Source organism: Tachypleus tridentatus, chromosome 12 (assembly GCF_004210375.1).
Source record: "Tachypleus tridentatus isolate NWPU-2018 chromosome 12, ASM421037v1, whole genome shotgun sequence".
Classification (NCBI taxonomy): Eukaryota; Metazoa; Arthropoda; class Merostomata; order Xiphosura; family Limulidae; genus Tachypleus; species Tachypleus tridentatus.
In genome coordinates this window covers 63,156,859-63,301,037 of record NC_134836.1, presented here as the reverse complement: position 1 = coordinate 63,301,037, position 144,179 = coordinate 63,156,859, and the positions used below count along the sequence as shown (strand labels likewise).

The 144,179-nt window shown below is 33.1% G+C and overlaps 1 protein-coding gene and 1 long non-coding RNA gene across 3 annotated transcripts; both read right to left on the bottom strand.

The window, feature by feature from the left end:
* Positions 1–29,832: 29,832 nt before the first annotated feature.
* LOC143235172 (uncharacterized) lies at positions 29,833–44,083 on the bottom strand. Its single transcript, XR_013018956.1, has 5 exons — positions 44,060–44,083; positions 36,558–36,643; positions 34,164–34,300; positions 33,028–33,204; positions 29,833–31,442 (listed from the first exon to the last, which is right to left on the bottom strand). It is a non-coding gene; the product is annotated as an uncharacterized LOC143235172 (long non-coding RNA).
* Positions 44,084–45,116: 1,033 nt separating this feature from the next.
* LOC143235171 (lachesin-like) lies at positions 45,117–129,965 on the bottom strand. 2 transcript variants are annotated; one of them, XM_076473064.1, is made up of 7 exons: positions 129,732–129,965; positions 81,544–81,876; positions 58,427–58,537; positions 56,316–56,519; positions 53,102–53,398; positions 51,688–51,977; positions 50,088–50,224 (listed from the first exon to the last, which is right to left on the bottom strand). In XM_076473064.1, exons 1-6 carry the CDS (start codon positions 129,778–129,780, stop codon positions 51,811–51,813), a joined length of 1,161 nt encoding a protein of 386 aa, XP_076329179.1. In that variant the 5' UTR covers positions 129,781–129,965; the 3' UTR covers positions 50,088–50,224; positions 51,688–51,810. The 2 variants fall into 2 exon arrangements, with proteins under 2 accessions (XP_076329180.1, XP_076329179.1); XM_076473065.1 differs by lacking the exons at positions 56,316–56,519; positions 58,427–58,537; positions 81,544–81,876; positions 129,732–129,965 and adding exons at positions 45,117–45,433; positions 46,843–47,148 and having other exon boundaries at positions 49,937–50,224; positions 53,102–53,240.
* Positions 129,966–144,179: the final 14,214 nt, after the last annotated feature.

Sequence of the window (144,179 nt, the reverse complement as noted above, 5' to 3'; positions counted from 1 at the left end):
TCATCACATGACGATGTCTTCACACTCTTCACCTGATTCATCACATGATGACGTCTTCACACTCTTCACCTGATTCATCACATGATGATGACTTCACACTTTTCTACAGATTCATCACATGATAATGTCTTCACACTCTTTCTACAGATTCATCACATGACGATGTCTTCACACTCTTCACCTGATTCATCACATGATGATGTCTTAACACTCTTAATCCGATTCATCACATGATGATGTCTTCAAACTTTTCGCCTGATTCATCACATGTCTTCACACTTTTCGCCTGATTCTATCATGTGTCTTCACACTTTCGCCTGATCTATCACATTTCTTCACACTCTTAACCTGATTCATCACACGCCATCACACTTTTCACCTGATTCATCACATGATGATGTCTTCACACTCTTTACCTGATTCATCACATGATGATGTCTTCACACTTTTAAACTGATTCATCACACGCTATCTTCACACTCTTCACCTGATTCATCACATGATGATGTCTTCACACTCTTTCACCTGATTCATCACATGATTATGTCTTCACACTCTTCACCTGATTCATCACATGATGACGTCTTCACACTCTTTTCACCTGATTCATCACATGTTGCGTCTTCACACTCTTTTCACCTGATTCATCACATGCCATCACACTCTTTTCACCTGATTCATCACATGTGGCGTCTTCACACTCTTCACCCGATTCATCACATGATGATTCTTCACACTCTTTACCTGATTCATCACATGATGATGTCTTCACACTCTTCACCTGATTCATCACATGATGATGTCTTTATACTCTTTACCCGATTCATCACATGATGTCTTCACACTCTTCACCTGATTCATCACATGATGATGTCTTCACACTCTTCACCCTATTCATCACATGTCTTCACACTCTTCACCCTATTCATCACATGATGATGTCTTCACACTCTTCGACAGATTCATCACATGACGATGTCTTCACACTCTCCTACAGATTCATAACATGACGATGTCTTCACAATCTTCACCCGATTCATCACATGATGATGTCTTCACACTTTTCACCTGATTCATCACATGTCTTCACACTCTTAACCCGATTCATCACACGCTATCACACTTCTTCACCTGATTCATCACATGATGATGTCTTCAGACTCTTCACCCGATTCATCTCTTGTCTTCAGACTTTTCACCCGATTCATCACATGATGATGTCTTCACACTCTTCACCCGTTTCATCACATAATGATGTCTTCACACTCTTCACCCGATTCATCACATGATGATGTCTTCACACTTTTCGCCTGATTCATCACATGATGATGTCTTCACACTTTTCGCCTGATTCATCACATTTCTTCTCACACTCTTAACCCGATTCATCACACGCCATCACACTCTTCACCTGATTCATCACCTGATGATGTCTTCACACTCTTTACCCGATTCATCACATGATGATGTCTTCACACTTTTCACCTGATTCATCACATGATGATGTCTTCACATTCTTCACCCGATTTATCACATGATGATGTCTTTATACTCTTTACCCGATTTATCACATGACGATGTCTTCACACTCTTCACCCGATTCATCACATGATGACGTCTTCACACTCTTCACCCGATTCATCACATGATGATGACTTCACACTCTTCTACAGATTCATCACATGATAATGTCTTCACACTCTTCTACAGATTCATCACATGACGATGTCTTCACACTCTTCACCCGATTCCTCACATGACGATGTCTTAACACTCTTAATCCGATTTATCACATGATGATGTCTTCAAACTTTTCGCCCGATTCATCACATGTCTTCACACTTTTCGCCCGATTTATCACATGTCTTCACACTCTTCGCCCGATTCATCACATTTCTTCACACTCTTAACCCGATTCATCACACGCCATCACACTTTTCACCTGATTCATCACCTGATGATGTCTTCACACTCTTTACCTGATTCATCACATGATGATGTCTTCACACTCTTAAACCGATTCATCACACGCCATCACACTCTTTCACCTGATTCATCACATGTTGCGTCTTCACACTCTTCACCCGATTCATCACATGATGATGTCTTCACACTCTTCACCCGATTCATCACATGATGATGTCTTCACACTCTTCACCTGATTCATTACATGATGATGTCTTCACATTCTTCACCCGATTTATCACATGATGATGTCTTTATACTCTTTACCCGATTTATCACATGACGATGTCTTCACACTCTTCACCCGATTCATCACATGATGACGTCTTCACACTTTTCACCCGATTCATCACATGATGATGACTTCACACTCTTCTACAGATTCATCACATGATAATGTCTTCACACTCTTCTACAGATTCATCACATGACGATGTCTTCACACTCTTCACCCGATTCCTCACATGACGATGTCTTAACACTCTTATCCGATTCATCACATGATGATGTCTTCAAACTTTTCGCCCGATTCATCACATGTCTTCACACTTTTCGCCCGATTCATCACATGTCTTCACACTCTTCGCCCGATTCATCACATTTCTTCACACTCTTAACCCGATTCATCACACGCCATCACACTCTTCACCCGATTCATCACTTGATGATGTCTTCACACTCTTCACCCGATTCATCACATGATGAATTCTTCACACTCTTTACCCGATTCATCACATGATGATGTCTTCACACTCTTCACCCGATTTATCACATGATGATGTCTTTATACTCTTTACCCGATTTATCACATGATGATGTCTTTATACTCTTTACCCGATTCATCACATGATGTCTTCACACTCTTCACCCTATTCATCACATGATGATGTCTTCACACTCTTCACCCGATTCATGACATGATGATGTCTTCACACTCTTCTACAGATTCATCACATGACGATGTCTTCACACTCTTCTACAGATTCATCACATGATGATGTCTTCACACTCTTCTACAGATTCATCACATGATGATGTCTTCACACTTTTCTACAGATTCATCACATGATGATGTCTTCACACTCTTCTACAGATTCATCACATGACGATGTCTTCACACTCTTCACCCGATTCCTCACATGACGATGTCTTAACACTCTTAATCCGATTCATCACATGATGATGTCTTCACACTTTTCGCCCGATTCATCACATGATGATGTCTTCACACTTTTCGCCCGATTCATCACATTTCTTCACACTCTTAACCCGATTCATCACACGCCATCACACTCTTCACCCGATTCATCACCTGATGATGTCTTCACACTCTTTACCCGATTCATCACATGATGATGTCTTCACACTCTTCACCTGATTCATTACATGATGATGTCTTCACATTCTTCACCCGATTTATCACATGATGATGTCTTTATACTCTTTACCCGATTTATCACATGACGATGTCTTCACACTCTTCACCCGATTCATCACATGATGACGTCTTCACACTCTTCACCCGATTCATCACATGATGATGTCTTCACACTCTTCTACAGATTCATCACATGATAATGTCTTCACACTCTTCTACAGATTCATCACATGACGATGTCTTCACACTCTTCACCCGATTCCTCACATGACGATGTCTTAACACTCTTAATCCGATTCATCACATGATGATGTCTTCACACTTTTCGCCCGATTCATCACATGTCTTCACACTTTTCGCCCGATTCATCACATGTCTTCACACTCTTCGCCCGATTCATCACATTTCTTCACACTCTTAACCCGATTCATCACACGCCATCACACTCTTCACCCGATTCATCACCTGATGATGTCTTCACACTCTTTACCCGATTCATCACATGATGATGTCTTCACACTCTTAAACCGATTCATCACACGCCATCACACTCTTCACCCGATTCATCACATGATGATGTCTTCACACTCTTCACCCGATTCATCACATGATGATGTCTTCACACTCTTCACCCGATTCATCACATGATGATGTCTTCACACTCTTCACCTGATTCATTACATGATGATGTCTTCACATTCTTCACCCGATTTATCACATGATGATGTCTTTATACTCTTTACCCGATTTATCACATGACGATGTCTTCACACTCTTCACCCGATTCATCACATGATGACGTCTTCACACTCTTCACCCGATTCATCACATGATTACGTCTTCACACTCTTCACCCGATTCATCACATGATGACGTCTTCACACTCTTCACCCGATTCATCACATGTTGCGTCTTTACACTCTTCACCCGATTCATCACATGTGGCGTCTTCACACTCTTCACCCGATTCATCGCATGATGATGTCTTCACACTCTTCACCCGATTCATCACATGTTGCGTCTTTACACTCTTCACCCGATTCATCACATGTTGCGTCTTCACACTCTTCACCCGATTCATCACACGCCATCACACTCTTCACCCGATTCATCACATGTGGCGTCTTCACACTCTTCACCCGATTCATCACATGATGAATTCTTCACACTCTTTACCCGATTCATCACATGATGATGTCTTCACACTCTTCACCCGATTTATCACATGATGATGTCTTTATACTCTTTACCCGATTTATCACATGATGATGTCTTTATACTCTTTACCCGATTCATCACATGATGTCTTCACACTCTTCACCCGATTCATTACATGATGATGTCTTCACACTCTTCACCCTATTCATCACATGTCTTCACACTCTTCACCCTATTCATCACATGATGATGTCTTCACACTCTTCGACAGATTCATCACATGACGATGTCTTCACACTCTCCTACAGATTCATAACATGACGATGTCTTCACACTCTTCACCCGATTCATCACATGATGATGTCTTCACACTTTTCACCCGATTCATCACATGTCTTCACACTCTTAACCCGATTCATCACACGCCATCACACTCTTCACCCGATTCATCACATGATGATGTCTTCAGACTCTTCACCCGATTCATCTCTTGTCTTCAGACTTTTCACCCGATTCATCACATGATGATGTCTTCACACTCTTCACCCGTTTCATCACATAATGATGTCTTCACACTCTTCACCCGATTCATCACATGATGATATCTTCACACTCTTCACCCGATTCATCACATGATGATGTCTTCACACTTTTCGCCCGATTCATCACATGATGATGTCTTCACACTTTTCGCCCGATTCATCACATTTCTTCACACTCTTAACCTGATTCATCACACGCTATCACACTCTTCACCCGATTCATCACCTGATGATGTCTTCACACTCTTACCTGATTCATCACATGATGATGTCTTCACACTCTTAAACCGATTCATCACACGCCATCACACTCTTCACCCGATTCATCACATGTTGCGTCTTCACACTCTTCACCCGATTCATCACATGATGATGTCTTCACACTCTTCACCCGATTCATCACATGATGATGTCTTCACACTCTTCACCTGATTCATTACATGATGATGTCTTCACATTCTTCACCTGATTTATCACATGATGATGTCTTTATACTCTTTACCTGATTTATCACATGATGATGTCTTCACACTCTTCACCCGATTCATCACATGATGACGTCTTCACACTCTTCACCCGATTCATCACATGATGATGACTTCACACTCTTCTACAGATTCATCACATGATAATGTCTTCACACTCTTCTACAGATTCATCACATGACGATGTCTTCACACTCTTCACCCGATTCATCACATGATGATGTCTTAACACTCTTAATCCGATTCATCACATGATGATGTCTTCAAACTTTTCGCCCGATTCATCACATGTCTTCACACTCTTTCGCCTGATTCATCACATTTCTTTCTTCACACTTTAACCTGATTCATCACACGCCATCACACTCTTCACCCGATTCATCACATGATGATGTCTTCACACTCTTCACCCGATTCATCACATGATGATGTCTTCTTTAAACTGATTCATCACACGCCATCACACCACCTGATTCATCACATGATGATGTCTTCACACTCTTCACCTGATTCATCACATGATGATGTCTTCACACTCTTCACCTGATTCATCACATGATGATGTCTTCACATTCTTCACCCGATTCATCACATGATGATGTCTTTATACTCTTTTTACCTGATTCATCACATGATGATGTCTTCACACTCTTCACCCGATTCATCACATGATGACGTCTTCACACTCTTCACCCGATTCATCACATGATGATGTCTTCACACTCTTCACCCGATTCATCACATGATGATGTCTTCACACTCTTCACCCGATTCATCACATGATGATGTCTTCACACTCTTCACCCGATTCATCACATGATCTTCACACTCTTCACCCGATTCATCACATGTGATGTCTTCACACTCTTCACCTGATTCATCACATGATGAATTCTTCACACTCTTTACCTGATTCATCACATGATGATGTCTTCACACTCTTCACCCGATTCATCACATGATGATGTCTTTATACTCTTTACCCGATTTATCACATGATGATGTCTTCATACTCTTTACCCGATTCATCACATGATGTCTTCACACTCTTCACCTGATTCATTACATGATGATGTCTTCACACTCTTCACCCTATTCATCACATGTCTTCACACTCTTCACCCTATTCATCACATGATGATGTCTTCACACTCTTCGACAGATTCATCACATGACGATGTCTTCACACTCTCTTACAGATTCATAACATGACGATGTCTTCACACTCTTCACCCGATTCATCACATGATGATGTCTTCACACTCTTCACCTGATTCATCACATGTCTTCACACTCTTAACCCGATTCATCACATGCTATCACACTCTTCACCCGATTCATCACATGATGATGTCTTCACACTCTTCACCCGATTCATCACATGTCTTCACACTTTTCACCCGATTCATCACATGATGATGTCTTCACACTTTCACCCGATTCATCACATAATGATGTCTTCATCACACTCTTCACCCGATTCATCACATGATGATGTCTTCACACTTTCACCCGATTCATCACATGATGATGTCTTCACACTTTTCGCCGATTCATCACATTTCTTCACACTCTTAACCTGATTCATCACACGCTATCACACTCTTCACCCGATTCATCACCTGATGATGTCTTCACACTCTTCACCCGATTCATCACATGATGATGTCTTCACACTCTTCACCTGATTCATTACATGATGATGTCTTCACATTCTTCACCCGATTTATCACATGATGATGTCTTTATACTCTTTACCCGATTTATCACATGACGATGTCTTCACACTCTTCACCCGATTCATCACATGATGATGTCTTCACACTCTTTCACCTGATTCATCACATGATGATGACTTCACACTCTTCTACAGATTCATCACATGATAATGTCTTCACACTCTTCTACAGATTCATCACATGACGATGTCTTCACACTCTTCACCTGATTCATCACATGACGATGTCTTAACACTCTTAATCCGATTCATCACATGATGATGTCTTCAAACTTTTCGCCCGATTCATCACATGTCTTCACACTTTTCGCCCGATTCATCACATGTCTTCACACTCTTCGCCCGATTCATCACATTTCTTCACACTCTTAACCCGATTCATCACACGCCATCACACTCTTCACCCGATTCATCACCTGATGATGTCTTCACACTCTTTACCCGATTCATCACATGATGATGTCTTCACACTCTTAAACCGATTCATCACACGCCATCACACTCTTCACCCGATTCATCACATGATGATGTCTTCACACTCTTCACCCGATTCATCACATGATGATGTCTTCACACTCTTCACCCGATTCATCACATGATGATGTCTTCACACTCTTCACCTGATTCATTACATGATGATGTCTTCACATTCTTCACCCGATTTATCACATGATGATGTCTTTATACTCTTTACCCGATTTATCACATGACGATGTCTTCACACTCTTCACCCGATTCATCACATGATGACGTCTTCACACTCTTCACCCGATTCATCACATGATGATGTCTTCACACTCTTCTACAGATTCATCACATGATGATGTCTTCACACTCTTCACCCGATTCATCACATGATGATGTCTTTACACTCTTCACCCGATTCATCACATGATGATGTCTTCACACTTTTCACCCGATTCATCACATGATGATGTCTTCACACTTTTCACCCGATTCATCACATGTCTTCACACTCTTCACCCGATTCATCACATGTTGCGTCTTCACACTCTTCACCCGATTCATCACACGCTATCACACTCTTCACCCGATTCATCACTTGATGATGTCTTCACACTCTTCACCCGATTCATCACATGATGAATTCTTCACACTCTTTACCCGATTCATCACATGATGATGTCTTCACACTCTTCACCCGATTTATCACATGATGATGTCTTTATACTCTTTACCCGATTTATCACATGATGATGTCTTTATACTCTTTACCCGATTCATCACATGATGTCTTCACACTCTTCACCCGATTCATCACATGATGATGTCTTCACACTCTTCACCTGATTCATCACATGATGATGTCTTCACACTCTTCTACAGATTCATCACATGATGATGTCTTCACACTCTTCTACAGATTCATCACATGATGATGTCTTCACACTCTTCTACAGATTCATCACATGATGATGTCTTCACACTTTTCACCCGATTCATCACATGATGATGTCTTCACACTCTTCACCCGATTCATCACATGACGATGTCTTCACACTCTTCACCCGATTCATCACATGACGATGTCTTAACACTCTTCACCCGATTCATCACATGATGATGTCTTCACACTCTTCGCCCGATTCATCACATGATGATGTCTTCACACTTTTCACCCGATTCATCACATTTCTTCACACTCTTAACCTGATTCATCACACGCCATCACACTCTTCACCCTGATTCATCACATGATGATGTCTTCACACTCTTCACCCGATTCATCACATGATGATGTCTTCACACTCTTCACCCGATTCATCACATGATGATGTCTTCACACTCTTCACCCGATTCATCACATGATGATGTCTTTATACTCTTTACCCGATTTATCACATGATGATGTCTTCACACTCTTCACCCGATTCATCACATGATGATGTCTTCACACTCTTCACCCGATTCATCACATGATGATGTCTTCACACTCTTCACCAGATTCATCACATGATGATGTCTTCTCACACTCTTCTACAGATTCATCACATGATGATGTCTTCACACTCTTCACCCGATTCATCACATGATGATGTCTTAACACTCTTCAATCCGATTCATCACATGATGATGTCTTCACACTTTTCGCCTGATTCATCACATGATGATGTCTTTACACTTTTCGCCTGATTCATCACATGATGATGTCTTCACACTTTCACCTGATTCATCACATTTCTTCACACTCTTCACCTGATTCATCACATGCCATCACACTCTTCACCTGATTCATCACATGATGATGTCTTCACACTTTTACCTGATTCATCACATGATGATGTCTTCACACTCTTAACCCGATTCATCACATGATGATGCTATCACACTCTTCACCCGATTCATCACATGTTGCGTCTTCACACTCTTCACCCGATTCATCACATGATGATGTCTTCACACTCTTCACCCGATTCATCACATGATGATGTCTTCACACTCTTCACCTGATTCATCACATGATGATGTCTTCACATTCTTCACCCGATTTATCACATGATGATGTCTTTATACTCTTTACCTGATTTATCACATGATGATGTCTTCACACTCTTCACCCGATTCATCACATGATGATGTCTTCACACTCTTCACCCGATTCATCACATGATGATGTCTTCACACTCTTCACCTGATTCATCACATGATGATGTCTTCACACTCTTCACCCGATTCATCACATGATGCGTCTTTACACTCTTCACCCGATTCATCACATGTGATGTCTTCACACTCTTCACCCGATTCATCACATGATGATGTCTTCACACTCTTCACCCGATTCATCACATGTTGCGTCTTTACACTCTTCACCCGATTCATCACATGTTGCGTCTTCACACTCTTCACCCGATTCATCACATGCTGATCACACACTCTTCACCCGATTCATCACATGTGATGTCTTCACACTCTTCACCCGATTCATCACATGATGATTCTTCACACTCTTCACCCGATTCATCACATGATGATGTCTTCACACTCTTCACCCGATTCATCACATGATGATGTCTTCACACTCTTTTCACCCGATTTATCACATGATGATGTCTTTATACTCTTTACCCGATTCATCACATGATGTCTTCACACTCTTCACCCGATTCATCACATGATGATGTCTTCACACTCTTCACCCGATTCATCACATGATGATGTCTTCACACTCTTCACCCGATTCATCACATGATGATGTCTTCACACTCTTCGACAGATTCATCACATGACGATGTCTTCACACTCTCCTACAGATTCATCACATGACGATGTCTTCACACTCTTCACCCGATTCATCACATGATGATGTCTTCACACTTTTCACCCGATTCATCACATGTCTTCACACTTCTTAACCTGATTCATCACATGCTTCACACTCTTCACCTGATTCATCACATGATGATGTCTTCACACTCTTCACCTGATTCATCACTTGTCTTCACACTCTTCACCCGATTCATCACATGATGATGTCTTCACACTCTTCACCCGATTCATCACATGATGATGTCTTCACACTCTTTCACCCGATTCATCACATGATGATATCTTCACACTCTTCACCCGATTCATCACATGTTGCGTCTTCACACTCTTCACCCGATTCATCACATGATGATGTCTTCACACTCTTCACCCGATTCATCACATGATGATGTCTTCACACTCTTCACCTGATTCATTACATGATGATGTCTTCACATTCTTCACCTGATTTATCACATGATGATGTCTTTATACTCTTTACCCGATTTATCACATGATGATGTCTTCACACTCTTCACCCGATTCATCACATGATGATGTCTTCACACTCTTCACCCGATTCATCACATGATGATGTCTTCACACTCTTCTACAGATTCATCACATGATGATGTCTTCACACTCTTCTACAGATTCATCACATGATGATGTCTTCACACTCTTCACCCGATTCATCACATGATGATGTCTTCACACTCTTAATCCGATTCATCACATGATGATGTCTTCAAACTTTTCGCCCGATTCATCACATGTGTCTTCACACTTTTCGCCCGATTCATCACATGTCTTCACACTCTTCGCCCGATTCATCACACATTTCTTCACACTCTTAACCTGATTCATCACATGCCATCACACTCTTCACCTGATTCATCACTTGATGATGTCTTCACACTCTTTACCCGATTCATCACATGATGATGTCTTCACACTCTTAAACCGATTCATCACACGCCATCACACTTCACCCGATTCATCACATGATGATGTCTTCACACTCTTCACCCGATTCATCACATGATGATGTCTTCATACTCTTCACCCGATTCATCACATGATGATGTCTTCACACTCTTCACCCGATTCATCACATGATGATGTCTTCACACTCTTCACCCGATTCATCACATGATTCACACTCTTCACACTTCTTCACCCGATTCATCACATGATGATGTCTTTACACTCTTCACCCGATTCATCACATGATGATGTCTTCACACTCTTCACCCGATTCATCACATGATGATGTCTTCACACTCTTCACCCGATTCATCACATGATGATGTCTTCACACTCTTCACCCGATTCATCACATGTTGTCTTCACACTCTTCACCCGATTCATCACATGATGCGTCTTCACACTCTTCACCCGATTCATCACACGCCATCACACTCTTCACCCGATTCATCACATGTGGCGTCTTCACACTCTTCACCCGATTCATCACATGATGATTCTTCACACTCTTTACCCGATTCATCACATGATGATGTCTTCACACTCTTCACCTGATTTATCACATGATGATGTCTTTATACTCTTTACCCGATTTATCACATGATGATGTCTTTATACTCTTTACCCGATTCATCACATGATGTCTTCACACTCTTCACCCGATTCATTACATGATGATGTCTTCACACTCTTCACCCTATTCATCACATGTCTTCACACTCTTCACCCTATTCATCACATGATGATGTCTTCACACTCTTCGACAGATTCATCACATGACGATGTCTTCACACTCTCCTACAGATTCATAACATGACGATGTCTTCACACTCTTCACCCGATTCATCACATGATGATGTCTTCACACTTTTCACCCGATTCATCACATGTCTTCACACTCTTAACCCGATTCATCACACGCCATCACACTCTTCACCCGATTCATCACATGATGATGTCTTCAGACTCTTCACCCGATTCATCACTTGTGTCTTCACACTTTTCACCCGATTCATCACATGATGATGTCTTCACACTCTTCACCCGATTCATCACATGATGATGTCTTCACACTTTTCACCCGATTCATCACATGATGATGTCTTCACACTCTTCACCCGATTCATCACATGATGATGTCTTCACACTTTTCACCCGATTCATCACATGATGATGTCTTCACACTCTTCACCCGATTCATCACATGATGATGTCTTCACACTCTTCACCCGATTCATCACATGATGATGTCTTCACACTCTTAACCCGATTCATCACATGCCATCACACTCTTCACCCGATTCATCACATGATGATGTCTTCACACTCTTCACCCGATTCATCACATGATGATGTCTTCACACTCTTCACCCGATTCATCACATGATGATGTCTTTACACTCTTCACCCGATTCATCACATGATGATGTCTTTATACTCTTCACCCGATTCATCACATGATGATGTCTTCACACTCTTCACCTGATTCATCACATGATGATGTCTTCACACTCTTCACCCGATTCATCACATGATGATGTCTTCACACTCTTCACCCGATTCATCACATGATGATGTCTTCACACTCTTCACCCGATTCATCACATGATGATGTCTTCACACTCTTCACCCGATTCATCACATGATGATGTCTTCACACTCTTCACCCGATTCATCACATGATGATGTCTTCACACTCTTCACCCGATTCATCACATGATGATGTCTTCACACTCTTCACCCGATTCATCACATGCCATCACACACTCTTTCACCCGATTCATCACACGCCATCACACTTCTTCACCCGATTCATCACATGATGATGTCTTCACACTCTTCACCCGATTCATCACATGATGATTCTTCACACTCTTCACCCGATTCATCACATGATGATGTCTTCACACTCTTCACCCGATTCATCACATGATGATGTCTTTACACTCTTCACCCGATTCATCACATGATGATGTCTTCACACTCTTTACCCGATTCATCACATGATGATCTTCACACTCTTCACAGATTCATCACATGATGATGTCTTCACACTCTTCACCTGATTCATCACATGATGATGTCTTCACACTCTTCACCCGATTCATCACATGATGATGTCTTCACACTCTTAACCCGATTCATCACATGCTGATCACACTCTTCACCCGATTCATCACATGATGATGTCTTCACACTCTTCACCCGATTCATCACATCTTGTCTTCACACTCTTCACCCGATTCATCACATGATGATGTCTTCACACTCTTCACCCGATTCATCACATGATGATGTCTTCACACTCTTCACCCGATTCATCACATGATGATGTCTTCACACTCTTCACCCGATTCATCACATGATGATGTCTTCACACTTTTCGCCCGATTCATCACATGATGATGTCTTCACACTTTTCGCCCGATTCATCACATTTCTTCACACTCTTAACCCGATTCATCACACGCCATCACACTCTTCACCCGATTCATCACCTGATGATGTCTTCACACTCTTTACCCGATTCATCACATGATGATGTCTTCACACTCTTAAACCGATTCATCACACGCCATCACACTCTTCACCCGATTCATCACATGTTGCGTCTTCACACTCTTCACCCGATTCATCACATGATGATGTCTTCACACTCTTCACCCGATTCATCACATGATGATGTCTTCACACTCTTCACCTGATTCATTACATGATGATGTCTTCACATTCTTCACCCGATTTATCACATGATGATGTCTTTATACTCTTTACCCGATTTATCACATGACGATGTCTTCACACTCTTCACCCGATTCATCACATGATGACGTCTTCACACTCTTCACCCGATTCATCACATGATGATGACTTCACACTCTTCTACAGATTCATCACATGATAATGTCTTCACACTCTTCTACAGATTCATCACATGACGATGTCTTCACACTCTTCACCCGATTCCTCACATGACGATGTCTTAACACTCTTAATCCGATTCATCACATGATGATGTCTTCAAACTTTTCGCCCGATTCATCACATGTCTTCACACTTTTCGCCCGATTCATCACATGTCTTCACACTCTTCGCCCGATTCATCACATTTCTTCACACTCTTAACCCGATTCATCACACGCCATCACACTCTTCACCCGATTCATCACTTGATGATGTCTTCACACTCTTTACCCGATTCATCACATGATGATGTCTTCACACTCTTAAACCGATTCATCACACGCCATCACACTCTTCACCCGATTCATCACATGATGATGTCTTCACACTCTTCACCCGATTCATCACATGATGATGTCTTCACACTCTTTACCCGATTCATCACATGATGATGTCTTCACACTCTTCACCCGATTCATCACATGATGATGTCTTCACACTCTTCACCCGATTCATCACATGATGATGTCTTCACACTTTTCACCTGATTCATCACATGATGATGTCTTCACACTCTTCACCCGATTCATCACATGTTGCGTCTTCACACTCTTCACCCGATTCATCACATGATGATGTCTTCACACTCTTCACCCGATTCATCACATGATGATGTCTTCACACTCTTCACCCGATTCATCACATGTTGCGTCTTCACACTCTTCACCCGATTCATCACATGTTGCGTCTTCACACTCTTCACCCGATTCATCACACGCCATCACACTCTTCACCCGATTCATCACATGTGGCGTCTTCACACTCTTCACCCGATTCATCACATGATGAATTCTTCACACTCTTTACCCGATTCATCACATGATGATGTCTTCACACTCTTCACCCGATTTATCACATGATGATGTCTTTATACTCTTTACCCGATTTATCACATGATGATGTCTTTATACTCTTTACCCGATTCATCACATGATGTCTTCACACTCTTCACCCGATTCATTACATGATGATGTCTTCACACTCTTCACCCTATTCATCACATGTCTTCACACTCTTCACCCTATTCATCACATGATGATGTCTTCACACTCTTCGACAGATTCATCACATGACGATGTCTTCACACTCTCCTACAGATTCATAACATGACGATGTCTTCACACTCTTCACCCGATTCATCACATGATGATGTCTTCACACTTTTCACCCGATTCATCACATGTCTTCACACTCTTAACTTCACACTCTTCACCCGATTCATCACATGCCTTCACACTCTTCACCCGATTCATCACATGATGATGTCTTCACACTCTTCACCCGATTCATCACATGTCTTCACACTCTTCACCCGATTCATCACATGATGATGTCTTCACACTCTTCACCCGATTCATCACATGATGATGTCTTCACACTCTTCACCCGATTCATCACATGATGATGTCTTCACACTCTTCACCCGATTCATCACATGATGATGTCTTCACACTTTTCACCCGATTCATCACATGATGATGTCTTCACTCTTTACTTATCACATGATGATGTCTTCACACTCACCCGATTCATCACATCTTCACACTCTTCACCCGATTCATCACATGATGACACTGATCTCACATGATTCACACTCTTCACCCGATTTATCACATGATGATGTCTTCACACTCTTCACCCGATTCATCACATGATGATGTCTTTATACTCTTCCGCCGATTCATCACATGATGATGTCTTTATACTCTTCACCCGATTCATCACATGATGATGTCTTCACACTCTTCACCCGATTCATCACATGATGATGTCTTCACACTCTTCACCCGATTCATCACATGATGATGTCTTCACACTCTTCACCCGATTCATCACATGATGATGTCTTCACACTCTTCACCCGATTCATCACATGATGATGTCTTCACACTCTTCACCCGATTCATCACATGATGATGTCTTCACACTCTTCACCCGATTCATCACATGATGATGTCTTCACACTCTTCACCCGATTCATCACATGATGATGTCTTCACACTCTTAACCCGATTCATCATACGCCATCACACTCTTCACCCGATTCATCACATGTGGCGTCTTCACACTCTTCACCCGATTCATCACATGATGATGTCTTCACACTCTTCACCCGATTCATCACATGATGTCTTCACACTCTTCACCCGATTCATCACATGATGATGTCTTCACACTCTTCACCCGATTCATCACATGATGTCTTCACACTCTTCACCCGATTCATCACATGATGATGTCTTCACACTCTTCACCCGATTCATCACATGATGATGTCTTCACACTCTTCACCCGATTCATCACATGATGATGTCTTCACACTCTTCACCCGATTCATCACATGATGATGTCTTCACACTCTTCACCCGATTCATCACATGATGATGTCTTCACACTCTTCACCCGATTCATCACATGATGATGTCTTTACACTCTTTACCCGATTCATCACATGATGTCTTCACACTCTTCACCCGATTCATCACATGATGATGTCTTCACACTCTTCACCCGATTCATCACATGATGATGTCTTCACACTCTTCACCCGATTCATCACATGATGATGTCTTCACACTCTTCACCCGATTCATCACATGATGATGTCTTCACACTCTTCACCCGATTCATCACATGATGATGTCTTCACACTCTTCACCCGATTCATCACATGATGATGTCTTCACACTTTTCACCCGATTCATCACATGATGATGTCTTCACACTCTTCACCCGATTCATCACATGATGATGTCTTCACACTCTTCACCCGATTCATCACATGATGATGTCTTCACACTCTTCACCCGATTCATCACATGATGATGTCTTCACACTCTTCACCCGATTCATCACATGATGATGTCTTCACACTCTTCACCCGATTCATCACATGATGATGTCTTCACACTCTTCACCCGATTCATCACATGATGACGTCTTCACACTCTTCACCCGATTCATCACATGATGATGTCTTCACACTCTTCACCCGATTTATCACATGATGATGTCTTCACACTCTTCACCCGATTCATCACATGATGATGTCTTTACACTCTTTTACCCGATTCATCACATGATGTCTTCACACTCTTCACCCGATTCATCACATGATGATGTCTTCACACTCTTCACCCGATTCATCACATGTTGCTTCACACTCTTCACCCGATTCATCACATGATGATGTCTTCACACTCTTCGACCCGATTCATCACATGACGATGTCTTCACACTCTTCACCCGATTCATCACATGTGGATGTCTTCACACTCTTCACCCGATTCATCACATGATGATGTCTTCACACTCTTCGCCCGATTCATCACATGATGATGTCTTCACACTCTTCACCCGATTCATCACATGATGATGTCTTCACACTCTTTACCCGATTCATCACATGATGATGTCTTTATACACTTTTCACCCGATTCATCACATGATGTCTTCACACTCTTCACCCGATTCATCACATGATGATGTCTTCACACTCTTCACCCGATTCATCACATGATGTCTTCACACTCTTCACCCGATTCATCACATGATGATGTCTTCACACTCTTCACCCAGATTCATCACATGATGATGTCTTCACACTCTTTACCCGATTCATCACATGATGATGTCTTCACACTCTTCACCCGATTCATCACATGATGATGTCTTCACACTCTTCACCCGATTCATCACATGATGATGTCTTCACATTCTTCACCCGATTCATCACATGATGATGTCACACTCTTTACCCGATTCATCACATGATGATGTCTTCATACTCTTCACCCGATTCATCTCTTGTCTTCAGACTTTTCACCCGATTCATCACATGATGATGTCTTCACACTCTTCACCCGTTTCATCACATAATGATGTCTTCACACTCTTCACCCGATTCATCACATGATGATGTCTTCACACTCTTCACCCGATTCATCACATGATGATGTCTTCACACTCTTCACCCGATTCATCACATGATGATGTCTTCACACTCTTTAACCGATTCATCACATGATGATGTCTTCACACTCTTCACCCGATTCATCACATAATGATGTCTTCACACTCTTAACCCGATTCATCACACGCCATCACACTCTTCACCCGATTCATCACATGTTTCGTCTTTACACTCTTCACCCGATTGAGCACATGATGATGTCTTCACACTCTTCACCCGATTCATCACATTATGATGTCTTTATACTCTTCCGCCGATTCATTACATGATGATGTCTTTATACTCTTCACCCGATTCATTACATGATGATGTCTTCACACACTTCACCCGATTCATTCATGATGATGTCTTCACACTCTTCACCCGATTCATCACATGATGATGTCTTCACACTTTTCACCCGATTCATCACATGATGATGTCTTCACACTCTTCACCCGATTCATCACATGTTGCGTCTTTACACTCTTCACCCGATTCATCACATGATGATGTCTTCACACTCTTAACCCGATTCATCACACGCCATCACACTCTTCACCCGATTCACCACATGTGGCGTCTTTATACTCTTTACCCGATTTATCACATGATGATGTCTTTATACTCTTTACCCGATTCATCACATGATGTCTTCACACTTTTCACCCGATTCATTACATGATGATGTCTTCACACTCTTCACCCTATTCATCACATGTCTTCACACTCTTCGACAGATTCATCACATGACGATGTCTTCACACTCTTCTACAGATTCATCACATGACGATGTCTTCACACTCTTCTACAGATTCATCACATGACGATGTCTTCACACTTTTCTACAGATTCATAACATGACGATGTCTTCACACTCTTCACCCGATTCATCACATGATGATGTCTTCACACTCTTCGCCCGATTCATCACATGTCTTCACACTCTTCACCCGATTCATCACATGTCTTCACACTCTTAACCCCATTCATCACACGCCATCACACTCTTCACCCGATTCATCACATTGTCTTCACACTCTTCACCCGATTCATCACTTGTCTTCATCACCCATTCATCACATGATGATGTCTTCACACTCTTTACCCGATTCATCACATGATGATGTCTTCACACTCTTAACCCGATTCATCACACGCCATCACACTCTTCACCCGATTCATCACATGATGATGTCTTCACATTCTTCACCCGATTTATCACATGATGATGTCTTTATACTCTTTACCCGATTTATCACATGATGATGTCTTTACACTCTTTACCCGATTCATCACATGATGATCTTCACACTCTTCACCCGATTCATCACATGATGATGTCTTCACACTCTTCACCCGATTCATCACATGATGATGTCTTCACACTCTTCACCCGATTCATCACATGATGATGTCTTCACACTCTTCACCCGATTCATTACATGATGATGTCTTCACACTTTTCACCCGATTCATCACATGATGATGTCTTCACACTCTTCACCCGATTCATCACATGATGATGTCTTCACACTCTTAACCCGATTCATCACACGCCATCACTCTCTTCACCCGATTCATCACATGTTTCTTCACACTGTCTTTACACTCTTCACCCGATTCATCACATGATGATGTCTTCACACTCTTCACCCGATTCATCACATGATGATGTCTTCACACTCTTCCGCCGATTCATCACATGATGATGTCTTCACACTCTTCACCCGATTCATCACATGATGATGTCTTCACACTCACACGCCATCACCTGATTCATCACATGATGATGTCTTCTCGATTCACACTCTTCACCCTCTTCATTCATCACATGATGATGTCTTCACACTCTTCACCCGATTCATCACATGATGATGTCTTCACACTCTTCACCCGATTCATCACATGTCTTCACACTCTTCACCCGATTCATCACATGATGATGTCTTCACACTCTTCACCCGATTCATCACATGATGATGTCTTCACACTCTTCACCCGATTCATCACATGATGATGTCTTTACACTCTTAACCCGATTCATCACACTGATGATGATGTTCTTCACACTTTTCACCCGATTCATCACATGATGATGTCTTTATACTCTTTACCCGATTTATCACATGATGATGTTTTTATACTCTTTACCCGATTTATCACATGATGATGTCTTCACACTCTTCACCCGATTCATCACATGATGATGTCTTCACACTCTTCACCCGATTCATCACATGTGATGTCTTCACACTCTTCCCAGATTCATCACATGATGATGTCTTCACACTCTTCTACAGATTCATCACATGATGATGTCTTCACACTCTTCACCCGATTCATCACATGATGATGTCTTCACACTCTTCTACCCGATTCATCACATGATGATGTCTTCACACTCTTCACCCGATTCATCACATGATGATGTCTTCACACTCTTCACCCGATTCATCACATGTGATTCTTTACACTCTTCACCTCTTTACCCGATTCATCACATGATGTCTTCACACTCTTAACCCGATTCATCACATGATGATGTCTTCACACTCTTCACCCGATTCATCACATGATGATGTCTTCACACTCTTAACCCGATTTATCACATGATGATGTTTTTATACTCTTTACCCGATTTATCACATGATGATGTCTTTACACTCTTCACCCGATTCATCACATGATGATGTCTTCACACTCTTTACCCGATTCATCACATGGTGATGTCTTCACACTCTTCACCCGATTCATCACATGATGATGTCTTCACACTCTTCACCCGATTTATCACATGATGATGTCTTTATACTCTTTACCCGATTCATCACATGATGATGTCTTCACACTCTTCACCCGTTTCATCACATGATGATGTCTTCACACTCTTCACCCGATTCATCACATGATGATGTCTTCACACATCTTCACCTTCACATTCATCACATGATGATGTCTTCACACTCTTCACCCGATTCATCACATGATGATGTCTTCACACTTTTCACCCGATTCATCACATGATGATGTCTTCACACTCTTCACCCGATTCATCACATGATGATGTCTTCACACTCTTCACCCGATTCATCACACGCCATCACTCTCTTCACCCGATTCATCACATGTTGCGTCTTCACACTCTTCACCCGATTCATCACATGATGATGTTTTCACACTCTTCTCCTTATTCATCACATGATGATGTCTTTACACTCTTCTCCTTATTCATCACATGATGATGTCTTCACTTTCGTGAGAAGAAACTTTTTTTCACAAATATCGTTTTTTTTTTTTTCTGTAGCGCAGCTAAATATCAGTAAGAATAAGTAAGTAAGTTTTGTAATAAAAGCACATTAAATAAAAATTGGCAGAATTATTCTGATCATCTGTAAAAAACCAATGTGATCAAATAAAGTCACAAAAGAAATGTCTATTGCAAAGAATGCTCTTCAAATGTTTTAAAAATATTTATGTTATATAATGACGAAAGTTGAACTGTGTGTTTAATAAATGTTTTCCAAATGAGAGTTCTGTTATTTACATTTAAAATGAGATATATTTTAATAAAAGTGTTACGGAGGTATTCCTTGGTTTTATAGTAATATTCCACAAACTATAATAAAAGTGTTATTCCTTTGTTTTATAGTAATATTCGGATAGTAATATTCCAAAAACTATAATAAAAGGTTATGGATTCCTTGGTTTTATAGTAATATTCCAAAACTATAATAAAAGTACGGATATTCCATAGTAATATTCAAACTATAATAAAAGTGTTACGGAGGTATTCCTTGGTTTTCTAGTAATATTCCAAAAACTATAATAATAGTGTTACGGATGTATTCCTTTGTTTTATAGTAATATTCCAAAAACTATAATAAAAGTGTTATGGAGGTATTCCTTGGTTTTATAGTAATATTCCAAAAACTATAATAAAAGTGTTATGGAGGTATTCCTTGGTTTTATAGTAATATTCCAAAAACTATAATAATAGTGTTACGGATGTATTCCTTTGTTTTATAGTAATATTTCAAAAACTATAATAAAAGTGTTACGGAGGTATTCCTTGGTTTTATAGTAATATTCCAAAAACTATAATAAAAGTGTTATGGAGGTATTCCTTGGTTTTATAGTAATATTCCAAAAACTATAATAAAAGTGTTACGGAGGTATTCCTTGGTTTTATAGTAATATTCCAAAAACTATAATAAAAGTGTTACGGATATATTCCCTTGTTTTATAGTAATATTCAAAAAACTATAATAAAAGTGTTATGGTGGTATTCCTTGGTTTTATAGTAATATTCCAAAAACTATAATAAAAGTGTTGCTGATGTATTCCCTTGTTTTATAGTAATATTCCAAAAACTATAATCAAAGTGTTACGGATGTATTCCTTGGTTTTATAGTAACATCCCAGAAACTTCAATAAAAGTGTTACGGAGGTATTTCCTGGTTTTATAGTAACATCCCAGAAACTTCAATAAAAGTGTTACGGAGGTATTTCCTGGTTTTATAATGATATCCTGGAAACTGTAATAGAAGCTTCACTGGTGTGTGCTCTGGTTTTACAGCGATATCTCACGAATTTTTAAAAAAATTGTTAGATGTGTATCATGGGTTTTATAGCGTCTGAGAAACTTTGGATCACAAAGAGACAACGTTAACCAGTTAACCATTTCAAATAAAACCTTATTAATAATTGTATATGTTTTTGTAAATAATTAATTCTCTATTACCCTGTAATAGTGTAAAACATCTTTAAGAAGACATTCGGTGTATATGAATTTAATATAAAAAAAGCAACTCTTGCTTTGAGTTTACTGAAAACTCAAGTTAGTTTAGACGCTTGCTTCACCCTTTAGTCTTGATGGTTCAGTTAAACCAGTGTACGAAATTAAGAGCCTTATAAAAAGTGTGATTATATTTTAAAATGTTCAGGAGATCAGTTGATGTATAATCATTATTCGTATTAAACAGGTTTCTTTGTAGGTTACCCTTGGCATTAATAGCGTTAATCATGGTGTATTGATTCATTATCATAAGAAAATCTGAAATCTTCAAATACAGCGATTTGATAAATGTGCGAAGAAAAAGTCTCTGAAACAGCTGCGTCTTTTTCTCGAACCTACTTTAAACTTTAGAATCATCTTCAAAAAGAATGTTTGTATGTTAGCATTAAACCTGTGTTTTTAGTATGAACTATGTGAGAAAAAAATACGTGTTATGAATACCTTTGTTTTATATAGAACACTCTGAATTCATACATATATATATATACATGTCCTTGTAACGTTTCGACTTTTTAATAAGGTCATCCTCTGACATAAAAAAATAAAAATAATTAAACACAAAAAGTATAAAAACAAAACAATGTTCTAATCACGAGAAACAAGAAGAACAATTAATAATACTTGAGGTACTTCCGCATACCCCCCCAAAGTAAAATCAAAATGAAAAGTTAGAATTTTTTTAATTTCTTGTTTCTCATGTTCGTATATCATGTTGTAATCTACAGAATGCATAAATCTTCTCGTGATTCATAGCATGCGCACTTTTTCTGACGTCATGACAATACAAATTGCAAAGTTAAACTTCACTTACGTAACATCATTTTCGTGTCTACTGACTGACTGACAGAAAACACATTACTGCTCAGTGATGCGAGTTCTTAAAACAAATGACCCCGAACTTAATTCAATTCAACTCTACTTAAGAGCAGTTAGTTTCAAATTAGCTTTTCTGATTATTTTTATTTTGTTTCTGTGTTTTTATTTGGACTGTTTTCATTCTCCAAATTCTCTAATATTGTCTAATTAGATTTTTCTTCCAGTTTTTTTGTTGCTGTTTTCCAAACTTACTTCATTTCAACTTTTTCGATTCTCGTATTTTTATTTTTATTCTCATGGTTGTGAGAGTATTTGGTGTGAACCGTCTGGTAAGTGAGTTTAGAAGAAATGTAATGCTTTTCTCTCGATCTTCAGCAAGAGAATTACGTGGCCTTAAGAGCTGTAAGTAAAAAAAATTGCTAAATATTTCTTTGAGTCAAACGTAAAAAATAATATCTTACCACATACCCTTAATAAACTTGTAAAGTTTCAGGTCTCTAAAAATATAGTGGTGCTTTTCAGACAAGCTCTTTTGTTATAATAAATAGAATTCACTTCATTTGGTTTGTTATACGAATATAAAATAACCATATTTAAAACTCATTAAAAACTTACTCCATCTTCCATTTTCAACATTACAAGTTGAAAATGTGTTGCTTTGAGTTACTTTATTGACCTCTTGAATTATAGCTTACTACGCAGGTATATGACGGTACAACTCTCTTCCTACAGTACGATACAACTCTCTTACTACAGTACGGTATAACACTCTTTCTACAGTGTGGTATAACTCTCTTACTAAAGTACAGTATAACTCTCTTCCTACAGTACGGTATAACACTCTTTCTACAGTACGATACAATATCTTCTTACATTAAGATATAACTCTCTTACTGCAGTACGGTATAACACTCTTTCTAAAGTATGGTATATCTCTCTTTCTACAAAACAGTATAACTCTCTTTCTACAGTACGGTATAACACTCTTTCTGCAGTACGGTATACAATTCTTTTTACACTACAGTATAACTCTTTTTCTACAGTATGATATAACTCTCTTTGTACAGTACGGTATAACACTCTTTCTACAGTACGGTATAACACTCTTTTTACAGTATGGGATAGCTATTTTTTACAGGACAATATAACTCTCTTCCTACAGTACTGTACAACTCTCTTTCTACAGTACGGTATAATATTCTTTCTACAGTACGGTATAACACTCTTTCTACAGTACGGTATAACACTCTTTTTACAGTATGGGATAGCTATTTTTTACAGGACAATATAACTCTCTTCCTACAGTACTGTACAACTCTCTTTCTACAGTACGGTATAATATTCTTTCTACAGTACGATATAACACTCTTTCTATAGTATGGTATAACATTATTTTTTACAATAGGATATAACTCTCTTCCTACAGTACGGTATAACACTCTTTCTACTGTACAATACCACACACTTTCTTCAGTACAGTATAACACTCTTTTTACAAAACGGTATAACAATATTTGTACAGTATGGTATATCTATCTTCCTACAGTACGGTATAACTCTCTTTCTACAGAATGATATTGCTTTCTTAGAGTACAATATAACTCTCTTTCTACAGTAAGGTATAACTCTCTTTCTGCAGTAAGGTGTCACTCTTTTCGTACAGTAGGGTATAGCACTCTTTCTACAGCAAGGTGTCACTCTTTTCGTACAGTAAGGTATAACTCTCTTTCTATAGTACGACATAATTGTCTTTCTAGATTACTGTCTCTCTATAGCAAAGTATTACTCTCTCTCTACAGTGCGCTATAACACTGTTTTTATAGTGTGGCATAACTGTCTTCCTACAGTACGATATAACTCTCTTTCTAGGGTATGGTATAACATTCTTTTTACAGTACGGTATAACACTCTCGATGCTGTAAGGTATAACAATGTTTCTACAGTACGGTATAACTCTCTTTCTAGAGTACGGTATAACATTATTTTTACAGTACGGTATAACTCTCTTTCTAGGGTACGGTATAACATTATTTTTACAGTACGGTATAACTCTCATTCTAGGGTACGGTATAACATTCTTTTTACGGTACGGTATAACTCTCTTTCTAGGGTACGGTATAACATTCTTTTTACAGTACGGTATAACACTCTCGATGCTGTACGGTATAACAATATTTCTACAGTACAACATAACGCTCTTTCTACAATACGGTATAACACTCTTGATGCTGTACGGTATAATTATCTCTCTGCAGTACGGTATAATTATTTCTCTGCAGTACGGTATAATTATCTCTCTGCAGTATGGTATAATTATCTCTCTGCAGTATGGTATAATTATCTCTCTGCAGTATGGTATAATTATCTTTCTGCAGTACGGTATAATTATCTCTCTGCAGTAGGGTATAATTATCTCTCTGCAGTACGGTATAATTATCTCTCTGCAGTACGGTATAACTCTTTTCCTGCAGTACGATACAGCTCGCTCCTACATAGCTTTATTCGTTACGTTCGTAAACTTCTTACCAACCCAGAGCACTGGGTTATACAGTTTCATGAAGCAACACGCTGTACTATATATTTTTAAGCCTAGCGCTTTTAAATGGATTACATTAAATTATATAATTATTCTTCTTCGTGGCTGGGAGGAAAATATTTCCAGAAATTTTGTTATTTTGGCAACGAATTATATCCCAGAAAATATTTTAATTAGATATAATATAAACTGGAGAATTGTTCCGCTGGTGTTGGCATTTCTTCAGTGTTTATTTAAACACACACACCAGAATGTTTCTCTTTGTGTTATCAGAGTGGACATGTTTAGATAACAAACACTGTAAACAAATTCGCAGGTTTAAATATGTGGATATCATCGATTTGTTTTCATAGAAATACAGCAGCAGAATGTGTAATTTTAAAGTTTTCTATCGTTTGGAATATTGACTTACTGTGACGTCACTTTGGGCTTTAGTTATTTGAGGCTTTTGAATTTGGACTTTATCCCCTCCTTGTTAATTGGTTGTCGTTAATCGAAATAAGGTTCGTAAAATATTCCGGATAAAAAGTTAATTGGTTGTTTTACTGAAAAAAACGATCAAACAACAACTATTCACAGTAAGATAATTTTCTACCATAAATGGATCACACTTGGACATATTTTAGTGTCATCTCACGACCACGATCGGCAAGTCATTAGCACGTTACACTCGTTTACAAGGACGAATTGTGCAAAATCACTTATGAAATCTACCAATATTTGATGATAGTTACAAGAAACGAGGCTTGTTTCTTTTAAAACGTGCGCTATCTATCGATTATGAAACCAAAAAAAACGATTTTCAATTGGCAATCTAATCCGTATTTCTTTATTGTCCAAATAATGTTCTTAATATGGCGTATTTGTATCCACTGTATGTCAGGCTGGAACAGTTTTCACTTGGGAATAGAGCTTTTATAATCCGTATGTAATTAATCTCTGGAAATAAATGGAAAGGCCTAGCAATTAATTAAGCATTACTTTCCTCACGCTTGAATAGGGTAATCATCATTAGATCAGGATTAGGGAACATCTTATTTTATGTAAGACCGTAGGTGAAATGGGAATAAGGAATATTAGTCTATCTTGAAGAAGATTTAATACTGAGAGTATTTGTTTTTGTATACAGAAGTTGTGTATCCGATATCATAAACGATTTTCAAACCTCACCACGTCGTTATAGCACGAGTCACTACGACCAGTCACTGTTGTATCTGATTATTGTACATCTTGAATATAGCTCTGTAGCAAAGTATGTATTGCAGATAACTCTGTCAAAAGACGTTCATGCTCAAAGTACACCAATTCTCCCTACCGGACCCCATAAGTTACCTAGTATACGAAGATGATGCTTCCTTTATGTAGTAAACAGAGAACTACACAAGGTGCTAAATATGGTGTGCTCACTGCGAGCTTCAAAACCCGATTTTTATTGTTATAAGCCCTTAAACTTATTGCTAAGCCACCTGGGGAAAGTATTATAAATCGTTTGATTGCACTTGTTGAGCTCCATGTTTTAGTTTTGAATGTTCACAAGCGTATTTTTTGCCTATCAAGGGGACAAGGTGATGGTTTCCAGCTTATTCAAGTAGTCCGAGTGTACAGAAATCCATAAGCACTGAGTTTGGCGACTTGACCTGCACGCATTCGTATAGAGTAGCACGAATAACCATTTCATTATACAACAAACTGAGTTACGTTCATGTGAGTAAATTGCATACACGTGCCAGGTCTCTTTAAAGATAGTCCTAGAATCCCCCGGCTGATACATAGTCCTTTATTTTCCAGTGCCAGTAAGTAGAAGAGATTTCGTCTTGAAAGTTCTAAAACCTCGATACGAATACATTTTTATGATATAAGTGTATGAAAATTTTACATCGGAAAAGATTATTGCAAAAACAATCAATTATGGATGGCACTCATACCTCCTACGAAACGGCAAAAAACAAATCTTAAAATATAGTCATGCACATTCTGTCCAATGTTGATTTAATATAAATCCTGTTTGTCAATAGACTTGACTTAAATATTGAAAACAGCTTTAATTCATTGTACTCATCCATTTGTTTGGACGTGTAATGTGTTTCCATGTGATGTACTATTTCAGCTATAAAACACATATTTGGTTTAAAATTATTACATATATTTCAATATAGTATATATAGATGAAAACGTAATACACATTGTAGGCTATGTTCACATTGAAGTTAACTCTCTTCTGAAATAGTTAAAAATAAAATATTCAATGAAATACTGAAAAAAATATACAAATAAAAAACAGTATTCGTAATGAACATATATATAATGTATGGTTGATAGTGAGGCGTAGTGTGTGTCTCGTGCGCCAGACATCCAAATCGGATGTTGTAATGTTCTTAAAATCAAATGACGTTTCTTTTACCATCTTTTTTTAATACTATTTCTTTCTGATTAAATTGAATCTTGTAATTCGGCGGTCATCATTTCACGGATTGCTGAATATTGGAGATCACTTGATTTTTTCTTAAATTCGTGTCTGACCTTTTCAACTTCTGAAATGAAATGAAGTAGATAACACGGTCTGCTAGACAAGCCTAGTGTGAATGTGTAGAATTCATGTGGTATTTATAATAAACGTCAGAAGTTTCAAGGACGGAAATGTGCACACCTAACGGAAGGTAAAGCAATTAGAAAATGTTTTATACTTTTACGTAATACGTCAATGTTTTATCCTATAGTATAATACAATAATGTGTTATGGTTTAATTTGTTGTTTTCGAAAATAAAAAAACATAACTATTAGAGATTAGTCAACATTGTGTATTGATTAATTATTAATGACTAGTCAACACTGCGTATTGATTAATTATTAATGATTAGTCAACACTGTGTATTGATTAATTATTAATGATTAATCAACACTGTATTGATTAATTATTTATGATTAGTCAACATTGTGTATTGATTAATTATTAATGATTAATCAACACTGTGTATTGATTAATTATTAATGATTAGTTAACACTGTGTATTGATTAATTATTAATGATTATTCAACACTGTGTATTGATTAATTACTAATAATAGTCAACACTGTATATTGATAAATTATTGATGATTAGTCAACACTGTGTATTGATTAATTATTAATGATTAGTCAACACTGTGTATTGATAAATTATTAATGACTAGTCAACACTGTGTATTGATTAATTATTAATGATTAGTTGATATTTATGGTATTTCATTGTTCATTTTCTCCTCTCTAATATTTAATTTGTTGATAATTTCCCAATAAACGTTTGAGCAACGTGAATACAAAGCCGTGTTCCACCAGATTTATCAGAATGACTTACAACTTTCACGTGCTAAGTAAGAACGTGTAACATATCAATGGCTTAGTTTGAGTTTGTTGTAAAATACGAGATTTACCTTTATGATTTTTTCATTTGTGATTTAACTTTTTAATGTTTTTTTTCTTATTTCACGGAAACCACGTACTGTAATATTTGTTCCAATCACCGAAGGTTCATGTTTATTAGATGTAAAATGTAATGAAATTGAGATTACTCCATATTCTTGAATTGTAAAACAGTGTGTGCCACTACGACAGATTGCTGTCCGTAAAGTAAAATAAGAAACTATTTTGTTGAATTACAAAATTCAACTTCGATTACGTTTTTTTCTGTATCTGTGCAGAGCGCGTGAAGGAAGATTCTAATCTCTGATCCACCCAAATTCATTCCATTACCACGACGACGACATTTGTGGAACGAAATTGTTTTTCAAGAAAACGTTAAAATATAACTACAAAGTCGACTGCCTTCAGTATTGTCAAGAGAGCTTAATAATTGCACATTGGAGTGTTTGTAGAACAAAGAAAGTGTTAGAAAATCTACTGCTAATTCCAATTTGGAACAACAATCTCACGTAAGAATTGAAGGTGATTACTCAGAGAGCTGGCGATGAAACTGAGTGTCTGAAGCAAACATTGACAGCTTCCCAGATTCACCTTGAATCCAGTGACTAGTTTCACGGGGCTCAATCACATGTGGCCACGTGCCTGTAAAGCGTCCCAGTAAAATTTTAATGGACTGTTTATTTGTTTGGTTGAATGTGGTCTTGGAAGTGACGTCCAGATGTGTGTTGTAAGAAAGTCCAGGAGATATTTTTTTTTCCTTCTTCACGAACCTTTGTGGCAACTGTACCGTCAGACAGTAATACATAATCTTTGTTATTGGAATAAACACGCTCATGTGTGCACGTTTCAAAGTTGGTTTGAAACAATGTGTTTAGAACGTATGACTACAGTAAACAACATTAAATAAATCCATGGAAAGTATAAGGCTTTTTTAAAAAATTCAAAACCAGGTAACACTCATAAATAGACATATTAAATAAATTTCTACACGTTCCAAGGTAACCTTAGTTGTAAACTTTTGTTTCAGTTGAATAAAGTTACCTGTAGTTTATAACATTAATGACCATCCAAATGTATGTATGTATGGAGGTATAATATGTTGATGAAAATATAATAGATATTATTTATCTTAGACATTTACAATAATTACGTGAACATTTTTTCTTATCTCTTACAACCAAAACTTTGAAACTAAAAAACACCCTTAAATCCAAGATATATTACAGGACCACAGTGAACCGTACTCTAGGACTGAACACGTAACGTAACATACTACTTATAAGAATCATTTCTTTTTCTGCTTCAGCAGAAAGCAGTTTCAAGGCACTGAATTGTTTTCGACACACAGCTCACACGCAAGAGAAGGCTTGTCTCGAAGACAGAACTCAACGTTGTGTTTTGATCACACTGCAGTAGAGAGAATATAACGTTGCGCTCTATCCTTTGTCGGCTTCTGAATAAAAACAGAAAAAAAAACGTGTGAGCGCGTTTCAAATACTACACTAAACTTATTTTTGAATCTTTCTAATTTGTAAAGAAAATGAGAATAGATTTAGTTCACTTGACAATCACCTGTTAGTACGTCATAATAATACGTTGTCTTTAATTAGTACATTATAATAATACCTTGTTTTTAATTAGTACATCATAATAATACGTTGTCTTCAATTAGTACGTCAGAGTAATACGTTGTCTTCAAGTACAACAATTTAACAGTAGAATGGTTTGGGATTGTAACATAAAAATATCTGAATCACGTAGATCCACAAATAAAGTTATAATATATACAACAAAATTGACAACAAGTACACATATATCAAATTATATAAGAGAGTGTTTGTTAAACATGAAACTTGTTTAAATGATACTTGAATACCAAAATGATATATATGTATTCGTAATCCACACCAGATGGATTCGTACAGTCTTACTTATGGATAACCACAGACAGCAGGGTTCGATCCGTTTATCAAGACGTCAGAGATAAGATTTCCTAAGCCAATTCAAGGGTTTATGTAACAGTAACAATTTATTGTACTACGTGACAGAAAATAATACTAAAACCAAGAAAGGTGATTAGTGGCTGTACTGGTTAGAAACATTTTTACTTAAGCAAACCAGTCGGTTCTGAAGTAACATCATGTTGTACTGGATAACAAGTCGTATCATGTCGTACTGGATAACATAAGTCGTATCATGTTGTACTGGATAACAAGTCGTATCATGTCGTACTGGATAACATAAGTCGTATCATGTTGTACTGGATAACAAGTCGTATCATGTCGTACTGGATAACATAAGTCGTATCATATCGTACTGGATAACAAGTCGTATCATGTTGTACTGGATAACATAAGTCGTATCATGTCGTACTGGATAACATAAGTCGTATCATGTCGTACTGGATAACAAGTCGTATCATGTCGTACTGGATAACATAAGTCGTATCATGTCGTACTGGATAACAAGTCGTATGATGTCGTACTGGATAACATAAGTCGTATGATGTCGTACTGGATAACAAGTCGTATCATGTTGTACTGGATAACGTAAGTCGTATCATGTCGTACTGGATGACATAAATTATGTCATGTCATACTAGATGACATAAATAATGTCATGTCGTACTATATGACATAAATAATGTCATGTCGTACTGGATGACATAACTACTGTCATGTCGTACTGGATGACGTAAATAATGTCATGTCGTACTGGATGACATAAACCTGGGCTGATATCGAAAAGTAGTTCACTGAAGTGGTTTTCATGAAACAAACACATGTTATAAGTTATTCCAAACTGATATAGAGGAAAGGTACCCTCCCACCAAGCCATATAACTCAAAATCAACCATTCTGAACGTTAAACCCAAGGTTTTACAACTATATTTCATACAAATTCTTGTTTGAAAATCTTCAAACGTTTATGAAAATGAGATTCACCTTAAGGAAAAGCTTAAGATAATTTTTAGCTAAAGAGAAAGTCTATTTCTGTACATACACACACATGTATAAAACATAATCGCTATCACTTACTTCCTTAGTTTTAACTGTAATTTCTTTGTTTTTATCTCCAACGCTTCGTAGCTGCGTCGTTTCGACTGGCTCCACTGTTTTCTTTTCTCTTTCACTGATGGTTTTAACAGCAAGAAACGTTGATGAAACACCTTCATGCGCCATCCCTTCTCTTACCCCACTGTCACCCTCCTGCCACTGAAATAAATACATAGTCATAGAGAGTATCTATGAAATTTTGGGGTAGTGTTGTAATCAGTTATTTAACACAGAACATAAAAGACGTTAAACTAATAAAACAGATGAAACATTAGCTTTGAATATTACTTCTTACTAAACAATATCACACATAATTAAACAAAGTGATTTATATTATTATTTATATAATTATTTATATAATTATTTATATAGCTATTTATATGACTGTTGATATAATTATTCATTATATCTGTTTATATAATTATTCATATAGCTATTTATATGACTGTTTATATAATTATTCATATAGTATATATGACTATTATTTATTCATACAACTATTTATGACTATTTATATAATTATTTATATAGCTATTTATATGACTGTTGATATAATTATTCATATAGCTATTTATATGACTGTTTATATAATTATTCATATAGCTATTTATATGACTGTTTATATAATTATTCATATAGCTATTTATATGACTATTTGTATAATTATTCATACAACTATTTATGACTATTTATATAATTATTTATATAGCTATTTATATGACTGTTGATATAATTATTCATATAGCTATTTATATGACTGTTCATGTAATTATTCATACAACTATTTATATGACTCTTTATATAATTATTTATATGACTGTTTATATAATTATTTATATGACTATTTATATAATTATTCATATAACTATTTATATGACTGTTTATATAATTATTCATATATCTATTTCTGTTAAATTAAATCAATTTCTTTGAAACGCCACGTTTTCGTAGCCTCAATAATAAAACTACATCAAAAAATGGAAGAAGTTTGGTCATTGTGTTCATCATATTTCTATACAACAACTGATTGTTTGATGTATCATTAAAAAAGACGATTCTTTTCATTACAGTATTGAAGTTCAAAGATGTTACAACTGTTCTATGAACTGTTGTCGTACTCGAACAATTTCTGATGAAGCGAATAGTGGTCGTCTATTCATCGTTAAAATAACTTCCTCTGGAGTCTTCCTAGGGTGGAATTCTACTGCCAAAGTACGAGTCCATTTTGCACTTACGTGTGTGACGTCAGGAGGTCCTAACAAAATAGAAAGCTGGTAAACTGATCTCCCATAACAATGTAACATTAATAATATAAAATGCTTTACTATTTGTTCCTCAGGACGTTTTGTAATGTACGTCTCTCAATCTTATTTTTACGTAGAAAGACAAACAAGGCACTAGTATAGGGTGTATCACAAAGTTCAGTGAACATCTAAAAACAACACAAAACAATATTTTCCATATACGTTTGATCGTGATAATCGACAAACCGAACTTGTAAGTTTGGCTTATAAATATATCTTAATTTGCTAACCCTTATATAAATATATCTTAATATACTAACCCTAATATAAATATATCTTAATTTACTAACCCTTATATAAATATATCTTAATATACTAACCCTAATATAAATATATCTTAATTTACTAACCCTCATATATATATCTTAATTTACTAACCCTTATATAAATATATCATAATTTACTAACCCTTATATAAATATATCTTAATTTACTAACCCTTATATAAATATATCTTAATTTACTAACCCTTATATAAATATATCTTAATTTATAACTTAATATATATATCTTAATTTACTAACCCTTATATAAATATATCTTAATTTACTAACCCTTATATAAATATATCTTAATTTACTAATCATTATATAAATATATCATAATTTACTAATCCTTATATAAATATATCTTAATATACTATCCCTTATATAAATATATCTTAATTTACTAACCCTTATATAAATATATCTTAATTTACTAACCCCTATATAAATATATCTTAATTTACTAACCCTTATATAAATATATCATAATTTACTAACCCTTATATAAATACATCTTAATTTACTAACCTTTATATAAATATATCTTAATTTACTAACCCTTACATAAATATATCTTAATTTACTAACCCTTATATAAATATATCTTCATTTACTAACCCTTATATAAATATATCTTAATAAATTATCTAACCCCCTATATAAATATATCTTGATTTACTAACCCTTATATAAATATATCTTAATTTACTAACCCTTATATAAATATATCATAATTTACTAACCCCTATATAAATATATCTTAATTTACCAACCCTTATATAAATATATCATAATTTACTAACCCTTATATAAATATATCTTAATTTACTAACCCTTATATATATATATCTTAATTTACTAACCCTTATATAAATATATCTTAATATACTAACCCTAATATAAATATATCTTAATTTACTAACCCTTATATAAATATATCATAATTTACTAACCCTTATATAAATATATCTTGATTTTACTAACCCTATATAAATATATCTTGATTTAATAACCCTTATATAAATATATCTTAATTTACTAACCCTTATATAAATATATCTTAATTTACTAACCCTTATATAAATATATCTTAATTTACTAACCCTATATAAATATATCTTAATTTACCAACCCTTATATAAATATATCATAATTTACTAACCCTTATATAAATATATCTTAATTTACTAACCCTTATATATATATATCTTAATTTACTAACCCTTATATAAATATATCTTAATTTACTAACCCTTATATATATATATCTTAATTTACTAACCCTTATATAAATATATCTTAATGTACTAACCCTAATATAAATATATCTTAATTTACTAACCCTAATATAAATATATCTTAATTTACTAACCCTTATATAAATATATCTTAATATACTAACCCTAATATAAATATATCTTAATTTACTAACCCTTATATAAATATATCTTAATTTACTAACCCTTATATAAATATATCTTGATTTACTAACCCTATATAAATATATCTTGATTTACTAACCCTATATATATATATCTTAATTTACTAACCCTTATATAAATATATCTTGATTTACTAACCCTATATAAATATATCTTGAATTTACTAACCTGCCTATATAAATATATCTTGATTTACTAACCCTTATATAAATATATCATAATTTACTAACCCTTATATAAATATATCTTAATTTACTAACCCTTATATATATATATCTTAATTCACTAACCCTTATATAAATATATCTTAATTTACTAACCCCTATATAAATATATCTTAATTTACTAACACCTATATAAATATATCTTGATTTACTAACCCTTATATAAATATATCATAATTTACTAACCCTTATATAAATATATCTTAATTTACTAACCTTTACATAAATATATCATAATTTACTAACCCTTATATAAATATACCTTAATATACTAACCAGAAAAATCGTGTTTCGTTGAAACAAGGTCAAGAAACTGAGCGTCATATCTGGAAGTCTCCCCTTCTTTCTCAGAGTCAAGTTGTCTAAGTTAGAAAATAATCTATAATCAGAATATAACTTTAGTTATAAAGCTAGCTATTCAAAAACGCCAAAATGTATACCTATTTCTTAAGGTGTGAAGATAGTTTATGATACCACGCCATTATAGCTTATGTCACAACGAAACTTCTCATTCTATGTTACATTCATTAGAGCCTATGTCACAACGAAACTTCTCATTCTATGTTACATTCATTAGAGCCTATGTCACAACGAAACTTCTTACTCTATGTTACATTCATTAGAGCCTATGTGACAACGAAACTTCTCATTCTATGTTACATTCATTAGAGCCTATGTCACAACAAAACTTCTTACTCTATGTTACATTCATTAGAGCCTATGTTACAACGAAACTTCTCATTCTATGTTACATTCATTAGAGCTTATGTCACAAAGAATTTTCTTACCCTATCTTACATTCATTAGAGCCTATGTCACAACGAATCTCTCATTCTATGTTACATTCATTAGAGCCTATGTCACAACGAAACTTCTTACTCTATGTTACATTCATTAGAGCCTATGTCACAACAGAAACTTCTCATTCTATGTTACATTCATTAGAGCCTATGTCACAACAGATCTTCTCATTCTATGTTACATTCATTAGAGCCTATGTCACAACGAAACTTCTCATTCTATGTCACAACGAAACTTCTCATTCTATGTTACATTCATTAGAGCCTATGTCACAACGAAACTTCTCATTCTATGTTACATTCATTAGAGCCTATGTCACAGCAGAAACTTCTCATTCTATGTTACATTCATTAGAGACTATGTCACAACGAAACTTCTCATTCTATGTTACATTCATTAGAGCCTATGTCACAACGAAACTTCTTACTCTATGTTACATTCATTAGAGCCTATGTCACAACGAAACTTCTTACTCTATGTTACATTCATTAGAGCCTATGTCACAACGAAACTTCTTACTCTATGTTACATTCATTAGAGCCTATGTCACAACGAAACTTCTCATTCTATGTTACATTCATTAGAGCCTATGTCAGAACGAAACTTCTTACTCTATGTTACATTAATTAGAGCCTATGTCACAACGAAACTTCTCATTCTATGTTACATTCATTAGAGCCTATGTCACAACAGAAACTTCTCATTCTATGTTACATTCATTAGAGCCTATGTCACAACGAGAAACTTCTCATTCTATGTTACATTCATTAGAGCCTATGTCCCAACGAAACTTCTCATTCTATGTTACATTCATTAGAGCCTATGTCACAACGAAACTTCTCATTCTATGTTACATTCATTAGAGACTATGTCACAACGAAACTTCTCATTCTATGTTACATTCATTAGAGACTATGTGGCAACGAAACTTCTCATTCTATGTTACATTCATTAGAGACTATGTGACAACGAAACTTCTCATTCTATGTTACATTCATTAGAGCCTATGTCACAACGAAACTTCTTACTCTATCTTACATTCATTAGAGCCTATGTCACAACGAAACTTCTTACTCTATCTTACATTCATTAGAGCCTATGTCAGGACGAAAATTCTTACTCTATGTTACATTCATTAGAGCCTATGTCACAACGAAACTTCTCATTCTATCTTACATTCATTAGAGACTATGTCACAACGAAACTTCTCATTCTATGTTACATTCATTAGAGCCTATGTCACAACAGAAACTTCTCATTCTATGTTACATTCATTAGAGACTATGTGACAACTTCTTACTCTATGAGAATTAGAGCTTCTCATTCTATGTTACATTCATTAGAGCCTATGTCACAACGAAACTTCTCATTCTATCTTACATTCATTAGAGACTATGTGACAACGAAACTTCTCATTCTATGTTACATTCATTAGAGCCTATGTCACAACGAAACTTCTCATTCTATGTTACATTCATTAGAGCCTATGTCAGAACTGAAACTTCTTACTCTATGTTACATTCATTAGAGCCTATGTCACAACTTCTTACTCTATGTTACATTCATTAGAAACTTCTTACTCTATGTTACATTCATTAGAGCCTATGTCACAACGAAACTTCTCATTCTATGTTACATTCATTAGAGCCTATGTCAGAACAGAATTCATTAGAGCTTCTTATTCTATGTTACATTCATTAGAGCCTATGTCACAACTAGAAACTTCTCATTCTATCTTACATTCATTAGAGACTATGTGACAACAGAAACTTCTCATTCTATGTTACATTCATTAGAGCCTATGTCACAACGAAACTTCTTACTCTATGTTACATTCATTAGAGCCTATGTTACAACGAAACTTCTCATTCTATGTTACATTCATTAGAGACTATGTCACAACGAAACTTCTCATTCTATGTTACATTCATTAGAGCCTATGTCACAACGAAACTTCTCATTCTATGTTACATTCATTAGAGCCTATGTCACAACGAAACTTCTCATTCTATGTTACATTCATTAGAGCCTATGTCACAACGAAACTTCTTACTCTATGTTACATTCATTAGAGCCTATGTTACAACGAAACTTCTCATTCTATGTTACATTCATTAGAGCTTATGTCACAAAGAATCTTCTTACTCTATCTTACATTCATTAGAGCCTATGTCACAACGAATTATCTCATTCTATGTTACATTCATTAGAGCCTATGTCACAAAGAATCTTCTTACTCTATCTTACATTCATTAGAGCCTATGTCACAACGAATCTTCTCATTCTATGTTACATTCATTAGAGCCTATGTCACAACGAAACTTCTCATTCCATGTTACATTCATTAGAGCCTATGTCACAACGAAACTTCTTACTCTATCTTACATTCATTAGAGCCTATGTCACAACGAAACTTCTTACTCTATGTTACATTCATTAGAGCCTATATCAGAACGAAACTTCTTACTCTATGTTACATTCATTAGAGCCTATGTTACAACGAAACTTCTCATTCTATGTTACATTCATTAGAGCCTATGTCACAACGAAACTTCTTACTCTATCTTACATTCATTAGAGCCTATGTCACAACGAATCTTCTCATTCTATGTTACATTCATTAGAGCCTATGTCACAACGAAACTTCTCATTCTATGTTACATTCATTAGAGCCTATGTCACAACGAAACTTCTCATTCTATGTTACATTCATTAGAGCCTATGTCACAACGAAACTTCTCATTCTATGTTACATTCATTAGAGCCTATGTCACAACGAAACTTCTCATTCTATGTTACATTCATTAGAGCCTATGTCACAACGAAACTTCTCATTCTATGTTACATTCATTAGAGCCTATGTCACAACGAAACTTCTCATTCTATGTTACATTCATTAGAGACTATGTCACAACGAAACTTCTCATTCTATGTTACATTCATTAGAGCCTATGTCACAACGAAACTTCTCATTCTATGTTACATTCATTAGAGCCTATGTCACAACGAAACTTCTCATTCTATGTTACATTCATTAGAGACTATGTCACAACGAAACTTCTCACTCTATGTTACATTTTATCGATATACCTGCGTTTCTTTTAGAAAAGGTTTTCTCGTAAGACTGTCATATCTAAAGTGCATCACTTCTTTCTGCATGGTTTCCATTACCCATATAATGTATGGAAAGGTTTCCCAGTGCCCATTTTAATAGTGTAACTATACATAAGTCTACAAGTAGGTGCTGCATAGAGACTTAATCAGTATTTTTTTTATGCACAGAATATTATGAAAACCTGTTTCATCGTCCATCTGCTACAGACATACGAAGGTTGAATAGATACGTCGTAGAATCAGCTTGTGCTACGTTACTAAATGAGAGTGGAGATCCTATTTAGACTGTACAGGTAAATGTTTACCCTTCCCCGTGGTCATTATGATTTTGCTTTCACCTGTTAAAAGATGCCGTAGTTTGCTTACGTCAGTTGAGATACGACTTATTAAAGGTTTCTTTTTGATTGTCCTAGTGCCTCAACTTGATTCATATGTTATGTTTTTTTTTCCAATTCTGTTAAATAACACGAGAGATATTCCCATCTTCCTGATCTTAAATCGACGATCTGAACATACCCTAATGATTTGAGTGTTACATACTCAGTATTAGGTGGTACCACAGTTTCCACGTAATGCCAAACACTTTTGATACATGTAGTACCACTCCGACTTGATATCGAGGTAGGCTGTTGCGAAGTAACTGAACGACATTTTATATTCAACATTGTTTTAACATAATGCACTAGACCTCCTTGATAATGAATATTTCCACTACACATGATATGAACGTGTACTCTCAAGATGGCTTGAAGATGACCTAAGAAAGTTGAAACGACATCCTGTACTTTGTTGTAATTAAAGTGGTAATACCAATAGCAGTCATTTTGAGAATACACGTTTACTTCAAGTGGATTTATCTTGCAGTAACTCGTGCAGTTAAGTTACTGGAACATGAATCATAATAAATCATAAAACATGAATCACAAGTTTAACGTGAACTTTAAATAGTATTTTTAATATTTTAAAAACCATGTACTGGTGAACTATTTTTTATGTTTGCTGGTTTCCCTCATTTCGAAGAAATATAACATTTATTAAAAAAGTATTCTAAAATACATAGTTTGAATGCCATACATTCAATATGTGGTTTATTAAGGGTAGAAACAACAGTTAGAAGTATCTCTTGTTTAACAATTTTCATTTCTCAAAAAATAATAATTTTACGTTATTCCATCAAATTTTCTTTTGGAAACACCAGTCGGAGGTTGAGTTTCACTTCTCAATATTTACTGCTTGAAGCAATAATTCCACCACAATTTGTTAGCGTTCTACATTACTTAGTTTCATTAGATCAGAAAAGATTAAATGAAAAGACATGAAATGTAGAACAGAAACACTTGTACAATGTCATCATATGTAGAAGAGAAACACTTGTACAATGTCATCATATGTAAGAAGAGAAACACTTGACAAATGTCGTTATATGTAAGAGAGAATCACTTGTACTATGTTATTACATGAAGAAGAGAAAAACTTGTACTATAACCTTACAGGTAAGATAGAAACACTTGTACTATGTCATTATATGTAGAAGAAAACACTCTTACGATGTCATTATATGTTAGAGAGAAACACTTGTACTATGTCATTATATGTAGAAAAGAAACATTTACGATGTCATTATATGTTAGAGAGAAACACTTTTACAATGTCATCACATGTAGAAGAGAAACACTCTTACTATGTCATTATATGTTAGAGAGAAACACTTTTACAATGTCATCATATGTAAGAAAGAAACACGTATACTATGTCATTCTATGTAGAAGAAAAACACTTTTATGATGTCTTTATATGTAGAACAGAAACACTTGTGCTATGTCATTATATGTTGAAGAGAACACTTTTAATATGTCATTATATGTTGAAGAGAACACTTTTAATATGTCATTATAGTTAAGAGAAAAACACTTTTACAATGTCATTATATGTAAGAGAGAAACACTTGTACTATATCATTAAATGTAGAAGACAAATACATTTACGATGTCATTAAATGTAAAAGAAAAACACTTGCTGTATGTCATTATATGTAGAACAGAAGCACTTGTATTATATCATTATAAGTAGAAGAGAAACATTTTTACGATGTCGTTATACGTAGAAGAGAAACACTTGTACAATGTTACAACATATCCTTATTTGCCATACAGTGCTGGTATATTGTTATTTATCCATATTATCCACTATAAAATTAATTCGCCAACACTTTTATTCGATTGAAGATTACCTTTGAATGGAATTATTATTGATGGATAAAAAATGCATTTTTTTAAATGTCCACTCAGAAGAGTTAAAATAATCACCTGACCTGCTTTTTAAAAATTTAAACTAATTTAAAACCACTTCAAAAATAATTTGCCAGAATGCGCCCGCTTGCGAAACAATTGATTATTACGAGCTCTGGCCATTAATAAACGCAATTCGTGGTTTATTATAACTTATTATCACTTAGAGAAAAATATTTCGTCTTTATGTCCAACTAATGCCCTCAGTTACTTGTCACTAAGTAAAAACCTATGACCTTTGTTACTAAATGAGAATCTTTAACCATAGTTAAATATTTATGACTCTTGTCACGGTATAAAAACCTATGACAAGATTTAAAACATTGCCTGTTCTTTGAGACAACCAAAAATTCAAACATTTAATTATATAGCGTTGGTAATACATAAACTTGTTTCTGTCACTGATAAAATTCCTAAAGAAATAAGTTTGACTTCGTTAAATGGAAAGCAAAGCCAGTGAGGGCATTTAATCAAATCGATTTCGTTACGAAACAAATGTTCTGTTTCATGTACACCATTCAATTCTACTTTATATATACATTATTAAATATTATGTAAGCTGAAAAACTATCTGTGTTGTATAAACCATTACATTTTGTGTAATGTACACTATTAAATTTTATCCTATATGTATTATTATATTTAAATTACATACCTTTCTGTGTTATTAATAATACAGAACACATTAACAGGATCTCTGTTTGTTAGAAGTTTGCTGTCTACTAAAACAGAAGTGAACTTTAAAATCAGTTTTTCCTTAAGTAACCGCATCCTTCATCGCTTGCGTACATTTTCATTAAAGGCTGTCGTGACGAATCTTGGATCTTCTGCGACCATGTTGATATGTTTATTATTCCAGAGAAGGCAATCCCCGTGATATATATAGGGTTGTAGTTCAATTAGCGAATTTAATTTAGTTAAGTGTCCTTACATAAGGCTTAAGACCCGACTAGTAACCCTTCCTTCATTGAACGACGATGTATTCGATCCTGTGTGAGTGGATGAGTGATGGAAGTCTTACTTCGTTTAGTATTTAATCTTATCACACTAGAAATCTCTGTAGGACGTTAATATTCAAGCAGTATACACACGAACTCCATATTATATTGATAAGATTAGCACATGAACTCCGTATTCTATGACTAGTACAATGTGCATGTGAATTTTATATCATATTGTAAATATTTTCAAATAAAGTACATACTATATTGATGATACAATATTAACACGAACTCTATATTTTATTGTTGGTACGATGTGCACATAAATTTTATATTCTATTGTGGAGGTACGCGATATTCCATTGTTACGACGTGTAGATATATTCTATACTCTATGGCGGTTGAAATGAATCAATGAATATGGTTTATGGTCGTGTACTTTCTAAACTAAGCTCACAAGTAGATCGTTTTACTTCTGTTTAGTTTAAAGTGACTTTAGATGTTTTAAGAGTGAAATAATTAACCAAAATTATCTACAATTAAATACGTTACACAATTAGTTTTACTTCTGTTTGGTTTAAGATGACTTTACGGGTATTAAAAGTAAAATAAATAACCAAAACTGTCCACTTACTTGTCTGTTTCTTCAGACTCTTTGATGTCTATATGACAGAAGGATGTATTTCATTAATATTTCTCAGTACATGAAAATATATGAATATAACAATAGAAATGATCTGTGAATCTATACTACACAGTTTGGTTCAATAATTATGATTTTAAAACCAACCAGAGTGCGGTTCTTCACTGTTGGAGGAATCCATTAAACATAACTGTCACACTTTTTATTGTAGGAGATGCTCACTTAAACGTCACTGTCACAGTTTTTATTGTTGGAGATGCTCGTTTAAACTTTACTGTAACGCGTTTTATTGTTGGAGATGATCGTTTAAACGTCACTGTCACACTTTTTATTGTTTCATTCAAACGTCACTATCACAGTTGTTATTGTTGGAGATGCTCGTTTAAACGTTACTGTCAAATGATTTTCAGGATGTCTGTAAGATTTATAGGGGTCAAGTTCGGACACCAGAATGACTATACGTAGATGGTGGCAAAGCATATACTATGATCGGGATCTTTTAAAAGCTTTTCGACATCTATAATGTATGTAATCAGTTTTTCAGCACGATATGTGATCGTGAGTTTTTATTAAATTCTATTAAGATAATAATATCTTCCACTATTTAATGTTGTGCTTAATTCGTTTCATTTGATGCTCTGTGATTTCAAAAAAGCAAAACAAAATCCGGAACTCCTTAAATCATCGTGGTTGAATAGTGAAATCACTTTTAAATCTTGTACCTATATGAAAAACCACCTTAACAAAGGAGATTCCATACAGTTAGAGCACTATGAATTACTAAATACATTAGCTTTTAATATATTCATACATAGTTCATTAAAAAGAACTATTTTAGAGAAATGTCATAACATTTATTGACTAAATACCATACGATATTAATAGATATGAAATATATTAAATTTAACTGTTACAAAATAATGAATATATTTCTATAGTTCTTTAAAATTGACCTAAATCTTCAACTAAAAATAAGTTAAATGTTTTAAAAACAATTACTAGGAAACATTTTAAAGGTAACTGATATACACTGATATTTACGGCACTTATTAAGGCGGTTTCAAGTGTTAGAAATAATAAACTAGTTTTACTTGATATATTTTGGGATTAATAATTACGAGACGTTTTCAGTCGTTCATTTGAAAACAGTGAGTCGGTGTGGTGTATTCCGACATTAACAGCTAGGAGTTAAAATTTAGAATTAACTCAGTATTTTAGGGTAAAGGTTCTACAACAATATTACCTTGTTGTTTTGTCGATAATGTTGCTCGATGGCTTTCGTAGCACTCAGAATAAGTAGAACAACTAATACTCCTAATATCAGGCCTAGAGTTAGCTGTAGTTGGACTGAATCTATTCCAGATGCTTAGACAGAAACGACTTGTCATTATTTCTGTGATACCTAAATCACTGAGGTTTTACGATAATATAACCGCATGAAAAAGTTTAATAAAAACATCAGTATATGGCATTTCACCAGTTTAAGTGACTACTAGACAGTATATTATATACATAAAGTCACTTTAGTCGTAACTAATAAATAACGTACTTTTAGTACAGTAAACATTACAAGTTAAGTATCCACGTACACAACCAACAACCATCACAAGAAGCCTCATGCTAGTACAGCAGTAAGTCTACGAATTTACAGCGCTAAAATCAGGGATTCGATTCCCCTCGGTGGGCTCAGCAGATAGCCCGATGTGGCTTTGCTATAAGAAAATACACACACACAACATTACAAGTATTTTCCACCGGTTATGATAAATGACTAATTAGTGATGTCGAGAAAACCCACTTGTAGAGAAATATATATGCAAAAACGGCTCGTTTGGGTTGAGAAAATATTTTACATAGAAGAGCCGTTTTTGCATATAAATTTCTCAACAAGTGGGTTTCTCGACATCACTGAGTGTCGGAATGTAGAGGGCGATGTTAGATGTTTGAATATATAATTTTATTTATTTTATTATATTAATATAGGCGTTTTATTAATATAATATATTATTAATATATTATACAAATAATTTATTATATAAATAGTAAATATTAATATATTTATTAATATAATAAAATAAATAAAATTATATATTCAAACATCTAACACTACATTCCGACACTCTGTTACACAACCCCTTTCAAACATGTGGTCAGCTTCCGGTCAGTTACCTCTTTCTTTGTGAACCTGACGATGACCGAAGAAGGTCGAAACGTTGTTCGCTCTTCTATGTAAAATATTTTCTCAACCCAAACGAGCCGTTTTTGCATATATAGATAAATGACTGAGTTTAGGTTCCTAACATCCGATTTTCTAGGTTTTCAGAAACAAAATGTTTTTAAACATATACATATAGAACATTAATTTTACTTTATAATCCATATAGTAATAACTTTGAAATGGAGTAACATCTTTATAAAAGAATGTAATTTTCGAACCTATACTATTTTTACGTTTCAGTCTATGCCAACAAGTAAAGACGTTTGTAGAACTATTTATTATTATAAGAAAATTATTGGGCGATAAAACAGCCTGAAACGGTTTTATCTAATTTTGGGAATTAGAAATATGATAACATGTATATGTTTTGGGTTACTGTACAAAACTTTACATCAGAAAGAATTTATCAACACTGGAGGGAATCGAACCCTAGATTTTAGCGTTGTAACTTCACCGCTGTCTGACCAAAAGAAATCAACTTCCCAGAATATCACAATAAATCCAAACACTTTGTCTTTAAACGTCTGATTCCAGTGTAATGTTACAAACATCTTACCTTCACTGTTTGCCACTTGTTTGTCCCCCAATGTAGCGGTTTGAAGAGTAACATATGGACTTCTTCCTAAAGCATTAGCAGCGTACACTACAAGGAAAAATGAAGATCCCCTAGGCAAGGAAGTGATATAAAAATATGGAGTATCAGGAGTGGAAATATTGGTCACGAGCTGCTTCCTTCCTTCAGTAAATACCTCGACGTGAAAGTCCTGTGGTAATCCTTCATTAAAACCTGGTAGGCAGCGAACAATTACACTATATTTTGTGTTGTTGAAGGTTGCGCAACTGTGAGGTGCTTCCGGAAGACCTGTAAGAGAATTATGGCTAATTTATCACTCAGTTAAATTTGTAATGCATTTATACTCCTCCATAAACTATACCTTGTCTGTCTATCCTGGCAGTTTACAATTAAATTTGTAATGCATTTATACTCCTCCATAAACTATACCTTGTCTGTCTATCCTGGCAGTTTACAATTAAATTTGTAATGCATTTATACTCCTCCATAAACTATACCTTGTCTGTCTATCCTGGCAGTTTACAATTAAATTTGTAATGTATTTATACTCCTCCATAAACTATACCTTGTCTGTCTATCCTGGCAGTTTACAATTAAATTTGTAATGCATTTATACTCCTCCATAAACTATACCTTGTCTGTCTATCCTGGCAGTTTACAATTAAATTTGTAATGCATTTATACTCCTCCATAAACTATACCTTGTCTGTCTATCCTGGCAGTTTACAATTAAATTTGTAATGTATTTATACTCCTCCATAAACTATACCTTGTCTGTCTATCCTGGCAGTTTACAATTAAATTTGTAATGTATTTATACTCCTCCATAAACTATACCTTGTCTGTCTATCCTGGCAGTTTACAATTAAATTTGTAATGGATTTATACTCCTCCATAAACTATACCTTGTCTGTCTATCCTGGCAGTTTACAATTAAATTTGTAATGCATTTATATTCCTCCATAAACTATACCTTGTCTGTCTATCCTGGCAGTTTACAATTAAATTTGTAATGCATTTATACTCCTCCATAAACTATACCTTGTCTGTCTATCCTGGCAGTTTACAATTAAATTTGTAATGTATTTATACTCCTCCATAAACTATACCTTGTCTGTCTATCCTGGCAGTTTACAATTAAATTTGTAATGGTTTATACTCCTCCATAAACTATACCTTGTCTGTCTATCCTGGCAGTTTACAATTAAATTTGTAATGCATTTATATTCCTCCATAAACTATACCTTGTCTGTCTATCCTGGCAGTTTACAATTAAATTTGTAATGCATTTATACTCCTCCATAAACTATACCTTGTCTGTCTATCCTGGCAGTTTACAATTAAATTTGTAATACATTTATACTCCTCCATAAACTATACCTTGTCTGTCTATCCTGGCAGTTTACAATTAAATTTGTAATGTATTTATACTCCTCCATAAACTATACCTTGTCTGTCTATCCTGGCAGTTTACAATTAAATTTGTAATGTATTTATACTCCTCCATAAACTATACCTTGTCTGTCTATCCTGGCAGTTTACAATTAAATTTGTAATACATTTATATTCCTCCATAAACTATACCTTGTCTGTCTATCCTGGCAGTTTACAATTAAATTTGTAATGTATTTATACTCCTCCATAAACTATACCTTGTCTGTCTATCCTGGCAGTTTACAATTAAATTTGTAATACATTTATATTCCTCCATAAACTATACCTTGTCTGTCTATCCTGGCAGTTTACAATTAAATTTGTAATGTATTTATACTCCTCCATAAACTATCCCTTGTCTGTCTATCCTGGCAGTTTACAGTTAAATTTGTAGTACATTTATACTCCTCCATAAACTATCCCTTGTCTGTCTATCTTAGCAGTTTACTTGCGATGAAACGTCAATAACATTTCTTTGTTGTTAGTTCCATATTAGTCCACAATTGTTTTGTATATTAATGGTGCGGTAGAACAGAAACGTCTTACCTTCAGATCAACAAATCATTATGAAAATATTTATACTAAACATTAATATGAACCTGGGAAATAATCGTCTTATGTGTTCTTATATGTTTTGTACAAATATCTGTCTGTACAAGTACCTATCTGTAGAGGTACTTATCTATACAAGTACCTGTCTGAACAAGTACCTTTTTCATTATTTATTAAATTAACCATTCTTTCGAGACGTCTTTGAAAAATAAATATATATATATGTATTTTGACGTATCTTATGAATATTTACCTATTTTAATATATGAATATTTCTATATTTTAACATATCTTATAAATATTTCTGTATTTTGACTGGCGTTATGAATAATTGTCTGTCATTTAACTCAAACTTAAGTCATTTTTAAAGGATTTTGATTTGTTTTGAATTTTGCGCAAAGCTACTCGAAGGCTATCTGCGCTAGCCGTTCCTAATTTAGCGGTGTAAGACTAGAGGGAAGACAGCTAGCCATCATCATCCACCGCCAACTCTTGAGCTACTCTTTTACCAACGAATAATGGGATTGATCGTAACATTATAACGCCCCCATAGCTGAAAGGGCAAGCATGTTTGATGTGACGGGGATTCGAACCCGCGACCTTTGGTTTACGAGTCCTTGACCACCAGGCCAGGCCACGCCGGGGCCGTGTTTAAAAAAATAAAATAAAATTGCATTTAAATCATAAAAATATGGCTTACTTTAACCTTTGATCTTGAAGTTTTGGTAGTTTAAATATTTCAGGCATTACACTACAAAACGATAAAAGGCAAAAGCCAGATTTCAGTACCCGTTGTGGGCATATCACACATAACCAATTATATATTACTGAGCTTAACAACAAACAAATAAAACAAACTAGTTAATCGTCAGATAAGATATTGTCACGAAAAAAAAATAATTCTACAGAAGCACTGAGAGAAATATAAACTATATATTCGCACTTATTTGATAACGGTTAATTAAGGTTAATTAATACTTAGATTCGTCAATAAAATATATTCATAAAGCAAACTCACATCGCCTTAAAAATACGCCATATTAATAAAACTGGGCGATTTGATAGAAATTATTAGCCAAGTTTTACTTGCCTCCAGGAACCAGTTTATATTTGCACGGTACTATTTGACGTCCAACGCGATTTTCAGCCCAGCAATAGATCATTCCGTATTCGTTATAATCGTGAACCAATATTGTGGTGACGCTGGTAGTTTGATTGCTTGTCGATGTTTTCACCGACGCGTTACCCAGGGTTGTGTTGAGATTCCAGTGAAACGTTACGTCGCTTGGTAAGGCTTCCACTTCACAAGTGACGTTAAGGTCCAAACCAGGTGCTGCTGTGATCCTTTGGACCTTATGAGTTTTACACAAGGGTGGATCTAATCCAGAAGGATTTACTAAATATACACAGTTGTACACACTCAGGCCTTGTTCTAACATTTCTAATGATTCATATCTTTTAAAGTAGTGTTAAGTTTTTATTTTCGTTTTCCGTTTTTTTTTATCATATATAAAACATTTCAAGCAGAATTCTTTGCTAAAAACTTGAACTCTAAATATAACATTTCTTTAAAGACAGAAACGTTTATATTACTTTCGAATTTTCTGCCAGAAACCATTTTTAGTAAGTCAGTCTAGTCCACTGTTTCGATGGGTGATATTTGTAATTTTATAGATTACGTTTCATATCAACAATAGTTATTTAATCTAATTAAAGTACACACCGCTAAAACCCGGGTTTGGATACCTGTAGTGAATATGCAGCACAGATAACCTGTTGTGTAGTTGTACGCTTAATGATAAATATATAAAATAATTTATTAATAAAAAAACGAATGAACAGAAACATAAATGCATACCTTAATAAAACTAACAAATATTAATTATTTAATAAAAAACAAACATACCACAATTACGCAAGTTAATTCTTCAACAAAAATCGATCAAAACAAATAGAACATTGGGGAGAAACTCATATCCTGAAACGAGTTTTTGTTTTATAAAATGAGATGTCCGTAATTAACGAATTTAACAAAACTTATTTTATTAATTTTGTTTTGTTAAGAAAACGACGGATATATTTATTACTTCTGATAAAATGAAGAAAAGTATTAGTATAGCAGTGAAAGAACAATAAATTATGTCTTGCTGAAACATGTAAGGACGTTGTCACCAGCCAACAATAAATACATGTAAGGGCGTTCTCACCAGCCAACAATCAATACAAGTAAGGACGTTGTCACCAGCCAACAATCAATACATGTAAGGACGTTGTCACCAGCCAACAATCAATACAAGTAAGGACGTTGTCACCAGCCAACAATCAATACAAGTAAGGACGTTGTCACCAGCCAACAATCAATACAAGTAAGGGAGTTGTCACCAGTCAACAATCAATACAAGTAAGGACGTTGTCACCAGCCAACAATCAATACAAGTAAGGGAGTTGTCACCAGTCAACAATCAATACAAGTAAGGGCTTTGTCACCAGCCAACAATCAATACAAGTAAGGACGTTGTCACCAGCCAACAATCAATACAAGTAAGGACGTTGTCACCAGCCAACGATCAATACAAGTAAGGACGTTGTCATCAGCCAACAATCAATACAAGTAAGGACGTTGTCACCAGCCAACAATTAATACAAGTAAGGGAGTTGTCACCAGCCAACAATCAATGAGAAATAGTTTATTGAATGATTTTAAAAATTAGATAAAATTTCTTAATGTAAATAATATGTTTTGCCTTATCGAAAAGTGTCGTGAAAAATAACCACATTAGGTTTACTATTTGATCAAGCTGTAAAGATATTACTGTTAATAAGAGATAAAAAATATATTACGATGGACAACGACTTGTTTGTCTTCACTCCAGCTTTCGCCCTCTTGGTTTGTCGCCCCACATTTGTATTCCCCACTGTGACGTGTCTGGATGTTCCTGATGGACAGTGTTTGGTTATTCACAATTATGCCATCTTCCATATCTGGTGATAAGATGGAGTCATTGAAATACCACCATACGTCAGTTTCAGTTGGATTGGCATCCACGAAACAAGCAAACTCAATGTCCATTCCTTCAATGACGAAGTTGTCCTATGCTGGGTTCGAATCTCTATCTTTACTTGAGGAGCATCTGTAACAAAGTAAGTTTTCTTTGACATATAGCTCTTTATCCATAATCGTATCATGAACAATTATACCAGTTCATAATAGAGATCATTCAGCTGTTTTACAAAAATTCTAACAAAATATAGGGCAAAAATTATTTTGAAAACTGATCTGTTCTTAAAACAACACTGAAGGCCATCTATATCAAGACAGCGAAAATAGTGATAACAGAAAAAAAAAAAGTTCATCTTTCCTGTCGTTAAGCAAAATTCAAAATCAATCTACTTGTTTTTCAACAGTCCACAGAAAACACCTGTGAATATTTTATTTTTGAAAGAAAAGAAGAAATTTTATCCGTTTTTACTCTCTTCGTGCCAAGTTTCTCTTCAGAGCTATTTAAGTATCAAAGCCTACACAAAAATCGCTAGGTATACTGCGCCAAAATCTTAAGCCTAATAAGAATACTTTGGTTTCATCTTGCACTGCTACTTCTGACAATACTTCTGACAACGTTTTGAATGTATCACAAAATACCCTCTGAGGCATACAGTAGACTTTATCTAATAAGCCTATAAGAATGCATAACCATTTGTACTTATGATTGAAACCAAAATGTAACACAGGTTCATCATCCATACTTAACTACTACCCGAAATGCATTTCGTGAAATTAATTCTATCTTTACAACTAACAACGATGTTGATTATGTGAGGTTAACCCCTGGTCTTTACTGAGTTATTTGCCTTTGACGTCATAGAGATTTCTATTTTATGGGATGTCTGTTTACTTATTGCTATCGTATGCATTTGCTAACTATTCAATATAATTTATTGATGATAAATAATTTTCGTTTGTATGTTGTTTGGTTTTAAGCAATAAGCTTGTAACTTAACAGCGGTGAAAACTGAGGTTAGATACACGTGGTGGCCATAGCACAGATAACACATTGCGTAGCTCGATAATTAACGTCAACATACGAATTAATATAAATAACCAAACATTAAATATTATTCTAGCTAATAAATTTGTAAGACGTTCTAAACAACAGCTAAAGAAGATACGCAGTTTTCACTCATAATTTCGTTACATTCTACTGAAATTAATAAAATGTTATTTTAAAGATGTGACTGACAGAAAATTTTGACTTACAATGGACCACAAGTCGCCACACGTCCGTAATGGTGCTGTTTTCCAACAGTGTATTTTCGGCTCTACACGTTATGTCTTTACCGTTGTCTTCAACTTTAGGAATGATGGTCATGGTACTCAGGGTGTAATTTCCGTCATTAGAAACAGAATCTGTTACCATAGTCACAAGTTCTCTTCCTTTCCACCAGGTGACTTGAGCTGCTGGCCTGGCTCCCCAGATTTCACACTGTAGTTCTAACGGCTGGTTTGCTTTTACGGGTTTGTTGGGGATAATTATTTCGACGTGCAAAGGCTTCACTAGGCAAATACGGGGGAAAATCTAATAACTTAGTCTGTGCAAAATACTAGGATCAGAAATGAAAACATGTTCAGTACACATGTTTCTAGTAATACAGCTGAGAGTTTACCAAGTATGCATGTTTCTAGTAATACAGCTGAGAGTTTACCAAGTATGCATGTTTCTAGTAATACAGCTGAGAGTATGCCAAGTATGAATGTTTCTAGTAAAACAGCTGAGAGTATGCCAAGTATGAATGTTTCTAGTAAAACAGCTGAGAGTGTCCTAAGTGTACATGTTTATAGTAATACGCTGTAAGTGTCCTAAGTGTACATGTTTTAGTACTACAGCTGAGAGTGTCCTAATTGTAAATGTTTATAGTAATACGCCGTGAGTGTCCTAAGTATATATATTTCTCGTTTTTTAGCTGAGGGTTTCTACATATAATTTAACACAACAACAGCTTTCTCATCAGTAGTCCTAGAATCCTAACACTTAAGATTTACCGAACATGTTGGATAAAACGTTCAAAACTTTTTCAAGTCTGAAACTCATGAATTATTATTTGATTTAAGTGATATATAAAGTATAAAAACTAATGTTAAACAGTTTTATAAAATATACTATCATATATTTACCACCAAACTTTATCAGAATAACATTATTATTCAATCAAACGTTTAATTTATTATTACAAATGTTTATTTATTTCTAGCAAATAAATGTACATTATTTTTTCGCAAATATGCGACAAAATTCCAGCCAGTAACGGAAAGATAGTTGGTACCAGTATTTGTTACGGAATGACATATGATATCCGTATTCGTGATAGAACGATATATGATATCCGTATTCGTGATAGAACGATATATGATATCTGTATTCAACGAAATAATTATCGTCATTTAAACAGCTGTAACGTTACAACTCACAATACAGACAATAACTATAGTACATTATTACATGCATGTCACGTTACAACTCACAATACAGACAATAACTATAGTACATTATTACAAGCATGTCACGTTACAACTCACAATACAGACAATAACTATAACACATTATTACAAGCATGTCACGTTACAACTCACAATACAGACAATAACTATAATACATTATTACAAGCATGTCACGTTACAACTCACAATACAGACAATAACTATGGTACATTATTACATGCATGTCACGTTACAATTCACAATACAGACAATAACTATAATACATTATTACAAGCATGTCACGTTACAACTCACAATACAGACAATAACTATGGTACATTACTACAAGCATGTCACGTTAGAACTCACGACACAGACAATAACTATAGTACATTATTACAAGCATGTCACGTTACAACTCAGACAATACAGACAATAACTATAGTACATTATTACATGCATGTCACGTTACAACTCACAATACAGACAATAACTATAGTACATTATTACATGCATGTCACGTTACAATTCACAATACACCACAATAACTATAGTACATTATTACATGCATGTCACGTTACAACTCACAATACAGACAATAACTATAGTACATTATTACATGCATGTCACGTTACAACTCACAATACAGACAATAACTATAATACATTATTACAAGCATGCCACTTTACAACTCAGACAATACAGACAATAACTATAGTACATAATTACAAGCATGCCACTTTACAACTCACAATACAGACAATAACTATAGTACATAATTGCAAACATGTCACGTTACAACTCACAATACAGACAATAACTATAATACATTATTACAAGCATGTCACGTTACAACTCACAATACAGACAATAACTATGGTATATTACTACAAGCATGTCACGTTACAACTCACGACACAGACAATAACTATAATACATTATTACAAGCATGTCACGTTACAACTCAGACAATACAGACAATAACTATAGTACATTATTACAAGCATACCACTTTACAACTCACAATACAGACAATAACTATAGTACATAATTACAAGCATGTCACGTTACAACTCACAATACAGACAATAACTATAGTACATAATTACAAGCATGCCACTTTACAACTCACAATACAGACAATAAATATAGTACATTATTACAAGCATGCCACTTTACAACTCACAATACAGACAACAACTATAGTACATAATTACAAGGATGTCACGTTACAACTCGCAATACAGACAACAACTATAGTACATTATTACAAGCATGTCACATTACAACTCAGAATACAGACAATAAATATAGTACATTATTACAAGCATGCCACTTTACAACTCACAATACAGACAACAACTATAGTACATAATTACAAGCATGTCACGTTACAACTCGCAATACAGACAACAACTATAGTACATTATTACAAGCATGTCACGTTACAACTCACAATATAGACAATAACTATAGTACATTATTACAAGCATGTCACATTACAACTCACAATACAGACAATAAATATAGTACATTATTACAAACATATCACGTTACAACTCACAATACAGACAATAACTATAGTACATTATTACAAGCATGCCACTTTACAACTCACAATACAGACAATAACTATAGTACATTATTACAAGCATGTCATGTTACAACTCACAATACAGACAATAAATATAGTACATTATTACAAACATGTCACGTTACAACTCGCAATACAGACAACAACTATAGTACATTATTACAAGCATGTCACGTTACAACTCACAATACAGACAATAACTATAGTACATTATTACAAGCATGTCACATTACAACTCACAACACAGACAATAAATATAGTACATTATTACAAACATATCACGTTACAACTCACAATACAGACAATAACTATAGTACATTATTACAAGCATGCCACTTTACAACTCACAATACAGACAATAAATATAGTACATTATTACAAGCATGTCATGTTACAACTCACAATACAGATCCAAGACAACTGAGCTGGAAATAGAAACACTAAGGTTGGTATTAACAGCTTTGCATGTTAAACAGATAAGAAGGTCTTCACGGCGGAGGTGATGTAGCAGGATCTGATTTCTTGAAAATCCTTGTGGTGTAACGGTGAAGTTGCTCTGGACCAACTTGTCTTCCTTCCACCAAGTTAACGCAGGAGGAGGCACTCCTGAGAAGATGGAAAACAGGGGTTGAGCTTCAGTATTCTTTGATGGATTACTTACCATTGATTTCTGTTTATCGTGTCCGTAAGATTATTTTGCATAATATGCCACTAAACAGCTATGTTTGAATAATAAACACAAGTCTCTTATCTTTTTTAACCTTCTGACCTGGCAGTCTGAGGTTCGAATCCCAACATATTGGTCCTTTTAACCGCGAGGGCCTTATAACTGGCGGCGAGTGATGTTAATTGACACAATAATTAAGTGTGGTATTTCTCGATACGCTGTGCACGAATTCAAACTAAACCTAACTTATTCGAATAGTGTCTACTCTAGAAATAAAGTTGACTAACCTTTTGAGCTTACGTACTTTTGTTTCTGTTATATATTGATAAAACCAAGGGTTCCTATCTCAAGAATCAATACACTGTAATTATTTTAAGTTTTTGTTTTATGGCATTTCCTGATCCCAGTTGTACCAGTATGTTAAATTAGCTACACTATTTAACTCTAATTTACGTGGTTGGTATGCTTTGAACACAGAGTCATTTGAATAGAGTATAAAATAAAAACGTGATTTGAAATATCCAGAACAAAGTGAAATCAAATTTACTGAAATATGTAAAAAACTAAATCTGAACTTAGAGTAAAAATTGAGGTAAAACATAATAGCTGACTTATGGTAAAACTGTTTTATGGTAATCTCTCTGGATTGGTATGTGTTTGTGTGTTTTCTTATAGCAAAGCCACGTCGGGCTATCTGCTGAGCCCACCGAGGAGGAATCGAACCTCTGATTTTGCGTTGTAAATCCGAAGACATACCGCTGTACTAGCGCGGGGCTCTCTGGGTTAGAAAAAACAAATTCCTACCACTTTTTAACAATATAATACAGGTTGGATAATCAATTAGTTATCCCAGGTTTGTTCCAGATAGTCCAAGGCTCAAGTTTAAAATACCTCACAAGACATACTTTCACTTTCAACGAGGGTTACCTTATAAAAGTGACCGTCAATTTGTAGTAGCCGTTGATTTGTTGTTCTTTCCTTTGTCAACAGCTATGAATTAGGGACAGCCAGGCCTGAGTCTTTAGATCTCTGACCGTTGACTTAATGTCATGTAAGTTATCATTCAGGTTTAAAAATACAATATACGTGTCATTGTGTGATGCAAGAAAGAAATATATATTTTAAATTATTTCACGTTTAAAAAATACGTACGCTATTAATGATTTATTTACATAGAATATAGAATGTTTATAAGATGTCTACGAAAAAATAAATAAGAAATTTCCTGGTGTATTTACTTGTGTATTTCCTTAGCCAAAGACACGAGTAGATGAACAACTATTGAAGAAGCCATTGACTGAGTCTTATACGATTTTTAATATTATGACCAGTGCATTATATCTTATCCATAAATTTCGTATGAAGTAAATCGTGTGGAGTTCTATTGAAACATATGTCTAACTAAAAGAAGCGTTTTCGTTAATTAGTTTCAAATTTATTAACACTTGAAATAAACTTGACGGATATTAATATTAGTTTAGAAACGCACTTGACAGTTCGACGTTTCGCTTTCTACAGCAAGAAACCTTTGTTTTAAACCCGGATATTCTTCAGTTCGCTCTCTACAACGTTTCGTAAATGTTTATTTATTTTTTTTCCTTGGCCCTATCTTGGACAAATGCTAAGGACACTTGTCTCGCAACCCGTGGATCGCGGGTTTGAATCCCACTAAAAAGCATGCTTGTCTTTAGATCCTTAGGAGCGTTATAATGTGACAGTCAATTCTACTGTTCTTTGTTAAAGAGTAGCTCAATAACAGCGACAGTTGGCGCAGATAGCTCTCGAGTAGCTTTATGAAAAGACCAAGAAATACAGAAATGTTTGTGACGACAGTTACACCACTCACCTCCGTCACTTTCACAGATTAGGGGTAAAGATGAGCCCTCCTTGTAAGGTCCTATCAGATCTTTCAGTCTTTGGCCGTATATGTCCATTATGATAATTTCTCGTGGGGGGACTGAAAGAAACAAAACGTTAAAATACTAGTTATTATAACTCATTATATACTTGTTAGCTTAACGAAATGTTAGTGTGATAATGAATCCACCATCTTTCTTCTTAAACAATAAATTATTTTAAATTTAAATAACATTTAAATGAATGCAACCTTTGTAATTATAATATGGTTATAACGTAATCGATGTAAAAGGAAAAGTTATTTTACGTTGATAAAGTTAAATTAAAACTGTACGTTATCTATAACTCATCATAAAATATTAAAATGATTACACACTGACTAGACTTATACTAACTGGTTTAAATATCACATTTCATTACTATCGTTTATTATTCTCCATATTTGAATAAAATTAGTTCCTTCGCTGATTTAGTAGAAAGAAATAAGGCTAAAAATTCATATTCGATCGTTGCAGTAGGCACAGCTCTGTCACCTCTTGGTGCATCGTTGTACTAAAAATAAAAATAAGAAACACAAATTAAAGTATACCTCGTGTTATATAAAATTAAAGTATACATCATGTTATATAAAATTAAAGTATACATTGTGTTATATAAAAGTAAAGTATACATCGTGTTATATAAATGAAGGTATACATCGTGTTGTATAAATGAAGGTATACATCGTGTTGTATAAATGAAGGTATACATCGTGTTGTTTAAATGAAGGTATACATCGTGTTGTATAAATGAAGGTATATATCGTGTTATATAAATGAAGGTATATATCGTGTTATATAAATGAAGGTATACATCGTGTTATATAAATGAAGGTATGCATCGTGTTGTATAAATAAAGGTATACATCTTACTATAATCATGAAGTAATGCTGTCTTGTTTTTCTATTTATACAACAAACCCATTGTTCACACTAATGATTATATTATTGAATGTATAACTAACCCATTGTTCACACTAATGATTATACTGTTGAATGTATAACTAACCCATTGTTCACACTAATGATTATACTGTTGAATGTATAACTAACCCATTGTTCACACTAATGATTATACTATTGAATGTATAACTAACCCTTTGTTCACACTAATGATTATACTATTGAATGTATAACTAACCCATTGTTCACACTAATGAATATACTGTTGAATGTATAACTAACCCATTGTTCACACTAATGATTATACTATTGAATGTATAACAAACCCATTGTTCACACTAATGAATATACTGTTGAATGTATAACAAACCCATTGTTCACACTAATGAATATACTGTTGAATGTATAACTAACCCATTGTTCACACTAATGATTATACTATTGAATGTATAACAAACCCACTGTTCACACTAATGAATATACTGTTGAATGTATAACTAACCCATTGTTCACACTAATGATTTTACTGTTGAATGTATAACTAACCCATTGTTCAAACTAATGATTTTACTATTTAATGTATAACTAACCCATTGTTCACACTAATGATTATACTATTGAATGTATAACAAACTCATTGTTGAAACTAATCATTTTACTATTGAATGTATAACTAACCCATTGTTCACACTAATGATTATACTATTGAATGTATAACTAACCCATTGTTCACACTAATGATTATACTATTGAATGTATAACTAACTCATTGTTCAAACTAATGATTATACTAAAGAATGTATAACTAACCCATTGTTCAAACTAATGATTATACTATTGAATGTATAGCTAACCAATTGTTCCAACTTATGAATATTCTGGTGACATTATAGCTAACCAATTGTTCCAACTTATGAATATTCTGGTAACATTATAGCTAACCAATTGTTCCAACTTATGAATATTCTAGTGACATTACAGCTAACCAATTGTTCCAACTTATGAATATTCTGGTAACATTATAGCTAACCAATTGTTCTAACTAATGATTATACTATTGAATGTATAGCTAACCAATTGTTCCAACTTATGAATATTCTAGTGACATTACAGCTAACCAATTGTTCCAAATTATGAATATTCTGGTGACATTATAGCTAACCAATTGTTCCAACTTATGAATATTCTAATGACATTATAGCTAACCAATTGTTCCAACTTATGAATATTCTGGTGACATTATAGCTAACGAATTGTTCCAACTTATGAATATTCTAATGACATTATAGCTAACCAATTGTTCCAACTTATGAATATTCTAGTGACATTACAGCTAACCAATTGTTCCAACTTATGAATATTCTAGTGACATTACAGCTAACCAATTGTTCCAACTTATGAATATTCTAGTGACATTATAGCTAACGAATTGTTCCAACTTATGAATATTCTGGTGACATTATAGCCAACCGATTGTTCCAACTTATGAATATTCTGGTGACATTATAGCTAACCAATTGTTCCAACTTATGAATATTCTAATGACATTATAGCTAACCAATTGTTCCAACTTATGAATATTCTGGTGACATTATAGCTAACGAATTGTTCCAACTTATGAATATTCTAATGACATTATAGCTAACCAATTGTTCCAACTTATGAATATTCTAGTGACATTACAGCTAACCAATTGTTCCAACTTATGAATATTCTAGTAACATTACAGCTAACCAATTGTTCCAACTTATGAATATTCTAGTGACATTATAGCTAACGAATTGTTCCAACTTATGAATATTCTGGTGACATTATAGCCAACCAATTGTTACAACTTATGAATATTCTGGTAACATTATAGCCAACCAATTGTTACAACTTATGAATATTCTAGTGACATTATAGCTAACCAATTGTTCCAACTTATGAATATTCTGGTGACATTATAGCTAACCAATTGTTCCAACTTATGAATATTCTAGTGACATTATAGCTAACGAATTGTTCCAACTTATGAATATTCTGGTGACATTATAGCCAACCAATTGTTACAACTTATGAATATTCTAATGACATTATAGCTAACGAATTGTTCCAACTTATGAATATTCTAGTGACATTATAGCTAACCAATTGTTCCAACTTATGAATATTCTAGTGACATTACAGCTAACCAATTGTTCCAACTTATGAATATTCTAGTGACATTATAGCTATCCAATTGTTCCAACTTATGAATATTCCAGTGACATTACAGCTAACCAATTGTTCCAACTTATGAATATTGTAGTGACATTATAGCTAACCAATTGTTCCAACTTATGAATATTCTGGTGACATTATCGCTAACCAATTGTTCCAACTTATGAATATTCTGGTGACATTATAGCTAACCAATTGTTCCAACTTATGAATATTCTGGTGACATTATAGCTAACCAATTGTTCCAACTTATGAATATTCTAGTGACATTATAGCTAACCAATTGTTCCAACTTATGAATATTCTGGTGACATTATAGCTAACCAATTGTTCCAACTTATGAATATTCTAGTGACATCATAGCTAACGAATTGTTCCAACTTATGAATATTCTGGTAACATTATAGCTAACCAATTGTTCCAACTTATGAATATTCTAATGACATTATAGCTAACCAATTGTTCCAACTTATGAATATTCTGGTAACATTATAGCTAACCAATTGTTCCAACTTATGAATATTCTGGTGACATTATAGCTAACCAATTGTTCCAACTTATGAATATTCTAGTGACATTATAGCTAACCAATTGTTCCAACTTATGAATATTCTAGTGACATTATAGCTAACCAATTATTCCAACTTATGAATATTCTAGTGACATTATAGCTAACCAATTGTTCCAACTTATGAATATTCTGGTGACATTATAGCTAACCAATTGTTCCAACTTATGAATATTCTGGTGACATTATAGCTATCCAATTGTTCCAACTTATGAATATTCTAATGACATTCTAGCTAACCAATTGTTCTAACTTATGAATATTCTGGTGACATTATAGTTAACCAATTGTTCCAACTTATGAATATTCTAGTGACATTATAGTTAACCAATTGTTCTAACTTATGAATATTCTGGTGACATTATAGCTAACCAATTGTTCTAACTTATGAATATTCTAATGACATTATAGCTAACCAATTGTTCTAACTTATGAATATTCTAGTGACATTATAGCTAACCAATTGTTACAACTTATGAATATTCTAGTGACATTATAGCTAACCAATTGTTACAACTTATGAATATTCTAGTGACATTATAGCTAACCAATTATTCCAACTTATGAATATTCTAGTGACATTATAGCTAACCAATTGTTCCAACTTATGAATATTCTGGTGACATTATAGCTAACCAATTGTTCCAACTTATGAATATTCTGGTGACATTATAGCTATCCAATTGTTCCAACTTATGAATATTCTAATGACATTCTAGCTAACCAATTGTTCTAACTTATGAATATTCTGGTGACATTATAGTTAACCAATTGTTCCAACTTATGAATATTCTAGTGACATTATAGTTAACCAATTGTTCTAACTTATGAATATTCTGGTGACATTATAGCTAACCAATTGTTCTAACTTATGAATATTCTAATGACATTATAGCTAACCAATTGTTCTAACTTATGAATATTCTAGTGACATTATAGCTAACCAATTGTTACAACTTATGAATATTCTAGTGACATTATAGCTAACCAATTGTTACAACTTATGAATATTCTAGTGACATTATAGCTAACCAATTGTTACAACTTATGATTATTCTAGTGACATTATAGCTATCCAATTGTTACGACTTATGAATATTCTGGTAACATTATAGCTAACCAATTGTTACAACTTATGAATATTCTAGTGACATTATAGCTAACCAATTGTACCAACTTATGAATATTCTAGTGACATTATAGCTAACCAATTGTTCCAACTTATGAATATTCTAGTGACATTATAGCTAACCAATTGTTCCAACTTATGAATATTCTGGTGACATTATAGCTAACCAATTGTTCCAACTTATGAATATTCTAGTGACATTATAGCTAACCAATTGTTCCAACTTATGAATATTCTAGTGACATTACAGCTAACCAATTGTTCCAACTTATGAATATTCTAGTGACATTATAGCTATCCAATTGTTCCAACTTATGAATATTCTAGTGACATTACAGCTAACCAATTGTTCCAACTTATGAATATTGTAGTGACATTATAGCTAACCAATTGTTCCAACTTATGAATATTCTGGTGACATTATCGCTAACCAATTGTTCCAACTTATGAATATTCTGGTGACATTATAGCTAACCAATTGTTCTAACTTATGAATATTCTGGTGACATTATAGCTAACCAATTGTTCCAACTTATGAATATACTAGTGACATTATAGCTAACCAATTGTTCCAACTTATGAATATTCTGGTGACATTATAGCTAACCAATTGTTCCAACTTATGAATATTCTAGTGACATCATAGCTAACGAATTGTTCCAACTTATGAATATTCTGGTAACATTATAGCTAACCAATTGTTCCAACTTATGAATATTCTGGTGACATCATAGCTAACCAATTGTTCCAACTTATGAATATTCTAGTGACATTATAGCTAACGAATTGTTCCAACTTATGAATATTCTGGTGACATCATAGCTAACCAATTGTTCCAACTTATGAATATTCTAGTGACATTATAGCTAACGAATTGTTCCAACTTATGAATATTCTGGTAACATTATAGCTAACCAATTGTTCCAACTTATGAATATTCTAGTGACATTATAGCTAACCAATTGTTCCAACTTATGAATATTCTGGTAACATTATAGCTAACCAATTGTTCCAACTTATGAATATTCTGGTGACATTATAGCTAACCAATTGTTCCAACTTATGAATATTCTAGTGACATTATAGCTAACCAATTGTTCCAACTTATGAATATTCTAGTGACATTATAGCTAACCAATTATTCCAACTTATGAATATTCTAGTGACATTATAGCTAACCAATTGTTCCAACTTATGAATATTCTGGTGACATTATAGCTAACCAATTGTTCCAACTTATGAATATTCTGGTGACATTATAGCTATCCAATTGTTCCAACTTATGAATATTCTAATGACATTCTAGCTAACCAATTGTTCTAACTTATGAATATTCTGGTGACATTATAGTTAACCAATTGTTCCAACTTATGAATATTCTAGTGACATTATAGCTAACCAATTGTTCTAACTTATGAATATTCTGGTGACATTATAGCTAACCAATTGTTCTAACTTATGAATATTCTAATGACATTATAGCTAACCAATTGTTCTAACTTATTAATATTCTGGTGACATTATAGCTAACCAATTGTTCCAACTTATGAATATTCTAGTGACATTATAGCTAACCAATTGTTACAACTTATGAATATTCTAGTGACATTATAGCTAACCAATTGTTACAACTTATGAAGATTCTAGTGACATTATAGCTAACCAATTGTTACAACTTATGATTATTCTAGTGACATTATAGCTATCCAATTGTTACGACTTATGAATATTCTGGTAACATTATAGCTAACCAATTGTTACAACTTATGAATATTCTAGTGACATTATAGCTAACCAATTGTACCAACTTATGAATATTCTGGTGACATTATAGCTAACCAATTGTTCCAACTTATGAATATTCTAGTGACATTATAGCTAACCAATTGTTCCAACTTATGAATATTCTGGTGACATTATAGCTAACCAATTGTTCCAACTTATGAATATTCTAGTGACATCATAGCTAACGAATTGTTCCAACTTATGAATATTCTGGTAACATTATAGCTAACCAATTGTTCCAACTTATGAATATTCTGGTGACATCATAGCTAACCAATTGTTCCAACTTATGAATATTCTAGTGACATTATAGCTAACGAATTGTTCCAACTTATGAATATTCTGGTGACATCATAGCTAATTAATTGTTCCAACTTATGAATATTCTAGTGACATTATAGCTAACGAATTGTTCCAACTTATGAATATTCTGGTAACATTATAGCTAACCAATTGTTCCAACTTATGAATATTCTAGTGACATTATAGCTAACCAATTGTTCCAACTTATGAATATTCTGGTAACATTATAGCTAACCAATTGTTCCAACTTATGAATATTCTGGTGACATTATAGCTAACCAATTGTTCCAACTTATGAATATTCTAGTGACATTATAGCTAACCAATTGTTCCAACTTATGAATATTCTAGTGACATTATAGCTAACCAATTATTCCAACTTATGAATATTCTAGTGACATTATAGCTAACCAATTGTTCCAACTTATGAATATTCTGGTGACATTATAGCTAACCAATTGTTCCAACTTATGAATATTCTGGTGACATTATAGCTATCCAATTGTTCCAACTTATGAATATTCTAATGACATTCTAGCTAACCAATTGTTCTAACTTATGAATATTCTGGTGACATTATAGTTAACCAATTGTTCCAACTTATGAATATTCTAGTGACATTATAGCTAACCAATTGTTCTAACTTATGAATATTCTGGTGACATTATAGCTAACCAATTGTTCTAACTTATGAATATTCTAATGACATTATAGCTAACCAATTGTTCCAACTTATGAATATTCTGGTGACATTATAGCTAACCAATTGTTCCAATAATATTAATAACACAGCCATAATTTTAATAATGTATCCGTAAATTACTACGTTTGGGATGTCCGTGATAATAAAAAGCCGCAGGATAAAACAAAGATGGAATATTACATTATAAAAATCATGGAACACCCTGTTTTCTGTAGATGGACGAGTTTTAATTTCTGACGTGTAGGCAATAGGTTTAATGAAGTAATATACATGTTGCAATGAATTATATATTACTTTGAAATAAGATTATTTTATTATAGAGTTTGTGTAAGCTAAATTCACTTTTAAATAGGGGAGAAACTATTATTAATATTAGGCAGAAATAAAGTGTAAACAATTCGAACTAAAAGTGGTCCCTTACTTTTAACTCTAAATGTAAATATATCAGATTAAAAATCGTCCCTTAGTTTGAAGACAAAATGTAAACATATCAGATTGAAAGTCGTCCATTACCTTTCTTAGAGGTGTGGTAGCCTCGGCCTGCTATGTTTTATATCGATAGGAGAGACAATGTGAATATAAAAAGAATGCTCGTTTCGTATGTGCTGTCAGTGCTATATGTTCATAGATAGGTCACGCAAATTTCGTGTTATTATGCTAGTACACTTATACAACCACAAACGGAAACTGAAACTCAGCGAGACATTTCTTCCAAAAAAAATACATGCTGGGAACTTTCAACCATCAATATTTAGTGACGTGAACACAAACGAACAGACAGATAGTAAAGTGCCAATTAAAAGTATAAAATTACCTGTGATATGTATAACTCTGTTTATTAAAACAGAATTTAAACAACTAGGACAAAGAGAACAGGTTTGTGCAACATGAAAGATCACAGTTTAAATGACGATTTTATCCAGTTATAATCAATATTTCACATGGTTTTCTTGTTTGATTGACATGTGAAAACACTGTTATTCAGAACGTGACAAAAACTTATTATAGATTAATTTTCTTTTCTTAACCAGGCAGAAACTGTGATTTTGTTTTCAACGTCTAAATTGTAAACTGACGAGGTATAAGTAACAGAGACACTATTACAGTGCTGAAGCTGAAAGTCAAAATCGGACTTCTAACAGTTACTTCTAAATGAATGGTTATACACAATTATTCAATAAGTTAGTTTTACATTGATACTAGAACTTAACCATTAGATACAATTAAATGTCTGGTATCATGTTAGTTTCACTTTGACGATATAACTTAAACAGTACATATAATTAAATGTCTGATATGATCTTAGTTTCACTTTGACGATATAACTTAAACAGTACATATAATTAAATGTCTGATATGATCTTAGTTTTCCTTTGACACTATAATTAAAACAATACATATAATGACTTATATGATGTTAGTTTTCCTTTGACACTATAACTTAAACAGTACATATAATAGTTGAAATGGACGTATCATCTTAGTCAGATTAACTTTTAACCTTCGTCTGACCGCTTACTGTTTTCTCCCATTGTATGTCTGAATAATTCAAATTTAAAAGGTTTTATATGATTTTGCTGAAAGTTGTACATAGACTGAATTTATCCCCAACACCAAGTAATTAAAGTTTGGTAAATTTGTGTCAATGGTCAAGGTAGCAGGACCAGTCGTGTTATGTGTCTACTCACAAACAGGACCAGTTGTGTTATTTGTCTACTCACAAACAGGACCAGTTGTGTTATGTGTCTACTCACAAACAGGACCAGTTGTGTTATGTGACTTAACTCATATTTCTACAATCGCCAGTTCCTACAATCGCCAGTTCCTATCAGAATAAAAATTCATTCATTAGGCAACGTTACATATCTTTCCTGACAACGTTACTTATCTTTCGTGACAACGTTACATATCTTTCCTGATAACGTTACATATCTTTCCTGACAACTTTACATATCTTTCCTGACGACGTTACATATCTTTCCTGACAACGTTACATATCTTTCCTGACAACGTTACTTATCTTTCGTGACAACGTTACATATCTTTCCTGATAACGTTACATATCTTTCCTGACAACTTTACATATCTTTCCTGACAACGTTACATATCTTTCCTGACAACTTTACATATCTTTCCTGACAACGTTACATATCTTTCCTGACAACTTTACTTACCTTTCCTGACAACGTTACATATCTTTCCTGACAACGTTACTTATCTTTCCTGACAACTTTACTTACCTTTCCTGACAACGTTACATATCTTTCCTGACAACGTTACTTATCTTTCCTGACAACTTTACTTATCTTTCCTGACAATGTTACTTATCTTTCCTGACAACTTTACTTAACTTTCCTGACAACGTTACATATCTTTCCTGACAATGTTACTTATCTTTTCTGACAACGTTACATATCTTTCCTGACAATGTTACTTATCTTTTCTGACAACTTTACTTATCTTTTTTGACAACGTTACATATCCTTCCTGACAACGTTACATATCTTTCCTGACAATGTTACTTATCTTTTCTGACAACGTTACATATCTTTTCTGACAACGTTACATATCTTTCCTGACAACGTTACATATCCTTCCTGACAACGTTACATATCTTTCCTGACAACGTTACATATCCTTCCTGACAACGTTACATATCTTTCCTGACAACGTTACATATCCTTCCTGACAACTTTACTTATCTTTCCTGACAACGTTACATATCTTTCCTCACAACGTTACATATCTTTCCTGACAACTTTACTTATCTTTCCTGACAACGTAACATATCCTTCCTGACAACGTTACTTATCTTTCCTGACAACGTTACATATCTTTCCTGACAACGTTACTTATCTTTCGTGACAATGTTACTTATCTTTTCTGACAACTTTACTTATCTTTTTTGACAACGTTACATATCCTTCCTGACAACGTTACATATCTTTCCTGACAATGTTACTTATCTTTTCTGACAACGTTACATATCTTTCCTGACAACTTTACTTACCTTTCCTGACAACGTTACATATCTTTCCTGACAACGTTACTTATCTTTCCTGACAACTTTACTTATCTTTCCTGACAATGTTACTTATCTTTCCTGACAACTTTACTTAACTTTCCTGACAACGTTACATATCTTTCCTGACAATGTTACTTATCTTTTATGACAACGTTACATATCTTTCCTGACAACGTTACATATCTTTCCTGACAATGTTACTTATCTTTTCTGACAACGTTACATATCTTTCCTGACAACGTTACATATCTTTCCTGACAACGTTACATATCCTTCCTGACAACGTTACATATCTTTCCTGACAACGTTACATATTTTTCCTGACAACGTTACATATCTTTCCTGACAATGTTACTTATCTTTTCTGACAACGTTAGATATCTTTCCTGACAATGTTACTTATCTTTCCTGACAACGTTACATATCTTTCCTGACAACGTAACATATCCTTCCTGACAACGTTACATATCTTTCCTGACAACGTTACATATCTTCCCTGACAACGTTACATATCTTTCCTGACAATGTTACTTATCTTTTCTGAAAACTTTACTTATCTTTCCTGACAATTTTACTTATCTTTCCTGACAACGTTACTTATCTTTCCTGACAACGTTACATATCTTTCCAGTCATTTATCGCCCACGTTTATTACTCTTAGCACCTATAATTTCGAACTCGTTTGTCTGTTGCACCTGCCGTAAGCCCTTTTTGAACTTCACATGTCAGCGTTGGAGATAGTCAACTCCAACTCCAGGTGAATAAATAGGTCTGAGATACAGAAATCTGTGCTATAATCATTTCACTTGATTGGTGATCGAAGATTTTGATATTATTAGGCGTGTTTCTCTGGGATGGACACTATGGACAGCATATGTTTTTCAACAGTCTGTCTAATAAATGGATATTTGAGCCTACACCCTTCTGTGACAGATCTATTATATACTTCTTACATATTGCCTTGCAGAATAAACAGTACACGACTATATATTTGTAGGATAAGACTGTCACATTATTAATCGCATGATCGGTTTCCATAAGCATATTTTTCTTTTGAAACGTAAAGCTGGTCTACTAACGTTGAATACCTTAACACATCCAACATTTATTTTAGTGTCTTGACTCAAGCTGTATTTCAACAGTTCTATCACACAGAAATTCATAAGCGTTGCATGAAGCGACTTGAACAGTATATCTACATATATCTCAGAACGGCTGGTATTGGTATTAACACTTTTACCAATAAAGCAGAGAACAACGTTTCGACCTTTGTAGGTCATCTTAAGATTAACAAAGAGGTTAACCTGAAGGTTGCCTGAGGTCGAAACGTTGTCCTCTGCTTTATTCGTGAAATTGGTAATATCTATACCAGCCGTCCTGAGATATATTTTTATTTCAAGTGGGTTTCTCGTCATCATGAGAATGTCTTCATATACAATAGTGCAATGATTCTATCATTCAACAGGTGCTTCGTCAATACTTGACAACACCTAGTGAGATTATCTTGCGCGCATGTGCCTTGTGTCACTTTTCCAGACAGACATAATTTTTCTTTGTGTAACGTACTGTTACTTAGCGGCAGGTGTCAGGCTTTTGCTTTTGTTTCGTAGATTGTCACCGTTTATAAGTAGTTGAACTTTTGCTTACCACGGCTGGGGTACGAATAGTTACAAGTCTTTTAACAAATGGTCTCGTTCTCCCAAACTGTTCCATATTCTGAAGTTTTATATAAGTCTCACCAACTACAGTAACGTTCATTCTATAGTTACGTGATTCTAAATCTATATCTCTAGATCTTCACAATTAACAAGGACAGTATGAATTTAATCTCTATGAATATATATACACGAATTACACCAACACTTGTAACGGAATCTCCATGTATACATACATATAAAAGAATAATTACAGATGTCAGTATTGTAGCTCGGAACACAATTAACTAATGTTTCGAGAAGAGCCACAACGTGATATGAACAACAAACAGGTGTATAAATGTGCACTGGACTGTTTTTGTTGGCAACATTCACTAAAACAAAGATTTAATCTTCATATAACTATAAATAACTCTATAAGTGGATATCAGCTCAGGAACTGAATCATTAGAATAATAATTATTCAAATAAACTGTAAAACACAAATCCGGATAGTAATCCTGTTCTTTACATGAAATCAAAGAATGATTCCGTTTAGAAAATGTTAATTTAAATAAATCAATAAACAGGTTGTTAAAACACAAAAGTAATTTATCTTTATCAAAGTTAGACAATAATAAAAATAACACTCATATAATTTAAACAATAATAACAGTAACACTCATACAAATTATACAATTATAACAATAACTTATGAGCGTTATTGTTATTATTGTATAATTTAAACATTAAAAACAGTAACACTCATACAAATTATACAATAATAACAATAACACTCATAAGTTTAAATAATAATAACAATAACACTCATACAGTTTATACAATAATACCTCATATAAACAATAATAACAATAACACTCATATACTTTATATAATAATAACAATAACTCTCATATAATTTATACAATAATAACAATAACACTCGTACAATTAGTACAATAATAAAAATATCTCTCATACAACTTTTACGACAATAACAATAACTTTCACATAAATTTATAATAAAAACAATAACTCTCATACACTTTATACAATAATAACAAGTTCCATAAGATGTATACAATAATAACAATAACTCACATAAATTTACAATAATAACTGTAACACTCATACAACTTATACAGTAATAACTGTAACACTCATACAACTTATACAGTAATAACTGTAACACTCATGCAATTAAAACAGTAATAACAGTAACACTCATACAATTTATACAATAAAACTTATACAGTTTCAAAAATCATAAAAATAACACTCAAACAGTTTAAATAATAATAACAATAACTCTCACACACCTTATATATTAATAACAATAACTCTGATATAATTTATACAATAATAGCAATAACTCTCATACAATTTATACAATAATAAAAATAACTCTCATACAATTTATACAATAATAACAATAACACTCGTACAACTTATACAATAATAAAAATAACTCTCATACAATTTATACAATAATAACAATAACACTCGTACAACTTATACAATAATAAAAATAACTCTCATACAATTTATACGATCATAACAATAACTCTCACACAACTTATACAATAATAACAATAACTCTCACACAACTTATACAATAATAACAATAACTCTCATATAATTTATACAATAATAGTAATAACTCTCACACATCTTATATAATAATAACAATAACTCTCATATAATTTATACAATAATAGCAATAAGTCTCATACAATTTATACGATAATAACAATAACTCTCACACAACTTATACAATAATAACTATATCACTCGTATAATTTATAAAGTAATAACAATAACACTCATAAAATTTAAACAAAAGTTACATGAACGAGATAAGACGTTCTGTATGTGGTTTATTCTTTAACATTTCTCAGAATATCTTTCTCTTGAACAACGGAAAGTCCTTTAATGTTGTACAATGATTTCTAGCTTATGTGTATTTAGATTAGTTTACAAATTACTGTCTGGTAAAGCTACCGGCAACCGTTGTTTCAAATCCACTGTTAATTCTACTTTTCGAGATAATGGTTCTCGTGCTGAGCGGCTCCTTTGACTTGTATTAACATTGTAATGTCTTAGACTTAACACTTTGATATTATAATTTTATGGAATGTAAAAGCTGTTCAAGTTTTCTTCAAAGAAAATAAGACTAATAATATAATAATATTTACATGAAATAAGCCGTTTAAATAAATTAAGAAAATAAAAATATTGATAACACTACAGCTGTTCCAACTATCAGGCCATTTCTTATTTAATGTCCAATGTCAGGTTCGGAGAAAATAAGAATATTGATAACACTACAGCTGTTCCAACTATCAGGCCATTTCTTATTTAATGTCCAATGTCAGGTTCGGAGAAAATAAAAATATTGATAACACTACAGCTGTTCCAACTATCAGGCCATTTCTTATTTAATGTCCAATGTCAGGTTCGGAGTAAATAAAAATATTGATAACACTACAGCTGTTCCAACTATCAGGCCATTTCTTATGTAATGTCCGATGTCAGGTTCGGAGAAAATAAAAATATTGATAACACTACAGCTGTTCCAACTATCAGGCCATTTCTTATTTAATGTCCGATGTCAGGTTCGGAGAAAATAAGAATATTGATAACACTACAGCTGTTCCAATTATCAGGTCATTTCTTATGTAATGTCCAATGTCAGGTTCGGAGAAAATAAGAATATTGATAACACTACAGCTGTTCCAACTATCAGGCCATTTCTTATTTAATGTCCGATGTCAGGTTCGGAGAAAATAAGAATATTGATAATACTACAGCTGTTCCAACTATCAGGTCATTTCTTATGTAATGTCAAATGTCAGGTTCGGAGAAAATAAGAATATTGATAACACTACAGCTGTTCCAACTATCAGGTCATTTCTTATTTAATGTCCAATGTCAGGTTCGGAGAAAATAAGAATATTGATAACACTACAGCTGTTCCAACTATCAGGCCATTTCGTATTTAATGTCCAATGTCAGGTTCGGAGAAAATAAAAATATTGATAACACAACAGCTGTTCCAACTATCAGGCCATTTCTTATGTAATGTCCGATGTCAGGTTCGGAGAAAATAAAAAATATTGATAACACTACAGCTGTTCCAACTATCAGGCCATTTCTTATGTAATGTCCGATGTCAGGTTCGAAGAAAATAAAAAATATTGATAACACTACAGCTGTTCCAACTATCAGGCCATTTCTTATTTAATGTCCGATGTCAGGTTCGGAGAAAATAAGAATATTGATAACACTACAGCTGTTCCAACTATCAGGTCATTTCTTATGTAATGTCCAATGTCAGGTTCGGAGAAAATAAGAATATTGATAACACTACAGCTGTTCCAACTATCACGCCATTTCTTATTTAATGTCCGATGTCAGGTTCGGAGAAAATAAGAATATTGATAACACTACAGCTGTTCCAACTATCAGGTCATTTCTTATGTAATGTCAAATGTCAGGTTCGGAGAAAATAAAAATATTGATAACACTACAGCTGTTCCAACTATCAGGTCATTTCTTATTTAATGTCGAATGTCAGGTTCGGAGAAAATAAAAATATTGATAACACTACAGCTGTTCCAACTATCAGGTCATTTCTTATTTAATGTCCAATGTCAGGTTCGGAGAAAATAAAAATATTGATAACACTACAGCTGTTCCAACTATCAGGTCATTTCTTATTTAATGTCCAATGTCAGGTTCGGAGAAAATAAGAATATTGATAACACTACAGCTGTTCCAACTATCAGGTCATTTCTTATTTAATGTCCGATGTCAGGTTCGGAGAAAATAAAAATATTGATAACACTACAGCTGTTCCAACTATCAGGTCATTTCTTATTTAATGTCCAATGTCAGGTTCGGAGAAAATAAGAATATTGATAACACTACAGCTGTTCCAACTATCAGGCCATTTCGTATTTAATGTCCAATGTCAGGTTCGGAGAAAATAAGAATATTGATAACACTACAGCTGTTCCAACTATCAGGTCATTTCTTATTTAATGTCCAATGTCAGGTTCGGAGAAAATAAGAATATTGATAACACTACAGCTGTTCCAACTATCAGGCCATTTCGTATTTAATGTCCAATGTCAGGTTCGGAGAAAATAAGAATATTGATAACACTACAGCTGTTCCAACTATCAGGCCATTTCTTATTTAATGTCCAATGTCAGGTTCGGAGAAAATAAAAATATTGATAACACTACAGCTGTTCCAACTATCAGGCCATTTCTTATTTAATGTCCGATGTCAGGTTCGGAGAAAATAAAAACATTGATAACACTACAGCTGTTCCAACTATCAGGTCATTTCGTAAATAATGTCCGATGTCAAGTTCGGAGAAAATAAAAATATTTCAAATTCTTTTAATGTTATTTAATCAACGGTGTATGTTCCATTATTATTAATTACTTCCTGCTCTTTTCCATCAAGATAGTTCTGCAAACTTTGTAATAACTGATAATCAGATGGGGCAAGGTCTGGAGAATAAGGAGGATGTGGAAGTTTATCTCAGACAAGTATTCAATCTTTACAGATGTGATCCTTGCTGTATGGGGCCGTACATTATCCTCATGTGATACAAACACGTTTACGAGTGATCAGAGCAGGCTTGTTTTCTTTCAATGCAACATTCAAGCACTTTAACTGTTGACAACAGAAGTCTGATGTAATCGTTACATTGAGTGAAGCAACTCAAAGTGGATCACACCAACAATATCCCACCAAACGTTTAACAAGACTTTCTTAGGGTGAAGGTCCATTTTGGGCTGTGCTTTAGCCAGTTTACCGTCACTGAGTCATTGTCTGCGACGTTTAACATTTTTATAAAATATCCATTTTTCATTTCAAGTCACTAACCTGCCCACAAAAGGTGAGTTACGTTCACTAGAGTGCAGAGAAGGATTGACTTCTGTCAAATCATGGGGGAACCATTTTTCAAGTTTTAACACCTTTCCAAGCTGTTGCACATGACGGTAAAGTGTTTATTGGATTGAATTAAGCTTCTGTGCTAGTTCTTCAACTGTTACAGCAGCAGCAAGCCATCATTACTCAACAGGACAACCTGAACGTGGCACATCAGTTAAGCTGTAGTCACCTGATCTGAACTTTTGAAACCACCTTCAACATTTTCTTTCATTGAAAGACTCTGCACCATGAACACCTTGAATGTTTCGTGTAGTTTTTGCTGTATTATTGCTTTTCTTAATTTTGTAAAGCATTATATGCCTCATGTGCTCCTCGTACACATCCATCTTCATAAGGGCTTATTTAATTAATGATCTGAAAAAGTTGAGTTGGGTTAGTTTCTTTTATTTGTCTGAACATTTTTATACATGTCCTACTACATTAAAGTCATTAAAACCTTCTACAAAGACAGAAATGATGATGCACTTTCTGTATTAAATTTGTGGACATTACTTATGGGATGAACTGATATATTATAACATTTGTGGACATTACTTGTGGAATGACGTGATATAAAATTTGTGGACATTACTTATGGGATGACGTGATATATTATAACAGTTGTGGACATTACTTATGGGATGACGTGATATATTATAACATTTGTGGACATTACTTACGGGATGACGTGTTATATTATAACATTTGTGGACATTACTTATGAGATGACGTGATATATTATAACATTTGTGGACATTACTTATGGGATGACGTGATATATTATAACATTTGTGGACATTACTTACGGGATGACGTGATATATTATAACATTTGTGGACATTACTTATGAGATGACGTGATATATTATAACATTTGTGGACATTACTTATGCGATGACGTGATATATTATAACATTTGTGGACATTACTTATGAGATGACGTGATATATTATAACATTTGTGGACATTACTTATGGGATGACGTGATATATTATAACATTTGTGGACATTACTTATGAGATGACGTGATATATTATAACAGTTGTGGACATTACTTATGGGATGACGTGATATATTATAACATTTGTGGACATTACTTATGAGATGACGTGATATATTATAACATTTGTGGACATTACTTATGAGATGACGTGATATATTATAACAGTTGTGGACATTACTTATGGGATGACGTGATATATTATAACATTTGTGGACATTACTTACGGGATGACGTGATATATTATAACATTTGTGGACATTACTTATGGGATGACGTGATATATTATAACATTTGTGGACATTACTTATGAGATGACGTGATATATTATAACATTTGTGGACATTACTTATGAGATGACGTGATATATTATAACATTTGTGGACATTACTTACGGGATGACGTGATATATTATAACATTTGTGGACATTACTTATGGGATGACGTGATATATTATAACATTTGTGGACATTACTTATGGGATGACGTGATATATTATAACAGTTGTGGACATTACTTATGAGATGACGTGATATATTATAACATTTGTGGACATTACTTATGGGATGACGTGATATATTATAACATTTGTGGACATTACTTATGGGATGACGTGATATAACATTTGTGGACATTACTTATGGGATGACGTGATATATTATAACACTTGTGGACATTACTTATGGGATGACGTGATATATTATAACATTTGTGGACATTACTTATGGGATGACGTGATATATTATAACATTTGTGGACATTACTTATGGGATGACCTGATATAACATTTGTGGACATTACTTACGGGATGACCTGATATAACGCTAACAGGATGCCATTTTAATTGTTGAAACAATGGTACGAATAATAGATAATCGTGTAAGATACTGGGAATATGAAGACAAATAAAAATATTATTTAATGTATAACAAACTTAAATTAAGTTTACCATTAAGAAACTACCATGTTAAACACATCGCGTACGTCACAAACATATTTCAATGACTTAATTTATTTTCCAAAAAGACAGTTTGAAAACACACGTATTATCTGTTATGTCCTCTTATTTTTTATGTTGTAGGAAACTATTCATAGCTGCTTCCAGTGATAAACTCTGTTAGAACATAACCCATGAACATTGACCATTCTTTGATTTCTCCTATGAACATGATCGATAACATTCGAGTGCAATATTCTGATCTAATCACTGACGTTTCTTTTGTACAAACAGTTTCGAGTATTGTTTGTGAAACTTTATATAAATATGTATCCTTGAAGATTTACGTAAATTAGGATAGGTTTTATTGGAGTTCAACGGCGATGTGTTAGAAATATTAATATATTTAACACGACGTTTCCACAGAAATACGATATCCGTTTCTGCACCTAGATTTATTTAAATTAGTAGAAACGCTGTTTTTTCAGTGATTTGTAATAATGGGTAAGTTTTAGGTTTCTAATATAATCAGACCATCATGTTGAATGTTTATTACGAAAAACTTAACTGTAGTTAGAGGGCGCTCGTATCGGATAACTCTGTACTTATCTTTACAAGATGTAAGGTTTTATAAGATAAAACAAACGTTACTATTTTTCTGATTAATGATTTTAATAAATGCTCAACCAGAATTATTATTTAAATAACAAACAGAAGTTTCATGAAAGAATAATTATTTTTAATATTTTATTCGTTATTGTAAAAGGAAACACTTCCATATAAACGCTTACTACATTAAATACCAGCTCAACAAATGAGAAAGATACGGTTGTCTCCAGACAGTGACAAATGAAGTCAGGTAGAAACGTGAACTCTTATATGACACTTCTAAATGGGACCCAATGGTGTATGTAAGATTTGGTGACAACCTGTTCAGCAGTTCATTTGTCATAACATTATGTAACAAAGTTTTTACTTTTTCTTGTTCCTGGGCAGAAAGTGTTATTTTGCAATTACTTATGCCTAAAGTAAATGGAAAAGACCTATTTTCCTTTTGTGATCAGGGAGCGTACAACTAAAACATGATGGGAGACTATATTTGGGGACTGATACGTGAAAGTGATTTACATCACAGTCGCAAATCTCGAAAAACTATTCACTTGTAAACATTTTTGTATAAATTTAGTATAAATACACGTAAATCTTGATTCATATGTTGTTTTATTCAGACCTTATGTAAATGCAAATGTGCAAATTTGCCTGTTTTTACATATAAAAGAGGTTAATTTCTAAATTTTATTATCCAGGTCACGAAAGCAAAGTTTGAAGGGAATAATGGTTATTTTCTGTACTTTTACAACATAAGCAATTAAGAAATAACACATACTATCCAGGAACAAAATTTGTGTTACACAGTGTTATCAGATACCTTTGACAAATTGGGCTTTAAATCAACATTAGGCGACGTTATGACAACAAATATTTACAAACTAAACAAGAAACTCTTAATTAGACATAGTTTTATAGAACTTTTTTTACTTGTAATTTGTGGTTATTATCAGATTAGTTTAAAAACAAACATAATTCATTTTATATGTATGTCTCAGTCTTTCAACTTATAAGGTAACTTTATTTTTTATCTACTACATAAAGAAAGAGTTCAAGGCCTTTTTGTTGTTTGTTATTAAGCAAAAAAGGTTCTATGCTCTGCCCATTATTGGTATCGAAACCCGATATAAAGCAGTATAAATCCGCAGACATACCAATGGAAGGTCAAAATTATCATAGGGTTATAACTTGCTACCTCACAAGATACTCTCTCATACTACGCCATCTTACTTAAAACTTTTATTCCGACAATAATTATAAATTATGCTTTCTATTCAGTTATTTGTACACTTTTGAATACTGTATTAAAGAACATAATTTGTTTTGGAATTTTCTACTGTAAATGTTTAGAAATAAAGAAATAATTAATATTCATTCATCTTCAACTTCGAAGAACAATTTTTCAGAGGGGTAAAATGTATAAAGAGGTAATCTTAACTCTTCTATAAGTTTATCGAACACAATAAAAACGTTGCGAATTTATCTCAAAAGGTTAGGGCTAACTCATCAAGTTAGTTATTGAATGCAATAGTACATCGTGCAGTTAGCTCCAAAGTTTTGTTTATTATCTTTCAACCTTTACCCATATCCATATTCAACAAATAATAAGATATATAATGTTCAGAAAGATGCCCTATGTGTTTTAAATAACATTCTGAAGTTTATATGGAAAAACTCTGTTATATTTTATTTAATTATCGTATAACGTAATTACAGTTTTAAGACACACAAGTTCAAAAGTTCTGAAGAAGTTGCATTTGACATGATAAATAGTCATTTGTATCTGAATAACTGAATGACGATTTGATACCGGAAGGGATTCTCACAGATGATTTCAATATTCGTTTTATGAGCTTAGATTGTTCTTCAAACACTGAAACAAAAACAGTCTATACAGTCATAAATAAATAATTCCAGTTTCAAGTTACCCAGCCTTTTAACCATAAAAATTAAAAAATTAGTGCTATAGAAAACCTATATTTAAACAGGACAATCTACCAGTGTTATAGCTAACATATCTTTAACAAGAAAGTTTACTATTGTTATAGAAAACCTATATTTAAACAGGACAATCTACCAGTGCTATAGCTAACATATCTTTAACAAGAAAGTTTACTATTGTTATAGAAAACCTATATTTAAACAGGACAATCTACCAGTGTTATAGCTAACATATCTTTAACAAGAAAGTTTACTATTGTTATAGAAAACCTATATTTAAACAGGACAATCTACCAGTGCTATAGCTAACATATCTTTAACAAGAAAGTTTACTATTGTTATAGAAAACCTATATTTAAACAGGACAATCTACCAGTGTTATAGCTAACATATCTTTAACAAGAAAGTTTACTATTGTTATAGAAAACCTATATTTAAACAGGACAATCTACCAGTGCTATAGCTAACATATCTTTAACAAGAAAGTTTACTATTGTTATAGAAAACCTATATTTAAACAGGACAATCTACCAGTGCTATAGCTAACATATCTTTAACAAGAAAGTTTACTATTGTTATAGAAAACCTATATTTAAACAGGACAATCTACCAGTGCTATAGCTAACATATCTTTAACAAGAAAGTTTACTATTGTTATAGAAAACCTATATTTAAACAGGACAATCTTCCAGTGCTATAGCTAACAAGAAAGTTTACCTTTAAACAGGACAATCTACCAGTGTTATACAGTTACCAGTATAGCTAACATATCTTTAACAAGAAAGTTACTATTGTTATAGAAAACTCTTCCAGTGCTATAGCTAACATACCTTTAACAAGACAGTTTATTACTGTTATGGATAATCTATACTTAAACAGGACAGTTTTCTAACGCTATAGTTAACTCATGATTAAAAAGAAAAGTTTATTGGTGCTATAGTTTACAAAATTTTAAACAGAACAGTTTACTAGTATTATAGGCAACTAATATTTAAACAGCAAAGTTTATTAGTGTTATAAATAGCATACATTAAAGAAGGACAGTTTATTTCTATGCCAATGATTATTAACAGCGTACCCTAGATTATAAAAACTGTAATTATTGCTGAGATTAAATTTATTAAAATATTGGTGGTTATATATTTCGTGTCATACGTGAATATTATGTGAATTTATAAAATGCCTATTATATTGCAACCTGGAATAGTTATAATGCATTCACTAGGTTATCACTTTACAGGTTATGTTATTTACCCGAAAAGTCTTGTTCACAGGTTTGAAATATATCATTTAATATACTCACTCACACCTTAAAAAGATGTAATTTTTTCCTAAAAAATATTATTAGTACATTTTAAATATATTCTTGAGTAAACTCACCAATCACTTTGAGAAAGACAAAAAAATATTCAGTCGGTTGGTTCTTGTAATCCACTCTACATTTATATCTTCCAACATCAGTTTCCCTGATGTCCCAAATTTGCAGGACAGAAGGAATGACGGTAATGTTGTAGTTCGACCTATTGGCTAAAGTCGTACTTGGAAGATGTTTTGACCAGTTTTCGAGACCGTTTCGGGCATCTAATATATAAATTGGTTTCGTAGCATTGTCTTTATACCATAATATAATTGATATCTTGTCATTATGTTGCAAAGAGAAATCACATGGTAACTGCGCGAGTCCTCCTGTAACACTCTCTCGCACGAGGTGACCTGCAAAAGAAATATAAATAATTACTGAATTATAAATTTTCTTTAAATTATTCTGCTTGAATGAAGCTATAGAGCAAAGATTAAACTTATATACCACACAACGTTTCATTTTATACATTCACAAAATATATATGTTTATATGCAGAAAATGGAAGCCATTGTGTGGCTTTGTGTTTGTTTGTTTTTGAAATTTCGCACAAAGCTACTCGAGGGCTATCTGTGCTAGCCGTCCCTAATTTAGCAGTGTAAGACTAGAGGGAAGGCATCTAGTCATCACCACCCACCGCCAACTCTTGGGCTACTCTTTTACCAACGAAAAGTGGGATTGACCGTCACATTATACGCCCCCACGGCTGGGAGGGCGAGCATGTTTAGCGCGACGCGGGCGCGAACCCGCGGATTACGAGTCGCACGCCTTACGCGCTTGGCCATGCCAGTCTCAGCTTTGTGTTTAACAACAAAGAAAAGAAAATAGCATATTTTTCAAACAATAAAAGTTTTCGTTTTCCAGATCTTCGAATTCGCTGTTGTTTCATTTATTTGAATTATAAATTAGTGATTCTTTCTGAAAAAAACTTATAGTAACTCGATTGTAGTTACCTTCTATGTTTAAAGGTTGAATCAATCTGATCACATACAATAAAACTGTCAATGTAACAAGAAGTTGAGAAATAAATATTTCTTGTTAGCCTAAAAAAAATAAAAAATGTCATTTTCGTCAAGAAACTGTATGAAAGTGTTATAAACTGTATGAAAGTGTTATAAACTGTATGAAAGTGTTATGAAACTCTATGAAAGTGTTATAAACTGTATGAAAGTGTTATGAAACTCTATGAAAGTGTTATAAACTGTATGAAAGTGTTATGAAACTGTATGAAAGTGTTATGAAACTCTATGAAAGTGTTATAAACTGTATGAAAGTGTTATGAAACTCTATGAAAGTGTTATGAAACTTTATGAAAGTGTTATAAACTGTATGAAAGTGTTATGAAACTGTATGAAAGTGTTATGAAACTCTATGAAAGTGTTATAAACTGTATGAAAGTGTTATAAACTGTATGAAAGTGTTATGAAACTGTATGAAAGTGTTATGAAACTCTATGAAAGTGTTATAAACTGTATGAAAGTGTTATAAACTGTATGAAAGTGTTACACTTCAGTGAATATATTATCTTATGTTTAATTTATAAATAAAAATTTTTTTCTTAATTTTTATTTGAAAAGTTGATATTTGTTTTCTACTTCAACGTCCTTTAGCAGACTGGGCATTTTGTTGTTTATTTTTAGATAGTGTAGTGTACTTCCTTAATTTTTAGATAGTGTATTGTACTTCCTTAATTTTTAGATAGTGTATTGTACTTCCTTAATTGTTAGATAGTGTATTGTACTTCCTTAATTTTTAGATAGTGTATTGCACTTCCTTAATTTTTAGATAGTGTATTGCACTTCCTTAATTTTTAGATAGTGTATTGTACTTCCTTAATTGTTAGATAGTGTATTGTACTTCCTTAATTTTTAGATAGTGTATTGCACTTCCTTAATTTTTAGATAGTGTATTGCACTTCCTTATGGTAAATCATTTATTTGGTTGCTCAGTTTGGAATGATTAAAATTTGCATGAATGTATATAATATACTTCAGTTAAGGTTGGAACCATATAAGGTCTATTATACATTATATCTATACATAGTAATGTTAAAAGTAGCAATAAGAGTATTTCTGTATTAGAAAAATGAAAACAATTAGATAATTATTGATAAATACAAATCTCAAGAAGTAATTACAGGTTTTATTGATAAATACAAATGTCAAGAAGTAATTATAGGTTTTATATGTTATTAAACACAAGAATGGAGCATGGGCTATCTGTGGTCTGTCCATAGCAAGTATTGAAACCCAATTTCTAGCATCATAAGTCCATAGACTTGCTGTTCAGTTGCTGGTGAATGACATAAGACTAATGTATAATAAATCAATGGTCTCCTTCAGTGGTAACTCTGTAAACATATAACGTTAAAAACCAGATTTTTGTATCTTTGGTTGAAAGCATAAATAGTCTGTTGAGTAACTTTATACATAACAAACAAGCAAAAAAATAACCACGTCAAATAACTGTAAAGAGATTAGCACTGAAAAATATTAAAGATAACTGAGAAAGTTGTAATTTACGAATGTGGTTTTGTTTTAAAATACTGTCCAGATGGAAGACACTCAGCTAACATCTTCCTACTATCCAACAAGACCTGTCATATTTATGTAAACCTACTAAGGTTAACCCTAATTACAAAATACTGTCCAGATAAAAGACACTCAGCCAACATCTTCCTACTATCCAACAAGACCTGTCATATTTATGTAAACCTACTAAGGTTAACCCTAATTACAAAATACTGTACAGATGGAAGACACTCAGCTAACATCTTCCTACTATCCAACAAGACCTGTCATATTTATGTTAACCTACTAAGGTTAACCCTAATTACAAAATACTGTCCAGATGAAAGACACTCAGCCAACATCTTCCTACTATCCAACAAGACCTGTCATATTTATGTAAACCTACTAAGGTTAACCCTAATTACAAAATGCTGTCCAGATGGAAGACACTCAGCTAACATCTTCCTACTATCCAACAAGACCTGTCATATTTATGTTAACCTACTAAGGTTAACCCTAATTACAAAATACTGTCCAGATGAAAGACACTCAGCCAACATCTTCCTACTATCCAACAAGACCTGTCATATTTATGTAAACCTACTTAGGTTAACCCTAATTACAAAATACCGTCCAGATGGAAAGCACCCAGTCAAAAGTTCCCTATTATCAACGCTAAGGAATTGATTATAACACTTTTTATAGCGCTTCTAAAGCATACTTGCGAGGAATTTTTTTATGGTATCGTACAGAATTGAGCCATGATTACTAGTCAAAACCCAGATCTCTACCACAGTACCAACTCGTGCCCAAAAAGAAGTGTCTAAAAAAATTTGCTAAAAATGCAGCATCTTCAACCCCTTAAAAAAATCACTTTGCCAATCCTAAAATTGTATGCGTATAAACCCATTGTTATCTACACATTATTAAATGTTAGTTTTTACTGAAGACACATTTTCCACCTGGTTGACGAATTTGCGATACGACACAGTTTGTATCACCATTCCAATTTAAACGTCCTGGTATAACCAGATATATAGGGCGCTCGACTTGTAATCTGTGGGTCGCGAGTTCGAATCTTCCTCACACCAAACATGCTCACCCTTTCAGCTGTGGAGCCGTTATAATGTGACGGTAAATCCCACCATTCGTTGGTAAAAGAGTAGCCCAAAAGTTGGCGGTGAATGGTAATGACTAGCTGCTTTCTCTCTAGTCTTACACTGCTAAATTAGGGACGGTTAACGCAGATAGCCATAGTGTAGCATTGCGCAAAATTCAAACAAACAAATCCAATTCAAATAGTCAGTATGATATGAGGCTATAACAAATAGTTGATATTTATATTAGGCAATGACAAATACTTAGTATTTATATAGGGCTAAAACAAAAAGTTGGTATTTATATAAGGCTAAGGCAAAACGTTAATGTCTATATACGGCTATGACTTTGGAACTATATTCTATAAAACACACTGCCAGGTACCATGACACAGACACGCGTTCAACCATATTACGTAGACGTCTTCAGAGCAGCATCTGAACACTTAGCTTATTCTTTACTTCCAGAATGAGAAATAAAATATAAAAGTCGAACGCTGTGTTCACTTTGTGTGTCGTATTATTATCTGACGATCGATAAATCAATACTTACTTGAGCATGAGATAAAGTTAACATTTATAGATAAAACCAGTGTTGCATACTTTCAACATGCATATAAATATATACATATTAAATTCTTCCTACTGCATTGTCAGTTTGAGGTTGGAAATCCTCCCATCTAGCGGATATATACAACTACTAGCAGTGTGAAGTGTGGACGAGCATCTGGCGGATGTATACATCTACTAGTAGTGTGAAGTGTGGACGAACATCTGGCGGATATATACAACTACTAGCAGTCTGAAGTGTGGACGAGCATCTGGCGGATATATACAACTACTAGCAGTCTGAAGTGTGGACGAGCATCTGGCGGATGTATCCATCTCCTTGTAGTGTGTAATATGGACGAATATGTATTGAAGGTGTTTATTTGTTGCACTATTTTTTCTTTACAGCTACTAAACTCACATATTCGTATATAAGTCACTTTTTCAAGTAAACGAAACCTACTCAGTTGAATCTAAACCACGATGTACACGAGATTTTCAAACTCAGCGCTTTGAACAAACCAAAGAACAAGAAAAGTTATAAACAAGGATAAGACTGGCATATTTCCTGTTAATATGTGGTCCTAGTTTGAAAAACTTGGAATGAAGAATACAACTAAATAGATAACTTATCCGTGATGACGAGAAAACCCACTTGTAGAGAAAATATATATATGTAAAAGCGGCTGGTATGGATAGAGAAAGCACTGTGTAGAGGAGCGAACAACGTTTCGACCTTCTTTATTGTCTGCTGCTCCACACAAAAGAATGTTCAACTCATATCAGCCGGTTTTACATATGTAAATAAAGAACTGGAATTGAGAGTAAAAGTTTATCAGTGGTTCCATATGTTCATGTAATGCCATTTGGTTCTTGATTCTGCTCTGTACTTCCTGTAATGTTATCTCGTTCATAATTTTGCTCTGTAGTTCTTGTAATGTTATCTGGTTCTTGATACTGCTCTGTAGTTCTTGTAATGTTATCTGGTTCTTAATTCTGCTCTGTAGTTCTTGTAATATTAGTTAGTTCCTAATTCTGCTCTGTAGTTCTTGTAATGTCTTCTGGTTCTTGATACTGCTCTGTGGTTCTTGTAATATTAGTTAGTTCCTGATTATGCTCTGTAGTTCTTGTAATGTTATCTGGTTCTTGATACTGCTCTGTGGTTCTTGTAATGTTATCTGGTTCTTGATACTGCTCTGTAGTTCTTGTAATGTTATCTGGTTCTTAATTCTGCTCTGTAGTTCTTGTAATGTCTTCTGGTTCTTGATTCTGCTCTGTAGTTCTTGTAATATTAGTTAGTTCCTGATTATGCTCTGTAGTTCTTGTAATGTTATCTGGTTCTTAATTCTGCTCTGTAGTTCTTGTAATGTCTTTTGGTTCTTGATTCTGCTCTGTAGTTCTTGTAATATTAGTTAGTTCCTAATTCTGCTCTGTAGTTCTTGTAATGTTATCTGGTTCTTGATACTGCTCTGTGGTTCTTGTAATATTAGTTAATTCCTAATTCTGCTCTGTAGTTCTTGTAATGTTATCTGGTTCTTAATACTGCTCTGTGGTTCTTGTAATATTAGTTAGTTCCTTATTATGCTCTGTAGTTCTTGTAATGTCTTTTTTGGTTTGCATGTTATTATATTCGGTTGAACGGCTTAGATTACACTTTATAAGTTTATTTAGATTCAGTCAGTTTTAAACCTGTTTGGAAAAAGGAAAACATAAATCGATTTTTTGGAATTTGTTTTAAGGATTTCATAAAAACTGCATCTGTTTTGTCATTTGGTTCAATTTTATAACTTGGTTTTATTTTCTCTTTCTTTCACACGTGAGAAATTTGGTTCTCAGTAACTTTTCTAATGTCATTCATCCATATCTTCAGTTTCTTTAACACGATAACAAATCCTTCATTTGAAATTTCTATCTTGGTGGCAGTAGTTTCATATATTTTATTATCTTGAAGACACTATTTTTTGTCGTAAATTCTGCTCCAGATCAATTTTTTGCAGTGTGTATTTTTCATGTTTTGATCTCAGAACCTAATGGAAGCGACACACACAAATTAACACTCAATGTGTAGGCATTCTTCAGGTGAAGATAAAATCATATTTGATTTACAGTTCAAGTCTAAAAGTATCGTAAATCTAGTAATTACCGTAAGAAATCACTTTATAACTTAAAAGACATCAAACCTTAAGAGATTTAATAGTCAGTCAAAATATAAATTGTATAAAAACGTAAACAGTGGTATTCATTATTTGAGAAACTGCTTATATCAAACAGGAAAATCCGATATCTGTGTGCGAGCTTCACAGACAAAGACAATTGTCGTAATGTTTGTTTATGTATATAGTTAATGACGTACTAAAGATGTAATGTCATGGACATCTCTTTGAAAAGCAACTTTCCAAATAAAGAAAAGTGCGCTGTCACAAACAATAAATTTAGTTTAACATTCTTTATCTAGCGACAGTGATAAAGGTAAACGTACTCTATGTACCATTTTTCACAAAGCTGTTTTTGGTGTAATGTTTAAAAAAATCATTTTATAAATAATAGTATTATAATCAGTATAAACAATGGCATAATATTAAAATAAATAGTATAAATAATAACATAATGGTATAAATAATAACATTTGTTTGTTTTGAATTTCGCGCAAAGCTACTCGAGGGCTATCTGCGCTTGTCGTCCCTAATTTAGCAGTGTAAGACTAGGGAGAAGGCAGCTAGTCATCACCACCCACCGTCACACTCTTGAGCTACTCTCTTACCAACGAATAGTGGGATTGACCGTCACATTGTAACGCCCCCACTGCTGAAAGGGCGAGCATGTTTGGTGCGACCGGGATTCGAACCCTCGACCCTCGGATTACGAGTCGAACGCCTTAAGACGCTTGGTCCATGCTGGGCCTAAATAATAACATAATAGGATAATAGTATAATGGCAAAATGAAATGGTTTGCTCAAGAATCGCTTAAAAGTTATATTATTTTAAGGCTTCGCTATTTGGGGCACTAAAAAGTTATATTATTTTAAGGCTTCGCTATTTGGGGCACTAAAAAGTTATATTATTTTAAGGCTTCGCTATTTGGGACACTAAAAAGTTATATTATTTTAAGGCTTCGCTATTTGGGGCACTAAAAGTTATATTATTTTAAGGCTTCGCTATTTGGGGCACTAAAAAGTTATATTATTTTAAGGCTTCGCTATTTGGGGCACTAAAAAGTTATATTATTTTAAGGCTTCGCTATTTGGGACACTAAAAAGTTATATTATTTTAAGGCTTCGCTATTTGGGGCACTAAAAGTTATATTATTTTAAGGCTCCGCTATTTGGGGCACTAAAAAGTTATATTATTTTAAGGCTTCGCTATTTGGGACACTAAAAAGTTATATTATTTTAAGGCTTCGCTATTTGGGACACTAAAAAGTTATATTATTTTAAGGCTTCGCTATTTGGGGCACTGAAAAGTTATATTATTTTAAGGCTTCGCTATTTGGGGCACTAAAAAGTTATATTATTTTAAGGCTTCGCTATTTGGGGCACTAAAGAGTTATATTATTTTAAGGCTTCGCTATTTGGGACACTAAAAAGTTATATTATTTTAAGGCTTCGCTATTTGGGACACTAAAAAGTTATATTATTTTAAGGCTTCGCTATTTGGGACACTAAAAAGTTATATTATTTTAAGGCTTCGTTATTTGGGACACTAAAAAGTTATATTATTTTAAGGCTTCGCTATTTGGGGCACTAAAAAGTTATATTATTTTAAGGCTTCGCTATTTGGGGCACTAAAAAGTTATATTATTTTAAGGCTTCGCTATTTGGGGCACTAAAAAGTTATATTATTTTAAGGCTTCGCTATTTGGGGCACTATAAAGTTATATTATTTTAAGGCTTCGCTATTTGGGGCACTAAAAGTTATATTATTTTAAGGCTTCGCTATTTGGGGCACTAAATGAAATAATATGCTTTTGAAATATCCATAGTTTACAAAATTTAAGACGTATCTGTTCTTGTTGGACTTAGTTATAAGTGTCCAATGTACAGAACACTTCGTAGATAAAGTGGTATATAAACCATCGTATTTATGGTCCTTTCAGTGATATGGTCCAACTCACGTTATTTTATTTATGGTCCTTTTAGTGATATGGTCCAACTCACGTTATTTTATTTATGGTCCTTTCAGTGATATGGTCCAACTCACGTTATTTTATTTATGGTCCTTTCAGTGATATGGTCCAACTCACGATATTTTATTTATGGTCCTTTCAGTGATATGGTCCAACTCACGTTATTTTATTTATGGTCCTTTCAGTGATATGGTCCAACTCACGATATTTTATTTATGGTCCTTTTAGTGATGTGGTCCAACTCACGTTATTTTATTTAAGGTCCTTTCAGTGATATGGTCCAACTCACGTTATTTTTAGTAAAATATGCATATTAACATGCAGTACAAATGTTTACACAAGCATTTATGTCTGTAATGTTGGACACTTCTTGTTTGGAAGGAACCTATATATTATAGTTTTATACATATTATCAGCTGTAAACATGTAATTGTCTATGTATCCAGACTATTTATGTGAAGATATTCTGTAGTTTTTATATATTACCTGCTGTAAACGTATAATTGTCTATGTATCCAGATTATTTAAGTGAAGATATTCTGTAGTTTTTATATATTACCTGCTGTAAACGTATAATTGTCTATGTATCCAGACTATTTAAGTGAAGATATTCTGTAGTTTGTATATATTATCTGCTGTAAACGTATAATTGTTTATGTATCCAGACTATTTACGTGAAGGTAATCTGTAGTTTTTTGTATATTATCTGCTGTGAACGTCTAACATCGTGTTCCACTGTCGTTAATGTCAGGTATAGAGATAATTTTATTAATGATAGTTTATTATACATTACAGCAATTACTATATCCTGGAGATGTAGCCTCTACCATGCTCTGAAGATGTAACCTTTACTTTATAATGAAGACCTTATTCCATACTGGAAAGTCATATCCTACTCTATTCTGTAGAAGTGCTCTACTCTATGTTTTTTTTTGGGGGAAGGGGTAACTACCCTATCCTAGGTGAAGATAGGGTAATACGATTTTATGCTTATGGGGTATCTTCTACTCTGTTCTGGAAAGGCATGATGATCGAAATGAAACGTGGAAAGAATTATACAAAATAAAATTATGATGTTTCTGTAACGTCTTGAGATAGTGGTAAGACTTTGGATTCACAACACTAAAATTCAGGGTTCGAATCATAGCGATAGATATAGCAGAAAGCCCAACATAGCTTTTTTCTAACACAAACAAAGGCAGAGCTGTTTTCCTTGACAATTAAACAATAGTCCGGCAGCCTGATGGTTGAGGAGCTCGACTCGTAATACGAGGGTCACGAGTTCGAATCCACGTTACACCAAACATAATCACCCTTTTGGCCGTGTAGGTGTTATAATGTCACTGTTAATCCCACTATTATTAGCTGGTAAATAAATAGCTCAAGATTTGGCGGTAGGTGGTATTGACTAGTTGCCTTTCTTCTAGTCTTTCGCTGCTAAATTAGGGATGGCTAGCAGAAATAACCCTCGTGTAAGTTTAAGCAAAATTCAAAAACAAACAAAATTTTAAACACGACCCATCAGTTTCTAAACAAATGTTTGTTTTAAAAGCTATAAAATAAATAACAATGTAATTTTGGAACAGATAACCTGTTTTCTAAAAAATAACTCATTAAAAAATGCAGAAAAATACATTTTCAGTCATTTGTGGCAGGTTTGGGTTGATTACCTCAGGGAATATTTTTCCTTTCCACTACAGTTACCACTGAAATTACTTAACGTGATCTTTCAGAATGTAAAATGCATTTATGTTTCTGGTGAAATTCGATTCTTTCCTGATTCTAGTAAGCCGTTACTAATTCTAATATTGATCACTGTTATGTTCCTGGTTTTCAGTTCCTTAAGTGTTTTTCACTTCAGAAACTTCAACGTATCGAAGTGTAAATCATAATGACTCTATGAATTCTGTCTTCCTTTACTCATTTGTCAAAATTTCTAAAAATTCAGTCAGTTCTTTCAGAGTATTTATTACAAAAAAATTACCATTAGCTGATACCACTTAAGTACGTTTCTACTTCCTCTAGATGGATTTAACCAGCAATCTTAATAAAATTTTAAATTATACTATAATTTTATCGACGAGACGTTCCAAAAAAAATAACTTCACCTTTCCTTTGTGAAAACATTTTATTTAGAAGATATAATATAACAATAATATGAAACGTGTATAGAAATTTTATGATTTAGTTTTTAGAAAAACAAACCTGAAGGAGAAATCAAAGAATATTTTAATTATATCGAGCTTTATTTCATTTCAATTATTTTAATTACAGCGACATTTCTCCTTCTTCAAATATTTTAATTACAGCGTCATTTCTCCTACTTCAATTATTTTAATTACAGCGTCATTTCTCCTTCTTCAAATATTTTAATTACAGCGTCATTTCTCCTTCTTCAAATATTTTAATTACAGCGTCATTTCTCCTTCTTCAAATATTTTAATTACAGCGTCATTTCTCCTACTTTAAATATTTTGATTACAGCGACATTTCTCCTACTTCAATTATTTTAATTACAGCGACATTTCTCCTACTTCAATTATTTTAATTACAGCGACATTTCTCCTTCTTCAAATATTTTAATTACAGCGTCATTTCTCCTTCTTCAAATATTTTAATTACAGCGTCATTTCTCCTACTTTAAATATTTTGATTACAGCGACATTTCTCCTACTTCAATTATTTTAATTACAGCGACATTTCTCCTTCTTCAAATATTTTAATTACAGCGTCATTTCTCCTTCTTCAAATATTTTAATTACAGCGACATTTCTCCTTCTTCAAATATTTTAATTACAGCGTCATTTCTCCTTCTTCAAATATTTTAATTACAGCGTCATTTCTCCTACTTCAATTATTTTAATTACAGCGACATTTCTCCTACTTCAAATATTTTAATTACAGCGACATTTCTCCTACTTCAATTATTTTAATTACAGCGACATTTCTCCTACTTCAAATATTTTAATTACAGCGTCATTTCTCCTACTTTAAATATTTTGATTACAGCGTCATTTCTCCTACTTTAAATATTTTGATTACAGCGTCATTTCTCCTTCTTCAAATATTTTAATTACAGCGACATTTCTCCTTCTTCAAATATTTTAATTACAGCGTCATTTCTCCTTCTTCAAATATTTTAATTACAGCGACATTTCTCCTTCTTCAAATATTTTAATTACAGCGTCATTTCTCCTTCTTCAAATATTTTAATTACAGCGTCATTTCTCCTTCTTCAAATATTTTAATTACAGCGACATTTCTCCTTCTTCAAATATTTTAATTACAGCGTCATTTCTCCTTCTTCAAATATTTTAATTACAGCGACATTTCTCCTTCTTCAAATATTTTAATTACAGCGTCATTTCTCCTTCTTCAAATATTTTAATTACAGCGTCATTTCTCCTTCTTCAAATATTTTGATTACAGCGTCATTTCTCCTTCTTCAAATATTTTAATTACAGCGTCATTTCTCCTTCTTCAAATATTTTAATTACAGCGTCATTTCTCCTTCTTCAAATATTTTAATTACAGCGTCATTTCTCCTTCTTCAAATATTTTGATTACAGCGTCATTTCTCCTTCTTCAAATATTTTAATTACAGCGTCATTTCTCCTTCTTCAAATATTTTAATTACAGCGACATTTCTCCTTCTTCAAATATTTTAATTACAGCGTCATTTCTCCTTCTTCAAATATTTTAATTACAGCGACATTTCTCCTTCTTCAAATATTTTAATTACAGCGTCATTTCTCCTTCTTCAAATATTTTAATTACAGCGTCATTTCTCCTTCTTCAAATATTTTAATTACAGCGACATTTCTCCTTCTTCAAATATTTTAATTACAGCGTCATTTCTCCTTCTTCAAATATTTTAATTACAGCGACATTTCTCCTTCTTCAAATATTTTAATTACAGCGTCATTTCTCCTTCTTCAAATATTTTAATTACAGCGTCATTTCTCCTTCTTCAAATATTTTGATTACAGCGTCATTTCTCCTTCTTCAAATATTTTAATTACAGCGTCATTTCTCCTTCTTCAAATATTTTAATTACAGCGACATTTCTCCTTCTTCAAATATTTTAATTACAGCGTCATTTCTCCTTCTTCAAATATTTTAATTACAGCGTCATTTCTCCTACTTCAATTATTTTAATTACAGCGACATTTCTCCTACTTCAAATATTTTAATTACAGCGACATTTCTCCTACTTCAATTATTTTAATTACAGCGACATTTCTCCTACTTCAAATATTTTAATTACAGCGTCATTTCTCCTACTTTAAATATTTTGATTACAGCGTCATTTCTCCTACTTTAAATATTTTGATTACAGCGTCATTTCTCCTTCTTCAAATATTTTAATTACAGCGTCATTTCTCCTTCTTCAAATATTTTAATTACAGCGTCATTTCTCCTTCTTCAAATATTTTAATTACAGCGACATTTCTCCTTCTTCAAATATTTTAATTACAGCGACATTTCTCCTTCTTCAAATATTTTAATTACAGCGACATTTCTCCTACTTCAATTATTTTAATTACAGCGATATTTCTCCTACTTCAAATATTTTAATTACAGCGACATTTCTCCTACTTCAGATATTTTAATTACAGCGTCATTTCTCCTTCTTCAAATATTTTGATTACAGCGTCATTTCTCCTTCTTCAAATATTTTAATTACAGCGACATTTCTCCTACTTCAATTATTTTAATTACAGCGATATTTCTCCTACTTCAAATATTTTAATTACAGCGACATTTCTCCTACTTCAAATATTTTAATTACAGCGTCATTTCTCCTTCTTCAAATATTTTAATTACAGCGACATTTCTCCTTCTTCAAATATTTTAATTACAGCGACATTTCTCCTTCTTCAAATATTTTGATTACAGCGACATTTCTCCTATTTCAATTATATTAATTACAGCGACATTTCTCCTACTTCAAATATTTTAATTACAGCGACATTTATCCTTCTTCAAATATTTTAATTACAGCGACATTTCTCCTACTTCAATTATTTTAATTACAGCGACATTTCTCCTACTTCAAATATTTTAATTACAGCGACATTTCTCCTTCTTCAAATATTTTGATTACAGCGACATTTCTCCTACTTCAATTATTTTAATTACAGCGACATTTCTCCTACTTCAAATATTTTAATTACAGCGTCATTTCTCCTACTTTAAATATTTTGATTACAGCGTCATTTCTCCTTCTTCAAATATTTTAATTACAGCGACATTTCTCCTTCTTCAAATATTTTAATTACAGCGACATTTCTCCTACTTCAATTATTTTAATTACAGCGATATTTCTCCTACTTCAAATATTTTAAAACAGCGACATTTCTCCTACTTCAGATATTTTAATTACAGCGTCATTTCTCCTTCTTCAAATATTTTGATTACAGCGTCATTTCTCCTTCTTCAAATATTTTAATTACAGCGACATTTCTCCTACTTCAATTATTTTAATTACAGCGATATTTCTCCTACTTCAAATATTTTAATTACAGCGACATTTCTCCTACTTCAAATATTTTAATTACAGCGTCATTTCTCCTTCTTCAAATATTTTAATTACAGCGACATTTCTCCTTCTTCAAATATTTTAATTACAGCGACATTTCTCCTTCTTCAAATATTTTGATTACAGCGACATTTCTCCTATTTCAATTATATTAATTACAGCGACATTTCTCCTACTTCAAATATTTTAATTACAGCGACATTTATCCTTCTTCAAATATTTTAATTACAGCGACATTTCTCCTACTTCAATTATTTTAATTACAGCGACATTTCTCCTACTTCAAATATTTTAATTACAGCGACATTTCTCCTTCTTCAAATATTTTGATTACAGCGACATTTCTCCTACTTCAATTATTTTAATTACAGCGACATTTCTCCTACTTCAAATATTTTAATTACAGCGACATTTCTCCTACTTCAATTATTTTAATTACAGCGACATTTCTCCTACTTCAATTATTTTAATTACAGCGACATTTCTTCTACTTCAAATATTTTAATTACAGCGACATTTTTCCTTCTTCAAATATTTTGATTACAGCGACATTTCTCCTACTTCAAATATTTTAATTACAGCGACATTTCTCCTACTTCAAATATTTTGATTACAGCGACATTTCTCCTACTTCAAATATTTTAATTACAGCGACATTTCTCCTACTTCAAATATTTTTATTGTTTCTTTTTTTGTTCCTTCATACAGCACTGGTTGGTTCAAAACAACACCTAAAATTATGTAACGTGTTTTGTTACGTGTAAAAATATTCTTTTAATTTTCTTTGTTGTTAAATACAAAGATACACAACGGTCTATATGAGCTGTCTCACCAAAACTATCGAAACCTGATTTTAAGCGTTATAAGTATAAGCCCTTTGGGAGGGCTTTTTTTTTTTAATAATTCCATCCTCCATTGAAAGAGACGTCCCCTCTTTTACAGTTAAAATATTTAGTTACATCTTGTTTGTTTATTTTTTCTCATGAAGTCATGTTATCTACGTCATGCCACCTTAAGTTTCCTCGTAAATATTTCTTTTATGATCTTACGAACGAGTACCAACAAAAAAGCAACATATATAAATAAGTAAACAAGGCTTAGCAAGAACATCAAATCGTTACATATGAAGTACTTTAGAAGTTTCTAATGCACTTCTGAACAATTGTGTTTGAAGACTGACAACCACACTTTACTTTCTCAGCAAACGTTTGGGCTTCTTGCATCTCGCGCATATTGGTAAACAGCTGGTTTACGTGAACCGCTTTCTATGAAATTTATGCGCAAGTAAAAGTCGTTAGCGGTTCGATGTATGTGTGAGTTTCATCATAGATTTATGTAATGCAACGTACACTTCATAAAACATTTCTCACCTAAGAGAGTGAATCACCATGGAACACAAGAAAATCTCTGTTGAACCTTATTCATAATGTCTTAAGAGAGAAATATAATCAGATAAGTTCGACGATATATTTTACGTACGTAAAACTTGGTGTTTCTTGTTTTATCCGTTTAACTAATAAAATATGTTTACAATGAGATATATACATAAACATACGTTTACATGTTTCGCTCACAACATAGAGCTCTGTACATGGATATATTCACACTTCAACTGATGCTTCATGTTAAACATTCCAATTCTATTCTTGACTCAAGTGGATTTAAGACCAAAACTTTCCAATATAAGAACGAAAAAAGTAATTTTATCTACTTCTATTCGTTGTTTCAATTATGGTGATGAATTCCACTCTTAAAATAGTACTATAATATACGTGTGTAATATTAAATCAAACAACTAATATTTGCATGGAAAAATTCATTTTTAGACACTTCATAAATAATAAATAATTTCAAGTATCTACAAGTTTCTTATTATACAGAATAGAAAAATAATAAACAGTATCTACGTTATTATAGAATTTACATAATACAACTGAACATTGAAGGTTTTACAAGTTAAAACTAAACACTGACGGTGTTACATATTACAACTAAAAATTACGGTACAAATATTTATACATTATAACTAAACAATGAAGAAACGTTTTATTTAACATTATAACTAAACAATGAAGAAACGTTTTATTTAACATTATAACTAATCACTTAAGACACATTATAAAAAGGTGCAGGAAGTAAGACTATCACAGATATCGAATTTTCTTGTTAAATAGTGGACGGTTTATTTACAAAAAACTGTGAACATGAATTACGACACATGGAAGTTTGATAGAACATTGTTCATTTCTATCGGTTATGTTCTTTTTCTGTTTTTAAATTAATAACTTGACATCGCGGAGAAAAGTAACATTTTTATTAATAGACTAGTGTTTTATGAAAATATGATGTTTATTTAAATAATTACACTATAATGCAGGGATAATTGTCCGTTTAAAGAACCCGTATGTGACTTACATCTTAACCTTGAACTAAATTTTGAAAGCACTGTATTTACTTGTATCTTTTTTAGGCTATTAGTCCTAAAGGAATGTGTGTTTTACGTTTGTACACGGCCCCGCATGGCCAGGTGAGTTAAGGCGTTCGATTCGTAATCTGAGGGTCGCGGGTTTGAATCCCGTCGCACCAAACATACTAGCCCTTTCAGCCGGGGGGGGGCGTTATAATGTTACAATCAATCCACGATTCGTTGGTAAATGAGTAGCTCAAGAGTTGGCGGTGGGTGGTGATGACTAGCTGCCATCCCTCTAGCCTTACACTGCTAAATTAGGGATGGCTAGCGTAGATAGCCATCGAGTAGCTTTGCGCAAAATTCCGAAACAAACAAACGTTTGAGTATATCATCAAATAATTTTAGAAATATTTGAAACAGCTTTGAGGGCAAAGGTATTAACACATCATACGTGGAACATCTTTGTTTAAGAATTATTTACACACACAAAATGAGATAATAATTAATTAAAAACGATGTTTTCAAGTCTGATGGGACTTGTAATAAATATAATAAATGCATTTTTTAAATGACATTCCAATAAAAATTAGCATTTTGGAAACTCTGAGTGTTTGGAGATTTCTGATGAAACAATCAAGTATAACCAAATAGGTGAAAGCATGTTATAAACCATATTCTGCTATGTTTATGCCGAGTGAATAGCATGCTCACAGAAGTTGATATTAGAAAAGGGCACGTGCATGTAGGACACGTGCATGTGAAACGTATTTCCTTCCTTACCCCATTATGCCTTTTATTAGAGTAAATTAGTATAACCATTACTTCTGAAGGTGGAGCCGAGATTAGGTAGCAAACACAACCATGCATTACGTAATTTCAAGTTAATACACATGTTTAAAAGTACATTAAGTGAATAAACATGTTTTAAAATATTGTCTCTGAACTGTCATGACTTCTAGACAACATATATGTACATGAAATCCTAGAACTGTTAACAAATAACCATGGTTATAAATGATTCCTTCACTGCAGCATAGAGTAGGGTAAGTGCGCACAGGATGAGATATTTAAGTGCCAATCTCGTATCAAGACACTGAAATCAAACGTTTGTCTTATCCAATTTAAGTACAAACCACAGTTTAAATAAGTTAAAAAGGCATTTGTGCAATATTTATATAAATACGATTAAAAGGTGTGCAATGTTAATTAAATATATAAATATGGTGGTGCAGGGTTGTTTCAAGGCTGGTCTGTGTTTTTAACATCTGCCACACAAGTCAGACCAGAATCTTTTAGTAATGTGTGTGGGATGGTCAATGAGTGAGAGAGGCGTTCTACGAACCAGAAATGTATCTTGTCTTCAGAAATTCTAGAAACTCGTTCTTTTAGGGTTAAGTCGATACATCTTGACGTATGAAGCTAGAAACACAACTTTTAAAACGGTAAACAAAAAGAAACCAAAACTGAATATATTAATGAAAGGATGACATGATGACGTCAATATGGATTATATTACTGTGGTACCACATGATGACGTCAATATGGATTATATTACTGTGGTACCACATGATGACATCTATATGGGTTATATTACTGTGGTACCACATGATGACATCAATATGGATTATATTACTGTGGTACCACATGATGACATCTATATGGATTATATTATGTGGTATCACATAATGACGTCAATATGGATTATATTACTGTGGTACCACATGATGACATTTATGTGTATTATATTACTGTGGTACCACATGATGACATCTGTATGGGTTATATTACTGTGGTACCACATGATGACATTTATGTGTATTATATTACTGTGGTACCACATGATGACATCTGTATGGGTTATATTACTGTGGTACCACATGATGACATTTATATGGGTTATATTACTGTGGTATCACATGATGACATTTATATGGGTTATATTACTGTGGTACCACATGATGACATCTATATGGGTTATATTACTGTGGTACCACATGATGACATCAATATGGATTATATTACTGTGGTACCACATGATGACATCTGTATGGATTATAATATGGTGGTGCCACATAATGACATCTATATGGGTTATATTACTGTGGTATCACATGATGACATTTATGTGTATTATACGATGGTGGTATCACATGATGACATCTGTATGGATTATAATATGGTGGTACCACATAATGACATCTATATGGGTTATATTACTGTGGTACCACATGATGACATCTATATGGGTTATATTACTGTGGTACCACATGATGACATCAATATGGATTATATTACTGTGGTACCACATGATGACATCTGTATGGATTATAATATGGTGGTGCCACATGATGACATCTATATGGATTATATTACTGTGGTATCACATGATGACATTTATGTGTATTATACGATGGTGGTATCACATGATGACATCTGTATGGATTATAATATGGTGGTACCACATAATGACATCTATATGGGTTATATTACTGTGGTATCACTTGATGACATCTGTATAAATTATATTATGATGGTTCCACATAATGACTTCTATATGGATTATTTTACTGTGGTACCACTTGATGACATTTATATGGATTATACTATGGTGGTACTACAAAATAACATCTATGTGGATTATATTATTATTGTGGTATCACATGATGACATCTATTGGTATTATACTATGTTAGTGCCATTTGGTGACATCTATATGGATTATGCTGTGTTAGCATCACATAATGAAATTTACATGGATTATATGATCCCAATATACTTTTCGGAATGAATCGTTTGTCTTGACCAACGTTTAAATCGAGGGTACGAGTCCATCCAATGAGGTTGTTCTTTGTTATTAAGTATTAAGCTACACAAAAGGCTGTTTGTGCTCTGCAACCACAGGTATCGAAAACAGTTTTATAGCAGAAATACCCTTGTAGGGGCTTCTCCACTGTACAGAGCATAGATATCTCAGGTGTAGTTTGTGCTACAATACAACCAGCTGTTGTGAGCTAAGATTGCCTAAAGTTATATTAATACGAAGGTTGCAGGTAATGCTACTATAACACTTAAACCTAATACACAGCAACAAATACTTAACGCTCACGTTTCTAATAAGAAACCCAGCTATTAAATAGTTATTAAAGTGTTTCTGTCTTAGTGTTGAGAAACAGGTTTAAACCACCTACTTTTGAACTAAAACGAAAATAGGAACTCAGGACTATACAATGTAAACAACAGATTTCTTTCTTTTTCTAGAAACTATTAGTTACTGATGGAAACTAACAAACAACATTGTCTGAGAAAAATCTTAGCTAGTGTATTCAGTATACCAAGAGTATACTACAAATACTAAATTGATTGGTATTCGACGTCTCTTTTAATACGGTGCAATGAGAGACTTTAACTAAGTGGTCAATCAGGGATACTTGTATTGTGTTTTTGTAGTTTTTCAAAATGAGACGAATCTAGTGTTCATCTCCCTCTGTTCTAATCTAGCGTTCATCTCTCCCTCTGTTCTAATCTAGTATTCATTTCTCCCCCTGTTCTAATCTAGTGTTCATCTCTCTCTGTTCTAATCTAGCGTTCATCTCTTCCCTTGGTCTAATCTAGTGTTCATCTCTCCCTCTGTTCTAATCTAGTGTTAATCTCTCCCTCTGTTCTAATGCATTGTTTATCTTTCCCTCTGTTCTAATCTAGTGTTCATCTCTTCCCCTGTTATAATCTAGTGTTCATTTCTCCCCTGTTCTAATCTAGTGTTCATCGCTCCGCTGGTCTAATCTGTCGTTCATCTCTCCCCTGTTCTAATCTAGTGTTCATCTCTCCCTCTGTTCTAATCTAGTGTTAATCTCTCCCTCTGTTCTAATGCAGTGTTTATCTTTCCCTCTGTTCTAATCTAGTGTTCATCTCTTCCCCTGTTCTAATCTAGTGTTAATCTCTCCCTCTGTTCTAATGCAGTGTTTATCTTTCCCCCTGTTCTAATCTAGTGTTCATCGCTCCCTGTTCTAATCAACTGTTCATCTCTCCCTCTGTTCTAATCTAGTGTTAATTTTTCCCCCCTGTTCTAATCAACTGTTCATCTCTCCCTCTGTTCTAATCTAGTGTTAATTTCTCCCTCTGTTCTAATGCATTGTTTATCTTTCCCTCTGTTCTAATCTAGTGTTCATCTCTTCCCCTGTTATAATCTAGTGTTCATTTCTCCCCCTGTTCTAATCTAGTATTCAATTCCCCACTGTTCTAATGTAGTGTTCATTTCTTCCCCTGTTCTAATCTAGTGTTCATCTCTCCCCCTGTTTTAATCTAACGTTCATCTCTTCCCCTGTTCTAATCTAGTGTTCATTTCTCCCCCTGTTCTAATCTAGTGTTCATCTCTCTCTGTTCTAATCTAGCGTTCATCTCTTCCCTTGGTCTAATCTAGTGTTCATCTCTCCCTCTGTTCTAATCTAGTGTTAATCTCTCCCTCTGTTCTAATGCATTGTTTATCTTTCCCTCTGTTCTAATCTAGTGTTCATCTCTTCCCCTGTTCTAATCTAGTGTCCATCTCTCCTCTTGTTTTAATCTAACGTTCATCTCTTCCCCTGTTCTAATCTAGTGTTCATCTTTCTCTGTTCTACTCTAGTGTTCATCTCTCTCTGTTCTAATTTAGCGTTCATCTCTTCCCTTGGTCTAATCTAGTGTTCATCGCTCCCCTGGTCTAATCTAGCGTTTATCTCTTCCCTTGGTCTAATCTAGCGTTCATCTCTCCCCCTGTTCTAATCAACTGTTCATCTCTCCCTCTGTTCTAATCTAGTGTTAATCTCTCCCTCTGTTCTAATGCATTGTTTATCTCTGTTCTAATCTAGTGTTCATCTGTTCTAATCTAGTGTTCATCTCTTCCCCTGTTCTAATCTAGTATTCAATTCCCCCCTGTTCTAATGTAGTGTTCATTTCTTCCCCTGTTCTAATCTAGTGTTCATCTCTCCCCCTGTTTTAATCTAACGTTCATCTCTTCCCCTGTTCTAATCTAATGTTCATTTCTCCCCCTGTTCTAATCTAGTATTCATCGCTCCCCCTGGTCTAATCTAGCGTTCATCTCTTCCCCTGTTTTAATCTAGTGTTCATCTCTTCCCTTGGTCTAATCTAGCGTTCAACTCTTCCCCTGTTCTAATCTTGTGTTCATCTCTCCCTCTGTTCTAATGCAGTGTTTATCTTTCCCTCTGTTCTAATCTAGTGTTCATCTCTTCCCCTGTTCTAATCTAGTGTTCATATCTCCCTCTGTTTTAATCTAGTGTTAATCTCTCCCTCTGTTCTAATGCAGTGTTTATCTTTCCCTCTGTTCTAATCTAGTGTTCATCTCTCCCCCTGTTTTAATCTAACGTTCATCTCTTCCCCTGTTCTAATCTAGTGTTCATCTCTCTCTGTTCTAATCTAGTGTTAATCTCTCCCTCTGTTCTAATGCAGTGTTTATCTTTCCCTCTGTTCTAATCTAGTGTTCATCTTTTCCCCTGTTCTAATCTAGTGTCCATCTCTCCCCATGTTTTAATCTAACGTTCATCTCTTCCCCTGTTCTAATCTAGTGTTCATCTCTCTGTTCTAATCTAGTGTTCATCTCTCTCTGTTCTAATCTAGCGTTCATCTCTTCCCTTGGTCTAATCTAGTGTTCATCACTCCCCTGGTCTAATCTAGTGTTTATCTCTTCCCTTGGTCTAATCTAGCGTCCATCTCTCCCCCTATTCTAATCAACTGTTCATCTCTCCCTCTGTTCTAATGTAGTGTTAATCTCTCCCTCTGTTCTAATGCATTGTTTATCTTTCCCTCTTTTTTAATCTAGTGTTCATCTTTCCTCTGTTATAATCTAGTGTTCATTTTCCCCTGTTCTAATCTAGTATTCACTTTCCCCCTGTTCTAATGTAGTGTTCATCTCTTCCCCTGTTCTAATCTAGTGTTCATTTCTCCCCCTGTTCTAATCTAGTGTTCATCGCTCCTCCTGGTCTAATCTAGCGTTCATCTCTTCCTCTGTTTTAATCTAGTGTTCATCTCTTCCTTTGGTCTAATCTAGCGTTCAACTCTTCCCCTGTTCTAATCTTGTGTTCATCTCTCCCTCTGTCCTAATCTTGTGTTCATCTCTCCCTCTGTTCTAATCTAGTATTCAACTCTCCCTCTGTTCTAATCTAGTGTTCAACTCTCCCTCTGTTCTAATCTAGTGTTCAACTCTCCCTCTGTTCTAATCTAGTGTTCAACTCTCCTTCTGTTCTAATCTTGTGTTCATCTCTCTTCTGTTCTAATCTAGTGTTCATCTCTTCTGTTCTAATCTAGTGTTTATTTTTCCCTCTGTTCTAATCTAGTGTTCATCGCTCCCCCTGGTCTAATCTAGCGTTCATCTCTTCTTCTGTTCTAATCTAGCGTTCATCTCTTCTTCTGTTCTAATCTAGTGTTCATCTTTCCCTCTGTTCTAATCTAGTGTTCATCTCTCCTTCTGTTCCAATCTAGTGTTCAACTCTCCCCTGTTCTAATCTAGTGTTCATCTCTTCTCCTGTTCTAATCTAGTGTTCATCTCTTCCCCTGTTCTAATCTTGTGTTCATCTCTCCTTCTGTTCTAATCTAGTGTTCAACTCTTCCCTGTTCTAATCTTGTGTTCATCGCTCCCCCTGGTCTAATCTAGCGTTCATCTCTTCTTCTGTTCTAATCTAGTGTTCATCTCTCCCTCTGTTCTATTTTTGTTGCATCGTTTTTACCTTTTAGAATCCTGAATGGATGTTTTAACAACCTAATATATTTTGAAATATAATCATTAGACAGTATGTTCACTATATGTAACATGAGGAATTAGCCATGTTTCTTGATTTTGAGACAACGTTTCTGTATTGAGTCTGCCATCAATTCTGCTCTGAGTTACTAATCTGGAAGTAGTTGGGTATAGGTAAGAAAGATTATAAAATATTCAAGTTATTTTGTACATTATGGAAAAATTTAAATATTATAAAATAATAGCGTGACACACACACACAGCATATCATGTTTTTGAGAATTTTGATTTCCCATTGCTCAAGTTTTTTAAGTCCGTTGTTTGTAACGATCTGGAAAACTTGGTTACAGTTTTGCTATTTTTAAGTTTTGGTTTATTCATCTTTTTTCTGAGTGCTTCTTAAACTTCTCCAGGTTTACCAGTATTTTCCAAGATCACGTGTTTGTTTTATGCTAATGACTAATGCCCACAGTTTTAATGGCGTTAAGCTCTGGTAGATGTTCTCTGGACGTAACAGACTTGTTGCTCTGGTGAATGTTCTCTGGACGTAACAGTCGTGTTGCTCTGGTGAATATTCTCTGGACGTAACAGTCTTGCTCTGGTGGGTGTTCTCTGGACGTAACAATCTTGTTGTTCTGGTGGATGTTCTCTGGACGTAACAGTCGTGTTGCTCTGGTGGATGTTCTCTGGACGTAACAGTCTTGTTGCTCTGGTGGATGTTCTGTGGACGTAACAGTCTTGTTGCTCTGGTGGATGTTCTGTGGACGTAACAGTCTTGTTTCTCTGGTGGATGATCTGTGGACGTAACAGTCTTGTTGCTCTGGTGGATGTTCTGTGGACGTAACAGTCGTGTTGCTCTGGTGGATGTTCTGTGGACGTAAAAGTCTTGTTTCTCTGGTGGATGTTCTCTGGACGTAACAGTCTTGTTTCTCTGGTGGATGTTCTCTGGACGTAACAGTCTCGTTTCTCTGGTGGATGTTCTGTGGACGCAACAGTCTTGTTTCTCTGGTGGATGTTCTCTGGACGTAACAGTCTTGTTGTTCTGGTGGATGTTCTCTGGACGTAACAGTCGTGTTGCTCTGGTGGATGTTCTCTGCACGTAACAGTCTTGTTGCTCTGGTGGATGTTCTCTGGACGTAACAGTCTTGTTGCTCTGGTGGATGTTCTCTGGACGTAACAGTCTTGTTGCTCTGGTGGATGTTCTGTGGACGTAACAGTCTTGTTGCTCTGGTGGATGTTCTGTGGACGTAACAGTCTTGTTGTTCTGGTGGATGTTCTCTGGACGTAACAGTCTTGTTTCTCTGGCGGATGTTCTCTGGACGTAACAGTCTTGTTTCTCTGATGGATGTTCTCTGGACGTAACAGTCGTGTTGCTCTGGTGGATGTTCTCTGGACGTAACAGTCTTGTTTCTCTGGTGGATGTTCTCTGGACGTAACAGTCTTGTTTCTCTGGTGGATGTTCTCTGGACGTAACAGTCTTGTTGCTCTGGTGGATGTTCTCTGGACGTAACAGTCTTGTTTCTCTGGTGGATGTTCTCTGGACGTAACAGTCTTGTTTCTCTGGTGGATGTTTTCTGGACGTAACAGTTTTGTTTCTCTGGTGGATGTTCTCTGGACGTAACAGTCGTGTTGCTCTGGTGGATGTTCTCTGGACGTAACAGTCTTGTTTCTCTGGTGGATGTTCTCTGGACGTAACAGTCTTGTTTCTCTGGTGGATGTTCTCTGGACGTAACAGTCTCGTTTCTCTGGTGGATGTTCTGTGGACGTAACAGTCTTGTTTCTCTGGTGGATGTTCTCTGGACGTAACAGTCTTGTTGTTCTGGTGGATGTTCTCTGGACGTAACAGTCTTGTTGCTCTGGTGGATGTTCTGTGGACGTAACAGTCTTGTTGCTCTGGTGGATGTTCTGTGGACGTAACAGTCTTGTTGTTCTGGTGGATGTTCTCTGGACGTAACAGTCTTGTTTCTCTGGCGGATGTTCTCTGGACGTAACAGTCTTGTTTCTCTGATGGATGTTCTCTGGACGTAACAGTCGTGTTGCTCTGGTGGATGTTCTCTGGATGTAACAGTCTTGTTTCTCTGGTGGATGTTCTCTGGACGTAACAGTCTTGTTTCTCTGGTGGATGTTCTCTGGACGTAACAGTCTTGTTGCTCTGGTGGATGTTCTCTGGACGTAACAGTCTTGTTTCTCTGGTGGGTGTTCTCTGGACGTAACAGTCTTGTTTCTCTGGTGGATGTTTTCTGGACGTAACAGTCTTGTTTCTGTGGTGGATGTTTATCAGTATACCACAAACACTACACTATGTTTATCAGTATACCACAAACACAACACTATGTTTATCAGTATACCACAAACACAACACTATGTTTATCAGTATACCACAAACACAACACTATGTTTATCAGTATACCACAAACACTACACTATGTTTATCAGTATACCCAAACACTGCACTATGTTTATCAGAATACTTGTGTAATTGTAATGGTTTGTTTGTTTTTGTTGTTTTAAATTTTGCACAAAGTGACATCAGAGCTATAACTGTCCGTAATGTATTAGACATACCCTGATGTGCAGGCAGTTAGTCAATACCTCTGACCGCTAACTTTTGACCATTTATTCTTTTCTCTACTACATTTGAGATTCAACGTCACGTTATCATCCCCATATGATTGAGAAATGAATTCGAACCGGTCACCCACAGTTGCGAATAGAGTGTTATAATCACCAGGTCATTATTATAATAATTATTATTATTATATTATTATAATGGTAAAATTATTACATCAACACGCATAACCCCATCGTTGCTACCGTGTAACGAAATTCACAGAGACATTAGAATAAATTACTCTGCATAATACACTAATAATAGCTGTTAGGAATTTATTTCGCTAAGCCTAAAAATTGAATTTCAATGGCATCAAATATACTACATAATTTAAAACTTAATATCAAAATAATATGAAACATGCATGACATGATACAATTACAGCCGGTATATGATCTCAGTGGAACGGATGGTACCAGAACTACATTTTGCATTGATGACCGTTTCGTTAGTAGTGTAGTGAAGCTGAAAATGAATCGTTTTTGTGAAGAATATATCATAACCATCTTCAGCACAAAATATTCATGTACGCAGTTTATAAAGATGTGTTAGATTAAGCGATGCATAATTTACAAGATTAGATATGCTCTTAAGTCACAGTATAGTAGGACTATGGATAAAACTGAAGCTACAGAAACATCCAGAAAAAAGAACTACAAAAAGTCGTATTCCGGATGGCAGCACCTTCTAAGAGGAGAGAAACAACTAACATTAATGTTAATGAGGATGGACATTCACGTGCTCCAGGCAACAGTCAGCCACACAAGCAAGAGATAACCACTATATGTTACATATACACTAAACGTTTCCAAGACATATTTATTCTACAATCACATGCTTCAAGCAACTGGAAGATAAAAAAGTATTTGTGTTATTTCATCAAAAGGCCTACTAGTAAAACAGTTGGACGCACCACCTAATGACTACTGTACAATTGTATTGCTTAATAGGTTGCTGGGAAACGACTGTCCTAGAGAACTAAATGGACTATAGACACCAAACAAGGAAACGTGGAATGTCTTGGATAAAACTTTCAGGCGAAAATTTTTTCCAATTAAAACTAAGTCACAGGACTATAGGCTATATGCAGAACGATGTGTTAGAACTCGATGATCAACTATAATAACACAGTAACACTGTGCGAATGCACAGAAACGTGCACATGTTATAGGGTTAATTTGTCCGCTTATCGGACACAGGCTGTATTAAAAAAAATGTTTACTAAAGTTAGGCCTAAGGTAATTGCACATACAGACTTTTCATTGCTTACGGTTAGAATTATTCTAGAAAACATGTATTTAAACAGTTAGTGCTACAACAAATATGCTCATTTGAGTATAAATGTTTGTTTGTTTTTTTGGCCTCTGTTAGTCATTTTAATGAATCATCATCAACTGCTCTAAGATTCTGGACAATTAAATATCTCTCACGAACTATATAGATATATTGAGAAAGACGAATAAATTTTGGCACGTTTAACGAACTGACTGCATAGCTCAAATTACATTGTACTAGAGACAGTGCGAGAATCGACACCCAACACCTGGACTTTCTTTCAATCAGAAACGAATGTTAGATTAGCATATAACGTTCTCAACTTTTTTATATGTAAATTAAATCTCAGTTTACGAAACAGTTTTCTTGACAGATGATACAGGTCGAATTGTCTGATTGAAATCATCATTGTTTTCTACTCGACTAATACGAACTTCAAATTTAAGGAAAGTATGGATTAACAGTAGGCAGATCCTAAAAAAACTGTACCTTATAGGTTTATGGTTAAATGTACAGTAAGTATATTTTAAAAAACTGTACCTTATAGGTTTATGGTTAGATGTATAGTAGGTATATCCTGAATAACTGTACCTTATAGGTTTATGGTGAGATGAATAGTAGGTACAGTGGTACCTCTGTTCTCGAACTTAATCCATTCCAGAAGGCTGTTCGAAAACCGAATCAATTTTTCCCATTAGAAATACTGTAAATTAAATTAATCCGTTACAGACCTCCAAAAATTACACATTATGAAGCATTTTAAGTAAAAATAATTTTTATTTATACCTGTATAATAATACTTACATGTCAACCACAAAAATGATAAACATAATAAAAAACAATAAATGAAAATGTAACTGCACTTTACCTGTGCTGAGGAGAGCTGATGGTGTAAGTGAAAGGTGGTAAAAAACGTGGATAGTAGGAGGGTTATTATTGTTTGGAAGGGGAGTCATCTTCCATAAAAACATCATGTAACTCTCCTTCTGGGGTTCTTTCTCTTTTCTGTCTCTTTGCACCGCTACAACCTGCTTGAGACTCACTGGACCTATTTCTCACTAAAAATTTGTCTAAAGAGGTTCGTTTCTGTAAAATGTTTTGGGCAAGCTTGGCGTGGGCCGAAAATGGTCGAAGTGTCGTTCGGGCATCAGTCGGGTTATTTCGGGGGTTCGGGCCACGACAGCTTAGTTCGGGAACCGAGACATTTTTTTCTGAAACAATATGTTCGAAAACCGAATTGTTCGAGAAGGGAGTCGTTCGAAAACCGAGGTACTACTGTATCTTATAGGTTTATGGTTGTATGAACAGTAGGTAAGTCCTAAAAAACTGTACTTTATAGGTTTATGGTTGTATGAACAGAAGGTAACTCCTAAAGATCTGTACTTTATAGTTTTATGGTTAGAACAGTAAGTGAGTCCGAAAGGACTGTACCTTATAGGATTATGGTTAGACGAACAGTAAGTGAGTCCTAAAATACTGTACCTTATAGGTTCATGGTTAGGTGAACAGTAAGTGAGTCCTAAAATACTGTACCTTATAGGTTCATGGTTAGACGAACAGTAAGTGAGTCCTAAACTACTGTACCTTATAGGTTCATGGTTAGACGAACAGTAAGTGAGTCCTAAAATACTGTACTTTATAGGTTCATGGTTAGGTGAACAGTAAGTGAGTCCTAAAATACTGTACCTTATAGGTTCATGGTTAGACGAACAGTAAGTGAGTCCTAAAATACTGTACCTTATAGGTTCATGGTTAGGTGAACAGTAAGTGAGTCGTAAAATACTGTACCTTATAGGTTCATGGTTAGACGAACAGTAAGTGAGTCCTAAAATACTGTACCTTATAGGTTCATGGTTAGGTGAACAGTAGGTAAATCCTAAACAATTTGGCTCATTGTTAGGCCAGACAGTCATTCGTAACTCACAGATTTCCTTTCTCCAGATCTAGTGTGTAATATCTAGCTTGACTCATATTGTTGGGCCAGACAGCCATTCGTAACTCACAAATTTCCTCTCTCTAGATCTAGTGTGTAGTATCTAGCTTGACTCATATTGTTGGGCCAGGCAGCCATTCGTAACTCACAGATTTCCTTTCTAGCCTCAGATCTAGTTTCCTTTCTCCAGATCTAGTAGTATCTAGCTTGACTCATATTGTTGGGCCAGGCAGCCATTCGTAACTCACAGATTTCCTTTCTCCAGATCTAGTGTGTAGTATCTAGCTTGACTCATATTGTTGGGCCAGGCAGCCATTCGTAACTCACAGATTTCCTTTCTCCAGATCTAGTGTGTAGTATTTAGCTTGACTCATATTGTTGGGCCAGGCAGCCATTCGTAACTCAGAACCTTTCTTTCTAGAGTGTAATAACTAAAATCACAACTCATATGTTTCTACCAAGTGTGTATTTCCTTGAAATATCTTTGCCAACTGAAGAAAGCTTAACTGGACCATTAACTAAATTTTTATTGCTCATGTTTGTGACAGCACAAGTGCTTTAGTGCTAAATGGAAGTTGATTTATGGGATTCAGTCGAACAACTTGGTTTATGTCTAGTTATTGTAGTATATCCTAAGTAAGGGTTAACACACGAGTTACTATTACTTGCAGTGAAATATTTTAGTTCCTTCTACCTACGGGAATTACTTGGATCAAGAGAAAGTACAGTAACGCTACAATTAGAGCTAACTGATTACTTTAGCTCACGACTCAGCTAAAAGCTCTGGTTCGTTTCTCTGTTCCACTTGTCTCACGAAAAGGAACACGCCCGAGATAATAAATTTGAATTATGGGACACATTTATTGTTTGCTATTTATGAACTGTGTAATGTTACTGATAATTCTTGCTGATAAAATGTCTATTAAGTTTCACTTAACAAAATATCTCTCCCTAGTGGTATTTTACAAACTTGCAATGCTCACTTGTGGAGATCGGATTACCTGTGATGGACAGAGCACATGTAGCCTATTATGTAGCTATCGACTAAAGTAAACAAACTTAAAAAAATGTATTATTAATTCAAAAACTTAAATGGTAACAATAACAAATAAAATAAGTGGAATATTAGCTGATAAAATAACTTTTGTAATTTATGATAAATTACAGTATTGTAAATAATAAATTAGACATTTGTTGACGTGTATTATCAGTCATGTAAATAATGAAATAGACATTTCATATCATGTATTCTCAGTAATGCAAATAATAAATTGGACATTTAATATCATGTGATCTCAGTATTGTAAAGGATAAATTAGACATTTGATGTATTATCACTAATGAAAAGAATTAATTGACCAGTTTATGTAATGTATTCTCAGTATTGTAAAAAATAAATCATACATTTGATATATTTTCAGTAATGCAAAGAATAAATTAGACATTTGCTGTATTCTCAGTCATGTAAAAAATGAATTAAACATTTAATGTCATGTATTCTCAATACTGTATAGAATAAATTAGACATTTGATGTATTATCACTAATGAAAAGAATGAATTGAACATTTAATATCATGTGATCTCAGTATTGTAAAGAATAAATTTGACATTTGATGTATTATCAGTAATGAAAAGAACGAATTAAACGTTTGATGTCATGTATTTTCAGTAACGCAAAGAATAAATTAATGCTAAGTATTATAAAAAAATTTTTCATTTAAGACACTTGAGTCATAACTTGCTTCAGGTTTGAGCAAGTGACTCAGAATGTCCTGATCTCTCTAACTTAACTTTTCCCTCCACACCTTAATTAAAGACTGATTTTAAGAGCCACATAGCACGTCCTTACAAACTTCAATGTAAGCACTTAAGTATTGAAACGAAGATCGGCTAATAAAAAGAAACCTAAGGAAACAATATAAACTATGAACACATATATATCAAAGCGTTAGGTTTCGTCACATTGTCAACGAAAGTAATGATTTCTCTAAAATATCGTGTTTTCTCCATAAATTATATTATTTTTCATTATATTATTACCCAAATAATTGTGGATAAATGTTGTTTTTTTTATAAAAACAGTGTTGGTAAGAAATGGCCTGAAGGCTAGTGTGTTAGATTATGAACCTAAGAATTAGTTGTTTGTGTCCCTTTTGTATAAAATCACACCATGATTTGTCAGATCCCGTTTGTCGATTAGAGTGGCCCTATGTGATATGGGTAGTGTTGTTGACTAGGTGTTTGACGTGGAGTGTATTAACAGCATGTGTGTATTATACACATACTAACCAGTCTCATATCTCGCACTCAAGGCAACTGTCACTGTTTTATTCTAGTACTAAATGGCTCGATATCAGTTTGATGCCATTAATTTAGGCGACAGTAGGTGTATTTCATGGCATGTTCTCAACACTAGTACTTACTGTCTCTACAACAGTATCTTCCACTATACGAGGGAACAAAAGTACTTCCGTATACTGACTGTTTCATAAGATGTATCCATGTCGTCCCTTAAAGTCTTGCATACTTACTGACTGTTGACTTTATTATTACTGATAATTCTTCTTGATATTTAGATTGCACGAACTGATAAATAAAAAACGACACATTAAATTATTCTAAATATATGTAAGTGTTTTTTAGAGTATTTTAATACCTAAGTGATATTATATACGACAAGCAATGTTCTTTGTACAAGTAATAAAGTAATTAATAATATGTTAAGAATATGAATAAAACCTAATGAGATTTATTGCACTGCAGTCATAGTGTAAGAATGTTCAACGGTTTAAAAGTATGTGATTATTGTTTTAAAGCGAAATTACACTATACGATGCCCCTCAGTGGCTCAGCGGTATGTCTGTGGACTTACAACGCTAAAAACCGGGTTTCGATACCCGTGGTGAGCAGAACACAGATAGCCCATTGTGTAGCTTTGTGATTAATTCAAAACAACAACAGAATACGACACTCATATTCCGTCTATCAAGGGTAACTGAACTAGCCTAATTGATAGTTTCCAAAGAAGTGACCATAAGATAATACCAGAGGTTGAATTCAAATAATCAATAACCCAAATACAATTTCTTGTTTACTTCAATTTCAAGTGTATGAAAATTAAACAGTAAACGTTTAAAGTTTGCCTGAAGAGGGCGCAGTTCCGTACCAAACGATTTTTTGCACAAAATAAAGAGGACGATAGAACAAGTCAAAATATCTCAACCATTTATGTTGAACCACAGAAAAAATTGTCGTTAAACCAACAGCCACACAACGGGCTATCTGTGCTGTGCTGAGCACTAGTATCGAAACCAGGGTTTTGAAATTATAAGACCTCAGACTTACCACATTACCCCTAGGAAGAGGACGGTCAGCTAAAGGTAGAGAAGATTTTGTCTGTTTGTTTCAAGTTAAGCACAACGCCACAAAATGGGCTATCTGTGCTCTGCCCACTACAGCTATCAAAGCTTGGTTTCTAGCAGTATGAATTCGTAAACAACACTGTGCCACTAGAGGGCGCACAGTTAAGAAAATGATACAGACTTGTAAATACAACAAATGATTGTTTAAGAAGTGCTTTTGTATTTGCTATTTTTTATATTGTTGTCAAATGTTTTGAATGGCCCGGAATGGCCAGGTGGTTAAGACATTCGACTCGTCATCCAAGGTTCGCAGGTAGGAAGCCCTGTCACACCAAGCATACTCGCACTTTTAGCCGTGGGAGTGTTATATTGTCACGATGAATCCCACTATTCGCTGGTAAAAGAGTAGCCCAAGAGTTGGCGGTGGGTGGTGACGACTAGCTGCCTTTCCTCTAGTCTTGCACTGCTAAATTAGGGACGACTATTGCAGATAGCCCTTGTGTTGCTTTGTGCAAAATTCAAACAAACAAATAATAAAGTTGTGTTGGGTACAGATAAACGTTCCATTATTTATTTGGTTTGTACTTACAACATAACCACTTTCTAAGTATGCAGTAGAAGCGTAGAACAACCTTGTATGTTGTACTTACAACATAACCACTTTCTAAGTATGCAGTAGAAGCGTAGAACAACCTTATATGATGTACTTACAACATAACCACTTTCTAAGTATGCAGTAGAAGGTAGAACAAACTTGTATGTTGTACTTACAACATAACCACTTTCTAAGTAAAAGCGTGCAACCTTGTAGTAAACAACATAACCACTTTCTAAGTAGAACAACCTTGTATTAGGTTATATGTGTTTGAAACACTAAAGGGAATGCAGCTAGTCATCACCATCCACCGCCAACTTTTGGGCTACTATGTTACCAACAAATATTGGGATTGACCGTTATCTAAGCACACTCCCACAACTGTAGAGACGATCATTATGGAGGAACGGGATCTGAACCCGCGACCTTCAAGTTACGAGTCAAGCATTCTAACACCTGGCCATTCCAGGCTTAAATCTGTATTGACGGCTTTAATATTTACATACGATTAATTTCCTTACCTCTTAATCTGTCCATGTTTGTAGTAACGAATGTTTAACTTCTACATCTCGCTTATTTGAATTTATAATTTGAAGTTTTTTCTTACCAAAGTTTTAGGGTTACCATTTGTAGCGACATCCTAGTGTGTCAGGTTCAACAATATATAACTTGTGAAAAACTGATAAAGTTTACACCGTTCACAGAATGCAGTTCGAGCTTTGAAACATGCAGAAACAAGGTATGAATTTGTGGTCTTACATCAACTCAGAGCTAGATTTCTAACTGAAGAAAAACTAATGTAATATTAATCTGAAAATGTTTTCTATTTATTTTTAGGCTAAGACAACGTGTAACAACGTGTTACTAAGACCTACAAATATCGAACAACGTGTTTACTAAGACTTACAAATATCGAACAACGTGTCACTAAGACTCAAATATGAAACAACGTGTCACTGAGACTTACAAATATCGAACAACGTGTTACTAAGACTCAAATATCGAACAACGTGTCACTAAGACTTACAAATATCGAACAACGTGTTACTAAGATTTACAAATATCGAACAACGTGTTACTAAGATTTACAAATATCGAACAACGTGTTACTAAGACTTACAAATATCGAACAACGTGTTACTAAGATTTACAAATATCGAATAACGTGTTACTAAGATTTACAAATATCGAACAACGTGTTACTAAGACTTACAAATATCAAACAACGTGTTACTAAGACTTACAAATATCAAACAACGTGTCACTAAGACTTACAAATATCGAACAACGTGTTACTAAGACTTATAAATATCAAACAACGTTTTACTAAGACTTACAAATATCGAACAACGTGTCACTAAGACTCAAATATGAAACGTGTCACTGAGACTTACAAATATCGAACAACGTGTTACTAAGACTTACAAATATCGAACAACGTGTTACTAAGACTTACAAATATCGAACAACGTGTTACTAAGACTTACAAATATCGAACAACGTGTTACTAAGATTTACAAATATCGAATAACGTGTTACTAAGATTTACAAATATCGAACAACGTGTTACTAAGACTTACAAATATCAAACAACGTTTTACTAAGACTTACAAATATCGAACAACGTGTCACTAAGACTCAAATATGAAACGTGTCACTGAGACTTACAAATATCGAACAACGTGTTACTAAGACTTACAAATATCGAACAACGTGTTACTAAGCTACGTTTTTCACTTGTCTGAAATATCGAACAACTTTGTACTGAGCTAAGACTTTCACTTTTCTGAATCCCCCACTGGCACAGCGGTATGTTTGCGAACTTACAACACTATTAACTGGGTTTCGATACTCGCGTTGGACAGAGCAAAGATAGCCCATTGTGTAGCCTTGGGCTCAACTACAAACCAACCAGTAATTTATCTGAAAAACCGAACAACGTTATATTAAGTAAAGATTTTCACCTATCTGAAATGTCGAACAACTTTAAACTAAGCTAAATCTTCTACTTTTATTAAATATCGAACCACGTTATGGAATAAATGTTTACTGAGCCACTTGTTTTAAGTTTCAAAGCTAAGAAATATGATCTGACTCTTTCAGTCACGTTCATCTCACTCGAAGGATATTAGATAAAGTGGTTTAGGATTTCTTCTTATATAACCATTCCTCAATACATGTTATGTAGTTAATGCTTTCCGGTTGAAGCACGTTATTAAAATAGCAACTCTCACGAAATCCCGATTTTCTCATTATGAACGAATATACCAGACCCCAAGCTTAATTGGGTGCAGTTATTAGAGACGTCTGTTATAAATCTCACGATAACAGCATTTTTACGTTTGGAAATTTTAAGGATTATTTTTAGCCTATCGAGATAATCGAGAAAACACGTTTTATTTTGTTTTTTTGGTCTGTCTGTTAGATCGGGCGTGGCTAAAAGATTAGTTTAACTGACTGCAAATCTGAGGGTTCACAGCTCGTTTCCATAACAACGTATTTCGCACACTGAGGTGGTGGGTGATGTTGGCTAGAACCATCCCGCTGGTCTATTGGTTCAAATCTGTGACAGTTGTGCACATATAACCATAAAATTCGGGAAGTAAACAATTTATAATTTAATATGTTAATTTGCTAATTAGGGTTATCATTTAATATATTTTGCTTTACTAATTAGGCTTACGATTTAATATATTACTTTATTAATTAGAGTTAAAATTTAATATATTACTTTACTAATAAGGGTTACCACATCGTAAATTTAAACATGTTCTTGTTTCACGACACAAATGTAACGACGTCTTGTTTCCACATGTGAAACTACATGAGATATTCGTGCTCTTCACACGTATTCCACAGCTCCTGTTGGAATACTTCAACATTAATCACATCATAAAATATTTTATCGACGAGCCAAAGTCCTCGGTGCACAACGACAAATCAATGGGTTTATGATGCTTAAAACTGAGTTTCATGTCTTCATTGGATAGAAAACAGATAAATCATGGTGTTGGTTGATGTTTTACAACAAACAAACACTTGTAATAAATAATGAAGACAAGAGAGAAGCTGGTTTAGCCTTTCATTTTCTAAGATGCTTACAACTTGAAGGTAGAAGAGCCAGAACACCACGAAAAAGCTGAGATGTGACTCTTGTTTGCCAGGATAATGTAAACCAACCACATCAAGTTTTAAATGTAACTAAACCCAAGGGTTTCCTGAACCACAAAAGAAAAGTTGTTCATTTGATTTACGATAAGAATGATGGTTCCCAAATGTATTGTTCTAGTAATCAGAAGTGACAAAGAATACATAAATTTACAGAAGAATAGCACAAAAACGTTGATTCTATAGAAGGATAAGAGAGGAGCCTTAATTTTATAGGAGGATAGGAGAGGAGCCTTAATTTTATAGGAGGATAGGAGAGGAACTTTGGGTTTTCAGTCAATTCGTAGTTCACCAGATATTACAATAATCCAAGAACGACATACTGTTATTAATAGACATTCACAGTGACATTCCCTTAAGTTGGTAGTGACTACTTCGTATCTTTACTGTATATCTTTACTATATATCTCTATTGTATGGCTCTACTGTATATCACTATATTATATCTCTACTGCATACCTGTACGGTTTATCTCCACTGTATACATATATATATACTGTATATACAGTAGGTTACTTCTGTGCTGAGTAACCTCACCATGTTTGTTAAACTCCTAATGTACTTAAAGCCACATGTACCACATGCTCACTTCATTAACAAATATTTATTGTAAATATTATTACTATAGATAAAATGGAAAATAAAATATATTATAGCACGAATATTCAGGATTCTGAGCTAAAGAATGGCTGTGTGGACTATGTAGGCTTAGAAACCGAAATTCGGCTGCATAATCTATACAGGTTTTCAACGAAGAGTAGATTACATAGACTACGTAGGGTTATTTATGAAAGACATATTACATGATTTCATAAGACCCAATTTTATGTGCAATGATGGAAAGAGCACCTTCTGGAGGTTCACTAGTGGCTCACACTTGACTTCTAGAGGTTCACTAGTGGCTCACACTTGACTTCTGGAGGTTCACTAGTGGCTCACACTTGACTTCTAGAGGTCCACTAGTGGCTCATACTTGACATTATGCCTCCCCTCAGAGAACTTGGTCCGTTGTGGCCAGTGCTTCCTGTTGTAGTGCGCTGTAGTCTCCCTGCTATCCCAATGGCAAAGATAACAGGGAAACTTGGTAAAGCCTCCTTAGAGACCCATCAGAAATGCCACCAATCTGAAGTGTTCGACAACCTCCCAGCCATACTTATCATACTTCAAGGCTTCCAGCAAGGTCTTGATGCAGTTGTATTCCTCTTTGAAGTGCAACGAATATCGTGATAAATTGGCCACATACATAGCAGAATGCGTCTGAAGAATGCTTGCAGCTTCTTGATGTCATCTCTGTTAAAATCAGATAGGTCTATGTGTTCACTTAGGCAGCTAGAACTAAACTGAAGTGGTGAGTAGTGAGCCCTTGTATATATATTACTATGAAAAGTTCTACAAAATTCTAAAAGGCTCTTGAAAACTCTCGAAGTTCTACACCATTCTAGAAAATTCTTAGAAGTTCTAAACCATTCTAGAAAATTCTTAGAAGTTCTACAACATTCTAGAAAGTTCTTGAAAATTCTTGTAAGTTTGAGAAAATTCTCTATCAGCTACTCAGCACAGAATCTACATGAAATGTTCTGGAAAATCTGAAAATTTGAAAATTTCATTACCCAGGCCACAAAAGCAAAGTTTGAAGACAAAAATAGGTCATTTCTGTATACTTTGCATATAAGCAATTGAAAAATAACACTTTCTGCTCAGGAACATGAAAAAGTAAAAATTTTGTTACATAGTGCTATCTAGGCTTCTTTATCACAGACATATAACATGGACTATCTAGTTTTCTTTATCAAAGATATATTACATGGACTATCTAGAGTCCATCATCAAAGACATTACATGGACTATATAGGCTTCTTTATTAATGACATATTACGTGGACTATATTCGATTTTTATATGCAAAAATGGCTCGTTTGGGTTGAGAAAATATTTTACATAGAAGAGCGAACAACGTTTCGACCTTCTTCGGTCATCGTCAGGTTCACAAAGAAAGAGGTAACTGACCGGAAGCTGACCACATGTTTGAAAGGGGTTGTGTAACTGTGTGTCGAAATACCGCCCTCGACCCAAACGAGCCGTTTTTGCATATAAATTTCTCAACAAGTGGGTTTCTCGACATCACTGATTATATTCGATTTTGTTTTGTCAACGACATATTACCTGAACTATATAAGCTTCTTTATGAAAGACATATTACCTCAACTATATAAGCTTTTTAATGAAAGACATATTACATGGATTACCTAGGATACTTTCTCAAAGACCGACTATATGGACTGTGTAGGCTCCTTTACCAAAGATATATTACATGAACTATCTTGGGTCCATCATCAAAGACATTACATGGACTGTATAGGCTTCTTTATTAATGACATATTACGTGGACTATATTGGATTTTGTTTTGTCAACGATGTATTACCTCAACTATATAAGCTTCTTTATGAAAGACATATTAACTCAACTATATAAGCTTTTTATGAAAGACATATTACATGGATTACCTAGGATCCTTTCTCAAAGAATTGACTATATGGACTATCTAGGCTCCTTTACCAAAGACATATTACATGGACTATATAGGTTTCTTTATAAAAGACATTTTACAGGAACCATATAGGCTTTTTCTGCCAAAGACATTACATGGACTATCTAGGCTCCTTTACCAAAGAAATATTACATAGACTATATAGGTCTTTTTTATCGAAGACGTATTAAAAGGACAATCTAGGATCCTTTATCAAAAACATATTACATAGACTATATAGATTCCTTTATCAAAAACATATTACATGGACTATCTAAGATCCTTTATGAAAGACCAATTACATGGACTATGTAGGATTCTTTATCGAAGACATAGCACATCGACTATTTAGGCTTCTTTATCAAAGACATATTACATGAACTGTCTAGGCTTCTTTATCAAAGACATATTACATGAACAGTCTAGGCTTCTTTATCAAAGATATATTACATGGACTATCTAAGATCCTTTATGAAAGACCAATTACATGGACTATGTAGGATTCTTTATCGAAGACATAGCACATCGACTATTTAGGCTTCTTTATCAAAGACATATTACAAGAACAGTCTAGGCTTCTTTATCAAAGATATATTACATGAACAGTCTAGGCTTCTTTATCAAAGATATATTACATGAACAGTCTAGGCTTCTTTATCAAAGATATATTACATGAACAGTCTAGGCTTCTTTATCAAAGATATATTACATGAACAGTCTAGGCTTCTTTATCAAAGATATATTACATGAACAGTCTAGGCTTCTTTATCAAAGATATATTACATGAACAGTCTAGGCTTCTTTATCAAAGATATATTACATGAACAGTCTAGGCTTCTTTATCAAAGATATATTACATGAACAGTCTAGGCTTCTTTATCAAAGATATATTACATGAACAGTCTAGGCTTCTTTATCAAAGATATATTACATGAACAGTCTAGGCTTCTTTATCAAAGATATATTACATGAACAGTCTAGGCTTCTTTATCAAAGACATATTACAAGAACAGTCTAGGCTTCTTTATCAAAGATATATTACATGAACAGTCTAGGCTTCTTTATCAAAGATATATTACATGAACAGTCTAGGCTTCTTTATCAAAGATATATTACATGAACAGTCTAGGCTTCTTTATCAAAGACATAAAACAAGGACTATTTTTACTCCTTTATGAAAGACCAATTACATGGACTATGTAGGCTTCTTAATCAAAGATATATAACATGGACAATGTAGGGTCCTTTATCGAAGACATTATTCATGAAGTATATAGGCTTCTTTACCATAGACATATTATATGGACTATCTAGAATCCTTTATCAAGGAGATATTACATGGACTATCTAGAATCCTTTATCAAGGAGATATTACATGGACTATCTAGAATTATTTATCAAAGCATAATACATGGACTATCTCTGGTCCTTTGTCAAAGACATATTACATGTACTATCTCTGGTCCTTTATCAAGGACATATTACATGGACTATCTTTGGTCCTTTATCAAAGACATATTACATGGACTATCTCTGGTCCTTTATCAAGGACACATTACATGAACTATCTCTGGTCCTTTATCAAGGACATATTACATGGACTATCTCTGGTCCTTTATCAAGGACATATTACATGGACTATCTGTTATTATTTTACTCTTTATATATATCTTTAACAAAAGAAGTAAAATTTCATTTTCTATTTAAATATATTTAATAAAAGAACCACAGTATAATTTTACTTTATATATGGCCCCCCGCTAGTACAGCGGTATGTCTCCGGATTTACAACACTAAAATCAGGGGTTCGATTCCCCTCGGTGGGCTCAGCAGATAGCCCAATGTGGCTTTGCTATAAGAAAACACACACACACACACTTTATATATGTATATATGTAAGAAAATAAACAAAGTATGATTTTATAGCTTACATATATAAAGAATCAAAGTTTCATTTTTTATTTATAAATATATTTAATAAAAGAACCAAAGTTTTATATTATTATTTATATAGATAGATATATGCAATGAAATAACTAAAGTATCATTTTATTGTTTATATACATATGCATAAAACAAAAGAAACAAAGATTAAATTTTCAATTTATATATAAAGTTAATGAAACAAAGTTTACTGTTTATATTCTGCTCAAAAAATTAAACAAGTAAGTATATATTTAAGAATATTTTTATCATAACTAAATTTATGTATGAAAAACACGTCGTTCGTCTACAAGTGTATTTCTTAAGCTTGCGAGTGAAGTTTGAAGCAACTCAAACGAAACTCATCTCACTCAAGGAGAATACAACTCAAGGTACTATATATAAGGTTGTTACTTGAGAATACAACTCAAGGTACCCTGTATAAGGTTGTTACGTGAGAATACAACTCAAGGTACCCTGTATAAGGTTGTTACGTGAGAATACAACTCAAGGTACTATATATAAGGTTGTTACTTGAGAATACAACTCAAGGTACCCTGTATAAGGTTGTTACGTGAGAATACAACTCAAGGTACCCTGTATAAGGTTGTTACGTGAGAATACAACTCAAGGTACCCTGTATAAGGTTGTTACGTGAGAATACAACACTAGGTACAATATATAAGGCTGTTACGTGAGAATTCAACTCAAGGTACCATATATAAGGTTGTTACGTGAGAATACAACATAAGGCACCCTATATAAGGTTTTTACGTGAGATTACAACACAAGGTACCCTATATAAGGTTGTTACGTGAGATTACAACACAAGGTACCCTATATAAGGTTGTTACGTGAGAATACAACACAAAGTACCCTTTATAAAGTTGTTTCTTGAAACTACAACACAAGGTACCCTTTATAAGGCTGTTAGGTGAGAATACAACACAAGTTACCCTATATAATGCTGTTACGTGTGAACACAACACAAGGTACCCTATATAATGCTGTTACGTGAGAATACAACACAAGGTACCCTATATAAGGTTGTTACGTGAGAATAGAACTCAAGGTATCTTGTATAAGGTTGTTACGTGAGAATAGAACTCAAGGTATCCTGTATAAGGTTGTTACGTGAAATTCTGCATTCCTCTTTAATTCTCAGAACGAATACCAACGTTTTGTGACTCATTTTGTCAGTGTGTACCTTCATCTTGTGTATCCAAGCCATCCGTGTCAGTCGTTATCTGACAGAGAAAAGGGTGGCCATGGTTGTCCAGATGCTGGAGATCAATCGACTTTGGCGACACTACCAGGAGATGAACTTTTATGTCAGGAGACCAGGTGAAGGCCGTCATCGCTGCACAAAAGCTAGAGAGGACCGCTACATCGTGACTGCTGCTCTGAGGAACAGGTTAGCTACGACTCAGTCACTGAGAAACGACCTTCAGCATTCTACTGGAACCCGTGTGTCGACCCAAACACTTTGCAATTGTTTGCACTGAGGACGCCTTATAGCGAGACGGCCTGCATGAGACGTATCCTGACAGCGTGCCACCGTGCAGCCAGGTTGGAGTTTGCTCGTCAGCACCTTGACTGGGAACTTCGTGAACAGGTTCACTGTGTGATGATGGTCGTGTGAGTGTGAGGAGACGCCGAGGAGAGCGATTTTCCGCTTGTAACGTTGTGCATGTCGACGCTTATGAAGGGCATATGCTTGGGTGGCCGCACGGACTTACTCATATTCGACAGAGGTGCTTTAAATGCACAACAATACAGAGACAAAATTCAGGAACCTAATGTAAGGCCTTTTGCCGGTGGTGTCAGCGATAGATTCACTCTCATGCAGGTTAACGTGCGAGACCACGTCGCCAGACTGTGTATGGACTTCCTTGAGGAAGGAATAGAGACTTTTGAGTGGCCCGCCAGATCTCCAGACTTAAATCCGGTTCAACATTGTTGGGGTATGTTGTCGAGACGTGTTAGTGAACACCAGCAGCCTCCTCAGAATGTACAGGAACTCCTACAAGCCCTGGTAGACGAGTGAACTGCCATATCCCAAGACAACACCGATAGACTGATTCGAAATGTGCAAAATCGGTGCCACGAGTGTGTCACAGTCCGTGGAGGTCACACTAGATATTCAATGTTTCCAAACTTTCTTGAATAAAGGCATGTAAACTGTTTAAAGTATTGTTTCATGTGGGATATCAGTTTTGGTGATATTGGTCATTTCTTAAAATGTTTATCCGTTCATCACACATTAAAAATGGATACAGATGGAACTGAAGGGAGGCAAATTATCTAAAAAGATAAAAATATTATCACATTTGAAAACTGAGAAAAAATTATATAATAAAATGTACTTGTTTCTTTAATTTTTGAGCAGTTTATATACCTAATAAAACAACCAAAGTTTTATTTTACTGTTCATATATGTAATGTAATAACATAACCAAAGTTTAATTCTACTGTTTATATATATGTATATGTAATAGACCAACCAAAGTATAATTTTGCTGTAAATGTATATATATAAATAATCAAAGAACTAAAGTTTAATCTGATGTTTATGCATATATTTGCCCCCGTTAGTACAGAGGTAAGTCTCCGGATTTACAACGCTAAAATCAGGGGTTCGATTCCCCTCGGTGGGCTAAGCAGATAGCCCGATGTGGCTTTGCTATAAGAAAACACACATATATTTATATATAATAAATATGTCATAGTTTATTTTCATTATATATATATATATATTTATATATAATGAAAGAACCAAAGTTTAATTTTACTCTATATACATGTATATATAATAGAACATTCAAAGTTCAATTTTACTGTTTATATACATATATATATATGTCTGATAAAAGAAACAAAGTTTAATTTTACTGTTATAATTACAACTGACACCATCAAAATATTAATTTTCTGTTAATGTTTAATGCAGTACTTTGTGTTCACGGTGACTTATCAACAACTGATGAATGACAAATATTTTCTCAGGGATAAATACGGTCAAAGCACGTGTCTTGCAGTGACGTCATATCTGTGATAGTCAGTCTCCATTATTAAAAAAAAAACAATGTCGCAAGAGAATACAATAACGGCTTTGTCCATGTTTTATTGATATGTTACATATATACAAATATTCGACAAGACGAGACATTTATAGCAGAGAAAGAGTTAATGTGTATATTGATACACACTGAGGAAAACTTTTGAATTAATTAATAGCCAGAACAGGTCCTTTGAGATGTTTCTTTCTTCGTAGCTCTATGTCACGTGTGAAGTGTACTTCAACAACGATTTCTGTCTGTTAGATTGAGAAATTCGAGTATTCAATCCCTAGCTTCGCATATATATATACCGACCCAATTATAATCATTACAACAGCATTGATAGAGAAGAATAATCCTGGATAACGTATTTTCCTGCCTGCAGCTGACAGTGAACAGTGAAATACTGACTAAAACAAAATAAGTAGTTTTATAGATACGATATATTCGTCAAAGGGAAACCTCGTTATAATAAATAGAATATACTTGATAAAAATAGGTGAATATTTCCACAATATACACTGATGAATAATGTTTGTAAACAGCTGTGGCGTTTCAAATATTTCATGAAAGTCGTTGTAGAAATTCATTGACAAGTTTAAATAATACTTTAAAACTGAGATATTGTTACTTGCTTATAAAAAAGGGTTACTCATGCTTGTATTAGACACGATTTACGTAATAAAATATTATTTCTTAACTGTTTCTAATACGAAACTTTCGTATATAAAAAAACGTACATCTTATAAATATTTTGTATAGATCCCTCTAACTTTAACATTTTCTTATACGTTTAAGTTGTTTTTTTCAGTAAGTAATAAATATGTTTAGAATGTAATACAATTTTCTTGTGCTAAAGTCTATAATATTATGAAATAACCACAGTTATTCTTTAGTGCATCTACTTCCAATTCAAAAGTACCCGGATTTAGTATTTGAACGAATAGAAAAACTTTATGTATATATAATATAAAACAACTTGTCTCATTTATTTTCTCAACAATGATCAGGACGAAATTGATATCGGTTCTGTAACTATCAAGTCATTTTAAGTCTAAAAGATGAGAGAAAGAATTAAAAGAAAAACCGAATCTTCAAACTATTGTAATTATATAAACATATGTTCATTGTATGTTTTGATTTCTAAATACCGGTGAAGCTCTGCATATGTTAAGTTTGTTTCTAAACTACACAGAACATACTAGCAACATGGCTTCACTTTAAATGTACACCGTAAGTTGTTTATTAACAACTTTTCAAATGATGACGGTGCTCGTGTATACTAAATCTCTAGCCTAAACTAGGTTTTTGACAATTTTGCTAAATTGTCTTAAGTTTTTGTTTCCCTATTGATAATGTATCATTACGCCAATAAAATACACCAAGATGACAAACTAGACATAAGGGTAACAGTCAGAGAAAAATTAATATTTTAAATATCAGTTTTATCTTTTATACTTAAACTCCAGATTTCCTGTTGGATCGTGGATGTAATTAACCGAAGAAAGGTTTCTGTAACCGACATTTTCCTGTAAACACACATACATAAACAACGTAAACAGATAGATGAACGACAGACTTACGATAACTAAACCAGTACAGGAGAACAGACAGACAATTGGTTTTTGTTTATTTTCTTATGTATCAGATCCAAACGTTTCGTTTACTGACATTTTCACACATAATTTGAAACTAAGTTTCGAAAGAATTTAATGATATATAATGATATGTAATGATACTTATGATATATAATGATATTTAATAATATGTAATGATACTTAAAAATATATAATGATATTTAATAATATGTAATGATACTTAATGATATTTAATAATATGTAATGATACTTAAAAATATATAATGATATTTAATAATATGTAATGATACTTAATGATATATAATGATATTTAATAATATGTAATGATACTTAAAAATATATAATGATACTTAATGATATATAATGATATCTAGTGATATATAATGATATTTAATCATACTTAATGATATATAATGATATTTAATGATATCTAGTGATATATAATGATATTTAATCATACTTAATCATACATAATGATATTTAATGATATCTAGTGATATATAATGATATCTAGTGATATATAATGATATCAAGTGATATATAATGATATCTAATGAGATATAATGATATTTAATCATACTTAATCACACATAATGATATCTAGTGATACATAATGATATTTAATGACACATAATGATATCTAGTGATACATAATGATATCTAGTGATATATAATGATATCTAGTGATATATAATGATATTTAATGACACATAGTGATATCTAGTGATATATAATGATATCTAGTGATATATAATGATATCTAGTGATATATAATGATATTTAATGACACATAATGATATCTAGTGATACATAATGATATCTAGTGATATATAATGATATCTAGTGATATATAATGATATTTAATGACACATAGTGATATCTAGTGATATATAATGACACATAATGATATCTAGTGATACATAATGATATTTAATGACACATAATGATATCTAGTGATATATAATGATATTTAATGACACATAATGATATCTAGTGATATATAATGATATCTAGTGTAGTATAAAGCTTTCTAGTGATATATAATGATAGTTAATGACACATAGTGATATCTAGTGATATATAATGATATTTAATGACACATAGTGATATCTAGTGATAAATAATGATATCTAGTGATATATAATGATATATAAAAACACATAGTGATATCTAGTGATATATAATGATATCTAGTGATATATAATGATATATAATGACACATAGTGATATCTAGTGATATATAATGATATCTAGTGGTATATACTGATTTCTAGTGATATCTAGTGATATATAATGATATATAATAACACATAGTGATATCTAGTGATATATAATGATATCTAGTGATATATAATGATATATAATGATATCTAGTGATATATAATGATATCTAGTGATATATAATGATTTCTAGTGATATCTAGTGATATATAATGATATATAATAACACATAGTGATATCTAGTGATATATAATGATATATAATAACACATAGTGATATCTAGTGATATATAATGATATCTAGTGATATATAATGATATATAATGACACATAGTGATATCTAATGATATATAATGATATCTAGTGATATATAACGATATCTAGTGATATATAATGATATATAATGATATCTAGTGATATATAATGATATCTAGTGATATATAATGATATCTAGTGATATTTAAATCCTTTAGACAGTTTACTTTTTCTTCTGTGTAACAGTAAAATAAAACAATTCTGTGATAACGATACTTTATGGCTGTATGATAATGTTACTTTATGGTTGTACGATAATGTTAGTTTAAGGCTGTACGATAATGTTACTTTATGGCTGTACGATAATGTTACGTTGTGGTTGTTTGATAATGTTACGTTGTAGGTGTTTGATAATGTTACTTTATAAATAGAATCTCAACACTAACATTCAACTGATCCAGTTTTAAAGTATTTATAAGCAATATTTTATTTGAGACATTGGCATTATGTATAAAGTTAACTATAGTATAAACTAATAATTATTAGTGGATCAATATTGTAGTACTTTTTTGTTTGTTTTGGAATTTCGCACAAAGCTACTCGAGGGCTATCTGTGCTAGCCGTCCCTAATTTAGCAGTGTAAGACTAGAGGGAAGGCAGCTAGTCATCACCACCCACCGCCAACTCTTGGGTTACTCTTTTACCAACGAATAGTGGGATTGACCATTACATTATACACCCCCACGGCTGGGAGGGCGAGCATGTTTAGCGCGACGCGGGCGCGAACCCGCGACCCTCGGATTACGAGTCGCACGCCTTACGCGCTTGGCCATGCCAGGCCTATTGTAGTACAATTTAGAAAATAAACCTGTTACGTTCTTCTATTAAATGTATTGTTACAATATGAAGATCGATTAGTTTATCACATTTTTACTGTTGCTAATTGTTAAGAACTGAATTCTACGTTTAAAAGGAAAAAAAGTACTGTCGGAAAACATGCTAAATTATTTACTGATACCTGAGTTACCTAAAAAAACCATAGAATTATCTGAGAAAGGATTTCTAAGAGATGGTCTCAAAGAACACCATTAATTTGTAAAATAATAAATCTCAGTTTAGTTTGAATCTTATCTACGTATAAAGTTTTGTCAACAAATATCCAGACAGTTTGTTTTTAGTGTAAAACAACCAAAGTGTCGAAATATTTGTCTTTCACACCAACCTAAAACTGAAAATTAAAGATAATAGGAAGTCGTTTACTCTGCAATTGAAATTATATTATTCTTCTATCTTTATATTCTGTAATTTAATACAATGCATATATTATATCAAAATACATTCTGTTACGGATGTACGTACCAACAAATATGTAGTGTAAGATATAACTGGAATAACTTAAAGCGAAAGTAACATAAGATTTGAGCTCAGTGGGACAAGGGATGCTTTCGCTTGGATTTTAATATCTCTTTATACTATAGTCACATTAAAACAGAAGTAAAAGAAAAACCCTTCATTAAGTAGTAATATTTACGCATAATATATCCATTAAAATAAAGTCCAAGTCCAAATAATTTTATTTGTTATTACATAAGATATCGTGTCTGTATATTACTTAGATATATATTCATTCAAAATATCGAAACTCGAGCACTCAAAATGCATGAAACTAAATGATAAATATTGTTTACAGAAAGCAGAATTTCATATAACAAACAAGTGAACTCACTTATGATTGGCGGAAGAAGACTAAAGCAGGCAAACACCTTGAACAACATCTAGCTCGAGGTATTCAACGTTATATCAAAACCTAGCTCGAGGTATCTAACGTGAAGATAGAGAAACCATCATTTACGTTTGTTCACAACAGAACTACAGACAAAATTTAAAGACGAAGTTAGATCGAATGAGCTGAGTGTCTTCAAGAGCCAGACTTAACTCTCTCTCCAGGAAACGAGGAGTCTCTTCAATATCTTCGAGAAAACTGACTGAATTACTCGACGGCGCAAAGATCTCAGAACATTAGGTGGAGTCTACTCATTGTCGGGGTAGAGCGAGAAGAAGACAGAATAAAGCGTTAATGTATTTATGCTTCCTATTTTATTCATTTGTTTGCCCACAACGTCAATCGAAAACAAATGTTTAGCGTCATAAAGTAATGATATTTCATCTGAACCACAACAGTGGGGTGCATAATGAATTTATATTATAAACACAATAATAAGCATGCGTAATAAATTTATCTTATAAAAACAATAATAAGGATGCATAATGAATTTATCTTATAAACACAATAATAAGGGTACATAAAGAATTTATCTTATAAACACAATAATAAGGGTGCATATAGAATTTACCTTATAAACACAATAATGAGGGTTCATGAAGAATTTATCTAAGAAATAATTAATAAGGGTGCATAATGAATTTATCTTATAAACACAATAATAGGGTGGATAATGAATTTATCTTATAAAACAATAATAAGGATGCATAATGAATTTATCTTAACAACACTAGACAACTTACTTTGTTCACATGTTACTGATTAACAATACTACATAACTTTATTTAGTTTACATGTTACTGATTAACAACACTACACACATTTAATCAGTTCACATGTTACTGATTAACAAAACTACACACATTAAATCAGTTTACATGTTAATGATTAACAACACTTCATAACTTAACTTAGTTCACATGTTACTGATTAAGAACACTACACACATTTAATTAGTTCACATGTTACTGATTAACAATACTAAACAACTTTACTTAGTTCAAATGTTACTGATTACCAACACTACACAACTTTACATAGTTTACATGTTACTGATTAACAACACTACACACATTTAATTAGTTCACATGTTATTGATTAACAATACTAAACAACTTTACTTCGTTAACATGTTACTGATTAACAACACTACACAACTGTACACAGTTTACATGTTACTAATTAACAACACCACACAACTTTATTTAGTTTACATGTTATTGATTAACAATATTACACAACTTTACATAGATTACATGTTACTGATTAACAACACTACACAACTTTACATAGATAACATGTTACTGATTAAAAACACTTCATAACTTTACATAGTTTACATGTTACTGATTAACAACACTACACAACTTTATTTAGTGTACATGTTACTGATTAACAATACTACACAACTTTATTTAGTTTACATGTTACTAATTGATAACAATACACACATTTAATTTGTTCACATGTTACTGATTAACAATACCACACAACTTCACATAGTTTATATGTTACTGATTAACAATACTAAACAACTTTACTTAGTTCACATGTTACTGACTAACAACACCACATAACCTTACTTAGTTCACATGTTACTGATTAACAATACTGCATAACTTTACATGGTTTACATGTTACTGATTAACAATACTACACAACTTTATTTAGTTTACATGTTACTGATTAAATTCACAACACAACTTTATTTAGTTTACGTGTTACTGATTAACAATACTACACAACTTTATTTAGTTTACATGTTACTGATTAACAATACTACACAACTTTATTTAGTTTACATGTTACCGATTAACAACACTTCATAACTTTACTTAGTTTACATGTTACTGATTAAGAACACTTCATAACTTTACTTAGTTTACATGTTACTGATTAAGAACACTAAACACATTTAATTAGTTCACATGTTACTGATTAAAAACACTAAACAACTTTACTTAGTTCACATGTTACTGTTTAACAATACTGCCCAACTTTCCATAGTTTACATGTTACTGATTAACAATATTACACAACTTTAGATAGTTTACATGTTACTTATTAACAATACTACACAACTTTATTTAGTTTACATGTTAATGATTAACAACACTTCATAACTTTACAGAGTTTACATTTTACTGAATAACAACACTTCATAACTTTACATAGTTTACATGTTTCTGATTAACAACACTTCTTTACTTTATTTAGTTTCTATGTAAAGTTATGTAGTGTTCTTAACTGTTAATCAGTAACATGAATTCATAACTTTACATAGTTTACATGTTACTGATTAACAACACTTCATAACTTTACATAGTTTACAGGTTACTGATTAACAACACTTCATAACTTTACTTAGTTTACATGTTACTGATTAAGAACACTAAACACATTTAATTAGTTCACATGTTACTAATTAACAATACCAAACAACTTTACTTTGTTCACATGTTACTTATTCACAATACGACACACATTAAATTAGTTTACATGTTACTGATTAACAATACTAAACAACTTTACTAAGTTCACATGTTACTGATTAACAACACTACACAACTGTACACAGTTTACATGTTACTAATTAACAACACTACACAACTTTATTTAGTTTACATGTTACTAATTGATAACAATACACACATTTAATTTGTTCACATGTTACTGATTAACAATACTGCATAACTTTACATGGTTTACATGTTACTGATTAACAATACTACACAACTTTATTTAGTTTACATGTTACTGATTAAATTTACAACACAACTTTATTTAGTTTACGTGTTATTGATTAACAATACTACACAACTTTATTTAGTTTACATGTTACTGATTAACAATACTACACAACTTTATTCAATTTACATGTTACTGATTAACAATACCACACAACTTTATTTAGTTTACATGTTACTGATTAACAACACTTCATAACTTTACATAGTTTACATGTTTCTGATTAACAACACTTTTTAACTTTATTTAGTTCACATGTTACTGATTAAGAACACTACATAACTTTACATAGATTACATGTTACTGATTAACAACACTTCATAACTTTACACAGTTTATATGTTACTGATTAACAACAATTAATAACTTTACATAGTTTACATGTTACTGATTAACAACACTTCATAACTTTACATAGTATACAGGTTACTGATTAACAACACTTCATAACTTTACTTAGTTTACATGTTACTGATTAAGAACACTAAACACATTTAATTAGTTCACATGTTACTGATTAAAAATACTAAACAACTTTACTTAGTTCACATGTTACTGATTAACAATATTACACACATTAAATTATTTACATGTTACTGATTAACAACACTTCATAACTTTACTTAGTTTACATGTTACTGATTAAGAACACTAAACAAATTTAATTAGTTCACATGTTACTGATAAACAATACCAAACAACTTTACTTTGTTCACATGTTACTTATTCACAATACGACACACATTAAATTAGTTTACATGTTACTGATTAACAACACTTCATAACATTACATAGTTCACATGTTACTGATTAACAACACTACACAACTTTACATAGTTTACATGTTACTGAATAACAACACTTAATAACTTTATTTAGTTAACATGTTACTGATCAACAACACTTCATAACTTTAGACAGTTTACATGTTACTGTTTAACAATACTGCCCAACTTTCCATAGTTTACATGTTACTGATTAACAATACTACACAACTTTAGATAGTTTACATGTTACTTATTAACAATACTACACAACTTTATTTAGTTTACATGTTACTGATTAACAATACCACACAACTTTATTTAGTTTACATGTTACTGATTAACAACACTTCATAACTTTACATAGTTTACATTTTACTGAATAACAACACTTCATAACTTTACATAGTTTACATGTTTCTGATTAACAACACTTCTTTACTTTATCTAGTTCATATGTTACTGATTAAGAACACTACATAACTTTACATAGATTACATGTTACTGATTAACAACACCAAACAACATTAGACAGATAACATGTTACTGATTAAAAACACTTCAAAACTTTACATAGTTTACATGTTACTAATCAACAACACTTCATAACTTTACATAGATTACATGTTACTGATTAACAACACTTCATAACTTTACACAGTTTATATGTTACTGATTAACAAGAATTCATAACTTTACATAGTTTACATGTTACTGATTAACAACACTACACACATTTAATTAGTTCACATGTTATTGATTAACAATACTAAACAACTTTACTTCGTTAACATGTTACTGATTAACAAAACTACACAACTGTACACAGTTTACATGTTACTAATTAACAACACCACACAACTTTATTTAGTTTACATGTTATTGATTAACAATATTACACAACTTTACATAGATTACATGTTACTGATTAACAACACTACACAACTTTACATAGATAACATGTTACTGATTAAAAACACTTCATAACTTTACATAGTTTACATGTTTCTGATTAACAACACTTCTTAACTTTATTTAGTTCACATGTTACTGATTAAGAACACTACATAACTTTACATAGATTACATGTTACTGATTAACAATACTGCATAACTTTACATGGTTTACATGTTACTGATTAACAATACTACACAACTTTATTTAGTTTACATGTTACTGATTAAATTTACAACACAACTTTATTTAGGTTACGTGTTACTGATTAACAATACTACACAACTTTATTTAGTTACATGTTACTGATTAACAATACCACACAACTTTATTTAGTTTACATGTTACTGATTAACAACAATTCATAACTTTACATAGTTTACATGTTACTGATTAACAACACTTCATAACTTTACATAGTATACAGGTTACCGATTAACAACACTTCATAACTTTACTGAGTTTACATGTTACTGATTAAGAACACTTCATAACTTTACTTAGTTTACATGTTACTGATTAAGAACACTAAACACATTTACTTAGTTCACATGTTACTGATTAACAATATTACACACATTAAATTATTTACATGTTACTGATTAACAACACTTCATAACTTTACTTAGTTTACATGTTACTGATTAAGAACACTAAACAAATTTAATTAGTTCACATGTTACTGATTAACAATACCAAACAACTTTACTTTGTTCACATGTTACTTATTCACAATACGACACACATTAAATTAGTTTACATGTTACTGAATAACAACACTTCATAACATTACATAGTTCACATATTACTGATTAACAATACTAAACAACTTTACTAATTTCACATGTTACTGATTAACAACACTACACAACTTTACATAGTTTACATGTTACTGAATAACAACACTTAATAACTTTACATAGTTTACATTTTACTGAATAACAACACTTCATAACTTTACATAGTTTACATGTTTCTGATTAACAACACTTCTTAACTTTATTTAGTTAACATGTTACTGATTAAGAACACTAAACACATTTAATTAGTTCACATGTTACTAATTAACAATACCAAACAACTTTACTTTGTTCACATGTTACTTATTCACAATACGACACACATTAAATTAGTTTACATGTTATTGATTAACAATACTAAACAACTTTACTAAGTTCACATGTTACTGATTAACAACACTACACAACAGTACACAGTTTACATGTTACTAATTAACAACACTACACAACTTTATTTAGTTTACATGTTACTGATTAACAATATTACACACATTAAATTATTTACATGTTACTGATTAACAACACTTCATAACTTTACTTAGTTTACATGTTACTGATTAAGAACACTAAACAAATTTAATTAGTTCACATGTTACTGATTAACAATACCAAACAACTTTACTTTGTTCACATGTTACTTATTCACAATACGACACACATTAAATTAGTTTACATGTTACTGATTAACAATACTACACAACTTTACTAAGTTCACATGTTACTGATTAACAACACTACACAACTGTACACAGTTTACATGTTACTAATTAACAACACTACACAACTTTATTTAGTTTACGTGTTACTGATTAACAACACGAAACAACATTAGACAGATAACATGTTACTGATTAAAAACACTTCAAAACTTTACATAGTTTACATGTTACTGATTAAAAACACTACACAAATTTATTTTGTTTACATGTTACTAATCAACAACACTTCATAACTTTACATAGTTTACATGTTACTGATTAACAATACTTCACAACTTTATTTAGTTTACATGTTACTGATTAACAATACCACACAACTTCACATAGTTTATATGTTATTGATAAACAATACTACTTAACTTTACTTAGTTCACATGTTACTGACTAACAACACTACATAACTTTACTTAGTTCGAATGTTACTGATTAACAATACTGCATCACTTTACATAGTGTACATGTTACTGATTAACAATACAACACAACTTTATTTAGTTTACGTGTTACTGATTAACAATACTACACAACTTTATTTAGTTTACATGTTACTGATTAACAATACTACACAACTTTGTTTATTTTACATGTTACTGATTGACAATACTACACAACTTTATTTAGTTTACATGTTAGTGATTAACAACATCACACAACTTTACATAGTTTACATGTTACTGAATAACAACACTTCATAACTTTATTCAGTTAACATGTTACTGATCAACAACACACCATAACTTTAGACAGTATACATGTTGCTGTTTAACAATACTGCCCAACTTTCCATAGTTTACATGTTACTGATTAACAATATTACACAACTTTAGTTAGTTTACATGTTACTTATTAACAATACTACACAACTTTATTTAGTTTACATTTTACTGAATAACAACATTTCATAACTTTATTTAGTTCGCATGTTACTGATTAAGAACACTACATAACTTTACATAGATTACATGTTACTGATTAACAATACCACACAACTTTATTTAGTTTACATGTTACTGATTAACAACAATTCATAACTTTACATAGTTTACATGTTACTGATTAACAACAATTCATAACTTAAAATAGTGTACATGTTACTGATTAACAACACTTCGTAACTATACATAGTTTACAGGTTACTGATTAAGAATACTACACACATTTAATTAGTTCACATGTTAGTGATTAAAAATACTAAACAACTTAACTTAGTTCACATGTTACTGATTAACAATACTACACACATTAAATTATTTACATGTTACTGATTAACAACACTTCATAACTTCACTTATTTTACATGTTACTGATTAACAACAATTCATAACTTTACATAGTTTACATGTTACTGATTAACAACAATTCATAACTTTACACAGTTTATATGTTACTGATTAACAAGAATTCATAACTTTACATAGTTTACATGTTACTGATTAACAACACTACACACATTTAATTAGTTCACATGTTATTGATTAACAATACTAAACAACTTTACTTCGTTAACATGTTACTGATTAACAAAACTACACAACTGTACACAGTTTACATGTTACTAATTAACAACACCACACAACTTTATTTAGTTTACATGTTATTGATTAACAATATTACACAACTTTACATAGATTACATGTTACTGATTAACAACACTACACAACTTTACATAGATAACATGTTACTGATTAACAACACTTCATAACTTTACATAGTTTACATGTTTCTGATTAACAACACTTCTTAACTTTATTTAGTTCACATGTTACTGATTAAGAACACTACATAACTTTACATAGATTACATGTTACTGATTAACAATACTGCATAACTTTACATGGTTTACATGTTACTGATTAACAATACTACACAACTTTATTTAGTTTACATGTTACTGATTAAATTTACAACACAACTTTATTTAGGTTACATGTTACTGATTAACAATACTACACAACTTTATTTAGTTACATGTTACTGATTAACAATACCACACAACTTTATTTAGTTTACATGTTACTGATTAACAACAATTCATAACTTTACATAGTTTACATGTTACTGATTAACAACACTTCATAACTTTACATAGTATACAGGTTACCGATTAACAACACTTCATAACTTTACTGAGTTTACATGTTACTGATTAAGAACACTTCATAACTTTACTTAGTTTACATGTTACTGATTAAGAACACTAAACACATTTACTTAGTTCACATGTTACTGATTAACAATATTACACACATTAAATTATTTACATGTTACTGATTAACAACACTTCATAACTTTACTTAGTTTACATGTTACTGATTAAGAACACTAAACAAATTTAATTAGTTCACATGTTACTGATTAACAATACCAAACAACTTTACTTTGTTCACATGTTACTTATTCACAATACGACACACATTAAATTAGTTTACATGTTACTGAATAACAACACTTCATAACATTACATAGTTCACATATTACTGATTAACAATACTAAACAACTTTACTAATTTCACATGTTACTGATTAACAACACTACACAACTTTACATAGTTTACATGTTACTGAATAACAACACTTAATAACTTTACATAGTTTACATTTTACTGAATAACAACACTTCATAACTTTACATAGTTTACATGTTTCTGATTAACAACACTTCTTAACTTTATTTAGTTAACATGTTACTGATTAAGAACACTAAACACATTTAATTAGTTCACATGTTACTAATTAACAATACCAAACAACTTTACTTTGTTCACATGTTACTTATTCACAATACGACACACATTAAATTAGTTTACATGTTATTGATTAACAATACTAAACAACTTTACTAAGTTCACATGTTACTGATTAACAACACTACACAACAGTACACAGTTTACATGTTACTAATTAACAACACTACACAACTTTATTTAGTTTACATGTTACTGATTAACAATATTACACACATTAAATTATTTACATGTTACTGATTAACAACACTTCATAACTTTACTTAGTTTACATGTTACTGATTAAGAACACTAAACACATTTAATTAGTTCACATGTTACTCATTAACAATACCAAACAACTTTACTTTGTTCACATGTTACTTATTCACAATACAACACACATTAAATTATTTTACATGTTACTGATTAACAATACTACACAACTTTATTTAGTTTACATGTTACTGATTAACAACACTACACAACTGTACACAGTTTACATGTTACTAATTAACAACACTACACAACTTTATTTAGTTTACATGTTACTGATTAACAACACCAAACAACATTAGACAGATAACATGTTACTGATTAAAAACACTTCAAAACTTTACATAGTTTACATGTTACTGATTAAAACACTACACAAATTTATTTTGTTTACATGTTACTAATCAACAACACTTCATAACTTTACATAGTTTACATGTTACTGATTAACAATACTTCACAACTTTATTTAGTTTACATGTTACTGATTAACAATACCACACAACTTCACATAGTTTATATGTTATTGATAAACAATACTACTTAACTTTACTTAGTTCACATGTTACTGACTAACAACACTACATAACTTTACTTAGTTCGAATGTTACTGATTAACAATACTGCATCACTTTACATAGTGTACATGTTACTGATTAACAATACAACACAACTTTATTTAGTTTACGTGTTACTGATTAACAATACTACACAACTTTATTTAGTTTACATGTTACTGATTAACAATACTACACAACTTTGTTTATTTTACATGTTACTGATTAACAATACTACACAACTTTATTTAGTTTACATGTTAGTGATTAACAACACCACACAACTTTACATAGTTTACATGTTACTGAATAACAACACTTCATAACTTTATTCAGTTAACATGTTACTGATCAACAACACTCCATAACTTTAGACAGTTTACATGTTGCTGTTTAACAATACTGCCCAACTTTCCATAGTTTACATGTTACTGATTAACAATATTACACAACTTTAGTTAGTTTACATGTTACTGATTAACAATACTACACAACTTTATTTAGTTTACATTTTACTGAATAACAACATTTCATAACTTTATTTAGTTCGCATGTTACTGATTAACAACACTACATAACTTTACATAGATTACATGTTACTGATTAACAATACCACACAACTTTATTTAGTTTACATGTTACTGATTAACAACAATTCATAACTTTACATAGTTTACATGTTACTGATTAACAACAATTCATAACTTAAAATAGTGTACATGTTACTGATTAACAACACTTCGTAACTATACATAGTTTACAGGTTACTGATTAAGAATACTACACATGTTTAATTAGTTCATGTTAGTGATTAAAAATACTAAACAACTTAACTTAGTTCACATGTTACTGATTAACAATACTACACACATTAAATTATTTACATGTTACTGATTAACAACACTTCATAACTTCACTTATTTTACATGTTACTGATTAAGAACACTAAACACATTTAATTAGTTCACGTGTTACTCATTAACAATACCAAACAACTTTACTTTGTACACATGTTACTTATTCACAATACGACACACATTAAATTATTTTACGTGTTACTGATTAACAACACTTCATAACATTACATAGTTCACATATTACTGATTAACAATACTAAACAATTTTACTAATTTCACATGTTACTGATTAACAACACTACACAACTGTACACAGTTTACATGTTACTAAATAAAAACACTACACAACTGTACACAGTTTACATGTTACTAATTAACAACACTACACAACTTTATTTAGTTTACATGTTACTGATTAACAACACCAAACAACATTACATAGATAACATGTTACTGATTAAAAACACTTCATAACTTTACATAGTTTACATGTTACTGATTAACAACACTTCATAACTTTACACAGTTTATATGTTACTGATTAACAACAATTCATAACTTTACATAGTTTACATGTTACTGATTAACAATACTGCCCAACTTTCCATAGTTTACATGTTACTGATTAACAATACTACACAACTTTAGTTAGTTTACCTGTTACTTATTAACAATAAAACACAACTTTATTTAGTTTACATGTTACTGATTAACAATACCACACAACTTTATTTAGTTTACATGTTACGGATTAACAACACTTCATAATTTTACATAGTTTACATTTTACTGAATAACAACACTTCATAACTTTACATAGTTTACATGTTTCTGATTAACAACACTTCTTAACTTTGTTTAGTTCACATGTTACTTATTAAGAACACTACATAACTTTACATAGATTACATGTTACTGATTAACAACACTTCATAACTTTAGACAGTTTACATGTTACTGATTAACAACACTTCATAATTTTACATAGTTTACAGGTTACTGATTAACAATACCAAACAACTTTACTTTGTTCACATATTACTTATTCACAATACGACACACATTAAATTAGTTTACATGTTACTGATTAACAACACTTCATAACATTACATAGCTCACATATTACTGATTAACAATACTAAACAACTTTACTAATTTCACATGTTACTGATTAACAACACTACACAACTGTACACAGTTTACATGTTACTAATTAACAACACTACACAACTTTATTTAGTTTACATGTTACTGATTAACAACACCAAACAACATTACATAGATAACATGTTACTGATTAACAATACCACACAACTTTATTTAGTTTGCATGTTACTGATTAACAACACCAAACAACATTACATAGATAACATGTTACTGATTAACAATACCACACAACTTTATTTAGTTTACATGTTACTGATTAACAACACTTCATAACTTTACATAGTTTACATTTTACTGAAAAACAACACTTCATAACTTTACATAGTTTACATGTTTTTGATTAACAACACTTCTTAACTTTATTTAGTTCACATGTTACTGATTAACAACACTTCATAACTTTACATAGTTTATATGTTACTGATTAACAATACAATACAATTTTACATAGTTTACAGGTTACCGATTAACAACACTTCATTACTTTACTTAGTTTACATGTTACTGATTAACAATACTACACAACTTTTTTATTTTACATGTTACTGATTAACAATACTACACAACTTTATTTAGTTTACATGTTACTGATTAACAACACCACACAACTTTACATGGTTTACATGTTACTGAATAACAACACTTCATAACTTTATTCAGTTAACATGTTACTGATCAACAACACTTCATAACTTTAGACAGTTTACATGTTACTGTTTAACAATACTGCCCAGCTTTACATAGTTTATATGTTACTGATTAACAACAATTCATAACTTTACATAGTTTACATGTTACTGATTAACAATACAACACAATTTTACATAGTTTACATGTTACTGATTAACAATACTACACAACTTTAGTTAATTTACATGTTACTTATTAACAATACTACACAACTTTATTTAGTTTACATGTTACTGATTAACAATACCACACAACTTTATTTAGTTTACATGTTACTGATTAACAACACTTCATAACTTTATATAGTTTACATTTTACTGAATAACAACACTTCATAACTTTACATAGTTTATATGTTTCTGATTAACAACACTTCTTAACTTTATTTAGTTCACATGTTACTGATTAAGAACACTACATAACTTTACATAGATTACATGTTACTGATTAACAACACTTCATAACTTTACACAGTTTATATGTTACTGATTAACAACAATTCATAACTTAAAATAGTGTACATGTTACTGATTAACAACACTTCATAAGTTTACATAGTTTACATGTTACTGATTAAAAACACTACACAACTTTATTTAGTTTACATGTTACTGATTGACAACACTACACAACTTTACTTAGTTCACATGTTACTGATTAACAATACTTCACACATTTAATTAGTTCACATGTTACTAATTAACAATACCACACAACTTCACATAGTTTATATGTTATTGATAAACAATACTACTTAACTTTACTTAGTTCACATGTTACTGACTAACAACACTACATAACCTTACTTAGTTCGAATGTTACTCATTAACAATACTGCATCACTTTACATAGTGTACATGTTACTGATTAACAATACAACACAACTTTATTTAGTTTACGTGTTACTGATTAACAATACTACACAACTTTATTTAGTTTACATGTTACTGATTAGCAATACTACACAACTTTATTTAGTTTACGTGTTACTGATTAACAACACCACACAACTTTACATGGTTTAAATGTTACTGAATAACAACACTTCATAACTTTATTTAGTTAACATGTTACTGATCAACAACACTTCATAACTTTAGACAGTTCACATGTTACTGTTTAACAATACTGCCCAACTTTCCATAGTTTACATGTTTTGATTAACAATACTACACAACTTTAGTTAGTTTACATGTTACTTATTAACATTACTACACAACTTTGTTTATTTTACATGTTACTGATTAACAATACTACACAACTTTATTTAGTTTACATGTTACTGGTTAACAACACCACACAACCTTACATTGTTTACATGTTACTGGTTAACAACACCACACAACCTTACATTGTTTACATGTTACTGGTTAACAATACTACACAACTTTACATAGTTTACATGTTACTGGTTAATAATAAAACACAACTTTATTTCGTTTACGTTTTACTGATTATCAATACTACACAACTTTACATCGTTTACATGTTACTGATTAACAACACTACACAACATTATTTAGTTTACATGTGACTGATTAACGATAGCACACAACTTTACATAGTTTACATGTTACTGAATAACAACACTTCATAACTTTACATAGTTTACATGTTTCTGATTAACAACACTTTTTAACTTCATTTAGTTCACATGTTACTGATTAAGAACACTACATAACTTTACATAGATTACATGTTACTGATCAACAACACTTCATAACTTTACACAGTTTACATGTTACTGATTAACAACACTTCATAACTTTACATAGTTTACAGGTTACTAATTAACAATACTACACATTTTTATTTAGTTTACATGTTACTGGTTAACAACACTTCATAACTTTACATAGTTTACATGTTACTGGTTAACAATACAACACAACTTTATTTCGTTCACGTGTTACTGATTATCACTACTACACAACTTTACATAGTTTACATGTTACTGATTAACAACACTACACAACTTTATTTAGTTAACATGTAACTGATCAACAACACTTCATAACTTTACACAGTTTACATGTTACTGTTTAACAATACTGCACAACTTTCCATAGTTTACATGTTACTGATTAACAATACTACACAACTTTAGTTAGTTTACATGTTACTGATTAACAATAC

Bases quoted from the DNA above. Each gene is read 5' to 3' on its own strand.
- LOC143235171 (XM_076473064.1), bottom strand. From the start codon at position 129,780: ATGTTGTTCAAGGTGTTTGCCTGCTTTAGTCTTCTTCCGCCAATCATA. The intron at 81,877-129,731 runs GTGAGTTCACTT...TTTCTTTTGCAG, and splicing joins TCTTCTTCCGCCAATCATAA to GTCACCTCGTGCGAGAGAGT. The intron at 53,399-56,315 runs GTGAGTTGTAAC...GTATTTGCCTAG, and splicing joins AGTTGTCTTGGATCTGTATT to TGAAGCCTTTGCACGTCGAA.